This window comes from Sorex fumeus, unplaced genomic scaffold, assembly GCF_029834395.1.
Source record: "Sorex fumeus unplaced genomic scaffold, SorFum_2.1 ptg000072l, whole genome shotgun sequence".
In the NCBI taxonomy this organism is placed as follows: domain Eukaryota; kingdom Metazoa; phylum Chordata; class Mammalia; order Eulipotyphla; family Soricidae; genus Sorex; species Sorex fumeus.
In genome coordinates, this window is record NW_026606129.1 from 52,517,349 (window position 1) to 52,635,722 (window position 118,374).

At 51.6% G+C, this 118,374-nt stretch overlaps 4 protein-coding genes and 1 pseudogene across 6 annotated transcripts; 2 read left to right on the forward strand and 3 right to left on the reverse strand.

Annotated features, from left to right (window-relative positions):
• Nucleotides 1-6,454: 6,454 nt before the first annotated feature.
• LOC130037496 (twinfilin-2) lies at nt 6,455-23,110 on the reverse strand. Of its 2 annotated transcripts, none has more exons than XM_056129336.1 (9): nt 22,923-23,110; nt 19,556-19,633; nt 15,524-15,702; nt 15,136-15,231; nt 14,863-14,967; nt 14,636-14,761; nt 14,013-14,163; nt 13,802-13,923; nt 6,455-9,552 (listed from the first exon to the last, which is right to left on the reverse strand). In XM_056129336.1, the coding sequence occupies exons 1-9, from the start codon at nt 22,945-22,947 to the stop codon at nt 6,472-6,474; spliced, it is 3,963 nt and encodes a 1,320-aa protein (XP_055985311.1). In that variant the 5' UTR covers nt 22,948-23,110; the 3' UTR covers nt 6,455-6,471. The 2 variants fall into 2 exon arrangements, with proteins under 2 accessions (XP_055985311.1, XP_055985312.1); XM_056129337.1 differs by lacking the exon at nt 6,455-9,552 and adding an exon at nt 13,171-13,687 and having other exon boundaries at nt 22,923-23,099.
• Nucleotides 23,111-27,345: 4,235 nt separating this feature from the next.
• Nucleotides 27,346-32,022, forward strand: PPM1M (protein phosphatase, Mg2+/Mn2+ dependent 1M). Of its 2 annotated transcripts, none has more exons than XM_056129448.1 (10): nt 27,346-27,565; nt 28,282-28,405; nt 28,550-28,804; nt 29,352-29,464; nt 29,772-29,856; nt 29,952-30,070; nt 30,238-30,301; nt 30,521-30,628; nt 30,721-30,869; nt 31,192-32,022. In XM_056129448.1, exons 1-10 carry the CDS (start codon nt 27,363-27,365, stop codon nt 31,334-31,336), a joined length of 1,365 nt encoding a protein of 454 aa, XP_055985423.1. In that variant the 5' UTR covers nt 27,346-27,362; the 3' UTR covers nt 31,337-32,022. The 2 variants fall into 2 exon arrangements, with proteins under 2 accessions (XP_055985423.1, XP_055985424.1); XM_056129449.1 differs by having other exon boundaries at nt 27,547-27,565; nt 28,296-28,405.
• Nucleotides 32,023-35,404: 3,382 nt separating this feature from the next.
• Nucleotides 35,405-63,266, reverse strand: WDR82 (WD repeat domain 82). The gene is made up of 9 exons (XM_056129133.1): nt 62,841-63,266; nt 55,930-56,027; nt 51,588-51,654; nt 46,219-46,318; nt 45,623-45,739; nt 45,226-45,381; nt 43,384-43,453; nt 41,907-42,049; nt 35,405-38,837 (listed from the first exon to the last, which is right to left on the reverse strand). Exons 1-9 carry the CDS (start codon nt 62,999-63,001, stop codon nt 38,808-38,810), a joined length of 942 nt encoding a protein of 313 aa, XP_055985108.1. The 5' UTR covers nt 63,002-63,266; the 3' UTR covers nt 35,405-38,807.
• A 9,092-nt stretch (nt 63,267-72,358) lies between these two features.
• On the reverse strand, nt 72,359-73,229 carry LOC130037775 (60S ribosomal protein L9-like; annotated as a pseudogene).
• Nucleotides 73,230-88,557: 15,328 nt separating this feature from the next.
• Nucleotides 88,558-94,368, forward strand: GLYCTK (glycerate kinase). The gene is made up of 5 exons (XM_056129396.1): nt 88,558-88,671; nt 90,507-91,578; nt 91,782-91,933; nt 92,715-92,890; nt 93,198-94,368. The coding sequence occupies exons 2-5, from the start codon at nt 91,202-91,204 to the stop codon at nt 94,065-94,067; spliced, it is 1,575 nt and encodes a 524-aa protein (XP_055985371.1). The 5' UTR covers nt 88,558-88,671; nt 90,507-91,201; the 3' UTR covers nt 94,068-94,368.
• Nucleotides 94,369-118,374: the final 24,006 nt, after the last annotated feature.

Consider the following 118,374-nt stretch of genomic DNA (forward strand, 5'->3'; position numbering starts at 1 on the left):
GCTTTCACAAATAAGGCCCAGGTATGCAGGTTCAGGACTAAATCTCCAGGACGCATGGTGGCAGAAGACCCGGGCTGTCCCTCTCCGGGTCACCACCAGCCCTGGCCCAGAAACTCCCAATTGAATCCCAAAATGGATTAGTGCCATACAGAGATGTCTCTGGAACCCAACCATCTACAATCTAGAAATTTACATTTATAATCACAGCTGCGCAAGCTCTCATGATATTCGAAATGAGCTATGGAAAATATATTATCTAGCATCTGCCCCTGGCAGGTAGACTTGAATGGTGGTGGGAGAATTCGAGCAAAATTAATGCCCCAAATTAGAGAGAGAGTATTGGGGAAATTGTCTGCCACAGAGGCAGGGTGAGGACTGCGATGTGTATATATGTGAGTGGGGGTGATACTTGGGACATTGGTGGTGGAAAATGTGCACTGGTGGGAGGATGGGTGTTCCATCATTGTATGGCTGAATCTCAAACATGAAAGCTTCGTAACACTATCCCACGGTGATATAATAAAAAACTAATGTGGAGTTCATGCCCAATTCAATTAGCTAAATCAATGGTTGAAGAAATAGCAGTGCTCCTACATTATTTAAAAAAAAAAAAAAAGAAACACAGTAAGGGTGTTTTACTTAAACACCAGAGAATGGTGGCCATGATAACAGACTCAGTCTACTCAGGTGAGTGGAGAACAAGAAAGGACTTAATGGGACTGGGGGGTAGTGGCTAGTGGCAGAACTCTTGCATGTGTGAGACCCTAGGCTCCATCCCCAACATTGCATGGTCTCCTCAGCATTTCTGGAAGCAGCCCCCAAGGTCTAAACTGGGAGTTGCCTGCAGCACTTCTGGGTGTGGCAAAAAAAGTTAATAATTAAAGAGGTAGCTAGAGTTCCTGGTGGAGGCCTATCGGCACATTGGTGGGTGTGGGACAATGACATTGTCAGCCTAAAACATTAACAGTATTGTAAATCAGGGTGCCTAAGTAAGTGATAATGATATGGGGCTGGGAAGATGGTCATGTGGGAGCCCCAGGGTCAATCTCCCATGTCTTATAGCCCCCGAGTGACCCCAAATCATACTCCAGGAGTAGCCCCCAAGTGCCACTGAGTATGGCCCCCAAACAAAAATGGTACATCCAGAAAAACTATGCTTTATTGCTCTGAAACACTGGCCATCGCTGAGCCTTGAGTCCTAAGCCTGTGGTTGCACCTTCAGTCCGTAAAGGCAAAGTCTGGAAATGCAGCAGAGGCGCGGGTCAGGCGAGCACAGCCTGTCATCTCCGGGGCCCACCTCCAGGACTGTCAGCACCACCTGAGGGTTCTAACTCCTGCCTTTGGGGGAGTTCCAGCCCGTCCAGGAACCAAAGGAAGTACGCAAATCAGCTTGATGAGAAAGAATATACGTGAACTGAGGGGAAAGTAAGCGGCCAAGGCCTCGCTCCCCTCCTTGGAGAGAGAGAGAGAGAGAGAGAGAGAGAGAGAGAGAGGAGAGAGAGAGAGGAGAGAGAGAGAGAGGGGAGAGAGAGAGAGAGAGAGAGAGAGAGAGGAGAGAGAGAGGAGAGAGAGAGAGAGGAGAGAGAGGAGAGAGAGAGGAGAGAGAGAGAGAGGAGAGAGGAGAGAGAGAGAGGTGAGAGAGAGAAAGAGAGAGAGAGAGGAGAGAGAGAGAGAGAGAGAGAGAGAGAGCCCTCACATAACCCAGCAGCAGCCCCACGGGCCTGCATCCAGCCACGGGCCTGCCTCCTGTTCTGGGCACCATCTGAGCTGCAGACTCAGGACCCGGGATCCACCACCACGCTCTGCTCCCCCACATCCCCAGAGGCCTGGTCCTCTCTCGGTTCAGAGCCAGTCTGCTGCTCACTGCATTTTCTCCTCAAGGCCACAAAGTGGGTCAGAAGTCAGGGGACAGAGTGAAGTGCAGGAAGGTGAGGATTAATGAACAGCTTTAAAACAAATTAAAAAAAAATTGTGTAAGAATTTGTAAATGTTTAGGCTTCGTCAGTGAATTGCTCCTTTTCCTCTCCCCAGAGAAGATTGCAGTGGTCTTGCGAGCACGCCTAATTCCCCGGGTTTATCTTTAAGCTTTCCTTTGTGTTTTACCTCTCATTGTCACAATTCCTCAAGTCAGTCTTGGTTACTTAGAAACCAAAATTTCTGGTGATTCTGGACTTTGTTTCGAAAGTGATGCCTTGCTTTTCTATTTCCCCGATAGCCTTTTCATATTTTCTATAGAGCAATGTTGCTTCAACACAGGAAGTTCGTTAATGCTGTGCTCCTAATATTTGGGAGTTGATTGACTCTGAAGTACAAATCTACTCCAGGGTATATAATTACTTGATTCAGGATTCAGTTGCTGTAGTTTCTAATACCCCAAAAAGGGGCATCCCACCGTGCGCCTTGAACCCCCATGGAGAAGGACAAGCTGAACCCGCCTGAGGACCTAGTCTGGGATTTATAGGAGAAGTCCAGCAGCCTTGCACTTAGCGCTCAGAGCACTAAGTTTTGGAATATATTTGAAATCTATGTGTCTTACTATGTTTATCCAAATAAGTGAAAGTGTTAATAAGAAGTAAACTTAATTGTTTAATATGTACAACTTAAGGGAAAGAGAAAAGCAATAGAGATGTCCCTGGGAGACAGTGTCTCCTTGAGTTAATTCCCCCCAAGAGAACTGCCTCTGCCGAAATGCTTTCCCTCTGTAAATGATCAACCACATCTACATGCAGTCCTGTACCTCAACCCCCTTCAGATGTTTTATAAGTATGCTAGCAACTCACACGAAATGGGCCATTTTGACCACCAGTTGGTGGCTCCCCGTCTCTCTGTTCCTTTGCTGAGGAGGCCAGGGAGGCAGCTCTCGGCCACCAAACTCACGCATCACGCCATCACCCTTTGAACTCACTGTGAGCGTATTTGTCAGGCGCTTTACCGTGGCATCTGATAGGAGATGTGGCATGTGTGGAAGCTCCCTGAGATATTTCAAAACCTAGGGGAGCATGACAAGTGTCCTGGAGGGGACAGTGGACAATTTGAGCAGTGAGTCGCCTCACATTTAGGTCTTCCTGCCCTCAGCTTTTTTCTGCGCTGTTTGTCTCGTAAAACTCACTGGTTCCCCAAAGCAAGAGGAACAAGGAGTACCACAGGACTCTTGCTCCCCAATTCCTGTGCTTCTGATTTGACCACATCTACTTCGGAGCCTGGTTCTCTGTGACAGAGAGAACTATGGGCCCTCCCTTAGCAAGTGGCCCTCCTGAACAGTGATGGCCAGTGCCCAGTGTGTCGGCTCTTCACGCACGTCACCATGAAGCCTTGGAACAATCTGCAGAATGGCTCCAGCCACCTCATTACAGATGAGCAGACGGAGGCTCTGAAGGGGAGGACTCTGGCCCATATCCCAATGGCAGTGCTGGTGCCGACCCCAGGGGTGTGATCTGACTTCTGCCTCTTCCCCAGCTCACCTGAGCGCAATCTCTCTCTCTCTCTCTCTCTCTCTCTCTCTCTCTCTCTCTCTGAAATCCCAGGCAGTAGTCCAGGCTCTGTGCATACAGATCACTCCTGGCAGGCTCCGGAGGTGCTGGGGATCAAACCTGGGTCAGCTAGGTGCAAGGCAGGGTACTATCACCCTGGCCCAGGGGGTCAGCTCTTGTAGAACTCAGGGGACCCTATCTGGTGCCCACCACATGTCAGGGGGCACTTTAACCTCTGTACTCTCTCTCAGGCTGCCTAGGTACTATTTCTGACCCCATACAGCAGAAGCTGCCTCGTACCCACCTGCCCGGGGGCCCAGTTCCTGCCCCTCCCAGCAGGCCAGAGTCCCAGGGGAGCTCTGCTTTCCCCTCTCCTCTGCATCGCAGCCAAACATTAGACCTGGGCCCCAGATTCACCCAAGCAGAACCTTCCTCCCCGCGAACTCCCTGACAGGTTCTGAGCACTGTGGGTGACTTGGGCATGGCCCTAGAGCAGGTTCAACTGTTATGAGACAGAAAAACTTCTTCCCACATGCCAGACCAGACACCCAGATAGGGCCCCCGCTTCCTGTCTGGGTTCCTGCTGTGCCCGGACTAGCTCAGAGCTGCTCAGAGGGCACCTCCCTGAGTCTCCTGCCTGGGAAGAGCAGTTCTTGTTTTCTTCTTTGCCACTCACCAGTCGAGGAAGAAGCAGGGGCAGGTCCTACCTGCTCCCCCAGAAGGCAGCCAGGCCTCTCCCAGCAGTCCAGGGCATACATAACTCCCCGTGGGTGTTGGGAGGGAGCGGGTGTGTGGCGCAGGGATGCTCCTTCTAGCATTCTTTCAGGAAAAACAGCTTTTAGGAGCCAGGAGACGAGACCGCAGTAGGAGCCTCCGTGCCCATTTGAAAGAGGAAGGCGGCTGTGCCTCTCTCCAGCTGAGCCCTGGAAGGAGGGCCCAGGACTTCCAGCACTCAGGCTGCAAGATTAGCCAAATCTGTGGCCGTCCCAAGCTTCCTTGCAAAGGCCCGGAGCAGGTCTGGCTAGCCAGGCGATTCTGGATACCCCCACACACGTTCTCCCTCACCTGGGCCAGCCTTCTCGCGGGGCTCCAGGCATGGCCACCAGAGGGCGCAATTGGCTCTCGGGCGCAACACTGGATCAATTTGGCAGGAATATTCCCCGAGATTGCAGCTTCCCTGCTTCTGGGGCATTTTCAGTCCAGCATGTGAGGAAGACAGATCCTAAGGCCGAGAGAGGGACACTGAGCTAGCATGGATCCCCAGGGCAGAGCATGCTGGGAGGAGCTAAAGGCAGGAGAGAGCGACTGGAGAGTAGTACAATAGAGAGGGCTTGCGCCTTACACGCAGCCAAGCTGGGTTTAATCCACTCTTTGTGATTCCTCGAGCCCCACCAGGAGTGATCCCTGAGTCCAGAGCCAGGATTAAGCCCCGAACACGGCTGGGTGTGGCCCAAAAGCAAGCAAACAACAGGGGCTGGAGCGATAGCACAGCGGGTAGGGCGTTTCCTTGCACGCGGCCGACCTGGGTTCGATCCCTAGCATCCCATATGGTCCCCTGAGCACCGTCAGGAGTAATTCCTGAGTGCAGAGCTAGGGGTAACCCCTGTGCATCACCGGGTGTGACCCAAAAAGAAAAAAAAAGCAAACAACAAAGAAAATAAGGGCAGGAGACGCAGTCTGCTCTCGGCTCTCGGGGAAGAAGGACTAAGCCCTCATTTACCCCCCTCTCAGATGCCCTGGAGATTTCCATGAACACAACTGCCCTTAGTATTCCCTCCCCCCGCCCCCGCACACATGCACACACACACACACACACACACACACACGCACACACTCGCACAAGGCAGCTGTACCATCCTGTGGCTCTTGATTGGGCTCCCTGACAATTTCCTTCCAATCATCTTTTGTCCCTGTCACTTTAAGAGGGTCTGGAGGCATTGGCTCCTGTAGCACTGGCTTTAGAATCTGATCCTCCAGAACCAAATAAAAGTCAATCTAAGCCTAAATTAAGAGGAAGAGGCCTGGAGAGGGTAGGGTTGAAGCTAGTTCAAAGGGGTGGAAAGCAAGCACTAACACTTTTGGTCCCTGACGTGCACAGCCCCGAGCACCCGAGGGCCTCAGCACTGCTAGGCCTGAACTGCCAGATTGAGTATCACTGAGCGTGGCCTTTGTCCCCCTAAAACAGGCCTTTGTCCCCTTAAAAAATAAATAAAATGGTGATTTATAAGTAAATATATTTAAGTAAAAAGTAAAGTAAAAGTAAAGGCCCTCCCGTTGATCGTCGATTTGCTCGAGCGGGCCCAGTAACGTCTCCATTGGAGAACTTTGTTGTTACTGTGTCTGGCATATCGAATACTCTCGGTAGCTTGCCGGGCTCTCCGAGAGGGGCGGAGGAATCGAACTCGGGTCGGCCATGTTGGCCGCTTGTAAGGCGAACGTCCTACCCGCTGTGCTATCGCTCCAGCCCTATTTATTTAAGTATATTTTAAAAAAGTTTTTGGGTTACCCCCAGCTATGCCTGGGGCCTGCTCCTGGCTCAGTGCTCAGGGACCACTATTGCAAGGGCTTGGGGCACTAATCATATGTGGACCCGGCAGCTGAGCTAGGGTTATGGTGGTCATCACCACAGGGTAGGCAAACGCCTTAACCTCTGTACTAGGGCTCTGCCCCCAGTCCCTCCCCACCCCCTGCCCCCATTTCTATTTAAAAAAAAAAATTAAAAGACCAGAGATGTGGTAAGGTGTGTAGCTTGCACACATGGGAAGTGGTTTTACTCTGTCCAGATTGGGAAAAAAAAAAAAAGCCCGAGAATTCCCCCCTTCCCTTCTGTGCACTCTTCCATGGGGCTGTGGGTCTTTTGTGAGGCCCTCCCTCTGTGGCCTTTATTGGTCACATGCAGTAACTGCGGGATGGAGGGGGGAGGGGGGCAAGGGAGGGGGGAGGCAGGGTGAGGAACAGTGGGGGTGGAGGGGGAAGGGCTCGCCCGCCCCACCCTGGGATCTCAGGCTGTGGTGGGGCCCCTGCAGAAGTTCCGGTTGTAGAAGTGGCGGTTGTCCCTGGTCAGGGCCACAGCCAGCTGGGTCCAGAAGCTGACCTGGCCACTGGGCTGGTGGGGCCAGAGGAGGACGCTCTGGCGGCAGAGGCGCTGGCGCAGCCGCACGTAGCGGGAGCGGTAGCCGTCGGGGCTGAGGATCACCAGCACCACCACGTCCTTGCGGTCATCCAGCAGGCGCTGCTGGGCCAGCAGGAAGCTGGCGCGCACCAGGCCGCTGACCTGGTCGGTGTGTGCCAGCACGAACACCGTCTTGCGGCTCCTGTAGACCGAGTCCCACATGTTCTCAAAGAGGGTCTTGCCGGGGAGCCAGTCCCGCTCCTCCAGACACAGGCGCAGCGCCCGGCGGCCCCGGCGCTCCTCCAGCCGCACCCGCAGCTCGTTGTACACCCAGTCGGCCACGGCGGGCTGCGCTTTGTCAAAGACCACAAAGGCATCGTAGGGCAGGGCCCCGGCGCCGCACCGCCACCCCCGCCGGGGCAGCCAGGCCAGGCCCAGGTGGAAGCAGTACCAGAGGTCCCAGCCGCAGAGGTGGTGCAGCAGGGGCAAGGCCAGGCCCAGCAGCAGGGCCAGCAGCGAGAGGCCGAAGCAGTCCCAGGAGAGGGTCTCGTCCAGGCAGAGGCGCAGGTCCTGCGTGAAGATGCTGCGTCCCTGCAGCTGCCGGGGACTGCCACACCTGACCCGGCTGGGCAGGCCGGGCACGGCAGCCTGCACCTCCAGCAGGAAGTCCACGAAGGGCACACCGCAGGCGCAGTGCAGAGGGTTGGCGCTCACGTCCAAGCTTTCCAGGCCCACGGCCACGGTGCCGAACCACGAGGGCTCCACCGTCTTGAGGGCGTTGTCGCTGAGGTTGACCTCTCGCAGCCCCTTGGCCGGAGCGAAGAAGCCAGGCGTCACGAAGGTGATGCTGTTGCTGCTCAGGTCCAGTGCCTGCAGCCGGGTGCCGTTGGGCAGGCTGCCGTTGGCCAGGGCCTTCAGCTGGTTTCCCGCCAGGTCCAGCGCGACCAGCTCGGGGAGGAAGGCCAGGCTGCTCCAGTTAAAGAAGGCCAGGAAGTTGTCTCGGAGGCGCAGCACCTGCAGGCTCTTGGGAAGGTTTTCCAGGCTGCGAGGCAGAAGGGTGTGCAGGCGGTTCTGGGACAGGTCCAGCAGCTGCAGGACCGTCAGTTCCTGGAAGAACCGGAGATAGAGGTCTCCCTCGGCCCACATGCGGTTGAGGTCGTTCCCACTGAAGTCCAGGGCCACGAGCGAGTCGCTGCGGAGCTGCTGGGACACGCGACTGTCGATGTTGTTGTGCGCCAGGCTGAGGTGGCGCAGGGCCTTCAGCCGGGCCACGAAGCTGAGGTTGTGGCCGATGCCCTGCATGCTGAAGGGCTGGCTGTTGTAGCTGAGGTCGAGCGCCTCCAGCCGCGGCAGCTCCGTGAACGAGCGCCCGTGGTACAGGTCCAGCTTGTTGTGGGACAGGTCGAGCACCCGCAGGCTGCTCAGCGGGGTGAACTGCGAGCCATTGACGGCCTGCGCGATGCTGTTGCTGCTCAGGTGCAGACACTGCAGGCGCGAGAGCTGCGCGAACATCTCGGGCTGGATGCTCACCAGGTTGTTGCGGGACAGGTCCAGAGTGAAGTTCAAGCTTTGGCAGCTGGGCATGAACTGCTGCCCGGCGTGGAGCAGGGGCTGGCGGCCTGGCGCCGGAGCCCTGGGGGGCGGCCGAAGCAGCTCCCGGCCCCCTGAGTTGCCGGTGGGGACCGCCGCTCCGCTGATGCGGTTGTCGGAGAGGTCCACGAAGCGCAGACCCTGGAAGGTGCCGAAGATGGGGAGCTGGGCCCAATTGATGAAATTCATCTGCAGGCGCAGGCGCTGGAGCTGGGGCAGGCCCCTGAGCGGCCGCAGCGTCTCGCTGTTGAGCAGGCGGAAGAAGATGCCGTGCATGTCGAGCTCCCGCAGGGCCACCAGCTTCCCGAAGGACGGGGCCAGGTGCAGGCGGGCAAAGGACACCTTCTTGTGGTAGTTGAAGGACAGGTTGAGCTTGCGCAGCTGGCGCAGGCTCTCGAAGGCCGTGGTTTTGGTGATGCAGTCGTACAGGAAGTTCTCGCTCAGGTCTAGCACGGCCAGGTGGGGCAGGTTCCGGAACCAGCGCCCGTCCAGGCTAAAGAGAGAGCTGTCCTTCAGCACCAGCCCGCGGAGGTTGCGCAGGTGGACGAAAGCGTCGGGGTGCAGACGCGGGAAGCCCCTGGGGCACTCGGTGCAGGGGTTGCGGGCGTGGTCACAGCGCCGGCAGTTGCCCCCCATGTCCAGCACCTGCAGGGAGGTCAGGTTGGCCAGGTCCTCGGGCCCCAGGGCGACGATGTGGTTGTAGGACAGCAGCAGGGACTCCAGGCTGGGTGGCAGGTCGCGGGGCACCCTGGTGAGGTTGTTGTACTTGAGGGACAGGTAGGTGAGGTTGCCCAGGCCCAAGAGGGCACCCGGGGGCACCACCACTGCCTGCCGGCAGGGGTTCTTGTAGTAGCAGTTGCCGTCCATGTAGAGGGAGCGCAGGGCGGGCAGCCCCGTGAGGCTCGCGGGGTCGAGCACCAGGATGTTGGTGCGGCTCAGGGACAGGGTGACGAGCGAGCGGGGCAGAGCGGGCACGTGGGTGAGGCCGTTGTAGCTCAGGTTCAGCTCCTCCAGAGTGGGCACGCGCAGGAAGGTGTGGGGCTCGACGGTCATGCGGCAGGGGAAGTGCAGGGGGCTGAGGCCCACCGGCGGGCAGTTCCACTTGAGGTCCAGGCGCCGCAGGCTGGACAGGTGGGCGAAGTCGGCGTCATGGAGGTGGTGGATCCGGTTGGAACGCAGGGACAGGCTGGTGACGTTGGCCCGGACCGCCACTGAGAAGTGGGGCACGGATGTCAGGAAGAGCCAGTCACAGTTGACTCTGCCCGGGGCCTGCAGCTCGCAGGGCAAGAAGGCGGGCAGTGTACCCAGGGCCAGGGCCTCGGCCAGGGTGACGGCCTGCACCAGGAGAGAGAAGGGGAGCCGGGCGCTCCAGCGGGGACCCTGCAGGGGACAGGGGTGGAGAGTGAGTGTGGCCAGCCCACCTCACAGGGTCTCCCAAGACCCCCTGACCGAACCTGGACTGAGGTCTCAGAGCCAGCCCTCGCCCCAGAATGGGACTCAGCCCTGACCCTGAGAGCTGCAACCCAGACTCAGGATCTAGAACTTTCTCTCATAACCGAACCCCATTGGGGCAGGAGAGCCAGACAGGGGTCCACAGCACCCCCACCTGCGCCCAGCCGGCCCCGCCGCCATCCTGCCCTACTTCCCTCTTCTCCTCCTAGGGCGCCATTTCACTTTCCATTCCAGAAAGGCCGCACCCGGCCCCCCTTCCTGCAGCCACCTGCCCACTCGAGCCAAGACCCAGGCGGGAAGGAGGGTCTCCTGCGGGCAGCCAGGCTGGTCACCCCTCAGCCCAGACAGACCAGTGCGGGCTCCGCCACCTCAGCCCCACAAATGCATCTGCCTTGCTGAGGGGCTGGGAGTTGTGGGGGGGCAGCAGCTGGGGGGCAGCTGGGGCGCAGTGGGGGGACTCAAGTCGGGTACCCAGCCCGTACCCACCAACCCAACACACAGTGGTTGGTCTGGCTGCAGGCAGGACTGGTCACACCAGATAGGGCTGGTCTCTGCAGTCTGCAGGGGCCACCTTCCACTACTCTTGAGTCCCCCCCTCCACTCCCGCCACAACACAGGCTGTCCCATCCCAGCTCCTACCATGACAGCGAGTGGAGCTTCTCCAGAGGGTCCGGCTGCCCAGCTGGCAGCAGCCGCAGGAAAGATATCCCTAACCCGGGTCCCTTCCCTCTGCAGCTCTGAGAACAGAGGAAGTGAGAATTTCTCAGTGCTCCAGTAAGCCCACTCCCAACCCTCCTGGGCTGGGCTGCGGGGGGTGGGGGAGGGATGCAGTGATTCAGAAACTATTTACATAGCCAGATGGCAGACGTATACTCCTTCCTCTTTCCAGTGTCCTCCGCCAAGTCCCGCCATATCCCCCGCAGTCACACACCTGTCCTCCGGGATGTCCAGGGAGAAGCAGAGGCCCAGAGCCCAGTTAGGGCCGTGAGGGCTACACCAGGCGGGGCTGGGTCAGCCCTTCGGTCCTTCTGTGCTAGGAGGACCCCTTCACCCCACTCCTCACCGTGCACCACCTTCAGCCCAGCCCCTCCCAAACCCTGTGGTCTGTCCCCAGGGGGCACCTGCTTCCACTCCAGCCCTGCCGGGCCCCCTGCCGGGCCCCCTGCCGAGCCTGCCTTGCTGTCCCAACCCTGCCCTGTTCACTTCCAGGTGCTGGAGCTCAGGCCCAAAACTTCAGTGACCCAGGACCCTCAGCCAGTCCCATGGGTCCCCTCAGAATTCGCCCAGAACCAGTCCCTGTCCCACTGCCAGCCCACAGGACTCAGCCTGTGGGGTCTTCTGCTCTCACCCCGTCTCCCATCCCCTCAGCCCTTGCTTGCATGAGGGTCCCCCCTGCGCAGAGCTCCTTGGCCCCTGCCTGGTCTGAGCTGCTGCCGAGAACACATCCTTGGGCCCCCCTGACCACTTCCTGCCACCACTTGACTGCACACGCACCACCCACGGCTTCTAAGGGGACTGTCCCTTGGCCTAGCCGTGCCCTCCTCCATCCACACACATGCCCTCCCTGGGCCACTGAAGACCCTGCTCAGGACCCTTTCCTTGAGACCTGCCTGATCTTGTCTGCCTGCCACCCCGCCCAGCACTTAGCAGCCAGCCCTGCCAACACCCCCAAGCCCTGAGTTCTTGGGGTTCTTGAGAACACCTGGTCCCCTGCCTTGTCCCTGCTTGTCCCTTGTCCCCGAGCATCTGCTTTTTCATGTGGGAGGCCCAGGTTCAGCTCATGGTACTGCAAAGTCCCCTAACACTGGAAGCAATGAGCCTTGAGTAGCCAGGTGTGACCTCAGACCCCCCCCCCAATAGAAAATAAGATGTGCTCCCCAAAGCAAGGACGGTGGCCATGCAGCAGCTGAATCCCACAAACCTCCCCACTGACCCCAGCCCTGCACACTGCCCCTGCCCCGGCATGGGAGGGTCTTATCAACCCCAACCCCACAGCAGAGATGGAAGTTCTGGGCCTGCCAAGTCTTGGGTCCAAGGGAGGCATCTTAGTCTCCCCTAGTCCCTGCGACCAACGCCATGGGCACCCAAGCACTGATGAGCACCCAGGGACATTGCTATGTGCATGTCCCCAGGCTTGACCCAGTAGGCTAGGCTGTCCACAAACTCTGACTTCAGAAAGGCTGGGAAACCCAGTGAGCAGAGCTTAGCCAGCAGAAGGCTGGAGAACGCACCCAAGGAGGTCGATGTCCTACCCCTGAAGCTGGTGGCCAGATTCCCTTCCCATGAGAACATCTTTGTAGTGTGGTTAAGGAAAGCACACCGGGATTCCTGGAAGTAGGTCATCCTGTGTCCCTACCACACAGGGATGAAGGGGGATGGACTTCAGAGCAGAGGGCAGAGGCTGGCTACACCTCTGATAGGGAAGATGGGGATGGGGCTGCAAACCAAGGAGAGCAGGCAGCTTCTAGGAGCTGCAAATGGCAAGGAAGTGGGTTTTTCTAGATCTCCAGAAGGAATTGGCTTTCTCTGTGCCTTGATACTAGCCCTGTAAAACTGATCAAGATACCAAGAAGAAGCTTTTCTTTTGGGGGGTGGGGCGGGGGGAACTGCCTGTGCTCAGGGATCACTCTTGGGGAACCATGTGGGGTGCCGAGGATTGCACCCGGGTCACCTGTGTACAAGGCACGCGCCCTACCTGTGGTGCTATCTCTCCAGCCCAAGCATTTTATTCTTTTTTTTTTTTTTGCTTTTTGGGTCACACCCGGCGATGCACAGGGGTTACTCCTGGCTCTGCACTCAGGAATTATTCCTGGCGGTGCTCAGGGGACCATATGGGATGCTGGGAATCAAACCCAGGTCGTCCGCATGCTAGGCAAATGCCCTAACCGCTGTGCTATCACTCCAGCCCCCACCCAAGCATTTTATTCCTATATTTTATTTTTTTTAATGAACTTTTTTTTTTTTGCTTTTTGGGTCACACCTGGCAATGCACGGGGGTTCCTCCTGGCTCTGCACTCAGGAGTTACCCCTGGCGGTGCTCAGGGGACCATATGGGATGCCGGGAATCGAACCCAGGTCAGCCGTGTGCAAGGCAAACGCCCTACCTGCTGTGCTATCTCTTCAGCCCCTAACGAAGACTTTTTTTTAAATTAAGTTGTATTTTTTTTCTTTGGTTTTTGGCCAGTTGTCAGGTCTTATTCCTGGTTTTGTGCTCAGGATCACTCCTGGTGGTGCTTGGGGACCATATGGGATGCTGGGGATTAAACCCAGGTCAGCCCCGTGCAAGGCAAGTGCCTTATCTGCTGTACTATCTCTATGACCCCTTATTCTTATATTTTAACTGGTGCTGTCTTAGGGTCTCATGTTCGTGATGCTTTGTGTCAGTATCCACAGTGCTCCCAGACACCCCTCGGGGACTTGTGTGAGATGGTGCCCCCCCCACATCCACATGGGGTCCGAAAGCCCCTTCTGAGCTTTGAGGGGCCGATCCACGCACAGTTGTCCAAGTCGCAGACAGAGGTGGTCCCTCAAGGTCAAATTCAGGCGTTGATTTAAAAATATTTTATTCTTTAAAAAATACAGCATTCAATCATCTCATCCTGCAGTGACTCCCCTGCCCTGCCCAGTGGCCAAAGGCTTCTGTGTCCTGGGGGCCAGGCTCACCCTAGGCCCCCCCACCCAGCTCCCCTGAGCCTGCTGGGCAGGGCCCCCAGATGCCCCGGGCACAGAGAAGTGGGGAGGGGGCCGGGAGAGGTGACAGAGGTGGCCCAGGGGGCCTGGGAAGCTGCCCCCCCAAAAAAACAGCCCCACCCTGGGACAGGGCTGAGGAGAGAGGTGGGCTGAGGACCGGGGTAGCCCCCGGTCCTCCACTCGCCACATGGCTCAGTCCGGCCCCTTAGCTGTCGTCCCCGTTCTCCCCAGGGCCGCGAATGAGGCGCTTGTGGCCCCGCTTGCCCCCCGGGCCCTTGGGCTTGGCGAAGGCCTGCTTGAAGGCGTGCTGCTTGGGGTGCACCTCATCGTACAGGAAGTCGGCCGTCAGCTCCGCGCCATCATCGATCTCAATCTGCACAGGGACAGTACCCAGCACAGGATCACCCCCAGTCCCAGGACATCCCCGCCCTGGGCGGTCTTGGGCCTCCTGTGTCCCTGGGGGAGGAGGTGGGCACCTGACACCCACCTTCTTGGAGATCTCCAGCTGGAAGTCCTGCTCCACAGAGTCGAGGAGGCGGCTCTTACAGCTGGAGTAGAGCATGCGCTCCCGGATGCTGCACTTGTACCCGGGCATGGAGTAGATGAACACTGTGGGGGTGACGGTGTGAGCCCGGGCCGACCTGGGCACCCGCAGACCCACTCTGGCACAGTGGGGGCCCCGCGCTGTGGCCACTCACCCACAGACTCGAGGGAATCACCCTCGTGTGTGTGCTTGTAGAGGAAGAAGTGGTAGCGGGCAGCATCTCGGGGGATCCGCGAGGGCAGCTGGGCCACTTCTGTGGGCTCTGTGTGTACCAGCTCAATCGTCTCCCGCTCCAGGTCCAGTTTCTGCCGGAGGGCACGGGGTAGTGAGGGAAGCCCGGTGGCCACACAAGGCAGGAACCAGCAGCGGGCAGGGGCCAAGAATGAGCGTGCTTAGAAGTCCCCGTCCTGGACCATCTTCCAGCGCTTCTCAAAGAGAAGTCCACCCCTCGCCCAGTGGGAACTCTGTGCCCAGGAAACTCCGGCAGGAAGAATTCTCACGTCCAAGGCAGTGCCCACCCCCCACCCGCGACCTCAGAGAGATGTCCACTGGACTGACTCCTCTTCAGCAGGAGACCTCTGGCGAGGCGCCTTGGAGGGGGGCATCACTCTACTGCAGAGGGACCCTCCCGGAAGAAGTCCAGGACTTGGGGTGAGGGGTCAGAGTGAACCAGGGTGGCATGTGGACATGCAGTGTCGCGGGGGGTGGGGGGTGAGGTGGCGGCTGTACAGGTGCGCAGGGCTGGGCAAGGGCAGGGAAGAGCAGGCAGGGCCCCACCAGCTGGACGTAGTTGACGGCTCTCTGCTGCAGCTGCTGCAGGGCGCGCTGGGCCGCGGGCTGTAGAGGGAAGGCGAGGCCCTGCAGGGTCTGGTGTTTGCTCTCCACGCTGATCTCCGTGTTCACCTGGGGGCCGTGACAGTGAGCAAGACCCCTGGCCTGCCTCGCGGGGGTGGGGGGGGCGGAGGAAACCCACCGGGAAGCCCAGGCCTGCCCGCAGGGCCCACCTCGTTGATGCGAATCTGCTGCAGCTCTCGCTCGGCGGAGGTGAGCGGGGCGGGCGCCGCGCAGGACGACAGGTGTTTCTGGTAGCCCGCAAAGGAGAGGTCGTCCTGGCGGGCGGGCACACAGCTGTGAGTAGGCACGTCCGGCTCCAGGGCCCTGCGCTTCCTCCGGCCTTCCCTCTTCCCCCGAGCCGGGCACCCACTAGATCGAGGACCCTGCCTAAGACCGCACCCTCGGGTGGGAGGCCCAGCATCCCACCCTGGGCCAGGGGCTACCTTCACAGTCCCAAAGAGCTCATCCTTGATGTGGCCGCCCCCAAACTCCTTCTTCACCGTGGCCCGTGTGGCCGCGTACAGCATCTTCAGTCGCACCTGGAGGGCAGAGGCACTGTGGGACCCGGAGGTTGGGCTGCCCCTCCCGCAGCTTACAAAGCCTCCAGGTCTACAGAGCACTGTGTGGAGAGAGGCTGCAGTGTGGCGGTGCAGACAGCAAGGGGCGCCCTCCCACAGCCCAAAGCCCAGAGCCCCGGGCTGATGCAGCTGTGTGGGCTGGAGGCCCAGGGGCCTGGTTCCTCTCTGACACTGGGGCAGGCCTGTCATCCTGCTCAAAGCCTGCTTCCCCACTTCCTGTTCCTGGGGCTGGGTCTGGGTCCCCAAGACTCACAGGGGAGTTATCAGGCGACCAGGCGAGGAAGAGCCACTCGAAGCCCTGGGCATTCCTGGAGTCCAGGCGGAAGAGCAGATAGCAGGGCTGCTGGGGGTCCAGCAGCGGCAGCACAGCCCGGTCATAGTCTCTGTCCCAGCTGCCCACCGGCTCCCGCGAGGCCCCCAGCACAAGCTGCTCTGGGGACAGAGGCAGGGTGAGCCGAGGTGCAGCCACTTCCCAGGGCAGCCGGACTCCACAGTCGAGCCCAGTCTCAGCCACTGCCCGCCCCCGTCCATCCCAGGCTGAGGCACTATGAGCGAGCCACATGCGAGACAAAGCCGCCAGTCAGACAGCCCAGCCACGAGTGTGCACACATGCACGCACACCGTCACACACACACCCCATCACACACACATGCACACCCCACCATACACACACACGCCATCACACACATGCACACCATCATACGCATGCACGCCATCACAGACATGCACGCCATCGCAGATATGCATGCCATCACACACACACCCCATCACACACATGCATGCCACCACACATACGCACACTATCGCAGAAACACACACCATCACACACACACATGCTATCACACACATGCACGCCATCACACACATGCATGCCATCGCAGACAAACATGCCATCACACACACCCTATCACACACATGCACGCCATCACACACACGCACACCATTACACACATGCACACCATCACACGCACGCACGCCATCGCAGACACGTACACCTCACACACACGCATACCACTGCAGACACACATACCATCGCACACACGCATGCCATCACAGGCACACATACCATCACACACACACGCCATCACACACACACACCATCATATACACATGCATGCCATCACACACGTGCACCCATCACGCACACCCTATCCAACACATGCACACCATCGCAGACACACGCACACCATTATACACATCTATGCCATCACAAATATACACACCATCACACACAGACACCATCACACATGGACACCATCACACACATGCACACCATCACAAACACACACGCACACATGTATCACACACATACAGCTTCACAGAAATGTATGTCACTACACACATGCATGCCTCACAGACATGCATGCACACACTCCATCACACACACACACACACGATCGCAGACAAGCATACCCTCACAGACACGTATGACCTCACAGAAACACATGCCGTTACATACACATGCACATCATCAGACACACGTGCATACATGCATCACACACACATGTACAACTTCACAGAAACATACGCCATCACATACATGCATGCCCTCACAGACACGCATGCACACACAGCATCATATATACAGACACACCATTACAGACATGCACACCTTCACAGACATGTGTGCCCTCATAGACACACACACCATTACACACATGCACGCCATCGCACACACATCCCCCATCATACACATGCATGCCATCGCACACACACACCATCACACATGCACACCATCACAAACACACACACATGTATCACATACACATACAGCTTCACAGAAACATGTCATCACATACATACATTTCCTCACAGACACGCATGCACACACACCATCATATGTACACGCATACCATCGCAGACATGCACGCCCTCACAGACATGCATGGCCCCACAGACACACACACCATTACATACATGCATGCCATCACAGACACAGACGCCATCACAGACACGCACATCGTCATAGATTACACACATGCACATCCATGCACAGAAGGGGCTTTGAGAACGTCCACAAATGTCCAACATAGACAACTTGCACCCACAGCCACCACCACCATGTCCCTCTCAGGGACACCACACACCAGGGTGCTCACTTGGACCCCACCCCAGCCCAGGGCATGTCACCATGTCACTTCCTGCTCCAGAAGCAAAGCAGCAGGACAAGGAGACCGCCACCACCGGGCCCTGGAGAGGCCGGGGGTGCAGGCTGTCCTGCCCTCAACAGGAACAATCCAAAGCCCCCACACTGCCCCAAATAGGCTGCTTCCCTGGCTGTGCAGGGCTTGTGGCGTTCAGGCTGACAGGCAGCCCCCAGCCCTGGAGACTCAGCCTTGACCATGCACTACCCCCACCCTAAAGCAGAGGCCTCGGCCTGAGGAAGAACAGGAGGAAGGGAAGAGTCGCTGCCCGGCCAGGGCTCCTCACCCCGGACCACCAGGCCTTCTGGAGTGAACATGGGGTCCAGCTGTCTGAGGTCCCAGCAAGCCAAGCCCACCACCTCTCTGCAGGCTTCAGCCCCATCTACCTGCCCAGAACTGGGATGAGTTCGGGGCCCGTGGGCTCAGCAATCAGTCTGAGAAGACTCCAATGACTGGGAACCCTGTTTAATTCATTGCCAACATGTTCAAACTGTTTGGGTTTTGCAACAGAAGTGGAGTTCTGGGGCCAGAGAGCTCAAGGATCGAGCACGTGAGGAGCACACAGCACCGGGTGCGTGACAAGCACAAGACTGATCCCGACACACCGGGACACCTCCCCTCCAGCACCACCAGGTGGAGCCCCCCACGGCCAAGCAGGGCACTGCCAGGTCCAGGTACTGCCCTGGGCCCCCTAGCACCACTGGAGTGTGGGGGACACTTGGAAAAGGTAATTTCCAAGCCAGAGAAAGAGAGCGAGCTTGGTCCCTAGCAGCACATATGGTCCCGCGGACACCGCCAGGACTGATCTCTGCGCAAAGAGCCAAGAATAGCCCCTGAGCACCACTGGGTGTGACTCCAAAACCCAAAATAAATTAATGAATCAAAACAGACTTTAAAAAGTATAATTCAAGGAGGCGGAGATAGTACAGTGGGTAGGGTGTGTGCCTTCCACACAGCTGACCCAGGCTCAATTCTCATATGGTCCCCCCCAAGCCCCACTAGGAGCGATCCTTGAGAGCAGAAACAGGAGTTAACCCCTGAGCACCAGGGGTGTGCCTCCCCCATACCCCATACACACACACACACACACACACACACACACACACACACACACCAAGAAAGACCCAGTAAAATTCATGATTTCTGTAAGAAAAACCTGGAGCTCAAGCCACAGCCAGAAAGAGCGCAGGGACTGGCTGGGGGGTGGGGGAGGGGCTGGAACCTCTGGGTACTCCTGGGGCCCAAGGACCCTAATGCAGATGGAAAGCGAAGCCCATCCAAAGGGGCCTCCTGCTCTCTAAGGGGGGCAGGGGGGCCTGCTGTCCCAGGAAGCCTCATTCATCACCTCCCATGATGACCCTGACCCAACCTCTGAGAGCAGCTGAACTTGAGGACCCTGGACAAGCCTAGCACAGCTCTGGTCCTGAGACCTGGGGTAAACTCTACTCTGGGTACACCCTGCTTTGCGCCAATTCAACATGTGAAAGGTCGGCGGGGCACCAATTTGGTGGGGGGCCCCCAATGGACCCACCACTGCTTCACTACCAAGAGAAGCTAAAGACCTCCCAGGGGACCGATCCTATCCCCTCTTGCAGCTACCCTCATTTGCACAGTTCCTCTCTCCTACCCTGTCCCCCTAGCTTCTGTCTAATCCCCTCTGTCCTCAACCTGCCCCTGGCAGCTCACGTTCACCCAGTCCCCACGTCCTGTACCCTGGAACCACTCCCTGGGTTATTCCCTACCCTACAGGCCTCGATCAAGGCCCAGTCACACCAGTATCCTCCCAACCTGCCCTCAAACAAGCTGAACAGGAGCCCCTTCTTCCCATGGTGAGGGGAGCACCTCCCAAGGGCGTGACACCACTTTCTGAGGCTTCCTTTGGTCAGCAGTGAGGCCAGGAAGAGGCACCAGCTCCAGTGGGCAGTGTACTGCCCCCATCCCACCCCCGCTGTGCCCTTCTGACAGTTCACAGCCCGTGGGGGAGCCGGGTCAGATCCTGGGCAGGGCACCCACAGCACTCCCGTTCCCTGCTTTGTGTAACGGAGTAAAGACCATGCCCCCCCACCCCCACCCCGACGGCTTCCTGCTTCTGAGAGGGAGAATAAGCCCCAGCCTGAGCCCGCGCCTGACAGGGCACTCACCGTCCTCGATGACGACTTTGATGAGCCGGACGGAGCCAGCCCGGGCCTTGGCAAAGAATTCCTTCAGCTCCTCAGTGGCTACGAGAACAAGAAACATGGTGGGAGTGAGCACAGTGGGGACACACTTGGGCCGGTGGCGTCCTGCAGGGGCTGGGGGCCGCGCCGAGAGCCGAGTTAAATACGGTCCCCCCATGTGACCCGGAACCTGAGACGCCGATGAACACACGTCCCAAATTTAGTCAGCAGAGGTGCCAGGCGGGCAGGCGGCTGGCTGTGGAGGCTCTGGTGACAGACGGCCAGGGTTTAGGGAGACCCCCAAAGAGAAGGCGGGCTCTGGCCAAGCCAGCCAGTTGAAGTGAAGGCCCCGCTCTGCCACCACTGTCCCCGACCTACCCCCAGGACTGGGCTGGCCTGGGGTACTCCTAACATTGTGATACCCACAGATGCTGAGACACATGAACCAATGTTTCCCAAGTGCACTGCCCTTGCATACACACACACACACACACACACACACGCGCGCGCGCACACACACACACACGCACATGCCACATGGCAGATGGGCCAACAGGACCCAACCTAGTCTGGCATCTGTGTGGGACAGAGAAGGGAGACTATCAGAAGCCTGTGGACATGCTGTGGAGGCTGGGGTGCACTCTGCATGCTGGCACCCCTAGTCCAATCCTCAGTGCCTCATGGTCCCCTGAGGACTACCAGGAGTAGTCCCTGAGCATCGCTGGGTGTGTCTCCCAACCAAAACAAATACGTTCAAACACTGACACACAACTGGTCAGACATAAACGGACATACATGTTTAGGTATTATGCAGAGTCACACATACAGTCCCATGGTGCTAGCAAACACACAGGCAAATGCAGAGTTAGCCAAGAGGTGGCACAAAGTCTATGCTGGCACACCTGCATGCACACCTAGCCCCAGTCTACCAGACAAGAAGTGCCAGCCTGGAGGGCTTCCTGGAGGAGAAGTGGACTTCAGGAACTAACCCAAAACAGACCTGTCTGGGTCTCTGGGTCAAGGAGCTGGAAAGCAATGGCCAATGATCAAGGGGCCCAAATGCTGAAGGAAGGTTCATGGTAAAATCTGGGGAGCCACGGGACGCCAATGATCCCTGCGTTCAGGTGCAGAAACCAAGGCTGGGCCCTACTTGGGTCTCTGGGTGCTCCGAGGACCAGGCCAGCATGACCTTGTAGCGGTCCAGGGGTCAGGGGAATTCTGTGGGAACACAGCTGGAGGGCTGAGGTCAGAAACTAATTATAGGATTCAGACTGGGCATCTCGGGGGATGAGGGGGGGCTTTCGTCTAACCCACTGGGGTCATGTCCTCAGAGGCCCCTGGTGCTGAGTGACCCTGAGCTGGACCCCCTCACTCTGCCTGCCACCCTAAGGCATCTGGGTGGCCAGGTCCAGCTCAGCTAGCTGGACTGGAGCTCATAGCACCCAGGTGAAGACTGCCAGTGTGCAGACCCCTAGCTGGTGGTCCCCTCAGCCTGGGCTCTGGGGCTCCACCTTCTCCCACCGCACATGACCCCTGACCCCACTGCACTTGGAGCTCTTCCACAGGGTGGAGACAATGTGGGCAACAGTGCGGAGGGGCGAGAAAACGGGGGGAGCTGGGGAGGGTCTCCGCTTACTGCAACCTCGATTCTGTCCCTGTGCTGAGCTGCTCAGACCCTCAGGAGGGGAAGACCGAGATGCCAGTCCCAAGGGAGAGGCTATAATGCTCCCCTTCTAGGGTTACCAGGGCAAAGTGACACCTGGCAGGGGAGAGAGTTGCCCTCCTGGGCCCCCACACCCATGCCTCCTCGCCCCCATCAATAATCCAGAGCCCAGGCCTGGGACACCGGAGCCTTCAGCATCAAAAATTCATGCCCCCTCCCCCATGAGCTTCAGGTTACAGGGCCCTGTCTGCCCTGCTGGAGGTCAGCAGGCTCACACCTGCGGTCAGGGCAGGGTGGTACCTGGGCATCCAGGGAGCTCCCCTGCCACCTCCCTGGGCCAGAAATGGGAAGGAGTGGCTGCTCACAGGCAGGAGGGGTCCAGGAACTCTCTCTCTCTTCACGGGAAATGGGTGGTGGGGGGCGAGGTGTGCCCAGAGCAGGGGGGAAGCCGCACCTCTCTCAGGTCCCTGTCAGAAGCAGCCGCCCTGGCCGGACAAAGCGGAAGGAAGGGGCAGGAAGGGGCAGGTCAGGCTGCTCCCTCCTCGGGGGCTGAGTCAGGAAGTCGCCCCTCCAGCTCCTGCTGGGGCCCAGTGTGCCCAGACCCAGTCCAGCTAGTCCCAGGGCACCTACCAAGGCAGTCCAGCCACCCAGCCACAATGCCACAACCGCAAGCCGAGCTCCAGGCGGTCAGCAGGGTCGATGGAGGTGGCCCCGGGCGGGGATCCGGGTGTGGTGTGAGGAGTGGCGGAGGGCCAAACCGCCTCGCTTTCTGGGCACGTCGCCTGGCTTCCCCCCATAGGCCCGGCAGCCCTCGCAGGCCAGGTAAAACTAAGACACCCTGGATTCCTAGGCACTGGCTTCTCTCCCGGCCCAAGGGTGGAAAGCACATCTGGCGTGGAGGGTGGAACCCCCACCCCCAAGCCCTCTATGTGAATTCTCTTCTCGGCATCTCCTGGAGCTGGACTTTCAGGCCTGCATGGGGCTGACTCAGGAGATGAGGGTGGGGGTGGGGGAGGGAGACAAAGGAGACAGATGGGAGGTCAAGGTCAGATGGGCAACTCTTCACCCCACTTTGTAGACTGGGGGACTATGTGAGAGCTGGGAGGAGCTAAGGTCCCATCCTCACTCAGCCACAAACCCATATAAGTCGAACACAGGCACATCCGGTACATGCATCCATGGCAACAAATGCACACTGAGATGCGCCCTGAGTGCGCGCACACAGACACCCACAGACGTGTGTACACAGTCACGAAACACGGATCTCCAAAGATGGTTGCATGCGACGGGGCTCATCCCACTGGCCGTTAGAGCATATGCATGACTGACCCTGGGCACGCACAATCCAGATGTGTGCAGACTTCCCAGCTGTGCACATCCGGGTACACCCACCTCCAGCCCAGGGGCAAAAATATACAGATGGGCATGCACGGGAAGACCCGTGCCCAGATGGGTACGCAGATGCTTGCACTCCAGCAGGGTACGTACACATACACCCACTCCCGGCTATGCACACTTAAGTCTGCCCGCCCAGATGCGCCCACCACAGGCGAGCCGCGGCTGCAAGAGAGAACAGGAAGCTTCCCCGTTTGAGAGCCGGGAGGAAATAGGGGCCGAGAGCCGGGAAGGAGGAGGAGCAGCCGCCAGCGGAGACCCTCAGCCCCCTGCCCGCTCTGCATCCGCCCTCACCGTGGATGCCCGTCTGGTGCGCCATGGCTCCGTGCCCTGCTCCGCCCGCGCCCTCGGACCCTCGGCTCGGCCCTGCCCCAGCTCCGCTCGCTCGGACCCGGAGGAGGAGGATGTGGCGGCGGCCGGCAGCCTCGCGCTGCTTCCCGGGCGGTGCCGCAGGACCCGCCCCCAGCGCGCCCCGCCCCCGATGGGCGAGGCCGGGGAGGCGGGGCCTGGGCTGCGCGTGCGCGCAAGGGGCGCATCAGCCTCTGGATGGGGCTTCGGAGGGGGCCTCGTCCACGCGTCCCTGCGCCTGCGCCAGGCTTCGTGGCAAAGACCACGTGTGGCCGAGCGTGCGTAGGTGCACGCCCGTGTGTGCGCGCGCACTCTAATTCTGGAGGTCTGTGTGAAGCACATGCAACTTCATGCAGCCCAGAGCAGGTGGGTTTGCCAATTTACTGGGAAATTGACAGATTCTCCCTTCTATCCCCTTTGGGGAATGGGAAGAGGGGGAGTCTGCATCTGGGTAATGGCACGTCCAAGGCAACATTTCCTGGGCACCTCCAGTGCACTGGGCCTCTCAAGGCCGACGTAGCCCAAGAGTCTTACCTCCTGCTTGGGGCCCAGATTGACATACCAGAGAGCAAGCAAATGAGGCGAAATTTGAGTGGAAATCCGGCAAAGTAGAGGGGAAAACGATTTGCCAAAAGAGGGAGCTGCAAATGCCCCAGAATTGGAGAGCTAGAATTTAGTGAGTGGGGAACGTCCCAATTCCTAAAGAAGCCTTTGCCCCGCTACCAGCAGCCTTGCTTTCTCCTAGCCAATAAGCCTCATAGGACTTAATGGCCACTGTCATTGTGTGTGTGTGCAGTGGTGGGAGCAGAGGGGGTCAGGAAATATGACCCAAGTTTGTCCAGTCCAACCCAGTCTTGGGACGGGCGGGGCAGACTGGAAGGGAAGCTGCTGTACGGAGCTGGGGCTTCTGAGAGATAGTGATGGAATAAGAGGGCCTGCCCCAAATCTGGCACCAGTATATGCTCTCGGTTCACCATTCAACTACCTACCCTGACTGTGCAGCATAGGTGTGTCTCTATTGGCTGCAGAGCCTGAATTTCTCCTCTGCCAGGACACACACATTTGAAGGAGAACTAGGCACCTCAGCCACCAGCATCACCATGAAACACACCGCACGTGGTCCTGCAGGCTGGCTGGGAGGATCAGCTCATTAGAACACCTGCTGGAGCCTGACCCAGTCCTGCCATACTCCAAATGGGGCCAGCATCATAGAGGTTACCTCTGCTCTCAGACCTGACCACCTCCACGGGAAAACTGGACAGATCCATGAAATAAAAACCCCTCTAGCAGTTGAAATTAGGAACTAGACAGGAAAACAGATTAATGGTAAACAATGCTAAAGATACCCATCACTAGATAAAATCTTTTTTTTCTTTTTTTTTCTTTGTTTATGGGCCACATCTGGTGGTGCCCCAGGCTCTTTTCTCAGGGATTACTCCTGGTGGACTCGGGGGACCATATGGAGCTCAGGTCAGCTGTGTGCAAGGCAAGCACATTACCTGCTGTACTATTACTCTGGTCCTCATATACTTTCTTCACATTTATCACATGCCACGCATGTCTGTTGCATCCTCTACCATTTAGGTGTGCTTATTATTTCCAGATGCTGAAGTTCAGAGCTACAGAGTGATTTACCAAGGTCATATGGCATGAACGTACCCAAAAATCTCTGTTTACTTTGCTCAAGAGGTTCTAACAGGCACAGGATAAGAAGTTCTATTGGGCAATGGCTCTAGTGGTGCTTTTATCCGTATTTTACACCTCAGTGGTGAGGACATAACCAGAGAAGGGAACTTCCTGAGAGACCATTTGGAGCCTGATCCAGATCAACTTTAGATTCTGGGATGTGGGCAAGAAGCCCAAGGGCTAGTGAGCACCCAGACAGGCCCCTTCTCCTGCTGAGATCCAGTTTCAGGCAGAAAGACGAGAAAGCTGTGCAGAGCTCTGCAAATGAGTCCAGGGGAGTATCTGCTCCTTGTCTCTACAAGGACAACCACTGAAATGAAATATAAGTGGCAAATAACACTGTGTTCCCTCAAGGATACAACCTAAAGATGGGACAGATGAAAAAGCATGATACTGAGACAGTAGATCCCCCTCATAAACCTCGTATGTTGCAATCTTGTTTCGTGTTTCAGCAACTTTTCAATGTCCAGTCCAGTGCTGTGAAGGATCCATCCTTACTCTCCTGCACTTTACTTCCCCCGACTTCTTTATCATGAACCTGCAGATTTGTGGCTTTTGATCACCTCCATCCATTTTCTCCTACCTGCACCCTGTCCCCCTTCTCTGTATGAATTTAAGCTTTCTTTCTTTTAGATTTCACATATGAGGACATCTTAAATCTTCATCCTTCTGTCCCGGACTTATTTCAGTGTGATGCCTTTGAGGCCCAACCGTGTAGTCACAAATGGCATGGTTCTCCTTTTTTATGGTTGCATAATATTCACTTGTGTGTGTGTGTGTGTATCTATCATATTTGTCTATTGTAAATAATGCAGCAGTGAATATGGCATTGTGGTTACTTTTTCTAGGATAGTGATTTTCTTTTCCTTTTAGTGTGTGTGTGTGTGTGTGTGTGTGTGTGTGTGTGTGTGTACAGGGGGCATACCTTGCTATGTTGCTATGTTTGGGACTTTCTCCTGGCTCTGTGTTCAGAAATCACTCCTGGGGGCCGGGGCGATAGTACAGTGGGTAGGGCATTTGCCTTGTACTCGGTCGATCCGGGTTCAATCCCCGGCATCCCATATGGTCCCCCAAGCACTGCCAGGAGTAATTCCTGAGTGCAGAGCCAGCAGTAACCCCTAGGCATCGCTGGGTGTGATCCAAAAAGTGAAAAAAAGAAAGAAAGAAATAATCACTCCTGGTGGTGTTCAGGAGACCATGTGGGACGCTGGGAATTGAGTTTGGGTTGACCACATGCAAGGTAAGTACCTTTCTGGCTGTACTATCTCTCAAGAAAATAAGCAAAATAAATGTAGTTAAGAACAGTAATGAGGGCTGGAGCGATAGTACAGCAGGTAAGGCATTTGCCTTGCACGCGGCCGATCCGGGTTCGATCCCTGGCCTCCCATATTGTCCCCTGAGCACCACCAAGACTAACAATTCCTGAGTGGAAAGCCAGGAGTAAATCCTGAGCATCATCAGGTTTGACAAAAAAAAAGCCAAAAATCAATGAACCCAGCTCCATGCTGGGTCCTTGTGCCATTTCTGTCCCAGTGGTAAGTCACAGCTCAGATGCCCTCTGACCTCTGCCTGCCTTTCCTCCTGCTTGACCCTGCAGGTAACCTATCTCTCTGGGCACCTCCCCTGCCACCCACAGTGCTGCAGGAAACTGGCCCAGTGGCTGTGGAATGGATTCTCTGTGGGAGGGGATTAGGCTCAGCTCCCTGCCCTGAAACTTTCCTCTTAGAGGAGGGGGAGCCCCTCAGGGCAGGGCTGGTGCCCAGGAGGAAGCTTGGTGCCTGCCCTGTCCTTCCTGGGAGGGGGGCGAAAGGGGAAGAGAGAAACCCAGGCTGGGTTGTGGGTCTGAGTCAGCTGCACCCTCAGAATGGAACCAGCACATCCAGGCTTTAGGCGACTTCCCTTTTCTTCCGCTGAACCCGATGGGCTGCGCCATTGTGCTGTGGCCCCAATTAGTCTTTCACTTCCCTCAGTCCAGGTCTGACTTGGTGGAGCCCGCCCAGAGGGCAGAGCTACATATCTGGAGGAGGAAAACAAGACAGGGGACAAGGAGCCCCTTGGGGCGCTGAGCGAGGATGGGGCTGGCAGGCCCGGTGCTTACTATATGGCCCTTCCGAGGACACCTGCTTCCCATTTTCCCTTTTGTAATGTCCAGCCCCAGCCAGAGGCTGGAGGCCCGAGGGGGGAGGGGGCCTGGAACAGACATGCCTCTTTTGGGTGGGGAGAAGGCACAATTTCCCTGCCAAAGGCCGGGGTTGCACGGCAATGGGGACAAGTCTGCCTGGGTGACTCAGGCAAGCGACTTCATCACTTTAGGCCGCTATCTTCTTTCTTTTCTTTTTTATTTTGTGTTTCTTTCTTCTTTCTTTCTTTCTTTCTTTCTTTCTTTCTTTCTTTCTTTCTCTCTCTCCTTTTTCTTTCTTTCTCTCTTTTCTCTCTCTCTCTCTTCTCTCTCTGCCTCGGTCTCTCTCAAGCCTCTATGTTCTGACCTGCAAAGTGGGGATGGGGACAAGGTCTGCCCGTTGCTGAGTTTGCGAGGCGTTGCGCGCGGGCCACAATGAACTCGGGGGCGTGGTGGGGGTGGAGCTTGGGAGGCCCCGCCCCTCCCCGCGGCCCCGCCCGCCCCCGGCCCCTTCCTCGGGCCCGGACGGCCGCGCGGTGATGGTCCGGGCCGGCCTCGGCGGGCAGCCGCGCTACCGCGCCATGTCCGCCTGCTGGTTCCGGCGCCGCTTCCTGCCGGGGGGTCCGGTGCCCGCGCCGCGCCCGCCGAGGCCGCGCGCCAGCCCCGTGCCCTATCGGCGGCCCCGCTTCCTGCGCGGCGCGGACGCTGCCCTCGGCCCGGGCGCCCGGCCCGTGCACAGCCCTGCGCGGGGCCGCGCGCTGCCCTGGAACGCAGGCTACGCCGAGTGAGTGCCCACCCGGGGCGAGCCCCCCGCGACCCTCCGCACAGCCGGCCCCGGGGATTACCCGCCCCGGGGGCCCTGGGCCAGCCGGCCGTGCAGCTGCCGCCCCCGCCCTCAGCCGTGGACGCACCGCGTTTGCCCTCACTTCTTTACCCCTCCCGTTTCCCCTGTGCCTCTTCTTGGGGTCTCCAACAGCCTCCCTGAGGGCATGGGGTCGGGAAGCACGTACTCCCCCGTCGCCCGGGAGAGCAGGGACTGAGTCTGGGCAGAGCTCCGTGCCCTCACCATCCTATGCACCGGGCTGTTGGCCGCTGCTGTCGGGTCAGGAATTGTGATTGGGATGGGGTCGGGGGGCACTGGCAAGAGTTAGATCTCTCCAGCTTGCCTGCCCTTACCTTCCATTCCGGCAGGTAGCAGGGGCTGGGCAGAGTTTTGCTTGCGGGCAGAGTTTTGCTCAAGCAAAACTCTTTTTGTTTTAGGGCCTCAACTGGCCCTACCTGTTGAGGTAGCCTGGATCAGAGGTTACCTGGATCTGCACCCAGTCATTACTCCTGGCTCCTGCTTGGGGGACCATATGGGATGCCAGGGATTGAACCTGGGTTGGTTGTGTGCAAGGCAAATGTCCTTCCCATTGTACCATTGCTCTGCCCCTTATCAGGTCTTTATCCTGGTGTGGGTTAGGGATGATATGGGGAACCCAGCCCTGACTCTACCCTCAGGATCATCAATGCAGAGAAATCCGAGTTCAATGAAGACCAGGCTTCCTGTGGGAAGCTGTGCATACGAAGATGTGACTTTGGGACTGAAGAGGACCAGGAGTGGCTGAACTTGTGCCCAGAGGAGGTGAGCACAGCCAGGCCCAAGCCCTTGGAGCGAGTGAGGCTCTGTCCAGGGGCCAGGCTGAGGGTCTTGTCCTGCTGTCCCTGCTCTGTGCAGGGACAGTTGGGGAAGCCTGGAAGAGCCTGACACTCAGCCCTTCCCATCCAGTTCCTGAATGGCTACTACTGGGCCCTGTTTGATGGGCATGGTGGTCCGGCTGCAGCCATCCTGGCTGCCAACACCCTGCATTCCTGCCTGCGCCGGCAGCTGGAGGCCATAGTAGATGGTCTGGTGGCCACTCAACCTCCCATGCACCTCAGTGGCCACTGTGTCTGCCAGAGTGATCCCCAATTTGTGGAGGAAAAGGGCATTAGGGCAGAAGACTTGGTGATCGGGGCTCTGGAGAACGCCTTCCAGGAATGCGTGAGTGTGTGTGGTGGGGGGAGGGACCTTAGAGCTCTGGGTGGTGGGGTATCCTGCACACAGTGGAGATCACCTGGTCTTTAGACTGAGAGGACAAGATTGAGTCATTGTCCTAATCACACCTTCTCCATTTACCTAGCACGTACATTGTCCCGGAGTTGGGTTTCCCTTCCGCCACGTTTTGAGTAAAACTTCCCTCTTTGCAAGAAACACCTATGTCAGGGCTGGAGCGATAGCACAGCGGATAGGGCATTTGCCTTGCACACGGCCGACCCGGGTTCGATTCCCAGCATCCCATATGGTCCCCTGAGCACCGTCAGGAGTAATTCTGAGTGCAGAGCCAGGAGTAACCCCTGTGCATCGCCGGGTGTGACCCAAAAAGAAAAAAAGATAGAAACACCTATGTCAACTCCTGACCTTCTGGGGTCATGGCTAGATTTTGCTGGGACTGCCAGGTTTGCAGGTAGAAAGTGAACTGTAGGTGGGGATGGGGGACAGTGGTTGGTGGCAAGGAAGCATCAGCTAAAGCAGCTTCGGTTTGCCCCAGGATGAGGTGATCGGGCGGGAGCTGGAAGCATCAGGCCAGGTGGGCGGCTGCACAGCCCTGGTGGCTGTGTTCCTGCAGGGAAAGCTCTACGTGGCCAATGCCGGGGATAGCAGGTGAGTGAGCCCTGGCCGGAGGGGAGATGCGGGTGGCAACTGGGCAGTGCTGCCACTCAGGCCCCAGATGGGCCTGGAAAGGGAGGGATGGGAATGGGCAGGATTGACCAGCTGAGTCAGGGTTTTGAATCTAAGGGTGGACATCAGATGCCAGGACGGGCTGAGCCTGAAAGGCCCATGACTGCTGGCCCTGGACATGGGATTGGCTTGGGGAGAGTGTGTTCCTGATGGGTGGAGGGATTGGCAGGCTAGGGGCAAGGGTGGAGACTACGCCACAGGTCTCTCCCTCCTCCCCGACCCCATCCAGGGCCATCCTGGTGCGGAGAGAGGAGGTACGGCCTCTGAGCTCAGAGTTCACCCCTGAGATTGAGCGACAGCGTATCCAGCACCTGGTAGGCACCCTGGGCAGAGGGAAGGTGTGACCCCAATTCCTGGGTCTGAGGGCTACCAGAGGATGTCTGATCTGAGCACCATCTCCCCAAATCAGGCCTTTGTCTATCCCGAACTTTTGGCTGGTGAGTTCACTCGACTGGAGTTCCCTCGGAGGCTGAAGGCAGATGATTTGGGGCAGAAGGTTTTGTTCCGGGATTACCACATGAGTGGCTGGTGAGCATGGCGGGGGTGCATTGCCTGTTAACAGTGGGGAGGGAGAATGCAAGGGTCTAGCCCGTGGCCAAGGACAGTTCTCTCTGACCTGGGCAGGGTAGGTAATGTGTCAGGAGAGTTGAGGTGGGGGTTAGGGCCTGGGTTGATGTGAAGTTTGCCCCTGGTAGGAGCTACAAGTGTGTGGAGAAGTCGGATCTCAAGTACCCACTGATTCAAGGACAGGGGAGGCAGGTCAGTGAATGTCCCCCTCTAAGAGTTCCTCTCCAGTTACCCCTCCAAGAAGTGGGAATCCCTTTGTTCCTTATTGGGGGTCTGTGGCTGGGTTCTGGACTTCGCTCCAAGACCAAACGATGGTTTTTCCTTAACTCATGCCTCCCAAGCTGACCTATGTTCTTTGCTTATGCATTTGCTACACTGCTAACTGTCACCTCATACTCCCTTGTCCCCCAGTCTCGGTTACTGGGAACACTGGCAGTTTCCCGGGGCCTGGGAGACCATCAGCTCAGAGTCCTGGACACAAACATCCAGTTGAAGCCCTTCTTGCTGTCTGTCCCACAGGTAAAGGGGCAGTAGCCCACTCAGCTTCCATCTGCCCAGGTGGGCAAGTGAAGCTGGTGGGAGCACTGAGCATCCTCAGGCTTGACTTGTAGGTGACGGTGCTCGATGTGGACCAGCTGGAGCTGCAGGAGGACGACGTGGTCATCATGGCAACTGATGGGCTCTGGGATGTCCTGTCCAATGAGCAGGTGGCACAGCTGGTGCGGAACTTTCTCCCTGGCAACCAAGAGGACCCGCACAGGTACTTTGCTGCCGGGAACCGTCCTGGGCCTAGGCTGATGTTAGAAACACTAAGTAGTAGATTTGGAGTGAGTCTGGCTTGGAAGGTGGCCAGAATCTGGGTGGGCTCAGACTTCTTGGAGTGACTGTCAGTCCTAAAGTCTCTGGGTCTGGACCCCCGTGGTCCAGCATATGGTTCTTCGAGGCTTGTAGCTTGCCTGGCCCCTCAGATGGTATTGCTTATTCCCCTAAGTATCCAGCCCTGTGCCGTGAGTTCTCCCGAAGTAAGGGCTGGCCTTGCTTCTGCACTGCCCCAGGAGTGCATCTGAGGGATGTCTCAACAGGTTCTCAGAGATGGCCCAAATGCTGATACACAAGACCCAGGGGAAGGATGACGGTCTCACGGGGGAAGGCCAGGTGTCCTACGATGATGTCTCTGTGTTCGTGATTCCCTTGCACCACCAGGGCCATGGGAGCCTTGGCCACTGAAGATCCAGATAACGCTTCCCAGCAGCACTCCAGGGCCAGCTGCACGGTGGGCATCCCTGTACCCTGAACAGTAGAACCCCCCCCCCCCCCACACACACACACACTGACACATGAGCAGACCCTGATGGTCCTGCTCCCAGATAGCATAGGGCTCTCATGTTACTACCTCCATCCCCCCATTCCAAGAGAATTGATGAGCAGGAAATATGGAGAGACCAGCCCAACTCCCAGCTTGGACAGAAGAGAGTGACGTCCATCATAAAATCCATCTTGATTTTAAGGCCCTCAGAATCCTTAACAACTCACTCAAATAGGAACCCTCCCAGTCTAAGAATATTGACCAAGGAGGGGCAGAGGTGTTCGGAAGTCTCCAGGCAATGGGTTATCAGGGTTTTTCCTCCCTGGCCCTCAGAGCCAGGCAAGGTGCCTTTGGGAAGCTGTGGGAGCCTCCTTCATTAGACCAGGGCCACCTCATCTCCTGCTCTGCTCCCCTCTGCCTCCAGCACTGCACTGTGGGGCTCTGTGGGTCTCAAGCTGGGGGAAAACAGGAGGGGCAAGAGGAGGCGGCAGAATGGAGATTCCCTTATTTCTGCTTCCTGGTCCCTGCCCTGCTCTAGGGTGATATCCACACTGTGCCTTTGTTTTGCTTCCTCATTACCTCCCTATTATTAAATCTGTGTGCAGAAGAGCCCTTGTGAGTCCTTTGGTTTTGGTTTTGGGTCACACCCCGTGGTGCTCAGGGATCATGCCTGGCAGGCTCAGCAGATTATATGGGGACTGGGGATCAAACCTGTGTAGGCTACATGCAAGGCAGTGAGTTCCTGTACAGTTTACTGTTACACTAGTTTTGGGGTCCACACCCCGCAGTGCTCAGGGATTATTCCTGGCTTTGTACTCAGGAGCAACCCTGGTGGTGCTTGGGAGACCCTAAGGGATACCAGTGATTCAGCCGGGGTCTGGGAGGTGAGGCCTGTAGTGTCTGTCTAGTCTCTACTTTTTTCCCCTTTTGGTCTTTGGGCCACACCCAACGGTGCTCAGGGTTTACTCCTGGCTCTGCACTCAGGAATATACTCCTGGCAGTGCTCAGGGACCAGATGGGATTCCAGAGATTGTACCTAGGTTGGCTGTGTGCAAGGGAAGAGTTCTACCCCACTCCACTATTGCTCTGGCCCCATGATCCCTACAATTCTTTTTGCTCTTATCTTCCAAGATCAGTTGGCACCGCCTCAGCAGGTCTCGTATACACAGGACTACTTTCTCAGTGGTCTCCCTAAGTTCCTAGCATGGGATGAACTCCAGTGAGAACCTTTGTCCAGGGTACAGAGGTTTCTATCACATGAGCTCTAGAGTTAAGATACCAGGACTGGCTTAGTTTAGTGTTTTAGGGAATGGAGGGGTTCACAATGACAGTGATCTGGAGACAGTGTGGTGCCAAGGATCAAACCTGGGCCTCTCACATACACTAAAGTCTGAACTCCAGCCCTAGTTTCTTAATTAAATTTTGTCATTAAACTTAGCTGGGGGCTGGAGCGATAGCACAGCGGGTAGGGAGTTTGCCTTGCACGCGGCCGGCCCGGCTGACTGGCGTTCAATTCCTCCGCCCGTCTCGGAGAGCCCGGCAAGCTACCGAGAGTATCTCGCCCTCAAGGCAAAGCCTGGCAAGCCACCCGTGATGTATTCGATATGCCAAACACAGTAACAAGTGTCACAATGGAGACGTTACTGGGCCCACTTGAGCAAATCGATGAACAACGGGAGTGACAGTGACGGTGACAGACTTAGCTGGAAATAAATCAGTTGGGGCTTTGGCTTCACAATTTCATCTCTACAAAACTTTTATCATCTAGCACTTGTCAAGACTGCTTAGGAAGCTGTCTTGTTGAATTGCAGGGCACAGCCTCCCCGACTACTACTATAGTTTCAAAGTGAGATAGTTTTTTAATTTTTTTTTGGGGGGGGGTCAGGGGCTCACCTGGTGCTGCTCAGGGGACTATATGTGGTGTGGAGGATCAAACTGGGATCACCTACACGTAAGATGAGTGCTCAGCCCTTGTACTTTCTCTCTGGCCTGAGATGAACTAGGTCAACTCTTTTACGGCAGCTCAAAACCCAGTATTGCGTGCAGCCTGGAAGGAGAGGGCCAGTGGCTCAAGAAGTAGTGAAATCTGCGTATTTAACTCTTGGGTGAAGTTTAGAGACCCTCTTTCCTGTCCATTTTGATTTTGTGTTTTTTGCCACACATGGTTGTGCTCAGGGCTTATTCCTGGCTTTCCATCTAGGGATCACTCCTGGCAGATTTGAGGGACCTTATGTGGTGCCAGGAACCGAACCCGAGTTGGCCACATGCAAGGCAAACATCCTAACTGATGTACTATTGTTTCAGCCCTGCCCATTTAACTTTCATAGGGTCTACTGGTAATGCTCTGCCTGTAAGTGTGGTCTTATGGTTAATGAGTGGGCCTGATGGTGCTGGCTATCAGGCTGTATACCAGGGCTATCCCCACTGGAGGTTGGGGTTATAGGTCAGGGCTCACACATGTGAGGCATGTGCTGCGCTAAATTAAGCTTTATCCCTACCATCCAACCCACTTTATACTCTCATTTCCTATGTTTTCCAGGGAAGAAACGGGGGAAACCTGAAATTTCTGACTTTTAAGAGTCATAATCCAGTCCACCAATTCTGTGCCCCGTCAGATTCTGGCAAACTGTGGGTTGGTTCCAGGAGCCTGGGCAGCTTTTCCAGGTCTAGGTCTAGTTAGGCAGCTGGTAAAAGCCTACAGGGGCTTTACTTCCTCTTTTCTCAGCAGTGCCTCTTCTCCCCCACCCAGCCAAGTGTGGGCACATCCTGCGCGGCAGCATCCTATGTGTGCCTCTTCACACTCCCCCGTCAACTGCGGAAACAGCTTGCCTCCACAGCATACTTGCTTTGCTTCTGCCGCAGCTCAGTAACTACTTATTCCTCACAGACAGAAGCCTGGGAGTGGGCAGAGTGGGTCTGTTAGCAGTGAGCAAGCCGTAATAGGAGTTCAGCTGCACAGCAGGCATATGGACCCGTGTCTGCTGCAGCAGGCGCTCCTACCATGTGGTGAGTTGAAAGGGTTTCTCCTCCCCCAGCAGTCTTGTCATGAGTACCTATGATTAGCTTGCCACTCAAGAACTGGGTTTCCCCTCCACTGCTGTGCAGAGGGCAGAGAGCCCTGGGCAGACCTCCAAGAACTGGGGCAAAATGGCAGACCCATGGTTGTCTTCTCTGGTTCAGAAAGGACCCGGCAAGACTCACAGCTGGAGAGAGCTCAGTGTACCAGGCTTGATTCCCGTGTACTACAAGCAAGATGTGATTTTCTAAACTTACAGGCACAACCCAGGAACAGAAAGCAGACCCTGCAGCTCTAGTTAGCAATTCAACAGCCTAACAATGGGTTACCCAGCAATTGGTCAAGCTGCGTACCAGATCTGGTAGAGTCTCAAAAACAAGAGGCACCATTATCTTGCCTCCAGATAACCAGGGTTAAACAGAATAAGCCTTAATCCAGCTAGAGGCTATCAGTCTGACCAAAGATAAAAGGCAAGGAAACCTTGATAGGTAGCAGATGTAGTCTTTGAAGTCCACACACTCATTTCTTTTTTGGGGGAGTACACACCCAGCGATGCTCAGGGTTACTACCGGCTATGCACTCAGGAATTACCCCGATGGTGCTAAGGTGATCACATGGGATGCTGGGGATTCAATTTGGGTCAGACACATGCAAGGCAAGCACCCTACCTGCTAAACTTTAACTCTGGCTGGTCCTGTGAGTGCTTTATTGAAGCCAGGTGTTGAGTAGACTCGGGCTGCTGTATTCTGAGGGCTGGGTCTAGGGCTTCCTTCCACCAGCCCAGACCTTACTAGAAACAATCAGGCAGTCCCAGGGAACCCAACAATCCACCCCTACAGCATTACCAGTGTGAGCCAACAAGACTAGTAAGAGAAACCCCTATCCCTCCCTCCAACTCTATGAAAAAAAAGCCAACAAAAACTACAGAAACCCAACGGGAGAGGTTATAACCTAAAAACTGATTAAGAGTGGCAACATGGAAAAAATGTTTATATGTTAAGTACAAAAAGGACAAAATTGTATGTACAGAATAACAACTATGTAAACACAGCAAAAATCTATGCACAGAAATGTCTAGAACATTTAACACCAAAAGATTAACAGTGGTAGCATTTGGGTGGCAAACCAATTATTCTTAAAATTCCTAAATTCTTAATAGGCATTATGATTGCAACTGGTACTTTTTTTTTAAATACCCCACTGGCTGGTGGTTGAGTAGTACAGTGTCACATATGAATCAGTGGCTTAGACCCTGACTCTTAAGGTGAGTAGCCCATTCTCACTGAGGAAAGCGAGCATCTCTGGTTCCCGATGAGTCCCCTGCGGACTCTCTTCTCACTTGATTGTGTCCTATTTACACCACATTGTTTTTAGTACTTCCAATTGTAATTTTTTCCCTTTCATTCCCAACTCAGGTGTCAGCTCTGCACTCATAGGTACCACAAATAAAGGCCAGACAGTGCATATTTTTCATAGGGTCTGAGCATTGTACAAGAAAATTCAGATCTTTGTTGTTGTTAAGCAAGTCATGATTGGTGGCTGCTCTGGTTGCAGGTAAGTTACTAAGCATCCTTTTTTGTTAGCCCAGTTTCTAAGCACTCGCTCTGAACAGTTACTCCTACCAGAACTTTTATACTCTTTGGTTCCTTAAATTTTATCCTCACTTGAGAAAGCAAAGCCAGTCACATTGTGAATGGTATTGCAGAAGCAGCAGATTCTAGTCTGGGAAAGGTGTAAAGTTTGAAGTCAAAGGAATAGTCAAAAATCCAAAATGTGACAAAATGGCATTTACCCTGGAGACAGATCTTGAGGACAAAACTATTCTTGCCTCCTAGCAAAAATGTAGGTGTATCGGCTGTTGCTCTAAAGAAACCTAGCTCATTTTCCCCCGCTAACTGGAGGTAGCAGTTCTGTTGCTGTAAGCTTTCCATCTACCGGTGTTCCCGCAACAGGAACAGAGCAGGAAAACCCTTTGACCAATTTATCAAACAAGATAGAGGGATATGGGTTACCAAATGCTCAGGGGCAGCCTCGGCCCTGGACCCCAGCTGAACTCAAACATGAAATCAAACCTGGGCCACACATTAACAGCATTAAGGAGCATTAGTTACTGTGTATTATGATCAGCAACAAAATCCAATGCCTCAAGTTAGAAGATGTAACACACTATAGCTGCCAGCTCTAGACTCAGACACTGCTACTGACTTAAAAGCAGCAGTATCATGGTTGACTTCAAAGGGTCTTGACATTACAATACTTCAGGTGCTGCTAAATGCAGAGGTTCATGGGACTATTGGACTTACTGGAAAAGTCTTTCTAGCTCAAGTAAAAATTTCTTCCTACAAAGAGATGACACCCTATGTCACTATGTAGTCATTTTAACAATGCTTGTCAAGGGGAGTTTTCCTTCTGGGAGTGGCTTCAGAGATCAAGGTGTTTCTTGATGCAGAAAACTCAAGGAACACATGAGGATGCACTTTTCCCATACCTCAAGGCTCTCCTTTTACCTGGGCATGGAGACCTGACTCTTGTGCAATTTCCTAACCTTTGCAAGTTTCTACGAGTCACTTAGAAAAAAATTCAAAATGATACAAAAAAGGGAACTGCTAGCAATTCAGTCTATCCCTGTAACTGAACAGTGACAATAACAGTTTGCTTTCTCCAGAAGCTATGTACTCTTGGGAAAGTCCTAACCTTGTACAGCCTGTTTCTGAGATCTGCAGGAAATGTGTTAGCTGCTTAAATGTTTGGAACTTACTGAAGTAACAGGCCACCTGTCCTGCTCAAAAAAGCCATGAGCTAGCAGCAGACCAAATAAACCTTGATTAGGAATGTTCCCTCTCCCAAAAAGCAGCAAGGAAAAGAAGAAAGCAGGTGGACAGGAATGACCTATAATTGGCAAAGTGAAAATGCTTGGATCTAGCAGCTTGTCTCCAAATGCTGTGAGCCAGATACAAAAGGCATGCAAAAGTAACTCACGTATACAGGAGCAGATAGAGCATCACTGGGCAAAAGGGGAGGCTAATACTGCAGTGAGGACCCCAAAGTGCGGCTTGAGTACAAAGGAGTCATTCTTCAGACCCTCAAATAGCTGCCACGGGAACAGCAAACACTTGAAGCTTTGCTTCATCCAGTCTCCCAAAGGGAAGAAGGTAATAGGGAAGGCTAACACTGTGGCAAACACTATTAGCAAGGATGCAGTCTTTCTCCTGGGCTGTAGAACCCTATCATCTTCAGCTGAAGTCTGAGAACAAGTATTTTATATATATATATATAAATATACGTATGCATATGCACATATACATATGTATGTATGCACATACACTCATAAGATTTAAATGAAGGTCTACACACTAAATTACAAACAGAAATCCCAGGTCATATATAAAAGGCTAAATATAACATATAACACAGGCCTAGAGCCAGCTCTTAGTTGAGAGCTGGGGGAAAGATTGGCTATGTACACAATTTGTGGTGGGCATGGAAGGCATCAGTGTAAACAACTCAGACTTATTCCACAAAACTGGCCCACAAAAAAGTGTGATGTTTCTCATGTACAAAATAAGATTCCCACCTTGCCTTAGTACATGACCAAGCTCAGCAGGCACCCTGGAGGACAATGGGTTTGCTTTGATAACGGGGGACCATACCAAACTGCTGTTAACCTTCAATCTTTGGATCTTGTTCGCTCTCCCCATCCCCCTTAGGCTTGTGGGCCTTTTTCCACTCAACACCCAAAGCCCAAGGCATGCCCAGATCACCCACCCTTACGACTTATTTGAAAGGCTTTCTGCCAAGTAAGATCCATCTGTAGATTCTTTTACGATCCCAAGATACATGAAAACTTATTTTCTATAAATGTTTGGCACCTAAGTAACATGATGACTGTGGAATAATGCCACAATGACACAGGGAAACCCAGTAACAAGACATGCAGGGTGAGGGCAAGGGGCACTAAGCTGCCCTAGCATCTCAAAACCAGAACTGTGGCTTCCCATGCATTTATGAGGGTGGGGAAGGGATGTGCAGAATTAACCGGCTCCTCAGCAGCAAATACATTCAAAATTGAAGGCATCTTGAGGGCCCCACTATAGCCTAATAATGAATTTGGTCACTTCTCTGGAGAAACTTGGTGCAACAATAACTGGAAAATCTGTGTCCCGATCACATCTGCTGCACCAAGAGTCCTTCTGAAGTAGCTTGGCAAAGTGATTTTTTTCTTCTGAGCAGATGTACAGCATATCCATGGGAAGGCCACGTGGAAGGATGCTCTCCAGCCCAGGCAAACAATCCTGTCCCAATATTATCTCAGTCCCCTCTAAGTCTTTTCCAGCTGGCCACCCTCACTGCACAGAAACAGCTGGGCAGCATCAGGGTCAGTCATCGATGGTGGGCAACCAGAAGGCCTGGAAGGAGAACATAAATCAACTTTAAAAGGCTTGGTTTCTTTCCTCATTGCTAAGTCATATTTTTTACCCTTCTCTCCAGAGCATGAAGATTTCTAGCCCCAAATGTAGAGGAAGAATGATCACTCACTGGTGGCCCCCTTTCAAGGTCCAACCAATTGGCAATCTGTGAAGTAAACATGCCTATTCTTGAAAATGAACAATTTCCTCCACCACTATCTGCCTTCTACAGTGATCCAGTAAGGAAGGTATGCTCAATCTATTATCAGGGCAACATGATCTCACTGCTAATTCACTAGATGGCCTCACATGGGCTCCTTCATTCCTGAGTTATTAAAAATGAGTGACTGATTATTATTGGGGGGGGTGGGGGGGAGTAGGCACGGCAGCAGTACAAAAAACACCCAGCAGTGCTCAGAAGGCTCTGAGCACTTTTGGCTCTGTGCTCAGAATATGAGGTGGTACCAGGGATCAAACCCGGGTCTTCCACATGAAAAGTGTGTACACTAGCCATAGCTATCTCTCTGGCTCAGAATTAGATGTTTACTGAATTTTTTTGTTGACAAATTTCTTGTTTGTTTTCCTAAAAGAAAGTGGCACTGGAGACAATTCAACAGGATGAGTCGATCCCTTGCATGTGAAAAATCTGGTTCAATCCCTGGCACCACATGGTTCCCCAGTCAGCTGGTAGCAAATACCACAGACAGAGCTGGAGTATACCCTGAGCACCATCAGATATACTCCCGTTCAAATTAGAAGGGAGGGGGCAACATGACTGCACAAGTTGGTAGTAAAACACCTCATTCTGAATAGGTAAAAAGGTTTTTTTTTTTTTTTGCGCTTTTTGGGTCACACTCAGCGACACACAGGGGTTACTCCTGGCTCATGCACTCAGGAATTACTTCTGGCAGTGCTCAGGGGACCATATGAGATGCTGGGAATCAAACCCGGATCGGCCACATGCAAGGCAAACGCCCTACCTGCTGTGCTATCATTTCAGCCCCTGAATAGGTAGAAAGGTTTAAGAGAACAATAAAGAAACTGAAGAAATTCCCTGAAACTTTATTCTACTGTTTTCTATTAAGAGATAGGTGTCTGAAGGGGGGAAAAATGGTTTTGGACATGCTGGCTATGCTCAGGACTTACCCTGGATCTGCATTCAGGGATCACTTCTGGATAGGTTCGGGCACCATATGGGATACCAGATATTGAACCCAGGAGGGCCATATGCAAGGCAAGTGCCCTATCCACTGTATTATCTCTTCACCCCCAGCAAATCCTAGTGAGTTATGACCAACTATAAAATTTCCTGAGGAATCTGATGTCAAGAGAAAGAAATGAAAAACAGGAAAGTTGCAGCCTAAAAGGCTGCTTCATGGGCTGGAGTCATAGGATAGCAGATAGGGAATTTGCCTTGCACACAGCTGACGCAGGTTTGATCCCCTGCACCTCATATGTTCCCTTAGTGCAGCCCAGGAGTAAGCCCTGAGCACTGCAAGGTGTTGCCTCCAAATACAAATAAATAAAATTCCAAACACAGGGGACCAGAGAGATAGTACATCAGGTAAAGCACTTGCCTTGCATGCAGCTGACTTGGGTTCGATCTCCAGCATCCCACATAGTCCCCTGAGCACTGCTAGGAGTAATTACTCAGAGCAGAGACAGGAGTAACCCCTGGGCAACGATGGGTATGCCCCCTCAAAAAAAGGGGCTGGTTCTAAGTTTTAGGCTTGTTTTATTTTTTGGAGTCATATGTGGCACTGCTTAGGGCCTATTCTTGGCTTCATACTTCAGTGCTGATGTTGACCTACCTGGAGTTAGCCACATGCAAGCATCTTTTTTTTTTTTTTTTTTTTTTTTGAGTCACACACCTGGCGATGCACAGGAATTACTCCTGGCTCTGCAATCAGGAATCACTCCTGGCAGTGCTCAGGGGACCATATGGGATGCTGGGAACAGAACCTGGGTTGGCCGTGTGCAAGGCAAACGCCCTACCCGCTGTGCTATCACTCCAGACCCACATGCAAGCATCTTAACACCTATACTAATCTCTCCAGCCCTGGTTCAAAGTATTTTAAGGGGCAAAAAAAGTGCAGCTGGAGAGGTACCAGAGCATGTAGGGTAATGGGTCTAGCACGTGGCTCACCTTGGATCGATACCTGAGCACAGAGTCAGGAATAAGTCCTGAGCATCACCAGGTATGGTCCCTCCCCCTGCCCACTCATGCAAAAAGCAGTGAAGCATTGCCCCAGGTAATGTGGGCACAAAACTAGATGTCACCTAGCACTGAGCACTGCTCAGTATGGCCTACCTTTCCTAGCCCCCATACCATTAAAGCAAAACAAAATAAAAACCACCCACAAACTAGAAGACAGACAACAAAAAAATGGCGTGAGATTTCCCAGGGAGTTTAGAAGTTATCCCAAGTCATAGGAAGAACAGTAAAAATAAAAATAAAATAAAAATAAATGAGTGGGTGGATATAGGAGGGAGCCTGGGAACATTGATGGAGGGGAAGTTGACACAGGTGGTAGGATTGCAATATTGTATGCCTGAAACTCAACTATAATTAGCTTTGAAATCATAGTGCTTTATTTTTTTTTTTAAATGTGGAAAAAAAAAACAGATGACTAGCTCAATAAGAGATAATAAGAGATGAAAACAAGGAAGTCACCACCAGTTGAAGAACATGTATTTCAGAGCTTGTGATATACCTGGGCTGGAGCGATAGCACAGGGGTAGGGCGTTTGCCTTACAAGTGGCCAACATGGCCGACCCGAGTTCGATTCTTCCACCCCTCTCGGAGAGCCCGGCAAGCTACCGAGAGTATCTCGCCCGCACAACAGAGCCTGGCAAGCTACCCGTGATGTATTCGATATGCCAAACACAGTAACAACAAAGTCTCCAATGGAGACGTTACTGGGCCCACTTGAGCAAATCGATGAACAACGGGAGGACCGTGACCGTGATATACCTACTTAAAAACCAACTTGCTGTGCTTGTAGAAGCGCCCACCACCCCAAAACAAAAGGGTATCTATGTAGAGGACATTTGTCACTGTTCACATACCATGTTGGAACATGCGCTGGCAAAGGTCATGAACTTGGGGTTGAACTGCAAACAGGTAATGGGGCCTGTGTGTTTGCCATCTAACACAGCTACTTTTATACCGCTCTCCCCATTCCAAACATGGATCTTGCCATCCTCTGAACCTAAAGAAAACAGTCAAAGAAAATACAACTCAAGACACAATACAAAGACAAGTGGGAAGGACAAGGATTGACCACTGGGGAGAGACCAAACCAGGACACAGCCTTCAGAAGAAACAACAGTGAAAAAAAGATCACTCTGGGAATTGATTTCTTTGTTACTTCATAAATCAGCTTCCTCTTAGTCACTTAGTTTTGTCATTTAAAGAGGGATGGGGATCACTACAATTATTCTACCAACTGTTTGCCACTAAGAAAGACCAACTGAATGTACAATTATGTTAGTATTATTAATAAGACAGTAACTGTATAATTAAACTCTATTGCCGCCCTGGCTAAGGAAATCAATATTATTAAATTTTCCTAGTAAAGAACTGTAAAATTAAGATAGTACAAAAGGTAAGGGGTCTGAGTGATAGTACAGCAGGTAGGTGTTTGCCTTATAAATAACAGACACAGATCCCAGTACCGCATATGATCCCCCGAGCACTGCCAGGAGTGATCCTTGAGCACCGCTAGGTATTGTTCCAAGACAAAAAAAATACAGGAAAGTTCTTTTTATTTTTCCATTTTTTTTTGTGGTGCTGGAGATCAAAACCAGATTTGGCATAACATTCTCTAATAGAACACTAACACTGAGAACAACTACCAAAATAATATAGAGGACTCAGGGTTATGGCTCAGAATCAGAGTACCTGCTTTGTGGGTATGAGGCCTCAAGACTGATCCCTGGCATCCCAATGAACTGTATAACCTCCAGTGAGCATCACAACTAAGTGTGGGACACATACTAAAAAAGGAAGGGGAAAATTTTAAAGGAAAAATAAAGTTATGTAAATAGCAACTTTTTTTTTTTTTTACTTTTTGGGTCACACCTGGTGATGCACAGGGGTTACTCCGGGGACCATAAGAGATGCTGGGACTCGAACCCGGGTCGGCCGTGTGCAAGGCAAATGCCCTACCTGCTGTGCTATCTCTCCAGCCCCAATACCAACTTTTAAAAAATAGAATTAGTAAAAATAAAAACCTGAACAAATGTAATACAGAGTTGTATAAATAGCAACTTCTGAAAAATAAAAATAGTAAAAAAACCAAAACAAAACAAAACAAAAAAACCCATGTTATATATAAAGTATGTATATGTTTTTGGACCATACTCCTGGTTCTGTACTAAAGAATTACTCCTGGAGGTACTCGTGGAACCATGTGGTATGCCAGGGATCAAACCTGTGTCAGCCACATGCAAAGAAAGCAGCAAACTTTCTGTAGTGTTGCTACAGTCCCCCCAAAGTAATATAAATAAACAGACAGTGCCAATGATGATAAAGGAAGCTTACCAATCATAATAAACTGGGAGTCTGGAGTAAAAGAGGCTTCCAGGGTGACAGCTTTGCTGTTGGCATAACCCTAAAATAAGAAAAAAGTTATTTTGTTAAGAGTCATCGACAGAAAAATTTAGGTGCCCAGAAATATTGTCTCAGCATCTATAGCATCTTCCTTTTCATAAAAATTTCAACTCACAGTGCCACCATGGTTGCAAATTCAGTCACCGTCCTTCCAAAATTCATTCCCTGTTGCAGAGTCCACAGTCATGGTGATATGAAAATGCTTATGGTTAAGAGTTTCATATCTGGGACTGGAGGGATAGCACAGCAAGTAGGGTGTTTGCCTTGCATGCGGTCAACCTGGGTTTGAGTCCCAGCATCCCATATAGTCCCCTGAGCACTGCCAGGAGTAATTCCTGAGTGCATGAGCCAGGAATTTTTTTTTTTTAATTTTTATTAGTGAAACACCATGAGGTACAGTTGTAGACTTACAAATTTTTGTGCTTGGGTTTCGATTATACAATGATCAAATACCCATCCCTCCACCAGTGCCCATTTTCCATCACCATGGATCCCAGTACCCTTCCCACCCCCATCCCCCTCCATCCCACCCTGCCTCTGTGGCAGGGCATTCCCTTTTGTTCTCTCTCTCCTTTTGGGTGTTGTGGTCTGCAAAAGGGGCATTGAGTGGCAATCATGTTCGGTCTACAGTCAACTTTCAACATGCATCTTCCATCCTGGGAAGATCCTCCAAACACCCTTTATTTGGTGCTCCCTTCTCTATCTGTGCTGCCTTTCCCCCTAGCATGCCCAGCTGGCCTCTAAGCCATGGAGTAATCCTCCTGGTACTTATCTTGGCTATTCTTGGGTATTAATCTCCTATTTTGTTACTTTATGTCCCCCAGATGAATGCAATCTTTTTATATCTGTCCCTCTCCTTCTGACTCATTTCACTTAGCATAATACTTTCCATGTAGTACCACTTGTATGTAAATTTCATGACTTCATATTTTCTAACAGCTACATAGTACTCCATTGTGTAGATGTACCAACGTTTCTTTAACCAGTCATCTGTTCTTGGGCACTCAGGTTTTTTCCAGATTCTAAGCCAGGAATTATTAACCTGTATGCGTCGCTGGGTGTGACCGAAAAAGTAAAAAAAAAAAAAAAGTTTTATATCTAGGGGATAGAGAGATAGTATAGCAGGTAGGGCACTTGCCTGCACATGCCAACCAAGGTTCAATCCCTAGCATCCCATATGGTCTCCCTGAGCACCAGGAGTGATTACTGAGTGCACAATCAGGAGTAACCCACAAGCATCACCAGCTGTGGCCCCAAAATAAAAACAAAGCAAGCAAACAAAAATTTTATTATATCAAGGGCCTAAATAGCCGTGAATATAATCTCAGGGCTAGGATGAAAGAGACGTTACTGGGGCCTGCTCGAGGCAATCAACGAATAACAGGATGATGAAATGAAATGAAAAAAAAAGGGCCTGAGAGACAGTACAGATTTTAAGGTGCTTTGCTTTGCATGAAGCCGACCCCGATTTGATCCTAGACATTGCAATATGATCCTCGGAGCACTGCTAGAACTGACACTCAAGTAGAGCCAGTAGTAGCCCCTCAGCAATGTTAGATGTAGCTAAAAAAAAAAAAAACCTAAAAATAGACAATTCATTTTTTAAAAATCTAAACCCCAAATTCACAACACTGGATTTAAAAAAAAGAAAAAACACTTCAGCATTCAAGGATTACTGCTTTGGAAAAGTTTTTGTCTTAGATCTCTACCATTTAATTACAATACAATTCTCAGCCAAATGGAAACAGTGATACTCAAAAACTGTCAGCTCACCCCAAATGTGTGCATTACTACTCCCTTGAAAGCATCAATAAGCCGGATAAAGCTGCCATTGGTAGAAATGAGGATGAGTTTGCCGTCATTGCTGAACTTAAGTCCTGTCCACTCACAGGTCCGATCATACTGCATCTTAAAAGTTGCAAATGGCCCCTGCAAAAATATAAAAATAGCATTCCTAGTCCAAAGCAAAGAAATGTCATTTTACCAGAGCCAAGCCTTCTATCCCTTTACATTTCTTAGTTTTAACTTGAGGAACCAGAGGACAAATCACTGTTCTTATGCTTTCTAGTACGTACCACAGGCTTCTATCATAGACAATATTTTTAACCGTCCATCTCACCCTTCAAATCTTCCCAAATAAACAAGATAGCTCAAAGATTCAAAAATTTACCTTATCAAAAGAGCGAAGGTCATAAAGTTTGACCATTTCAGAATTGACACCTGCAGCAAAAATTAACCCTTCTGGATCAAAAGAGCAAACTGGTTTGCCCTGTAGATGCATGAGGCCCTATGAAGAATTAAGGAAAAAAAAAATCAATGAACAACTAAATAATTTACTTCTTCCAATGAAAGCTAAGGGGCACAAAATAATAACAATTATTTTTAAATAATTTATAATATTTTATAACAGAATTATCGACAATTGTAGATAATATACCTACAACAGAAAAAGCAAGCTTCAACAAAATGAGACTTTTAAAAAAAGAGATCATTGTAAAAAACTGGTAAGTAATTTTATAACCACTTAATTAAAGTTAAAATGCATGCTTTAAGGTAAAATGTTTTTAAAAACTAAACATAGCACAAGATGCAATATGCAATATGTTTGCTAAATTATCAGGTATCTACCAGGTAGAGTCCCCCTCCAAGTCTAAAAAGACTTCAGGATCCAGGATAGAACAACTGTTTTACCCTTCTTTAAGAAAGAGAGTGATGGCAGTGCTTCCTATAGAAAGTATCTGAAGTATAACTGTGAGGAATCATTACCTGGCAGTTAGGAGACCGGAGATCCCAAAGTCGAATGGTCTTATCAAGAGACCCAGAAATGAAAGTGTCATCCACAGGTGACATGGACAAGGCCACCACTCTGCAATGCATCAAGATAAATTAGTTGATTAAAATAGCACTGCACTGTAGCACTGTCTTCCCATTGTTCATCAATTTGCTCGATTGGACACCAGTAACGACTTTGTTGTTACTGTTTTTGGCATATCGAATATGTTATAGATAGCTTGCCAGGCTTTGCCGTGCGGGCGAGATACTTTCACCAGCTTGCCAGGCTCTCCCCAGAGGGGCGGGGGAAATTGAACCCGCATCAGCCATGTGCAAGGCAAATGACTTACCCAGCGTGCTATCGTTCCAGCCCAGCTGAATTAAAATATTTATAAAAATTAGAGATGAGCACTAAACCACTCCTCCCATCTATTATTCCAAATTTACTGTTTTAATAAATACACACAAGCAATCGGAAATAATCAAAGACAACAACTGTAAAGAAAAAGACAACTAAAAGCTACCAAATCAAAACATATGTCTCCAGGGCGAGAGAGCTAGCTCAACAGGCAGACATGCATGCAGAAGTCTGGGTTTAGTCCCCAGTACCACCTGGTCTCCTAAACACTGCCAGCAATGTCCCTAGCACTGAACCAGGAGCAGCACCTGGGCATAACCAAGTGAGACCTAAAAGGAAAAAAAAATTCCAGGGGCTAGAGAGAATGTACAGAGGACAGGGTGCTTGCCTTGCACATGACAACCTGGTTTCAATTCCTACCACCCCTTACGGTCCCCAGAGCCTGCCAGCAGTGATCCTTGCAAGAGCAAGCCCTGAGCAGAGAGAGGTATGGCCTAAAACAAACAAAAACCCTTCCCACAAAAAAATGTTTACCTTGGTGTCATGCAAAGGTTTATGAAAGCTTAGAGGTAGAGAGACTAGAAAGAGAAAACCAGTGTCAACTCTAAGGAAGCTTAACAGTTTAAAACTCTAATAAAGGGTCAGAGATAGTTGATATTTTTGATGGAAAATGCCTTTCTAGAAGGTGCCAGGTAGGAAAATATAAGGCCTGTGTTCAGCAAGTCCACAAATCACCTAAACTGGAGTGATGCCATTAGGAAATAGGTCATATCCACAGTTGAGTCTGAGTCCATGGAGAAAGATTAGGAATATGGAGAACTTTCTGAGGAAGGACTGAAGTGAGCAGAACTGTACTACAGGGTGCTAAATAAAGCTGGATGGTTAATTACATTTTGATAATAATTCATCTTAGAGCATTAGACAGAAGCAAAGGAGAATGAGTATGGAGGAAAGGGATACAAGTTATTCGACTCAGAATCACTAAGACATGGCAACTCATTGGATATGACAGTAAGGGAAAGACAGTTAACAGACAATAGAAACTTTGACTCTAAGGAATTGCCCAAAGATGAAGAAAGATGAGGCATATTGAGAGGAATCTGGCCCAAAGAACTGAATAATGGAGTGTTAGATCTATCAGGTGGCAGCACTGGAGCAACATCTTCACACATATTCATAAAACACGTGGGTGGAAGCTAAGTGAAAATGACAGACACAAGCTACAAATACTGATTCAGGGGCTGGAGCAATAGTACAGCTGGTAAGGCACTTGTCTTGAGTGCGGCTGATCCAGGTTCGATCCCCAGCATTCCATATAGTCCCCTGAAAAACGCCAGAGTGCACACTAATCTGAGTGCAGAGCCAGGAGTTATCCCAGAGCATCATTGGGTATGGTCCCCAAACCAAAATAAATAAAAATGCTGATTTAGGAAGCCCTTGAGGTGATGAAACAGAGACTGATGGAGACACTTGAGTAAAGACTAAGAGGGAGAAAAGCTAGAAGAGAACCTTGTTTTTTTTACTGTCAAAACGCCAAAGGCCAGAGAGATAGCTCAGCAAGCGGAAGCATATGCTTTGCATGTAGGAGACCTAGTACCACATGACCTGCCAAACACAGGACAGCCCAGCCAGGAGTGCTTGGAGAAGCACCAAGCTAGAAATAGCCTTTAAGCAACAGTAGATACGGCCTAAAAATAAAAGAAAAAAAAAGGAGAAATACCAATAGCAAAAAAGGAGAAAGACGATCAGCAAAAAGCTGCCAAGGGGGATAAATTTTTTACTGAGAGAATCAACACCCAAAAAATAGTATGAACTAAAGGCGATTAAGAAAGTAAAAATGGGGGGCTGGAGTGATAGCACAGCAGGCAGGGCTAGTTTGCCTTGCACGTGGCCGACCCAGGTTCAATCCCCAGCATCCCATATGGTCCCCTTAGCACCGCCAGGAGTGATTCCTGAGTGCAAAGCCAAGAGTAACCCTGAGCATCGCCAGGTGTGACCCAAAAAGAAAAAAAAAAAAAACCCATTCCAAAGAAAAAGGGAAATTAAGAAGTCATTTGGGATCTTGGGATTGGAGAGAGAGAATACAGTGGGCAAAGTGCTAGTGCTTGGCCTATCAAGAGACCAACTGGGGCTTCAATCCCTGAGATCCATAAGATTCCCCAGCCCCATTAAGAGTGATCCCTGGGGCTGGAGCGATAGCACAGTGGGTAGGGCATTTGCCTTGCACGCAGCCAACATGGCCGACACAGGTTCGATTCCCAGCATCCCATATGGTCCCCGAGCACCGCCAGGAGCAATTCCTGAGTGCATGAGCCAGGAGTAAACCCTGAGCATCGCCGGGTGGAACCCAAAAAAGCAAAAAAAAAAAAAGAGTGATCCCTAAGCACAGAGCCAAGTGTAAGCCCTGAGTACTGCATGTCATCCTCTGTCCCCCAAAAAATAAGAGTTCAATTTGGATTACACTGATATTCTCCAAATAAATAAAATAAAAAATGACAAGTCACTACTAATCAGGAGGTCAAGAGGTTGGATAATTCAAATACTGGAGAGAATTCTGAACTATAATAAATTCTGCATATTTATTGACAATAAATGTGCAAATTGCACAAATATTAATCCACAAATAGTAAAGAAATTTTTCATAAAGTTATGCTTTTTCTGGAACCATGAAGCTTTGCCTGAAGCTACATCAGCTGCCTTTTAAAATTTTTATTATTATTATTATTTTGCTTTTTGGGTCACACCTAGCTATGCACAGGGGTTACTCCTGGCTCTGCACTCAGGAATTATTCCTGACGGTGCTCAGGAGACCATATGGGATGCTGGGAATCAAACCTGGGGTTGGCCGTGTGCGAGGCAAACGTGTTACCCACTATGCTATCACTCCAGCCCCAGCTGCCTTTTTAAAAAAAAAAATTGGGGGGGGGGGGGGGCCTGAACGAGAATATAGCGGGTAGGGCATTTGCCTTGCATGCGGCTGACTCGGGTTTGATCCCTGGCATCCCATAGGATCCTCCGAGCACCGCCAGGAGTAATAACTGAGTACTGAGCCAGGAGTAACCCTTGAGCATCGCTGGGTGTGATCCAAAAAGCAAAAATAAATAAGTAACATAAAAAATAAATAAATTGGGGGACCATACCTGGTGGTGCTCAGAAATTACTCCTGGAATGCTCGGTGGACCATATGGGGTGCCAGGAATCAAACCTGGGTGTGCAAAGCAAACAAACACCCTACCCGCAGTACTATCTGTTCCACTCCTGGTTGCTACCTCTTGTCTTCAGCAACGTAAGCACTTCTTGCCCTGTGGCTAGATAGTACTTGCAATAATTGGAATATTGTGGCCAACCTACATTTGATACTGGAATCCCATTTGGTCCCTGGAGCACCGCCAGGTGTGATTCCTAACTCTAAAGCCAGGAGCTGGAGTAACCGCTAAGCATTCCCAGGAGTGACCAAAAACAAAACAAACAAACAAAAAAATCCTGCTCAATCAATAAGAACCTTCTCTTAGGGTTTTGTAACTACCAACCTTTTCTTAGGGTTTTGTAACTTTTCAAGGGGAATTTACATTTACAAATGAAAGTATATAACAAATGATTAAATTACTATCTATAGGGAAATGTACTTAATATACAGCCAAACTCAAAAAGTCGCAGAAAAAAATACAGGGGAGTTGAGGTAGAAGACAGATTACAAAGCAGAGTTAGAAAAGTTCAACTTTCAAAACAAAAAACTATTTTATTTCATTTTCTGTATTCTCATTAAGATCCTTATGTGGAACATGTTTATGTAGAGCAGAGACTACTGAAACAGGGGCCCACCTATACTAGAAGGTTTCATTCACAAGAATGACCCCCTTTCATGTATTTTTTTTTTTTGCTTGTTCTGTTTTTTGGTTTTGGGCCACACCCACTGACACTAAGGAATAACTTCCTGGCTCTCTACTCAGGCATTATTTCTGACAGTGCTCAGGGGACTTATATGGGATGCCAGAGACCAAACCTGTGTTGCCATGTGCAAGGCAAATACCGTATCCACTGTACTATGGCTCCAGCCCTTCAAAAATGACTCTTTTGGGGTCAGAGCTATAGTACAGTGGGTAGGGCGCTTACCTTACACGTGGCTGACCCAGGTACAATCCCTGCGCACCCCACATGTTTGTTTCCCCGAGCCATCCAGGAGTGATTCCTGAGCAAAAAAAAAAAACAACCAGGAATAAGCCCTGAACAACGCCAGCTATGGCTCAAAAAACCTGTGTGTGTGTGTGTGTGTGTATTTTTTTTTTTAAAAAAGAGCTTTTCTTCTTTTCCCCTTTTGGTTGGGCCACAAGTGTGTCAGTGTTCAAGGATCACTCCTGATAGACTCAAGGACCATATGGGGCACCGGGGATTGAACCAAGGCCAGTGCATGCAAGGCAAGATCAGGTTCTACTCTCACTGACCTTGACCAATTCATTAAGGTTCTGAATTTATTGTGGGGGAAGCAGAAATTGGGAAATAGTAGGGATAGGAAAAGAAACTCCCCAGCCAGCCAGGTAGGAACTTAGTACGAGACTAAGTCCAAGGATCTGAAATTTTGGGATCCTCAATGACAAGTGCAACTTTTACTACCTAGTTCTCACTCACTATACTTAATTTGTATTTCTTTTCCTAATTAGGTTTTAACTGGGATTTCATACCATCCATCCTAACAATGACTCTACAATCTCAATTAATCAAGAGCTGGCTGTTTAGGGAAGGTTAAAAGGAGTGTGAGGGATATGAATGGAAGTGGAGGAGCACAAGGTCCTAGATACAGTCCCCCCATAGCACACTGCATGGCTTCCCGATTACAGCTAGAGGGAGACCTCAACAACAACAAAAGTAAGCACAGAAGAAAATAAGAAGACTGCTAAATAACAAAACAGTGAGAAACTAGTATCAGTTCATTAATAAAATCTCTCCTTCTACAAATAACCTTGGATATTAACATACAAAAAAACTACTTCTGCACACTAAATCTTACCTTTTGCTATGTCCAGGAAAGTATCGAATGTATTTGTTGTCATGTAAGGACAAGTAGCGAATAGTATCTGCAAGAAGATAAGGTATGAAGATATCCTACCATTAAAAAGTGATTTTACTTTGCATTTTCATCTAGAAAACATCAAAGAATTCATTTTCCCTCATTACCCAAGCAAGTTGTGAATAAGCAGCAGTGGATACTCCTCTCCACAGCTGAAGAATGGGTACATACAGACTTCACAAAATACAAAAGTGGATTTCTTAAACTGACAGGCCACAGACTGTTTTAAAATATCATTATTGGGGCAAGAGAGAGAATATAGTGGGGAATGAGCTTGCCTTGCATGTGCCTGACTCGGGTTCAATCTCCAGCATCCCATATGGTTCCCCAAGGCCAATCAGGAGTAATTCCTGAGTGCAGAGCCAGAAGTAACCCCTGGACCAGGCGTAGCCCAAAATCTCAAACAAAAAACAAATAAAATTTCACTATTTTTCTACCAATCTGTAGATTCTGCAGAGTTACAATGTAACTTGTTCTGCAATATATCAAGGCCAAAACATATTCAGGCCAAAAACAAACCAACCATCCCCTACAATAGTTTCAGTGTTCAAAGAATGGAAAGAAAAATAGTTGGCTGCAGTAGAAACAAGTCCAAAGAAGATGTGATAAGCCAAGGATTAGGCTGGGCTCCGACATAAAATATTTGTCTGGCTATTTCAGTAGCATGGCAACCCAATCTTTAACTTCATATTATTAAATCAATCTCATATTATTAAATTATAGAAATTTCATATTATTGAATGTTAAAATGTTTTTTTAATCAAAAACTAAACAAATAAGCCAGAGTAATAGTACAGCAATAATACTTGCCTTGCATGAGGCAGACCTGGGTTTGATCTCCTGTACCCAGTCCCCCAACCCACCCCCCAAATTAAAGGGAAAAATAAAAAGGCAGCAAAATGAACCAAAGAGGGATTATGGTACTTGCTGGGAGTGTGGCTGACCCTGAAACCCCAGCACCATGTAGTCCTTTGTGTTTTTTGTTGTTATTTGGTTTGGGTCATACCTAGCAATGCTCAGGGGTTACTCTTGGCTTTGTACTCAGGAACTTTTCCTGGCAGTGCTCAGTGAACCATATGGGATACCAGGGATTGAAACCCAGGCCTGCTGTACAATTGCTCTGGCCCCCTTGTAGTCCTTTGAATGGTAGCAGGTGTGGTCCCCAGCATTGCAGCAGGATCCGAACAACCCCACATCATCAGCTTATTGGACTACCGTCACTGAGAAAGGCCTCCAGGCTGGGAGTCCTGGGAACATACCTGAAAGCACCTTCTACCCACCAAATTAAGATAAACAGACGAGAAAGAAAAGTAATCTACTACTACTTTTCTTCTTTATTTTTTTTGGTTTTGGGTCACACTGGCGATGCCATATGGGGTGCCAGAATCAAACCCAGGTCCACCATGTGCAAGACAAGCGCCTTACCTACAACACCATCATAGCTTCAGCCCCTACTACTACTTTTTAAATTAGCCACACTATTCACCAGAGCCATATGCATTAGAAGTGAGTTTAAAATGCTAAAATAAGCAAGAATTTTTCAGTTATAAAGCTCTTAAGACATTTAAAACTCAAACTATAACAAAACATAACTGTAAGATTTTGACAATTACCACAGAAAGGAACAATCTAGATCTGTGTTGGAAGAAATAAATACTAAAAAAAATTCTGGGCCAGGGGTTGGAGAGATAAAACAGCAGTTAGGAGTCCTTGCCCTGTTCCCAGCCAACCCGGGTTCAATCCCTAACATCCCATATGGTTCCTGGAGTGATTCCAGAGTACAGAGCCAAGAGTAACTCCTGAGTACCACCTGGTGTGGCCCAGAAACAAACATAGAAAAACAAAATAATTCTGGGCCAGAAAGAGTGCTCACAAACTGGAATACATGCTTTGCATGCAAGAAGGCCAGGTTCAATCCCCAGCATTACATGGTCCCCAGGTATGACCCCTGAGCACTGAGCTGAGAGAAGTCTTGCCTAAAATCAAAATAACCCACCCCCCAAAAAAGATGCATCTGAAAAGGTAAAGAAAAACAACAAAAATGATGGTGATGGTAAGGAAAGGAAATTAAGGAACAGAACTAGGGAACAATACAAAGTGCACCATTAACACCAGGGGGAACAATCCCTAAGCACTATGACAGAGTAGAGTAGCCCATGAGAACCAGGTATATTAAAAAAAAAAAAAAGAACTGCAAAGTAGTATGCCCCTAAAAATATAGCAATTACCGAGAAAGAGGCAACAGGAAATGCTGCCAAAATTCAGAAAGTATAGAAAAAAACATTTTTATAACAAAAAGAACACAGAAATAGAGATTAAATAGCAAGTTCTTGCCTTATACACAGCCGGGTTCACAGAGGCACCTTCTTAGGGTCTCTGGAGTTTGGGCCCACACCCGGCAGTGCTCAGGGGACCATACAAAGTGTCAGGGATTGAATCCAGATCAGCCACATGCAAGGTAAGTGCCCTACCTACTGGACTACCATTCCAACTCCCATAGAGGTAACTTTCTAATAGAAGGACATTTAAACAGAAAAGGGGGAAAAAGGCACTCTTTGTTGTGTTCCATATATCTATGAATTCTACATTGTTTTCCTTGAAAACACCTTCAAATTTCTCATATAACAAATACAATGTCTTCTTGGTTATTCCACTGCTAGGACTACTCACCTGCCCTAAGCAGGAAAGAATTCCTCACCATTACCTGGTTTCTCAGCGATGAGCAGAGAATCGCCATCCTCTCCACCCCACTTGGTAGCTGGCGCGCTGTTCCTGGCAAGGCAGTGGCCTGTACAGTTATCTCCTGTACCGGGTGGTATCATAGACCCTCAAACTGTACAAACTACTACCTCAGCCTGGAATCAGGCAAAAGGAAGCGGAGCGTTGGAGGAACTCTTCAGGATATACTTGAGACAGGAAAGGCAACATCCTCATAGTCGTGGCATGGCAGCAAAGCTGCAAATGCCACACATCTGCTCATCTTGCACTATATTTGGAGAATCCTCATTTAATCACCCCCCAAAAAAGCCCAACACAATATATCAATCATTCAGATGATCACATAGATGTGCTTCCTCAGAATTTCAGTATTCTATATTCTTGTATGAAAGCATTAACTGCACTATCACTTAGAAAACTACTTCTGAAATAGAGGTATGAAAAGTAGAACTGACACACTAAAATTTATGTACCAGCGGAAAAGGCTCATTCAAGAAGACTTTTGCTCATATGCTTTGACATACACATAACCGAAATAGTAGTCTAAGCACTTCTTGTTGAATGACATTAGGAAAATCTTGCTGCAAAAAAATGCGACCATCAATAAATCAGTGAGATAAGCATATAGAGTCCTAACATGAAAGGTCAATTACTTAGACCATCCATCAAATGAAAATGGATTCCCTCAGGGTAAATGCAGGTTAAAAACAAATCATTTATTAGAGAAAGAAATCCACAAATTTAATTTCTATAAACAACTATCTTTCAGAGATATTAATTTTTATTCAAAAGTAAAAAGGAATCAAATTTAGATTTTCTGGTTTCTGGGCCAAACCCAGCTGCACTCGGGGATCACTCCTGGTGAGGCTCAGAGAACCATATGGGGTGCCAGGATCAAACCGGAGATGGATACATATGCAAGGCAAGAGCCCTACCTGCTGCACTATCTCTCTGGCCCCAAAAATTCAGATAAAGTTTCTAGAGTCAATGATAAGGACAGTACACTGTCCCTTATAACACAGATCATAAAAAGTTCAGCATACACCAAAAGCTCTTCTCAGTTCCCCTGAATCATAATAGCCGATGTATTTATGAAAAATTCTCTCAAATCTATGTATTTTGAATAGGAAGTTTCCACTGTTTTATCATTTGTGTCAAGTTATTTTTTTCCTTTGATCTAAAAGTAGTCTTTAAGTTTCATGGTGACAAACCATAAGCATAACTTGTTGCTTCCTATTCTTAATCTCCACTCTAGAGATCTTTCACAGTCAGCTTCAAGACTTTCAAAAATACTGGTAGTTTGTGTTCAGCATTTCCAGTCATATGACATAACTAGCATTACCAACAACATAGGAAAATATTTAAAGTTACTATAATCAAAGCAGTACTCAAAAGATCCCATGAACTATGTAACAAAATAAAGCATGACCATAACACCTGAAGAAAGCAACTTGCTAAGGCCAGGCATGTGGCTCAGTGATAAAGTGCATGCCTTCCATGCAGGAGACATGGGCTTAATCCCCAACACCATTAAATACAGAAAAAGCTTAAAAGGCATGCTTACCATCTATTTTGTTAGAGCTGTAAACAACGGTATTTGCTGCATGAGTGTATCTGATGAGGTCCACACCGTATTTCTTACTGTACAGGGTTCTCTTTGGCCTGACAAGAAAATGGATTAAAAAAAAAAATAATAAACCACAGCACTCAAAAGGAGAGAGATAACAAAAGGGAATGCCCTGCCACAGAGGTAGGGTGGGATGGGAGGGAGAGGGGTGGGAGGGATACTGGGATCCGTGGTGGTGGAGAATGGGCACTGGTGGAGAGATGGGTATTCGATCATTGTATAACTGAAACCCAAGCACAAAATTTTGTAAGTCTACAACTGTACATCATGGTGTTTCACTAATAAAAATTTAAGAAAAAAAATTAAGATCATTCTCAAGACCAAAATCTGGAATTTTCATATAAAGAGAAGAACTTAAATGTGGCTAAGTGAGGATTATCTTTTTAAAAAAATTATAGTTTAGGTACTATGGTTACAATAGTGTTAAAAGTTTATGATATTGTGCAAAGCTACCGCACTCACCACCATCAAACTGCCCATGACAACTTAGAGACCTTCCTTCCCTTCCTTACATTCCCACCAGAGTAAAGATTCTTGGCAAGTTCTAACACTGGAAGAAAACAATTTCTTTCTAAAGTGAAGAAAACAAAACGAAATTATTCAAATACAACTAAGAAGCCTTTCACCTCTGAATACCAAATGCCAAACTTAGATAAATAAACCTTAGGGCTGAAACTACTTTATTCTTTTTTTTTTTTCCCCAATTGGTATTGGGCCACACCTGGCATTTCTCAGGAGTTACTCTTGGTTCTGCACTCAGGAATCATTCCTGGTGCTGCTTGGGGGATCCTATGGGACGCTGGCAATTGAATCTGGGTAGCCCATATACAAGGCAAGCACTTAACTCACCATACTATCTCTCTAGTCTCATATAGTACTTTATTCTACTACAATTTTTGAAAGCATGCTTCGAAAAAAAAGCACATCTGTTTCAGGGCCGGAGCAAAGGCCGAGCACTGGTAGAAATAATCCCAAAGCAACACCAGGCTGGTCTCCCCAAACAAACAAAAACAAAACAAAATTTCAAAAAAGTACAACTATTTGGGAAGAAGGCATGCAGAATAATATGAGTCATAATATAACAAACAAGGAAATATGAATATATCAAATATGAAATGAGGCAGAAATTAAGCCATTAACTTAGAAATGAACTTCAAAATAAACTTCAAGATTCCATGCCTCACAAATAAGCATTACTTTTACTTTTCTCCCTTCAAAAATCAATTTATCAAACTGAAACCAGTTATGAAACTGCCCATTTGCTGTAGAGGGCACACTTGGCTGTATTCAGGGATCACTCTTGGAGGAATTCAGGAGACCACATGGAGTGTGGGGGATCGAACCCAGGGTTGGCCATGTGCAAAGCAAATGTCCTACACATTATACTGTGACTCTAGCCCCCTTGCCTGACTTTTTAAAATGCTACTTATGCTTGAGTAAGAGTCCTCTAGCCTGCAAGTCCAAAACATGTGCTGAAAGGGGCATGAGCAATAATACAGTAGGTAGGGCATTTGCCTTGCACGTGGCTGACCCAGATTTGATACCCAACATCCCATATAGTCCCCCAAGCAACATCAGGAGTAAGTAACTCCTGAGTGCAAATCCCGGAGTAACCCCTGAGCATTGCTGACTGTGACCCAAAATGCAGAAAAAAAAAAACAACAAAACCCCCACATTTATCGAAAATGTTAGGAAACAAGTCTAAAAATGAGTCATTGCCTCTTTTCTCAACTTTCACATAAAAGCATTTATTTCCAAGCTAGTGGAGGACCCTACGCACTGCCAGGGTGGTCCAATAAGTCTCCATCTACAGGGAACCTGTACATCACCACATCCTCAGGCATTTTTATTGAACAACCAGAACAGTATAGGTCAGTTATCCACTGTGGAGCCCCAGGTCTCCTGAGCACAATCATAGTATCCCCAAGCAGGTTAATCATGGGCTGGAAAAAGAGCTTAACATGCTGAGCCCATGCTTTGCATGCATCAAACCTCAGTATCTCCAGGGGCAACCCCAAACACTGAGCTGGGGGAGAACTATCAGCACCACTGACTGTGGCCCCAAAACCAAAAAGGAAAAAAGAAAAAAAAAAGTCACTGATCTCCGATCTTTGACAATGTCAGGTAAAGAGCGTCCCTCCATCATAAAACCTATTTCCTATCAAGATTTTTAACTCCAAATGTTGTTAACTTTCCACACTACTGAAAGATTAGCTAAAATGGTTATTATAAAGACTATCCTGGGCAGGCTGGAGTGTCACTGCAGCAGGTAGAGAAACTTCCTTCCATGGAACCAACCTGGCCTCATCCCCAGAACCTCACATGGTCCCCAGAGCCCTACCAAGAACGATCCCTAAACAGAGAGCCAGGAGTAAGCCCTGCACCGTTGGGTGTGACCTGTTATCCTAGGTTTTGCCATAAGGCTATAGTGCTATGCAGAGGCTGAGGGAATGAGAGTGCAATGAATATATGTTTGCTTTCACTAGAACTGACTTATTTTTTTTTAAATCCATGAAAACCAGCCTTCTTGGAGTCTGGATAGACAGTACAGTGGCTCCGTCTCTTACTTTGTGAACGGCTGATCCAGGTTTAATTTTTGCACCAGCAGGAAAAATTCGAGGGCAGAACCAGGAGTAAGTCCTGGCACCACTGGGTGTGGCCCCAAAACAAAAAACAAAGCCTCCTGTTTTTTCCCCTAGGGGGACTGGTTTGGGCCACACCCATCCATGCTCAGGACTTTCTCCTGACTCAGTCTGTGCTCCGTGATCACTATTCAGAGTACTTAGCAGGCCTTGTACCGTGCTGGAGATGAACAAACCTGGTCAGTCACATATAAGTGCCCTACCTGTCTTTCTGGCCCCGGTATTTCAGTATTCTATAGTAGTGAAGACAGAGAGGCAGGAACGATAGTTGAGCAAGTAGAGCTCTTGCCTTCCTTGCTTGAAGACAAAGCAGGTTTGATTCCCAGCATCCCCTATGGTTCCCCAAGCCTGCCAGGAGTAAACCCTGAGTATCAATGGGTGCCTCCCTAAAATACTGAAAATAGAACCTGAAAAGTCCATATTTCAGGATGAAATATAATAAAAATTCAGTACTTATACACAACCTATTTATCTCAAAATTAGCAGTAACACTAACCTGAGATTTACTTCAAATATAGTCCCTTTGCCACACCAAGAGTGATCCTGAGCTTAGAGCCAGGAAATAAGCCCTGAGAACTGACTGCTGAGACCTCAAAACATACATATATTCAAGTTGGAAAATCATTAAATGAATTAACTCCATTGGGAAAAAAATAAAGAAACAATAAACTGAAAAAAAAAGTTTTTTAAAAAAAATCTTTTTTTAAGGGCTAAAAAGACAGTACAGGAATAATGTGCTTGCCATGCATAAAAATGACCACGGTTCAATCCTCAATTCCTGGCACCACATATGGTCCACCAAGCACCACCGTGATCCCTGAGCAGGAGGGTGTGGACCAAAACCAAATCTTTAGATATTTTTAATCCCCCTCCAATTCTAACAGAATATGCTAATAAAGATTCCATGCCTCACAAATAAGCATTACTTTTACTTTTCTCCCTATGTTCGTCTACAAAGGCAGCAAAATTTTTATGTTACAATTTCTAAATATGAGCCAGAATGATAGTACAGTGGGTGCTAGCCTTGCACACAGCCGACACAGGTTTGATCCCTGCCATCCAATGTGGTCTTCTGAGCACTGCCAGGAGTAACCCCTGAGCTCCCTCCCACCTCCAAAAAGTTTCTGATTCATGGATTACTAGGCTAATATCTAGAAGAGATTTAACCAAGTCACATTAACAGGTCACAATGCCAAACTAGAACCCAGGTCTCTACCAGGCTATTCTCCCGTAACAAATCAAAGTCAAAAAACTGAGGAAATTTAAAAGAACACGCCCTATAGTATTCTGTCAATATTATATTAATACATTCCCTAGGGCTGGAGCGATAGCACAGCGGTAGGGCGTTTGCCTTGCACGCAGCCAACATGGCCGACCCGAGTTCGATTCCTCCGCCCCTCTCGGAGAGCCCGGGAAGCTACCGAGAGTATTCGATATGCCAGACACAGTAACAACAAAGTCTCCAATGGAGACGTTACTGGGCCCGCTCGAGCAAATCGATGATCAATGGGAGGGCCTTTACTTTACATTCCCTAAAGTGGACCACTGTCCTCTAATCAAGAGAATATCCTTGAGGGTCAGAGAGTTAACACAGGGGTTTTAAAATATTTTGCCTTCCAGCAGCTGATCTCTCTGAATTTTCAACATATAGGTTCCAAGCATGGCCAGCGGTCACTCCTGAGCAAGAGAGTCAGAATAGTCACTAGGTATGACTGTCACAACAAACACAAAAAGCCTGCAGTGGCAGCTGACTAGGGTTTGTCCTGCATTTGGTTCCCAAAGTGACCTGAATTCAGAATCAGGAGTAGGGACTGAGCACCACAGGTGCACCCCCAAGGCTGTCCCCCCAAAATAGAATATCCTATGCTTAGGAAATCTACAATATGTATTTAGGAAAAAGGACTGGCAACTCCAACTTACAAACTTGAAACTAACACACACACATTCTGAAGGAAAAGCAAGCTAAGAAAAATGTAACCATGGGGCTGGAGTGATAGCACAGCTGCTAGGCCGTTTGACTCCCACGCGCCTCCCAGCATCCCATATGGTACCCCGAGCACTGCCAGGGGTAATTCCTGAGTGCAGAGCCAGGAGTAACCCCTGTGCATCACCGGGTGCGACCCAAAAAGCGGGGGGAAAAATAAAAAGAAAAATGTAACCATTTTTTGAATCCTTTGGGAGTTTTGGGAAAAAAAATTTTTTTTTAGGTTTATAATTCTGTAAAAAATAATACATAACATCTGGAGAAATAGCACAGCAGGTAGGGCACTTGCTTGCAAGCTGCCATACCCAGGTTGGGTCCCAATATCCATTAGGTCCTGAGCACCACAAGGAGTAAATCCTGAGTGCAGAGACAGAAGCAATCGAGTATTGCCATGTGTGGCCCTACCAACTACACCCCTCCTCCCCGCCCGAAAAAAAGGGCTAAGTGAATAAACTGCATTGTTATAAAGCTAGAACTTTGTTTTAAAATTGTCATCCATGCTCAAGGATGTGGCTTAATAAAAGAGCATGTGGCTTGCAGGGTGAAGTCCAATCCCTAGCATGCTGGGAGAGTAGAGGGAAGACATTGCCAGCTTTCTTTTCCAACAGTCAAAATCATGTCCCTCCTGATCACAGACTGTGAAGAAATACTATCACAACATTCATTTGCTTTGAATGGGTATTATTTACACATCTCCATTCTCAGGTTCCAGAGAGAAGTTTTAATCTGCGTACAAGTACTAAGTACTCAAGGACAGTTTGAAATTACTTTTCACTCTAGGACTGGGACCCCACAACCAAGGACCAACCAATCCCCCCTCCCACCAGAGCAGTTTCTTGTAATCTACTTCCTCAAGTTATTCAAATGGCCAGATCTGGTCTGAAATTTACTACATGAGTAAAGCTGACTTAGATGAACTCTGCATCATCCAGATACGAATGCGTCCCCCCCCACCCCCAACCCCCCACTATAGGCACTCTTTCATTTAACTGTGGGCGGCCTAGAGTCAGTTACATAACACTTTTTCATATCCCCATTGGAAAAAACTGGAGAGCACGTTAAAGCTCGGAACAAAAACTCCACCAGTTTAGGCAACCAAATAGCAAGACAACTTCCAAAATAAGATTACAGAAGACATCCGTTTTTGCAAAACGAACAGCTAAAAAGAACGGAGAACAGCTAAAAAAAAAAAGGAAAATTCTGAATACAGATAACAAACTACTGAATTCGTAATTCTGCTAAACACTGGCAAAGCCGGCTGGGAAAGGTGGCTGGAAAACCAAATTCTGCAGAAAGGGGTTTCTACTCTGACGAGGCCTGTGTCAGGGTCGGAGTGGGGGGTGAGGGGGGAAGATTAGGGGTGGGGGGAGTGGGGGGGGAGAACGCCAAAAAAAAAAAAAAAAGCAAGCTGGGTTTGTGAGATTTTCAGAAACTGGTGTGGCGGTCTCCCCAGGCCACTGGAGTAAACATAAAAATTTCAGAGTCGAAATTTTGATCACTCTAAAGTGGACCATAGAGTAACTTTGTCAACGTGTGAAGAGAACACATATGAAATTGTTCCACTGTGCTGTCTTTGTTCTACTGGGGGGGAACCGAGTTGGGGGGTGGGGTGGGGGGGTTTCACTGTAGGTTAGGTGGGGGCGGCCAAGTTCGTTTCGCCTGACGAAAAGGAAGTTTCGGTCGCTGTGAGAAAGTTGACTGTGAACGTGGGCATCGGGCCGGAGGGGGGGTGGGGGGGGGAGAAAGTAGGCTACGGGGCCGGCCCGGAAACGCCGAGGGCCGTGCCCCCCGGCCCACCCCGGCCGGCTCAGAGGGTGGCCCCGGGGGCCTTCCGCGGGCAGGGGCCAGGCGGGCTGCCAGGGCCGAATCGAGGTCACCGGGGAGCGGCGGGCGGCGCGCGGCCTCGGCTGGCGGGCGGGCGGGCGGGCGTGAGCGGGAGCCGGAGCCGGAGCCGCCCGCGACCAGCCCCCCGCCCCGCTGCACGCGGCGGGCGGGAGGGGGGGGCGTGGGGGGGGGCAAACCGGAGTGTCTAAAGGTCAAGGTCAAGGCGGGGCTTCCAGCGATGCCCAGGCGCTGGCCGGCCGCAGACACACGGGCCACGGCCTTAATTCGTCTCGGGCGTATCCGAGCGCCAGAAACGGGCGCCCGGCCGGCGCGGGCCGGAGGGCGGGCCCGGAGGGAGGGAGGGCCCGGGACGCGGGCCGGGCCGCCGCCGCACTCACTTGCCCTCCTGGCAGTCATAGAGCACGATGGAGTCGTCGTCGCTACTCGAGATGACTGTCTCCCCGTTGGGGCTAAAGTCGAAGCAGTTAATCTTGTCCGAGTTCTCGCGGAACACCTTGGCGACGCGAAAACTCCGCAGCACGCTGTCGGTCAGCTTCATGGCGGCGGCGGCGGCGGCGGCGCAAGGCCGGGGCGGGGCCCGGCGGGCGCGCAGGCGGCTGAGGGGCCGAGCCGGGCGGGGCGGGGGGCCGGCGAGCGAGCGGCCGACAGCCGGGCAGCCGCCTCCACGGCCTCCTCCGCCTCGCGCGACGCTCCTCCGACGGGGGCGGTCGGGCCCGGCGCTCGGCTCCTCCACACGGTCGCCTCACGACCAACCGGCGCGGCGGCGGCTCATTGTGTCCGCCATCTTGGGGCGACTGGCAGCAGCCGCGGGCGGCGGGCGGGGGAGGGGCTCTCGCGGCGCATGCCGGGAAGGAGGTGGGGCGCCAGAGGCGGCGGGAGGGCGGTGACGTCACCGCGCGGCCGCCCGCGGCGCGGCGGGGAAGCTGGCGGCGGCCGTTCCCCCCCAGCCCCGAGAAACGCCGGGCGGCCGCGATCGGCCTTCTGGGGGCTGAAAGGCCGAGGGCTTTTGCGACCCCGTGGGCCCCTGTGGGCACCAGCAACCCGCCCCCGACCCCCGCTCTCACCGCCCTCTGCAGGCACGCAGGTGTTGAGGTCCCCTGTGTCCCAGAGGGGTGAGACCAAGAATTGCTAACTGGCGGGCTCTCGGCTGCTTGTGCACCGCTCTGCAAAGAGATTCAGCCATGTGTCGGCTTGGTTTTACTTTCTCCTTTTTCCTGATCTGATCTACAAATCAAATCGTGAAATGACTACCACAATAGATTCACTGTTTAGATGAATCACGACCCTTGTTCTGTCCTGACTTGTTTGGATTGCAAGTTCATGTTCTGAAAGCTTGTTCTGAAAGACAGTTATTTTAAGTAACTTTTCTTAGGGGACCCGATGTGATAATAGAAGCCGGTAGGGTACTGGCCTTGCATGTGATTGACTGGAGTTCGATCCCTGGCACCCGAGATGGTCTCCTGAGCACTGCCAGGATTGATCCCTGAGCTCAGAGCCAGGAGTAAGCCCTGAGCATTGCTGGTGTGGTCCAAAATCAAAGAATGAATTGGGGCAGCAGAATTGGTTCAGCAGGGTAAGCCTCTTGCTTTGCATGTGGCTGATACAGGTTTGATCCCTGGCATCACGTGTGGTTCCCCAAGGCCCACTAGGAATGATTCCTGAGCACAGAGCACACAGCCATGTATGCTACCCTTAAAAAATGGTGTCTGGAACCACACCTGGTAGTGCTCAGGGGTTACTCCTGGCCCTGTACTCAGGAATCACCCCCAGCAGTTGGGGTTGGGGGGTGGGAGTAGGAAGGGGCTGTATAGATATGGAGGACCAGAACCCAGCCAGCCACATGCAAGGCAAATGGCCCACCCATTTTACTATGCTCCAGCCCTTCTTACTTTTTCTTTAAGGCACCCCCTGTTGTCCCTTGAGGACTGCTAGGAGAGATTCCTGAGCATAGGGCCAAGAGTAAGCTTTGAGCACTGCCAGATGTGCCCCCCACCCCCACCCCTGGAAAAAAAATGACTTATTTGGTGTTGGGGATCAAATCTAGTGCTTCAAACATGCAAGACAATCCTTCTGTGTTTGTTTCTTAATTTCTGCTAGTTGGGCCCCACACACAGTCTCAAAGACCCCTCTGTGCTTAGCAGTTCCTGGAGGTACTCAGGGGACCATTTTCATTACTGGGATTTGGAACCTCCTGCCAAGCAAAGCATGAACTCTGGGCCCAAAATACAGTTTTAAATTCATGCTGTGGGGCCAGAATGATAGTACAGTGAATAAGGCACTTGCCTTGCACAGGGCTAACCAGTCTCAGTCCATTGGCATCCCATATGATTCCCCAAGTCCCACCAGAAGTGATATCAGAGTGCAGGCCCTGGAATAACCCCTGAGCACCAGCAGGTATGGTCCTCCAAAAACAAAACAAAAAGCAAAACAAGAAAAGCTAGGATCCCTACTCAGAGAAGAACTGTCTGAGGCAAGAGAACTGCAGCCAGGCTAAAGCTTGGCTGTAGTTGCTTGTGACAAAAAGCAGAGCTTCTGGCTATAATTTTTTCTGGAGTCTGAAAAAAGGCTGAGTGTAGTCCAGATGGATGGCAACTTTCCAAACTGCAGAGCAGTGGAAGAAAAGCACCCCATGCCCCAGAGCACTCCCTCCCCCCCCCCCCCGCCCCCCCCTGCTATTCTTGCTTCAGGCTGGAAAGGCTAATGTAGATTCCTCTTTGAATGGTTAAATGGCTACAAGGACAATGCTGGGGCCACATCCTGAGTAGCTGGGAAGGGAATCTACCCAGGAAGACACCATTTTAGGGTGGACCAACCTGCAAAAACAACCACAGAGACACAGTAATTTTTAAATACTGTCAACCAGAAGAAATGTTTTGCAGAATAACTTTCAAGTTTCATATTTTCTCTACCTTTTCCAGATTTGCTTAATTTCCCGAATTATTTTTTGATCAGTAAGAATAATTTTTTCCCTATATTTTAAGAATGTCCATGGGGGTATGGTGCCACCATCAGGTCAACCTGTACCTGCGGGGCGGGTGCATCAACAGCCTGATGGTGCCTTCAGGCTTCCTGATATCCTAAAATTGCTGCTGTGCCTTTGGCCGGACCCCAACAACTTGGGGCCAAGTTTTATCAAGAAATTAAATGGCCAAAAGTTAGATATGTGGAATCCATGCCCACAAACCACCTCCATCTCTGCTATACAAGCTCAATTATTGGCCTTATTTCAGAGACCCTGAAAAGACCCTATAAAATCCAGCTCCCGGACTAGAACAGTGCAGTCTTCTGCCCCCGCGCCTGGCTGTTCCTCGCCGGGGCCCGTTGGAGGGGAGCGGGTTGAGCTTTCCTCCCCGCCCTGACCAGGGCTCCGGCAGCCGAAGACCTCCAGGACCAGCCACCACCATGCTGAGACCTCTCTCCGCACACATGAAGGTACTGGCAGAGGGACAAAGCCACGTGGGTTCCGGGGCCGAGATCTCCAAGCCTACTCGGATTGGAGTCGAGCATCCTCCACCCAGATCCTCCAAATTCCAGTAGGTGGGGGTCACACCCACCACCTGGCCCCCTGGCGCCATGAAATCCCATCAACGGCCAAGACTCAGAGACTATAAAATCCAGGTCCCGGAACCGCGCGGCCGCATTTGCCGCCGCTCGACCTCTTATCAGGACATCTTTTTATGACATCTTATTATCTCATTCCTACTTTGGACAAACTTGCAGGCTATCGAATGTAGCCTGCCCACAGGGCAGAGTCTGACAAACTCCCCATGGCGTACCAAATATGCCAAATACCAGTAACAATGATGGGTCTCGTTCTCCTAAAGAGCCTTGAATATAATCTCAGGGCTAGGATAAAAGAGACATTACTGGGGCCTGCTCGAGGCAATCGACGAATAACAGGATGATGGAATGATGAAATGAAATGAAATTTCAGAGACCCATCAATAAATCTCGAAAGGGATCAAAAGCCACAGTTAATTTCAGGCCCAAGCATGGCCAAACAGAGCTGTGTAAATCGCAGGGGGTGGGTTGGGGCGGGGGGCGCCTAAGCAGAACCTTTGGCAGCCGCTTGCTTCCACAATCCAAAAACGCCGCCATATCCCCAGCCTGACTGTACTGTCTCAGGATGGACCTCACCAGCATGTAATCTGCTGAAAATTCGGGTAGGAAATCTCCAGGCTTTCTTGGGCCGGGATGGGCTACCTACCCCACCCCCTGTACTTCTGGAAGCCTCGGCAGTCACACCCACACCCCACAATGGCCACCCCGTTGAAAAGCTACTCCGGCCTTACCATTCTAATAAAAATACGGAATGCCTTGAACAAACACCATGATTTATTTATTTATTTATTTATTTTGCTTTTTGGGTCACACCCAGCGATGCACAGAGGTTATTACTGACTCCGCACTCAGGAATCACCCCAGGCGGTGCTCAGGGGACCATGTGAGATGCTGGGAATTGAACCCGGGTTGGCCAAGTGTAAGGCAAATGCCCTACCCGCTGTGCTATTGCTCCAGCCCCCTTGCAATATTTTTAAAACATTCAAAAAATATTTTCAAGGTGGGGCCAAGAGATAGCACCGTGGCTACCTGACCCAGGCTGGTTCCCTGCACCACATGCTTCCCCACACATTTCTGGGTGCTGTTCTGGAGACCCCAGCACCCGTGGGGTGACTGGGATACCCTCAATACCACAGGCCCCGAGCAACATCACAGCCTTGTTACCATGCATCGAACACCATGTCCCAGCTGACCAAAAACTGCTGGTGGGAAGTGATTTTACTTTGAAATTAAACTCTCACTGCCATCATTTTCTGATCATACCATGCCCATCAAAAAATACTGCTTATTAACTAAGTCCTTTTGTGATTCTAAATGAAGATAATCCACCTGCCTATTTATTAATCTTTATGTTAACTGCAAATTAGTTTTCAAAAGTAAACTTTAAACCTAAAAGCACAGGGGGCAGAAGTTATAGTACAGTGGGAAGGGCGCTTGCCTTGCACGCAGCCAACCCAGTTTCAATCCCTGGCATCCCATATGGTCCCTGAACCTGCCAGGACTGATCCCTGAGCACAGAGCCAGGAGTAAGCGCTGAACAAAGCTGGAGTAAGCTCCGAACATAAATGGGTATAGCCCCAAAACCAAAAAATAAAATAAATATAAAAAAATAGCCACAGGACGGGAGTGATAGTTCAAAGCACTTCAGCAATCCACCTGTCCCGCTGGGAGAGAATTTCATGAACCCAGCCAGGAGGAACCCCAAAGCCCTGCCAAGTGTGGCATCAAAACAAAGCCCCCAAGAGTCACATTTCTTTTCTCTTTTTCCCTACCCACTGTACTATGGCTCCGACCTCTCTTTTTCCTTTCTTGAATGACTAGCAGAAAAAGTGAATGAAAACATAAAGCAGTTTGGGACGTGGGGACACCTGGCAATGCTCAGGGATTACTCCTGACTTTGCACTTACTTGCTGTACATAGGATTAAAGGACATGTTTTGCTTATAGGAGCCCGGGGTTCGATCCTCAGCACTCTTTGGTCTCCTGAACACCAAACAGGAGACAAAAAAACCTGCCCAAACACATAATCATTGCAGCATTGTTTGTAAGAGGAAAAACTTGAGCAATGTTTAATGTTATGATATTAATTATAGTTAATAAATAATTGGGCAGGAGCGATAGCATAGCGGGTAGGGTGTTTGCTTGTATGTGGCTCACCCAGGTTTGATTCCTCTGCCCTTCTCGGAGAGCCCGGCAAGCTACCGAGAGTATTCCACCCCCATGGCAAAGCCTGGCAAGCTACCCGTGACGTAATTGATATGCCAAAAACAGTAACAACAACAAGTCTCACAATGGAGACGTCACTGGTGCCCACTCAAGCAAATCAATGAACAATGGGAGAACAGTGGAGTTCATGCCCAATTCAATCAATATAATCAATGGCTAAATAATAGCAGTGTTCCTACATTTTTTTTTAAAAAAAAAGAACATCCTAAAGGAGTGCAGCCTATTTCACTTTTTCACTTTCACATTTCTTTTTTTTAAATTTTTTTTTATTGAATCACCATGAGATACAGTTACAGACTTACAAACTTTCATGATTACGTTTCAGTCATACGATGATAGCGCGCCCATCCCTCCACTAGGGCCCATCTCCACCTCCAATGTTCCCAGTATCCCTCCCGCCACTCCCACCCCTTCCCACCTCCTGCCTCCCTGCCTCTGTTGCAGGCACATTCCCTCTTACTCTATTTCTCCTTTTGGGTGTTACGGTTTGAAATACAGGTACTAAGAGACCATCATATTTGGTTCATAGTCTACTTTCAGCACATATCTCCCATCCCGAGCGATCCTACAATCATCATTTACTTAATGGTCCCTTTTCTACCCCAGCTGCCTTTTCCCCTAGCATGTGATGCCAGCTTCTAAGCCATGGTGCAATCCTCCTTGCCCTTATCTCTGCTGTCCTTAGGTGTCAGTCTCCTATTATGTTACTTCATAGTCCACAAATTAATGCAGTCATTCTATGTCTGGCTCTCTCTTTCTGACTGATTTTACTTAGCATGATACTCTCCATGCAAGGCAAACGCCCTACCGCTGTGCTATCGCTCCAGGGCTGGAGCGATAGCACAGCGGTAGGGCGTTTGCCTTGCACGCAGCCAACATGGCCGACCCGAGTTCGATTCCTCTGCCCCTCTCGGAGAGCCCGTCAAGCTACCGAGAGTATCTCGCCCGCATGGCAGAGCCTGGCAAGCTACCCGTGATGTATTCAATATGCCAAACACAGTAACAACAAAAATCTCCAATGGAGACATTACTGGGCCCGCTCTAGCAAATCGATGAACAATGGGAGGACAGTGACAGTGACATGATACTCTCCATGTCTATCCACTTATATGCAAATTTCATTATTTCATCTTTTCTAACAGCTGTATAGTATTCCATTGTGTAGCTGTACCAAAGTTTCTTTAACCAGTCGTCTGTTCTCAGACACTAGGGTTTTTTCCAGATTCTGGCTATTGTAAATAGTGCTGCAATAAACATACAAGTGCAGATGTCATTTCTGCTGTATTTTTTTTTTTTGCATCTCCAGGATATATTCCCAGAAGTGGTATTGCTGGATCATATGGGAGCTCAATTCACTTTCACATTTCTTTTTTTTTTTCTTTTTGGGTCACACCCGGAGATGCACAGGGGTTACTCCTGGCTCTGCACTCAGGAATTACTCCTGGCGGTGCTCAGGGGACCATATGGGATGCTGGGAATCAAACCCGGGTCAACCACATGCAAGGCAAATGCCCTACCCACTGTGCTGTTGCTCCAGTCCCCCCCCCCTTTTTTTTCTTCACTTTCACATTTCTAACCTGGCTCCTTGTCTTGTTAGAGTGGAACGCTCCTGGCTTCCAGTCCAACAGTGCCCAGAAAGAAGGCTACCGTGGGGAGTGGCATGGACAAATCAGAAAGCTGACATCAAAAATGAGTCAGTGGGGTCTAGAGAGATAGTACAACTGGTAAGGTGCTGAAGCCTGATAGTACAACTGGTAAGGTGCTGAAGTAGAGTGGGTGAGGAGCTTAATTTGCACACAGCGGACCCAGGTTCAATGCCTAGCACCCCGTATGGTTCTCCAAGCCCTCGCACAAGGAATGATCATTGAGCAGGTCTAAGTATAGCCTTCCCCCTCAAAAAAAGTATCATGGGTTCGGGTGGGAGGGGGGGAGTTTAGACCACACCTGGCAATGCTCAGAGGTTACTCTTGGCTCTGCACACAGTAATAACTCCTGGCAGTGCTCACCATATGAGACCATGTGAGAGGTTGAGGATCGAACCCAGTTTGGCAGCATGCAAAACAAGCACCTTACCTGCTGTACTATCTCTCCAGTTCCAATAAAATACCTTTTTTGGGGGGAGGGGGCCAAGGGGAGGCCACATCTGGTGGTGCTCAGGGTTTACTTCTGACTCTGTTCTCAGGAATCACTCCTGGGATGCTCAGGGGATATGGGATGCTGGGGATTCAATACAGGTCAGTGACATGCAAGGCAGCAAGTTACTTTTTCTAAAAAATGGCTCTTGCCTTCCATGAGACTGGGGTGCAATTCCTGGCACCCCTATAGTTACTCCCAGCAGGCCTGTTGGAAGTGATCCCTAAGCACAGAGCCAGGAGTAAGCCTTGAGCACCGCGAGGTGTGACTTAAAACCACTACCACACTAAATCAGGGGATCAGAGAGATAGTCCAGGGATAAAGAATTTGCCTTGAGTGTGATCAACACCTGGTTGATCGACAGCACCACATGTGGTTCCCTAAGCACCACCAGTAGTGATCCCTGTGTATACAGTCAGGAATATAGCCTACTGAATGTGGCCCAAAAACAACAGCACAAATTTTTTAAATAGTTTGCCTAAGGGATTGGAGTTATTGTATAGAAGGAAGGGTGCCTGTCCTTCATGTGGCTGGCATGGGTTCAATACTCTTGACATCGCATATGGTCCCCTAGCCCACTGAGAGTGGTTCCTGAGCATAGAGCCAGGGGTAAGCCCTAAGCACTGCAGAGTGTGGCCCAAACCCTGCCCCCCCCTCAAAAAAAGGGAAAAAATCAGTTTGCATTAAAGAGCACTCAATTGAATTGTTTTCTTTTAAATCATTATCCCTTTCATTTACTTCAATTTCACACAGGTAATTATTGCAAAGAAGCTAAAAAAATACAAATAAGTAATTTTGTGTTTTCACCCTCATCTGGATCAGGGGTACTGATGGCTAAGTGCTGGAAGCAAGGTCTCTCCCTGGAGCGCTTAGAGGGAGTGGGGAATGTGGTGTTAATGATTAAACCTGAGGTTCCTGAATGCAATGCATGTTTCAGTCCTTTGACTCATCTCCTTGGCTCCAAATGAGAAAAAATTTGTAATATACATATATATATGGCTGTGTATGTTCTAATCATATGTATATGTATATTTATATATGTATATATATATGATTGTAAGTATTGTTTTGTTTTGTTTTGGGACCACACCCAGTGATGCTTGGGACTACACAGTCCCCTGAGCACCATTGCAAGTGACAAAATCCTATTATTCAGCGTCATTACCCTCACCTAAAAACTCACTCAATTGCAGGAACCTGAGAGATAGTACATTGAGTAGGGTACTTACCTTGCATGCAGCCAACCCAGGTTTGATTTCTGGCATCCTATATGGTACCCTGGACACTGCTAGAAGTGATTCTTGAGTACAGAGCCAGGAGTAACCCCTGAGCATCGCTGAGTACGGCACCAAAACTAAACAAATAAGGCTGAAGCAATAGTACAGTGGGGAGGGTGTTTGCCTTGCATGGGACAAACCTAGGTTATATCATTGGCATCCCATATGGTCCCCCCAACACTGCAAGGAGTAATATTTCCTGAGTGCAGAGCCAGAAGTAACCCCTGAGTATTGCTGAGTGTGACCCCCGCCCCCCAAAACAAAACAAAACAAAAACAAAAACTCATTAAATTCCAATCCTCCCTTTGGAGAGAGAGTACAACTGTGAAGGTGCATGTCTTGCACTTGGACAATCCTGGTCCCAACCCCAGTACTACGTAGCTATTGGAGCTACCTGATCATTACATTGAATGCTCAGAACACTGCCAGAATGGCCCATATATCCCTGGCACCACAGAGCGAGCCTGAGCAGCAACACATTTTTAAGTCCTTGCATGGAACCATTTGCCTGTTAGGTCAAGAATTGCTAGGAGTAGACGCTGAGTCTCCTGAGGACCACATGGGAGGCACCCCAAAATACCTACATTCTTTTTTTTTTTAAAGAGAGTACTCATCTAGTTTTATTGCGTCTCATTATCACAATGAGGTGTGAAGAATCATCCTACATATCCTGCTTTCTGTAGCCAGAAAACTTGGCTCTTATTTATCAGCCTGCTGTACAATTCCTTTTTCGGAAACAGATACCATCCAAAAATTTTCGTATATCCTTGATTGTTGGGCTGGAGCGATAGCACAGCGGGTAGGGTGTTTACCTTGCACAAGGCTGACCTGGGTTCGATTCCTCTGTCCCTCTCAGAGAGCCCAGCAAGCTATTGAGAGTATCCTGCCTGCACGGCAGAGCCTGGCAAGCTCCCTGTGGTGTATCTGATATGCCAAAAACAGTAACAACAAGCCTCACAATGGAGACGTTACTGGTGCCCAATCGAGCAAATCGATGAACAATGGGAGGATGGTGCTACAGTGCAGTGCTATCCTTGATCGTTACTGTTGTGGCTTGCTGAAGCTGAATTTGATACAAGTTCAATGCCATTTCCTTCAAGAATTAACTCATCTTTTTGGGCCTGAGAAACCCAAAATAAGCAACACCTGACCTCATACGAGCCCTGCTGATATATTTTTCACCCAGTAAATTATGAATTTCAACATGTGACCCATTCTCCTGAATAAGCATGTTGATGGGGAAGTAGACATACACAGATCTCATCTTGTTTCGGAAGCCCAGTACAATCCCCTTGATCAAGTTCCGCGCATAACTGCGCATGGTGCGTACTGTAGCCAGTTCCTTTCTATTCCCCCCACTATTGGCCAACTGGAGCCTCCTCTTCTTGCCCAGGGGGATGCTGAGCTCCACATTGATGTGGTTGAAATCTCTCTGCAGGGTGCCTCAGGGGCCCTTCAAGATGACCGAGGAGCTATGGATTTGATCCCTAGCAGAATATGGTCTCTCAAACACTGCCAGGTGTGGCCCAAGATCTAAAAGTGAATAATTCAAATTGCAAATTCTCAACATTCCAGCCTAGGGATGCTGGTGTCCTCTAGGGCATGAATTTGCCCTTTGACTTTCCTCTCTCTCTTTTTTTTCTTTCGGCTTTTTGGGTCACACCCAGAGATGCTCAGGGGTTTCTTCTGGCTCTGCCCTCAGGAATTATTACTGGTGGTGCTCAGGGACCATATGGGGTGCTCAAGATGGAACCTGGGTGGGCTGCATGCAAGGCAAGTGCCCTTTCTGCTGTTATTATTGCTCTCACTCTGACTTTTCTCTCTGAATAAACCCCATACTCTCTTTAGAATTAGTGTTCCTATCCCCCCCCCCCAATAAAACTATTTTACTTTACTAAAAACTAAAAAGTTCTGAGGAGGCAGGGAATGTAGCTCAGTATACAATTTTGCAACTCTGTACCTTCCTCCAACAACAAAACACCTTCAAAGGATTTTCTGGAGTTAAGAAAGCAATACTGGCTCAGGCCTGTCCTTTGGAGGAAGTGACAAGCCCTGTCTGGGAGAAGCCACCTTGTTACATTCCTTTAGCTTTGAAGATAGAGTCTGATCATACCTGCGCACTGATAAGGATGCTGGTTCTGGCTGGACAGTTTTGGGTAGTGGAGATTGTATAGGGCTGCTGTCATCCTTAACCTCCAGGCACCTTTGTCCTTATTACCTTACTAAAATCCATAACATTTCTGTGCTATTTTCTCTACATGTGATGCGTGTCTCCTGTGTGTTCCTCAGCTGTGTGTGCCCACTTTCCCTCATAAATATGCATGAGGTTTTCTGGAAAATTACTAAATATATGCAGACTGTTACATCACCCTAACTCTGTCCATCTTAAAGCTGACTCCCATTCCTTCTCTTTGAAGCTTGCTTACAGCTTTGCTGGTTAGCCAGGCTTCCTAGTTAGCTGTGCTTCCTGGTTAGCCATGCTCTCCCTGGCTTAAGTTTTTTTCTTGGACCAGCTCAATGGCTAGAGCACATGTTTTGCATGTGGGAGGCCCAGCTTTGATCTCTCTCTCTCTCTCTCTCTCTCTCTCTCTCTCTCTCTCTCGGCTTTTTGGCTCATACCCAGGTTACTCCTGGCTCTGTACTCAGGAATTACTCCTGGCATTGCTTGGGGGACCACATGGGATGCCCAGGATCAAACCCGGGTCAGCCCATGGAAGGTAAATGTCCTGCCCATTGTACTATGGCTCCAGCCCCCTCAGTTTTTCATCTCTGGCCCCATGGTCCATGAGCATCACCAGGAGTGAGCCCACTGATGCAGGGATGCTGCAGGTGTATATATTTGTAGTGACCAAGTCAGGTTTTCCAAGTCACTGAAGAATGACCACTGGACCCAAAGTTTAGCAAGAAAAAAGGTTTATTAGAAGAAAGAAAATCTCCCAATGGCAGTGGCATTCAAAACCCAAATGAAGTTTCCGTTCTCTGAGTTTATAGGTAAAGAGGTCTGCTTCTGTTTACTGATTGGACCACTATGCTAAGACAAGTAGTTTTACCTGTTTCTAAATTTTTGAAAGTTTTTAAACTATTTTGTTTTAGTTTTGGGGCCACACCTGGTGATACTCAGGGCTTACTCCTGGCTCTACACTTAGGAATTAGTCCTGGAGATGCTCAGGGGACCATATGGGATGCCAGGGATCAAACCCGGGTCGTGTTCTGCTTTGAATTGGTATCTTACTTGTCTCTGTGTTTCTTTGTTAGGTAATTTCCACTCTGGAGAAGCTTGTGTTCTCTTTTGAACACATTATCCCTCTTTCTCCCCTCTCACATCTAAGTAAATTTCATTCAGTAAAAACCCCTTGGTTAACTATTTTGCCTCCTCCTGAAATTATTTTCTGTGAGAGAAAGGCCACAGATCCAGAACACCTGTGCCAAGGTTAGAGTAGATTATGCTAGTCCTGACCCACAGCAGACATTTCCCCAGCACTGAAGGCCAACAAGGGCTGAGCAAAGAGGAAGGAGCACTCTTTTCTGGAGTCTACCTCCCTCACTCCCCATGTTATAGAACCGCAGGCAACAGAAAGAAAAGTAGAACAGGTTGAAGTCCTCACTTCTCCTGGGAAAGATCCCTTTCTGTTGATCCCAAACAACAGAATAGTTTCCCATGTCCTTTGTTAAGTCTTACTGGAGGAGGAGGGGACCTAAATCCCCTATGACTGTCTGAGAAGAGAGAGAGACAAAAATGGCATCGCCTATTGAGTTTATTTATTTATTTGCTTTTTGGGTCACACCTAGCAATGCACACGGGTTTCTCCTGGCTCTGCACTCAGGAGTTACTCCTGGCGGTGCTCAGGGGACTATGGGATGCTGGGAATCGAACCCGGGTCGGCTGTGTGCAAGGCAAACACCCTACCCGCTATGCTATCTCTCCAGCCCTTCCTATTGACTTTAGAGGCAGCATGGCTCTGCACAAGCTTTTCTGGAGACGACTAGCCTCCACTCGATTACTTGATCACTTGACTTCCTGTTAATCATCGATTTGCTTGATCGGGCGCCATTAACGTTTCCATTTGTCCCTGTTGCGTGCTAGTGTAGCCCAATGGCGTCTGTTCATTCTAGGAACATGAAGAGCCTCAAACCGATTGTTTAGGGTCTTGACGAAGAAGTCTGACCATCTGGTAGGTGGGCGGCCACTTGGTCTTTTGACGTCCCGTGGAATCCAGTTGGTAACGGCTATAGTCCAGCAGTCATCTCCAAATCTCATTACGTGTCCAGCCCATCTGATTTTCGATGCCTTGGCAAACGAGACAGCGTCCCTGATTCTTGAGCTTTGACGGATGTCGGAACTCCGGATTCTTTCTCTCTCCTTTGAGTGAAATGTGATACTCCAAGCAAAGCTTTTTCTGATTCCTCTTTGGGAGACCTGAATAGTGTTCTCATTCTGTTGGGCCCAGTTTTCTGAGGCATATGTTAATGCAGGAAGAAGAGTGGAATCGAAGAGATGTGCCCGGAGCGGGAGGTTCTTCATCCTCTTAGCATTTTCTTCAATGCTCTTGAAGGCGTTCCAAGCCGCTCTCTTCCTCCTGTGTAACTCAGGTGCCAGGTCATTTGTCATGTTGACTTCTCGACCTACGTACACATAACTATTGCATTCAGAGATGTTTGTCCCGTTGAGAGTGAATGGAACATCAGGAAAGAGACCATTTCTCATAAACATTATCTTTGTGAGATTCAGCTGTAGTTCAACCTTTCCACACTCACGGTCAAAGATGGCCAGCATTTGTGCCGCTTGGCTAATATTTGGTGTTATTAAAACAATGTCATCAGCAAAGTGGAGATGGTGTAGTTGCCGATCATCTATCTTCACTCCCATTCGTTCCCATTCCAGTCATTGCATGACGTTCTTGAGGGTGGCATTGAAGAGTTTCGGTGAAATGGTATCACCCTGCCAAACCCCTCTCTTGACATGGATGATCACTTCTTTGTAGAATGGTGAGATCCTGGTAGTGAATCCGTAATACAGCTCACGGAGGATTCTGATGTATTGAGTTTAAATGCCCTCATTGGCTGGGGCTTCAATGACTGCTTCTGTCTCAATAGAATGAAAGGCCTTTTTTAAAATCAATGAACGTTAGACAGAGTGGCATCTTGAACTCCTGAGAAACCTCAATGAACTTGGTTATCTGTGAATATGGTCAATCGTGCTGAATTCTTTTCAAAAACTGGCTTGCTCGCATGGTCGTCCTTTATCTAGTGTTCTGCCAATCCTATTTAGGATGACTCGAGTGAACAACTTGTAGATGACAGACAATAGGCAGATCGGGCAATAGTTGCCAATGTCATGGATGTCTCCCTTCTTGTACAGTAGTACAGTCTTGCTGGTTTTCCATTGGGATGGATCCTTGCATTCAGACAGGTAGCATGTGAAGAGCTGAGCCAGAATATTGATGAGTACTGACGGCAGGTTCTTCAGGAGTTCAGGTCTGACCTTGTCTGGGCCAGGTGCTGTTCATTCCTCCATTACTTCCACTACCCAGCCGCCGCCATGCTCCAGCATGCTTTCTGGACGCTCGGATCAAGACTCAGGCATGACTGAGGCCCCACAGAACAAGATAAGCGGAACTCTGAGACCTTGGACTCCAGGCTTAACGAACCCGAGGACAGAGATCCTATGCTTGCTCCCACCAACCACAGATGACGAAGAGATTAAAACCAGGGGCCCCACCCTACCCTGCCCTTTCTGCTTCCACCAACTGCCGGAGACCCAGGGATTGGATTACGCACAGAAGACCCACCCTACCCCTACCGGTACCAGATAAATACCTCACCGCAGACCTTCACTACCTCCACTACCCAGCCGCCACCACGCTCCAGGATGCTTCCCGGACTGCAACACATTATAACACACTTAATACCCATCTTCCAGGATTGCCACACCATATTTGATTGGGTTCAAATATGGTTTGAACCATGGGAATACCTACAAGGGCGATTAGATGCCGCCCCAAAAGCCTCTATCCCTCTTGGAGAGTCTGGCAAGCTACCTAGAGTATTCCGCCCGCACAGCAGAGCCTGGCAAGTTATTTGTTGTGTATTTGATATGTCAAAACCAGTAATTACAATGGGTCTCATTCCCCTGACTCTGAAGGAGTCACCAATACAGCAGTGTTGAGGATGGGGAAGGAGAGGCTGATAAAATCTCAAGGCCGAACTAGGCTGCCAAAATGAAGAAAGACAAAAATGATTGTCTGTACTTTCAATGCACATACGCTGGCATCAGATGCATCCATCAAAGACCTGATGGTATAAGCGCAAAAGATCAAGTATGACATTATTGGCCTGACCGAGACAAGAAGGCATCAGTCACATCATGCTGTTTTTGACACTGGAGAAGAACTGTTCCTTGGAACATGTGATAAAAGTGGCGTCAGAGGTGTCAGTGTCCTTGTCAACATGAACTTGGCCATGAGCATTGATTCATTCGAATGCCTAACAACCCGAATCGTACGATTACACTTGAATAGATGTGGCTCACTGCCGGCAGTTTCTATCTTCGTTGTCTACGCACCAACATCCAATTATGATGAAGGAGAAATTGAGAAGTTCTACATGGAGCTGGAGAAGTTCTATAAAGAAGACCACACCTTCTACAAGATCATTGTTGGTGATTTTAATGCCAAGATAGGACTGAGAAGATCAGCCGAAGAATTCCACATTGGAACCCATGGCCTAGAATGGAAAGAACAGGGTGAGAGACTGTTTGAGTTCATCATGTCGACCAAGACCATCCATGGTAACTCACAGTTCCAGAAAGCCGAATCTAAATGTTGGGCATGGGAGTCTCCCGGTGGACAGTTCCACAATGAAATTGACCACATCATATTCAATCGACGGTTTTGCCTGACCCATGTCGCTGTTGTCCCAAAATTCCAAACGGGATCGGATCACCACCTCCTTTGTGCAAAATTCTACTTCACAGAGCGGGGAGAAAGGGCTGCAAAGTTTAAGAAGAGAACTCCCAGAACGACCACCAACTGGGAGCTCTTTGGCACTATTGCGGTAACATGGGAAGATGCTGTCATAGACAACATTAATGAGGAATACAGTCGACTGGTTCAGCACCTCCATGATTGTGCGAGGAATGCCAAGAGAGAGATAGCCACAAAAAAACACCTGTCTTAGAAAATTCTTGAGCTTATTCGTCAATGTGATTTGGCGCATGCTGCAGGCAACCACAAGTGAATCTCTGAGCTCGCAAAGCAGTGCAGAGATGCGATCAAGGAAGACCTCAAAGAGAGAATTCCACGCCGTCAACGGTGTCGCCCGCGTAGCAACGTGCTATGGTGACCTGGGCCTGGCCCCGCGGGAAAGGGAGGTTCGCGACCTTTGGGTCTATACCTCCGGCGCCCCCTTTTCTTATCCTGCCTTGTGTGCTCCCGCGGCACTTTGGTGTGTGGCTCTTCTGCATCCCGGATGGAGTTTACAATGGTTGCCTGCCGATTTTTACTTATAAGTATAGTTGTCCCTTCTATGCAGTAGGTATTTAGAATTAATAGGCAGAAGCTTTGTAGTTATAGTTTGCTTTTAATCATTATGAAAAGGTCAGGAGTCATAGTGAAACCAAACAATAACAGGAGCCAGAAAAACCGCCAAATATTGTGGGTGAAACAATTAGATTCTTAGCATATAGTACAGCCCTTAATTTCAAGCAAGGGCGCCTAACATAAAAGAAAACAATAAGTTAACGTATGAGAGAATGAGGGACATTGTGAAACCTTTACCCCCCCCCCATACAAAAACTGGTTTAAGCACATACATCCTGGAGTTTATTAACAGAAAAACAAAGTGTTGCAAACCAATATATGGGAAGGTCTGAGACCCTTCCTGGATTGTGATGTGTGGTTAAGACCCTGTCACAGAAGACAGATGGAAACAAAGGTTGCTGAAGAAAAACAATGATAGAGAACTCTGTATAAGGGGAACCATGGTTAGACATTAAGTCCTGTGTGTAATCACTATAAAGAATTCATAGGTAAATGTTTTGTCCCAACTTAAAGCAGGAAGTGTACTAAGGAAGTGTTTTTGTCCCTCGATATTCTTGGAATATGTCACCAATAAGTAACCACGATATGATGTAATGTCCGATTGTATTCTGGCCCTTTGTTCTATGATTTTGCCTTGACTGTATAAAAAAGGAACTCTGTGCTCAGTAAATTTGCAGCAGCACTCAGCCTCACTTGTGTTGGTGTCTGTCTGTCATCGCCGAATCTCCTGCTTTCCTGCAAACCTTCTCCCCGCGCTCCCTCAGCCTGGTGGTTCCCGACCGAGCCAGTCTGCGGCAAGAGAAGAGCAGAAGTGCTGGTAGATGTGGCAGAAGCCGGGAAAAGCATTTGTAATGCCCGCCTGTCCTTCGCCAACTACAAGACCAAGATGACTGCCCTCTGACGTCCTGATGAACCTATCACATCCTCCAGAAGGGCAATGGAGAAGATTATCCATGACTTCTACTCAGATCTCTTTGATAGCCTCGTCCACCTGCCCACATACCAAATCCCGCAGGATGGATATGTTGTTCCCAACATTCTCCCTTCCGAAATCTGACACACCATTTTGTCGGTAAAGAAATGAACAGCACCTGACGAGCTTCCAAAGCTGTGAAACAATGGTGTTCTACCTTTTGAAGCCACCCAACATATATGACTATTCTGGGAGTCTAGGAAAGGAATCTCCTACAGGATTCTTGTGGTGGAAACCAGCCAGTCCTACAGCTCTCTGAGTTTGAGATCACTTGTTGGTAAAATAATTTTCCTGATCATTTGCTTATTTCTAGGCTTTGGGGTCACGCCAAGTGGTGCTCAAGGCTTACTTCTGACTCTGTGCTCAGGGATCACTCCTGGCGAGCTTGGGGGACCACCATGGGGTGCCAGGGATTGAACTTGGGTCTGCAGGTGCAAGGCAAGCATCTTACCCACTGTATGATCACTCCAGCCCCATACTACATGTTAGGTAGTTTCAAATGGAATGTCCTAAGCAATATACGTTTTTTTTCAAAACTGAGAGAATCTTACTTGGGTCCAGATTTGTAGGGTCACATCTGAAAGTTGTTGGGGGCTACTTGGCAGTGTCCTAGAGACTGTGAGTGCTGGGATCAATCCTTGGGTTTCCACATGCAAAGCATGAACTGCAACCCTTTAAGCTACCTTTTTTGTCCTAGTTCCTTTCTTTTTTTGGAGAGGGTGTTTAGGCCACACCCAGAAGTACCTCCTGGTTCTATACTCAAGGATCACCCCTGCAGGCTCATGGGACCATATGGGGTGCAGGGGAATTGAACCTGGGTCAGCCATTACAAGGCAAACTCCCTACCCGCTGTACTATCACTCTGGCCCCTAGTTTCATTTTTTAACATTGATTGATTGGTTCGTTTGGGGGCCACACCTGGCAGTGCTTAGGGCTTACTTCTGGCTCAGCATTCAGGGAGCATTCCTGGTGATGCTCAGGGAACCATATGGGGCATTGGGGATCAAACCTGGGTCAGCCACGTGCAAGGCAAGAGCCCTACCCTCTGTACTATCTCTCCAACTTCCATTTAAAAATTGTCTGAGCTAGAGAAGCTAGTGAGCCTTCCCTTAAGTTTGATTAATTATACAAGACTTCACAGTAATCAAGTGACTCTTTTTTGGGGATTGCTCTGTGTGTGTATGTGTGCTCATGTGTGAATGAAATTCTCCAAGAGGTGAAGCAGGAATACAATTGCAGCCTGTGGTAACTTTATATAGCATGTTTCGCCTGTCAAACACAATTCACATTTAACTACTTCTTACCTGACATTGTTAAATGAATGCTTCATTCAATTTATCAAGAAGAAATAGATGTTCTAGGTGGATACCCTTTGTTGTTGTTGTTTTGTTTTGTTTTGGGGGCCATACCCAGTGGTGCTCCTAGCTCTTAACTCCTGGCTCTGCACTTAGCCATCACTCTTTGAAGTGCTGGTGGGAAACATATGTGGTGCCAGAGATCAAACCTGGGTCAGCTGTGTGCAAGGCAGGTGCTCTACCTGCTGTTAGCGAATTCTTGCTGTTGACAGAAAATTCTACTACTGAGCTGGGCTTTGAGAGTTGGTGTTTATTTCTCCAGTCAAGGGGATCCAAATGTACCAGGAGGGGAAAAAACCCAGACAGCCTGATCAGATGGTGAGACAGGTCCTCAAAATGCCATTTCTTTCCCTCTCCTCCCTTTCCCTTGGTCCTCTTACTCCCCTTCCCTCTTCTCTCCTTCCCTTCCCTCTCTTCTCCGCCTTTTGGACCACACTCAGAAGTTCTCAGGGGTCAGTTCTGGCAGTGCTCAGATATTAAACAAGGTGCTCAGATACTAAACATATGTGGTGCCAGATACTGAACAAGGGTTGTAGTCGTTGTAGTCAAAGTGCCACATGCAAGGCCAAATGCCTTACTTCCTGTACTATTTCCCCTCCCTCCCTCCCTCCCTCCCTCCCTCCTTCCCTCCCTCCCTCCCTCCCTCCCTCCCTCCTTCCCTCCCTTCTTTCAGTGTTCTGGGGATCATGCTGGGCCTCTTGCATGCGGAGCATATTTTCCGACCCTTTAAGTTATCTTTCCAGGCCCAGTAATTTTCTGCTGTGTATGAACCTGGGTCTCTTGCAAGTGAAACATGTGCTCAGCCCAGTGAGCTTTCCTTCTTGTCCTCAAAATAGTTGTTTCCACACTGGTTTCTATTACTTCCTGGCTTGGGGTGTGTCTAGGTGGTGACATTAGACCCAAAGTCTACTGCCTGGTCCCATTGGGTGAGTTGGGGAAGATGGCTAGAAGATGGCTAGAACGGTTAAGATTCAAGATTTCCTGATTTCCTGTTCAGTCCCCCATCCCCCCCCCCCCCACCCTCGTTCCCCTCATTCCACTTTGGGAAGGAGAATGAAGCAGAATTCAGAAAAGGATCTTGTTGTTGTTGTTGTTGTTGTGACTCAAGTAGTTCTGCATAGTGGGATGGTTAAATTGTCACTCCTTGATGAAGAGAGCTCTTGGCACTGACAAACAATAAAGACATTAAGAGTTACACTAATAGAATGGCTGTGAGCAGAGGTAACATTTTTCATCAAATGAAACTTACAAGCCTCCTTTGTGGTGCTAACCCCTGCAATGGCTCTATTCATAGAAACATTTTCCATTGGTTTTTTGATTTTTTTTTTGTACTCTGATGATCAAAGGAATAGGTGCTTAAAAGCATTATCTGGTTTTCTTCCTTTCTGTGAGGAACTTATGGCTGGCTTCATGTAATCATGTGATGTGTACCCTTTCCACCTTACATGCTGTGCTTAATTTCCCCAAGGAATCAATCTGTGGAGGACACAGAGTGGTCGTCAGCTAATGTGTGACCTGAGGGTTTCCAGATCTCTAGGGAGTACAGAATGCATGACCCAAAATATGCCACTCTGTTGTATGGATTATTTTGAGCTAAAAGCAATTAAGGGCCAGCACAGGAATAGTCCAGCCACAACTTTGAATCTTTCTATGTGCACTTATTAATCTTTTCAGAGCAAGAATGGAACCCAGGGCTTCATACATGCAAGACAAGTGCTCTAAACCACATTCCTGGCTGCTCTACACGCACTTTTTTTTTTTAAATAAACAGATTTTATTTGGAGGATTTTTTAAAAAAAATTTTTTTTTTGGAGGATTTTTAAGGTGTGGAGGGGGAGAGAGTGAGAGAAAGTAACATACTCAAGAGAGAACATGGGCTTCTCCAAGGGCGGAGAGAGCTCCACACACATACCAGCATTAGACATGAAAGTACACATCTCAAGAGGGGAGATGCAGGCGACACATGTGCTCAGCCATGGGGCCGCAAGCACACAGGGCAGCATAGGTGCCTCTACATCCACTTTTAAAAAATTATTTATTTTTGCTTTTTGGGTCACACCTGGCGATGCTCAGGGGTTACTCCTGGCTCTGCACTCAGGAATTACTCCTCGCGGGGCTCAGGGGACTATATGGGATGCTGGAATTCGAACCCCGGGTTGGCCGTATGCAAGGCAAACGCCCTACCCGCTGTGCTATCACTCCAGCCCCTCTACGTGCACTTTAAATTCATGCTCTCAACTCCATTTAGTTAGAGAAGACCATGGCTGTTCTGAGATCTTAAATCTTTTCCTAAAATCGCCCTGATCTAGTTTCCAGATTCAGACTCTGCTTCTGGACTCAAAAGCTCCAGTTCTATTTCCGGTGCAGAGGGCAGGTAATTATTTACACTTTACAAAGTTCATTGTCGATAAACAATGCCTTCTGGTTTGAGGACAAAGACAGTCTTTTCAGAGACACCTAGGCTTGAGTCAGGAAGAATTCGAGAGACACCCCCAACACGCATACTCCTTGACCCCAACCTGTATCTAAAACCACAGAGCTATTACAAAAGGTTCAAAACCCCTTTGATCATCCAACCTGCTCTGTTTGCAGACTCTTATCCTCCATTATTCACCAGTCAGAGTTGAGCTATTTCCTTTTGAGTTGTTTGTATTCTTTCCTAGCCCTTCTTCCAAGAAAAATAACAATGCAATGTTTGACATCCTGCCTTTAGACTGAAGAGATATAGTACAGCATATGCTTGCCTTGCACACAGCCAACCTGGGTTCAATCCCCAGCATCCCATTTGGCTTCCCAAGCACCACCAGGAATGATTCTTGAGTGTAGAGCCTGGAGTAACCCCTGAGCATCACTGACTGTGGTCTCCAAACAAAAAAACAAACAAACAAAAGACACTTCCGAACTAAGCAACCTCTAGCATGTCCTGATTCCCTCCCACCCAGCAACCCTTCAAAGCCGAAATAAACCCTGGGTACAGCCAGGTCTGACTCGAAACCAATAAAGAAAAAGCCCCATCTGAGTTTCCAGAACACCCAGCCTTGGGCCTGCCCTGGAGATGTGTCCCTAGTACTAAGTGTGAGGTTGGAGGAGGAAGAAGTATGAGAGGGACCTCCTGCAAGCTTGGTGCAAGCTGACGCAGGATCAGCTCATAGGAAAATCTTCCACATCTGGGTGCCTGGAAGCTCCGGGTAGCAGGTGTGGGACAAACTAGTGCAAATTCTCTGAGACATTAGGGGCAGGATGTGTGGAATCCAGGGCCTCTCATGTACAAGAGAGGCTAGAGCTTCTCTTGCTTCTCTTGGCTGGAGGTGGCTTCAGGCCATGTCCCGGGCTCTACTATTTTTCTTGAGCAGAAAGCAGAACTCTTCACAGGTTCTCAGTGGAGGCACTGCAACTCCCCAGAAGATCAGTGGTGAGGTAGCTAGAGACCCCATGACAAAGAGTTTAGGGAAGTAATAAAACTGAGATAAGATCAGGCACCAGCCCCCTATGAAATGACTCAGCAGGAATAAGGCCTGATAAAACTAAAGGACAACCAGGATTTCCAGCCCCAAATGGAGAAGGCAGGTTTCCCCTCACGAACAAATCACCTGAAAGAAGACATCCAGGAGGTCAAAGCCCTATCCCCCTTTTTTGGGGGCGGGGGGGGGAGCACATTTTTCAGCACTCACTCCTGGTGGGGCTGGGGGGACCATATGGGGTTCCAGGAATCAAACTGGGTTGGAAGACAAACACCCTACCTGCTATACTATCATTCTGCCCCACCCCCACTTCCCTGTGGACAACACCCTAGGGATAGCTCTTATCTACACAGAAAACTCCAGGCCTAGAGAACTCACATGAAAGGGATTTCTCCTCTCTGAAGATGCTCACATTCTTCTGGTATATCTTTCTTTTCTCCATCCCTTTTATTATTTTATTCTGACTTCTGGGCCACACTGGAGGTGCTCAGGGCTTACTCCTCTCTACATACAGGAATCACTTCTGATGGGGCTCATAAAGTGGACCATATCCTGTATCAGATAATGAACCAATTTGGTGCAATTTAAATGCCTTTATCCTGTAGTAGGATTTTTCTGACCGGCTTCTAAAACTTTTGTTTTTGGGTCACACCCAGCATTGCTTGGGAATTACTTCTGGCTCTGAGCTCAGGAATTACTCCTGGCAGTGCTCAGGAGACCATCTGGGATGCTGCAGGGGATCAAACCTGGGTCAGCTATGTGGATGGCAAAAACACCCACCTGCTGTACTCAGACCCTAGGTCCCCAGGCCCTCTTTTTTTCTTTTTCCTTTCTTTTGGGCCACACTCAGCAATGCTCAGGTCTTACTGCTGGCTCTGTACTCAGGAATCACTCCTGACAGTGCTTGGGGGACCCTATGGGATGCTTTGTCATGTGCATGGCAAGCACCCTACCCACTTGCCTCTCCAACCTCCCTCTCTGACCCTCTTCTTAACTTTTATTATTTCCTACAAGTACATTATCTGTGCTGCCCTAATGATTGACCTGCAATCCTTCCTTCCTTCCTTCCTTCCTTCCTTCCTTCCTTCCTTCCTTCCTTCCCTCTCCCTCCCCAAAAAAAAGATAGGGGAACCTGGTAACACTGCCTGTAATCTAAACCAGCCCCAAAACATTAATTTTACATGTTGCAAGAAAAATTTTGGGTGATATGTGCTAGCAGTCTTCTTTGTAGTGATGCAGGGATTGCTAATCAGGATTGCTGTCCTTAGCGATCTGGGTCTGGGTACTAGGTTTATCTGACCTGCAGAGGAAAAAATTAAAAAATGAGGTGCTGAAGACATAATACAGTAGGCATGCTATTGACCTGGGTTCAATCCCTGCATCCCACAGGGTCTGCTGAGTCCTACCAGAAGTGAGCCCTGACAGAGGGCCAGGAGTAAGCCCTGGCACTGCTGGGTGTGGCCCAAAAGAAAGCAAAACAAACAAGAACAACAAAAAGAATTCAAATATGAGTCAGAAATATAGAAAAGTGGGGCTGAAGCGACAGCACAGTGGGTAGGGCATTTGCCTTGCACGAGGCCAACCTGGGTTCAACCCCCAGCATCCCATATGATCCCCCAGCACTGCCAGGAGTAATTCCTGAGTGCTGAGCCAGGAATTGCCCGGTGTGACCCCAAAAAATAAAAACAAAAACAAACAAACAAAAAAGTGTACCAGGAGTCTTCTTGTTATTTGTTTTGGGGTCACACTCAATGGTGGTGCTTCAGGCTTACTCCTGGTTCTGTGCTCAGGGATCACCCTGATGGGGCTCATGGGACCATATAGGGTGCTGGCGATCAAACTAGGGTTGGCTGTGTGCAAGGCAAATGCCCTTTCTGCTGGACTATCACTCTGGCTCCTGTTTTCACCTCTTAAGGAGCTTACCATATTAACTCTTCTGAGAGCTAACACCAGGTGGACCATAAACAAAAGAGGTGCCATTTCAAAGAAGTGGTTATCTCTGCGTAAGAGATTATTCTTTTACGAGAAGTTGACTTTTGATATAAGTATTACTCAGATCATTTCTACATCACACTTGCACTGGTCATTGTCCTTGGTGTCTACTTTCCTTTCCAGAATGCCCTAACTAGTGTTTCTTAACTTTTCTTCAACCAGGGCCCCCTCTAACCTGTTTCCTTCATGTGCACCTCCAGCGCCCCCTTCCCATTAGTTGGCGCTCTAGGGACCATCTGACTCCTAGGTACTAAAAAACCTTTCTGGGATTGGTGTTTATTTTCATTAGTGTGATATGGCACTAATATGATATGCGGCTGGAGCGACAGCACAGCGGTAGAGTGTTTGCCTTGCACGCAGCCAACATGGCCACCCGAGTTTGATTCCTCCTCCCCTCTCGGAGAGCCCGGCAAGCTACCAAGAGTATCTCACCCACACGCAAAGCCTGGCAAGCTACCCGTGATGTATTCGATATGCCAAACACAGTAACAACAAGTCTCATGATGGAGACATTACTGGGCCCGCTCGAGCAAATTGATGAACAACGGGAGGATCGTGTGTGACCGACCGATTGTGATATGAAGGCAATATTTTTAAAAATTTTTTTTATTGAATCACCCTGAGATAGTTATTAAGCCTTCATGTTTGAGATTCATTCATACAATGATTGAACATCCATTCCTCCACCAGTGCATTTTCCAACCCTGTATCCGCCCCCTCCCACCGCCCCCCCCAGTCCTCACCCTGCCTTTATGGCAGACAATATGAAGGCAAAGACAATATTAAATCAGGAATTCAAATACTAATATCCATTGCGGGGGGTGAGGGAGGAAGGCCCAGGCAGTAGGAGGCCTGGGCCCATACATCTTTACGTGGAATTTGTGGATATAGATATATAGATCATAAAACATAGATCATGAAAAAGAACAAAGTCTTGTTCTTATTCAAGAACAGTCTTGCTGAGCCAATCATGGTCTCTGGTGACCCCATGTGGAGGAGTACACACCAACTCCGGGACTACAGGAGCATTGAGGGCCAAGGACACAATCTGCAGCTAGAAGAGGTCGACTGTGAGGCACTAAGGACTCCGCATTGCTCAAGTCTGGGGCTTAGAGGATAGCAGAGGGGACAGATTCTACTAACCCAAGGCTTGTTATTATTATTATCATTAGGTTTTGGACCACATCCGGCGGTGCTCAGCCGTTACTCCAGGCTCTGTATTCAGGAATTACTCTTGGCTATGCTTGGGGGAACCATAAGGATGCGGACATCAAACCTGGGGTGGCCGCGTGCAGGGTAAGCCCCTCACCCTCTGCACTGCCGCTCCGGCCCCGGAGGAGGGTGACTAATAAGTTCACCGTGGAGATGCAGAAACCGGGACCAGAAGGCGCCGCACGCAGGCTCCCGGGCGCACGATTCCGCTCTCGCCCCTCCCACCGCAGCTCGCCCCGCCCCCGCACTTCCGCATTCCGCCCCGCCCCGCCGCAGGCACTTCCGGTCTCTAGCGCAGGAAGCCGGGCTGGGGTCAGCGCTGCGGGGGCGCACGGAAGCCGTCTTTGAGCCGAGGGACCGTGGGGCCCGGGCTGCCGCAGGCCTTAATGCCTTGCTTCACCACCTGATATCGCGGGGAGCCGTTTCCCTTGTGAAGGTTGACGGTCCGAGCCAAGGAGACGTCACTTCCGGGGCATATGAGGTCAGGTGAAGGCCGGAAGTAGCTTCAGCCCTACTTGGTGGCTGGGAGAGTCTCGGGCTGCCTTGAGGGCAAGATTTATTTATTTTTATTTATTTATTTTAAAATTTTTATTAGTGAGACACCATGAGGTACAGTTGTAGACTTACAAATTTTGTGCTTGGGTTTCAATTATACAATGATCAAATGAGATTTATTTTTTAATTTATCATTATTTATGTTTTTTGAGTCACACCCAGAGATACTCAGGGGTTACTCCTGGCTCTGCACCCAGAAATTACTTCTGCCTGTGGGAGTACGTGGGATGCCAGGGATCGAACCCAAGTGGGCTGCTTGCAAGGCAAACGCCCTACCCGCTGTACTATAGCTCCAGCCCCGAGAGTGGGATTTAGCGAGTGGAAATAGGATAGTTAAATTTGCATATAAGATAAACGAAGATTTTTCTTTTTTCCTAGAGGTATGCCTTATACACTAGAATATTCTCTCCAGTTTTTTTTTAAATCTGGAAATTGGTACTTACATAAAAATTAAGATATTTATCAGCATTCTGATTTTACAGAAAGCTCTGCCCTATATCTTACTTGGCAGCTTTAACATTGAGCAGCCTTGACCCTGGACTTTGGTTTCCAGGAGCAAGTCTTGGGCATCTCTAGGGTTTTATCCTCCTGGGAGATAAATACAAATAAAGTTCGCCCAGCCTGTGAAAATCGGCTATTGCTAGATGCCAAGAGACTTTAGAGCAGTCCCAGGACCCCTGTGGCAAAAGCAAGGCCATTTTCAAAGACCTGAGGGCATTCGCCCTTTCACAAGCAGTATGGAGCAGGGTTGGTGTCTTAGGGCAAAACATGGAGGTTAGCTGACTGACGCTGGAAACTGCCAAGTTCTTGAGTGTCAGGTGAACAATGTCCTTGGGATTCATATTTTCTGTGGTGACTGTGGAGCTCCAGGAGCTCCAGGGAAGAGCATCAGGCAGTCTCCTCCACCTCTGGTTTGCACACGAGACCAGGGGAGATAGCTGATTTTTTTTTCTTTTTGGGTCACACCTGGCGATGCACAGGGGTTACTCCTGGCTCTGCACTCAGGAATTAACCCCGGTGGTGCTCAGGGGACCATATGAGATGCTGGGAATCGAACCCGAATTGGCCACATGCAAGGCAAACGCCCTACCCGCTGTGATATTGCTACAGCCCCAAGATAGCTGGTTTTGACAGCCTGTTCTGTTCTTCCTTGCTAATGTAACCAGCTGGCAGCAGGCAGGTGGGCATCTATTAAGATAGCTTTTAAGAGCTTTTGAGAGAAGAGCTCTTTCCCTTGTCCCTAACCTCTTCCACAGCCTTCTGACCTTTGCCCTAAGAGTTCTTTTAGCGTTTCCCCTGCCCAGTGGGTGAAATGATTATTTGGGCTCAACCGTGAGAACGTGGCTTTTCCTGTACCAGTCACATGGCTGTCCCAGAGGTAATGGTATGACCCAAGATGTAAGTTTGATCCAGAAGTCATGTTCTTGGCGGGGCTGAGCCTCTTGCTGGACTGGCCCTGCATGCTAATGGGTGATAGAGGGAAGGGGAAGGAAAAGAGGAAAAACGAATTGCCCGGGGAAAAACAGTATGTGCAGACAAATCCCTTTAAACATCCTGCTCTTCCCCCACCCCTTTGTTTTTCCTTTGCCTTTCTGAAACCTAATGCAAAGTACTCATCCATCCCTCTAATTAAGAAGATACCAAAGGAGGTTTTTCACTTTTCCTGGGCATACTGCTTCAGGAAACCCCATGCTCTGGCTTTTCTGCCCTTCCCATTACTTTCTACTGAATCTGCCATCTCTTCTTATCCTCTGCTTTTAGTCTTGACTGCCTGAGGACATGAACCCGTGCAGGCCTGAAGCTCTGAGACTCTTCAAGCTGTGTGTGCTGAGGATGTGCTCTTGCCCAGTGTGCCCAGCGGAGCCTCCAGCTTTCCCACAGACACCTCGCCCTCCCCTGACTCTCTAGCCCAGAGCCAGGAACTAATGTCATTAAGCAGACTGGAAGGCAGCAGGCTCAGGGGTCAGCTGCTGGGACTGCCTGCAGCCTCCTGCCAAGAAAGGCCAGGCAGGCGTGCCAGAAAGGCGTGTTACTCCTGGGTGAGGGCTCAGAAGTCCAGGGTGTAAGGGGGCAGGCAGGAGGCCTCTGATAGGAATTGTTCCCTCTGTGAATGATTAGCTTTCAGCCAGAGAGAGTGACCAAGAGGAGGGCCAGCTAATAGGACCTTTGGACTTGGAGCCGAGTGTCCAGCAGCCTGTGCATAGTCTGCCGAGGAGGAGGACATGGAGAGGGAGCAAGACACGGCTCCAAGGACTGAAGCCACATCTGGCAGCTGTGGGCCTCAGGAAATCTGTAGGGACCAGCAGATGGCCTGTCCTTGCAGCAGCAGCTGTGGGATCCCCCAGTCCTGAGCACTTGAGGTTTGGCTCTGTGGCGGGCTCCTGTCTGTGGCCTGGCTGCAGCCTTTTTCCCCTTGGGCAGCCATGGGTGCCGAGAGGTGCTGAGTGCAGTGGGGCATGGCTGCAGCCTTGCAGGTCCTGCCCTGCTTGGCTCGAATCCCTTTACGCTGGCAGTTCTGGGGGACCCCAGCGGTCCGATTAGCCAGCAGCATGGCTCTGGCGGACCAGGCACAACTGCTGTTTGCAAGCTCTGTGAGTGCCGTGCTGCCAGGCCCCATGCTGCACCGGGCACTGTCCTTCGACCCTGCTGGTGGGCAGCTGAAGGTGCGGGACCGGAGCTTTCAGCTGCAGCGAAACCTCTACCTGGTGGGCTTCGGCAAGGCGGTGCTAGGCATGGCGGCTGCAGCCGAGGAACTGCTGGGCCAGCATCTCGTGCAGGGTGTGATCAGCGTGCCCAAGGGGATCCGCGCTGCCCTGGAGAACGCTGGCAAACAGTAAGGAGCCATTGGGGGGCCACTCACTCTCCGGAGGTCGGTATGGAGGGGAAGCTGCTGGATTGGGGCCTGCCTCCCTCACTGGCTTCCTTTTTCTTCTGGGCTTGCTGTTAGTGCCCTCTCACCTGCATAGGGGGATTTATTTATTTATTTTGCAGGGCGGGGGGGCATCCCACCTCTTGCTTTTTTGTCCTCTTCCTCAGGGAGATGCTGCTGAAGCCGAACAGCCGTATCCAGGTATTTGAAGGTGCAGAGGACAACCTGCCCGACCGTGATGCTCTCCGGGCCGCACTGGCCATCCGGCAACTTGCTGAAGGCCTCACAGCTGATGACCTGCTCCTTGTGCTTATCTCAGGTGTGGCTGCCAGGTGTTGGGGGGCAGATCCCAAATCTCAGGTCTTCCAGAGGCCACTGAGTCAGCCCCCAGGATCACAGAGCAAGGGAGCCAGTGAGGAGTCTCAGCACTGACTCTTAGATGGCCCCTGGCTGTCCCCTGGCCTCCCTGAACTGTGGGGTCCTCTCCCCAACTGACAGCATTGGGGTGACCATTGTTGGACACTTAGGGGATGTTGAACTCGGGACCTCACGAGGCAAATGACATCATTGTTGCTACTGTCCATACCAGTGTCGGAGGTGACCTCTCACCAGAGTCGTCACAGATCTTGTACCAAGGTATTTGGGGTCCAGGGAAGGTTTAGGTTAACACCTGGAAGTGCTCAGGGGTCATTCCTGGCAGTGTTCCACAGACTCTATGCGATTGAGTTGGGGTCCGTCACAAGCAAGGCAAGTGCCTTAACCTCTGTGCTCTCTCTGGCCCACCATTTTTTTTTTTTTTTGCAGAAAAGTAGGGAGTGACCATTATGTGGAGCTTTGTTTAAAAACTGGGTATGAAGATTATGCAGACAATGATTATATTGAGCCCTCTTCTTCCACCTTGGCCTCCCCCTTTTTCCCAAACTCCTTAGGAGTAATTCTGCTGGGATCTGGATGACCCCAGGGCTGGCCACAATCTCAGTATCTGCTGTCTGCAGGTAGTCACTATATGTCCACACGGGGGCACCCCAACCCCATCTTTCCAGTCGGGACTTCTCTAAGTGGGGAAGTCTCTTTGCCTCATTTCTTCACTGTCTTTGCAGGCGGGGGCTCAGCTCTTTTGCCCGCACCCATCCCACCCATCACCCTGGAGGAGAAGCAGACACTCACCAAGCTGCTGGCAGCCCGCGGAGCCACCATCCAGGAGCTGAACACCATTCGGAAGGCCCTGTCCCAGCTCAAGGGCGGGGGACTGGCACAGGCCGCCTACCCTGCCCAGGTATTCGGGTGCTTCTGAGCTGGTGGAGCCAGGCCCCTGGGAGGCAGGAGCTGTGGACCTAGCATAGTCTTCAGCTTGGCAGGGCCTGGGAGAGAAGTCCCCAGGGCAGGCCGGAGGGGCCTCAGGGTGAGAACAGCACACCTGGGACTGCTCTATGAATGCCCTCGAGAGGCCTTAGAAAGAGGTGGTTGGAGGGCATGTGGCTGTTTTTTTTTTTTGGGGGGGGGGGGGAACGACAATTTATCCTCAGGGGCTCTCTGGTCAGGGCCAGGAGGAACTGAGCCAGGCCTCTGTGACCCCTCTCCAGGTGGTGAGCCTGATTCTGTCCGATGTGGTAGGGGACCCTTTGGAAGTGATCGCCAGTGGCCCCACCGTGGCCAGCGCCCACAATGTGCAGGATTGTCTGCACATCCTCAACCGCTACGGGCTACGTGCTTCCCTACCACGCTCAGTGAAGACGGTGCTGGCTCAGGCTGACTCCGACCCCCGGGGCCCGCACTCCTGTGGCCATGTCCTCAACGTGATCATTGGTTCCAACTCGCTGGCTCTGGCTGAGACCCAGCAGCAGGCCGAGGCCCTGGGGTACCGGGCAGTGGTGCTGACCACAGCCATGCAGGGTGATGTGAAGTGTGTGGCCCGGTTCTACAGGCTGCTGGCCTGCGTGGCTGGAGCCCGTCTCTCCACAGAGGCTGGGGCTGAAGCCTCCATGGAGGAGGAAGCAGAGCTCCGTGAGCTGGGGGCTGAGCTCCAGCTGCCAGACCTGCAGCTGAAGGACGCCCTGGAGGCCGTGGCTGAGGCTCGGGGGCCCATCTGCCTACTGGCTGGCGGCGAGCCCACGGTCCAGTTGCAGGGCTCAGGCAAGGGTGGCCGGAACCAGGAACTGGCCCTGCGGGTGGGAGCAGAGCTGGGGGGACGACCCCTGGGGCCTGTCGATGTGCTATTTCTGAGTGGGGGCACCGACGGGCGGGATGGCCCCACAGAGGCTGCTGGTGCTTGGGCTACACCGGAGCTGGCCAGCCAGGCTGCTGCAGAGGGCCTAGACGTGACCTCCTTCCTGGCTCACAATGACTCTTACACCTTCTTCTGCCGCTTCCAGGGCGGCACACACCTGCTGTGCACAGGGATGACCGGCACCAATGTCATGGACACCCACATCCTACTCCTGCGGCCACGGTGAAGCCTTAGGGGTTTCTTTCTTTGGGAGTCCAGAGGTTCAGGTCCTGGGGCAGCCAAGGGCATCAGCCGCCTTAGAGTCCCTCCTCCACTTAGCCCTTCCACATCCCACCCAGGGCCGCTGCTCCGTATTCACCACTTCAGGCCGACTAGCAGGCTCAGCTCTTCCTGTCCTGCTCTCCTGGCAGGGGTGCCTCTGAGGACCTTTGCTCTTGACCGTGTTCTCCCCTGGGCAGTTGTGCTACTGAGCTTGTTTTTCCTGCAGGGTAAGACAAGGACTGAAAATAAAAAGGGCCATGTGCTTTTCTAGGTTCTTGGTGCATCATTCCTTGGAGCAAAGACTGTGTGTGTGTGTGTGTGTTTGTGTGTGACAGTGTCTGTGTGTGACTGTGTGTGTGTGTGACTCTGTGTGTGTGTGTGATTGTGTCTGTGTGTGTGTGTTTGTGTACATGCGCACAAGTGCAGTGTTTGGACTGGATCCTGGGTGCCAGACCTGGAAGGGGCCCACCCCTCTGAGGGGCCCACTCTTTCCTTGTGTCATGTAATCAGGACTGGGGAGGGTTGAGCCTGGCTCCCAGGCAGGGGTGGGAGGACGCCTCTGGAAGTCAGGGTATGCAGCTCTGACACCCTTCAAACCCAAAAGTTGTTGACTAAGAGGGCAGCAAACCAGGTCGAAGGGCCAGAATGGCTGGTAGAAGCCCACTGGCAAAGGAGTGCCCAGTATCATCTCCTATGATACCCCTATCGTAGGAGAATGTGTCTCCACCCAGGGTTCCTCCAGGATGTCGTCCCTGTTGTGGGACGGCCCTTAGCCACAGAATGCACCTGCCGTGGCTGAGCTGCCATCTGCTTTTCTGGGGCTTCCCCCTGCTCACTGCTCAGGACATGGACCCTTTCCGCCTGCCAACCCCCCTTTCCCAGTCCTGGCAGCCCCATTCAGCCCTGCCTGTTCAGTGCCAGCAGATGCACTCTCCTTCATGCTGAGATGGTGGGCCAGAGCTGGGGGACCCCAACACCCTCTCCCCTACCCCCCATGCAGCTGGCCAGGGAGAGGATAATAGAGGAGAGCCAAGGAGGAGTGGCCTCCTTGACCAGGCTTCTAGTCTGCCTGCAGGGGGCCAGCCTCGTGCTTCTGTCCTCGGCCCCCCACGCTCAGTGTCCGAGCCCGCCGCTGGCCGCCCCCACCGTGCGCCACGGCTCCAATCCCTATATGAGTGAGCAGTAGAATCACATAGGAATAAAAAGCCATAGAGAACAGCGAGGCCTGGGGCTGCTCCTGCTGGCCCCCTGCGTCCCCAGCCGTCCCCTCCTCTCCGAGGACGCTGAGGGACTCTGGGCCAGGGCTGGCTTACCCGTCCCTCCTGCTTGGACTCTGGACAGCTCTGCTCGCAGTGGCCAGTAGGTGTGCTCACGCTGGCTGTCTGGAAACTGGAAGCGAAGCAAGCAAGCAAGCTAGACTCTCAGGCCCGGGAATGTGTGTGTGTGTGTGTGGGGGGAGTTGCACCCCTCAGGGCCCTAACGCCAGGGAAGAGTGCCCCTGCATGGCCATGTCTGTGTCATGGTTCGGCCTCCTCTGCCATCCTTTGGCTCCGTACTACCCCTGCCTCAGTCTTGCCCCTGAGAGCATGAGTGTCAGCCCCAGGGGTCAAGTTCAAGGCATGAGCAGGATTAGAGGGTTGGAAAAGGCTGCAGGATGGGGGACCATGCGTGTGCAGGGAGGGTGAGCATAATAAACACCACGGGGTCAGCACCCAGAGGGACAGCTCACACACCCAGGGTGGGCTGGGGCTTGGGAGTGACACGGGTCTGGTGGGAGGCTCCCTGTGCCTGCCACCTTGGCCCGGCCCAGTGCCTAAGTGTGTGTGGGAGACCAGGGGCCAGATCGGATCTGACTCTGACGTGGTCCTTCGGTTCCGGAGAGGGAGATGGGACGGGCTGGCTGTGATGTGTGTTTAATGTGGTCCGTATTTGTTTGCTCTCTTTGTGTTGCGCGTGGCCCGTGACGGGTATTCAGTCACGAACAGGGCTTGGCTCCTGTTGCTCCTGCCTCAGGTTCCCGTGGTCCTGTGCTCACATCTAATTTGCCCCCTGGGCTTTCTTCTGGTCCCGCTGGAGGCTCCCACTCCAGGGGGTCCCTGGCCTCCAGGCTGCTTTTCTGTTCTCACAGGTTCCTCCATTCTCTGCGCTTGGCACGAGAGCAGCTGGGCAGTGAGCCTGGACAGCCCCCAGGGGTCAGCAGATCCCTCTGACTCCAGGCTGGAGGGAGAGGACAGGGGGCTTCTCAGTCTGCATTGCAGGTTGGGCCTGCGATCAGGGTGCCCACCTGCTAGGGACCCCTGGGGCCCTCTGATTGCACCCTGGAGCCTGGTAAGCCCTGGCCCACAGAGGACTCAGCCAGAGCTGGGGAAGCCGCTCTAGCTTTTCTGCTGCCCGTTTCAAGGGCCTGGGGATCAGATACAGCACACACGTCTTTTCTAGGAGGCTGTAATGCAGGGTGCCAGCCCTCAGGGCTCTTTGTGTGTAAGAAGCTGTGAGCAGTTTCATGGTGGGCATGTGTATACCCGCTCATCCTACTCCCCGTCTCTGAGTGAGCCTCCATGAGGGTGCTGCTCCAGCCCAGGGCTGGCACACACGGCGGGATACACTCAGAGTGTTGGAGAGGGCTGGAGAGACAGTGGGAAAGGTTCTTGCCTTGCACACAGCCTACAGATTTTGATCCCCAGCACCATATATGGTTACCTGAACCCCTCTCAAGAGGAAGCCCTGAGCAGAGCTGGTTGTGGCCATGAAACAAAACAAACCCAAAAGTTGTTGACTAAGAGGGCAGCAAACCAGCTCGAAGAGCCAGAATGACTGGTAGAAGCCCACTGGCAAAGGGGTGCCCAGCAGTAGGGGCACACTTCCCTTTGCTCAGTGGCAAGCCTCGTAGGATTTGGGCTAGGAGCGTGAGCAGGAAGCTCTTTGGGGACTTCCTTAGAGCAGGGGTGTGGGGTGGAGGCATGCGAGGAGGAAAAGAGTGTTGTGTTGGGATAGAAGGGTGTCACTAGGCTTAAACCCTCCTCCCCTCCCCTCTGCAGCCCCCTCTCCACAGCCTTGGCCAACTCTCCACATCCACAGTGGAACAGGGCTGGGAACTCAGCTGCCCCACTCCTGGGGACGTGTTCCCGGCAGGGACACTGGGCTGCGGGGTCACCTCTGATGAGTACAGAGTGCCCTGTGGGTTCTCACCAGGGTGGCCAGTAGGGCGCCTCCCTGGAGCCTGTGGTGTCCTGGGTCCTTCTCTAGCCTCGCCCCCTCCCTTTTCCAGGTCCCTGCTATCTACAGAGGACTGGGCCTGGCTCCTCTCTCCAGGGAGGTGCCCAGCAGTTGCATGGGGGCCAGTGTGAGAAATGAGGGGGAGGCCCAGGGAAGGAGGGAAAGGGGAGGGACAGTGGCCTCTTCAAGGGAAAGTCCAGGAAGCTCTTGGCTCAGGAAGCTCTCCCAGGCAGGGCCGGGCTGGAGCCAGTGTGGCCTTGGTGCTGATCGAGGCGAGGAGGGAGCTCTGCCCTCTGGAACTGTTGACCCTGGCAGTGGCCTCTGAGCCTTTGAGGGGCTGGCAGTGCCCGAAGGTCATAGCCTTGGGGTCTGCTGGAGCTGGAGCCACCAGCCCCACGAGGAAGAGAGTTTCCTTCTCTAGCAGAAAAATGCCCACAGTCTGATGCCCTCCGGATCTGGGTCCTGTGGGAGGGATTGGGGGAGAACCACGGTACCCAGCCTGGCACCTCTAGGGGGTGACAGGACTCTGGGCATGCTGGGGGTTGGGGCTTGTCTAGGGCTGGGGGATGTGTCGCCACTTGAAGGGATGGGAAACTAGGACTTGGGCAGCTGCCCCCTGAGAAATAGTGCCGTGGAGGGCATGGACCGTGTTCTTAGGTGGGTGGTGGCCTCACCGGAAGGGGAATCTCAGGTCCCCCCTTTCTGGGGAGCCCTCATGATCCCACCCGCCCATACCCCGCCCCCAGCACAGGCTGCTTCTGACCCTGTAGAGGATAACTGGGCTGGGCTAGGCTGGGAGGGGCTGGGGGGACCACCTTGGTCTCACCACTCACTGCTCTGCTTCTGCTCCACTGCTGCCTCTACCCAAGCTGCTCCTTCGGAGAAGGCTGATGCCCAGATCCGAGGGGATGGCTCGGCCAGAGAAGCGGGGAGACAGGAGAGCTGGCCCCAAACAGGGGCCCTGCTAGCCCAGTCCTGGCGAGAGAGAGGGGACACCTGCTGGCCCCAAGGCAGCTTGAGGGAGCTGAAAACCCTGGTCCCAGCGGGCTCAGGTTGTCAGGAGCTGACCAGCCTGCCCAGGTGTCCCACTGGCAAAGTCCCCCCACTCTCTGCCGCCCCATTCTCCAGGCCTTCAGTAGAGCCACAATTCTGCCACACATGCCCTCCAGCTGAGAAGGGGAGGGGCTGCCCTGGTCCGCCCACTTCCACTCCTACTCAGCTACCCAGTTTAGGGGCCGCTCCCCTCCCTGCCCCACAGACACACTTGTGGCCCCTGATCTGTCTCTCCCTGCATTTATCCCAAGCAGCTCAGGTTACCCAGAAAGCAGATCGCAGGAAGCCCTCTGCCCTGCCCTGAATCTTTTTGGTAACTCGGGGAACCCGTTTCCTGGGGACCGTCTGGGGACCACTGGTCAGGGACTCCTACAGGAGGAAGTGCCCCTCCCCCCCACGTGGCTCTGGGATCTGGGGGTCAGTTGCTGAGGTGAAACGGGCCAGCCTCTCCCATGACCACACCCCCTCACCTCCGTGGCGGGAGTCTCTTCAGCTGCCCCCTGGCCAGTCACCAAGCCTCCCCCCAGGAACAGGCACTTGTAGGGTCACATCCTCGGGGGACAGCCCACCTCCCAGCCCCAGCCCAGTTAGAGGCCGGTTCCCGTGCAGCACTGGACCCCAGGCTTGGCCGGCACTCAGGGGCAGTGCGCCCCAGCAGTGTACCCCCCCTCCCGCGCCCTATGCAGCTGGTCCTCTGAGGGTCTCCAGGGGAAGCTTGGCATCGGGGCAGGGTCAGAGCTGGCCAGCCCGCCCCCCTCCAGCTGTGCCCCCACAGCCTGCGTGGGATCCCTGCTCCATGAGGGCATCTGAGCTGGTCCCTGACCGCGGTGCCCCATGCCCCGGCCAGAGCACTGGCTGCTTCCATCTGCACCCCCCTCCCCCAGCTGCCCCCCAGCTCCGCTGCCGCGCCTGGCGGTCCCCGATCCCGGTCCCCGCTGCTCACCTCCTCGGCGCTGTCTCCTCAGCAGAGGCTCTGCAGTGTGGGAACTGTCCCGAGGAGCCCGTTCTCCGCTGAAACAAAGAGGTGGGGGAGAGAGAGGGGGGCAGCGGGAGAGGGAGAGGGTGAGTGAGCAGCGAAGGAGTGGAGGGGGAAGAGAGAAGGGAGAGGATGAGAGAGAAGAGGGGCGGCGGGAGGAGGAGACAGCTCGCCAGAGAGAAAGCCTGACACCCCAGCAGCAGGGCCACGGGGAGAGGGGAGAGGAAATGGGGAGGGGGCGGAGGTGAGGGGCCGGCGAGAGTGGGACTGATGGAGGGGCACACAGCGGAGGTGGGGGAAAGAGGCAAGAGCTAGAGGCACTGGGGGGGGGGGCAGGGGCCAGCAGAGGCCCCCTGTCCCATGCCAGGCTCTTCTCAGGGGCAGCCCCAGACTTGGGTGGCACAGCCCCGCCAGGCGGTGGGGAGGGGCAACGGCGGGACAAAGGCAGAGAGGAACAAAGGTGTAAGGACAGAGTGCTGGACTCTGAGTGCCCACCCTGGCTGGGCAGAGACTCCCGGAGGGAGGGCAGGGGCAGGGCCTCCCAGAGCAAGGAGGCAGCGGGGAGGGTGGAAGAGGGGAGTCTGGGAGTCTGCAGACAGAAGCTCTCTGGGGGGGGGGGGGACAAGGTGGTTTGGGGTCTGAATACTGGACTGGGACTGGGGTGGGGGAGGGGGCAGGGAGCAGGGAGGAGGGCCCTAGGGGAGGCAGGTAAGAGGCTGGGAGGAGGGGGAGGCTACAGGGGACCCAGAGCTGGGGACCCTAATAGGCATCTTGGTTTCCCTCCTCCCATCCCTACTGCCCCAGGGTTGGGCTGCCCAGTGCAGACCTGGTAAGGGGGAGGGGGGCATGACCTACTTCTCTCCTGGACCTCTGCTGCCCTGTGAGGACTGAACCCCTCACCAGAGCCTGCCCATCCCTCTTGTCCTGGGCACCCTGCCTAGGCTGGGCTAGTCTCCCATGATCAGAGGCCTGGGAGTCCCAGGTGCCCTCTTAAACACCATCCCCTTCACCACTCCCCCCCCCCCAAATAAAAAGACAAACCCAAAAATCCTTGAAACACTGAGAGCAAGGGAAGTTTCCTCTCTGTCCCTCACAGATATTCTCTGGAGAACAGGAGAGTATGACAAGAGGAAAGGGCAAGAGTTAACTTCAGTCCCACACCACAGGAGGAGTCGGACGCTAGGTCAGCTCCCTGACACCTCTGGGTAGGGGGATGCCCTCCTGCACCCTCTGGACATGGCCACACAGCCCAGCTGCCCCATCCCGCCCTCCTCTAGTGACTGAGCCAGGAGCGAGGGAAGTGCCTGCCTCCCTCCTTCCCTCTCTCCCTCTCTCCCTTCCTTTCCTCCTCACTTCCTTTTTCCACAATTTTTTTTAGAAATAATTCCAAACTTTGAAAAATTATCAGTAAAGTTATCAGAATAAGAATAGTGTTAAGGGCTGAGAGAACGAAACAGATTTTTTTGTTTGTTTGTTTTGGGGCCAGACCTGGAGATGCTCAGGACTTACTTCTGGCTCTGCACTCAGGAATCACTCCTGGTGATGCTCAGGGGACCATATGGGATGCTGAGGACAGAACCTGGGTTGGCTGTGTACAAGGCAAGTGACTTACCCACTGTACTATTGCTCTAGCCCAAGAGAGACAATGCAGAGGTTAAAGCATTTACCTCATACTGCGAATCCCAGCATTGCGTTAGGTTCCCTGACCACTGCCACAAGTGACCCCTGAGCAAGGGGTAGGCCCCAGCCCCCCAAAAAAACACATATAACAAAAATAGTATTAAGACACTGGCATATTCTTTGACCATATTCAGCTACCGTTAATATTTTGCCCATTTGCTGCTTGTGTGTGGAGTTACACATCATTTTTTTTTGGAGCCGTTCCATTGTGAGTCGCAGATATCAGAGCTGAAAGAAAGGATTTTTCCGGTTTTGTCTCCTGCAACCCAGGGGAACCAGGCCGTGATGGGGAATGAATGAAGGCCCAAGACAGGCCATGAGCGAGTGGGTGCTCCATACGTGGGGCCTGAGGCCTGGGGAGGTTGGCCCAGGCTGTTGGTTGGGCCCGCGTGGCTCTCTCTCCTCCAGCCTGGGAGGCGGGGATTGCCCACCCAAACGAGCAGGTGGTGTTTGGCGGGCGCGGAGTGGCAGCATATGTCTGTGGCTGCTGGCAGCAGGCGGGGAGCTGGCAGAGCCGGGATACCCATGCCACAGCACCTGGGCACACGCGCGGGGCCCAGCCACTCCCCTCCAATGGACATGAGAAGACTCACATCATGGAAGCCCCAGCCCCAGGCTGAGGTCTTGAACTCTTGCCTCCAGGCACCCCCCTGAGGCTGCTTGACACACGGCCAACCCCACCAAGCCGCTTGGAGCAGGGAAGCGGGGTCCCCAGTGCGGCACATCTGTGCCGTTGCGGGCGTTTCTCCCACGTCCCAGCACACCCAGCCTGAAGATGGCCTCCAGCTGCCTCCACTCACCCTCCCGGCCCAGAGCCAGCCCGAGGGCCTGCTGATAAGTCTGACATTTGAAAATCACACCTTAGGGGCTGGGGAGTTGCTCAAAGGGCTGAGCACATGCTTTGCATGTGGGCCTAATCAAACCACTTGGGCCCCCTGAGCATGGAGAGGGGAGTAACTCCTTGAGCACTGCACCAGAAAGAGCACCCAGCAGCACCCTGGTGTGGCCTGGAAAGTTAAAAAGAGCCATCCAGAGCCGTGGGACAGCGGAGAAGATGCTTGCTTTGCACAGGGCTGACCTGGGTGCAATTCCCAGGTCCTGCCAGGATGGATCCTTGAGCGCAGAGCAGGAGAAAGCCCTGAGCATCACCGGGGGGTTCCCCCACCCTGATAAAGGATCTGAGCACTGAAGCCTTGATTCCCCGCCCCCCCCCCCATTCTCCCCGTGAGCATCCCACTTCACGAGCTCTGGGGGACACCCATCCTGTCGGTTCCTTTGCTGGTTCACACTGACACTGACCTCAGGGCCCGAGGCTTGGCTCCATAGTCAGCCTGTCTCTCTCCTGCTGCCTCTGGCTGGCCATGTGACTGGAACCTTATTGCCGGGTGCCAGTGGGTCTGGTTGGTCCGAGACTGAGTGCATCTTGTAGCTCTTGTGCCTGTGTATCTGAGAGCCCTGGGCTGGCTGAGGGGGGTGGGGGATGGGCCGCTAGAGAGAGGAAGCAGGTTTTTTTAAAGCCTCACCCTGCCAACATAGAAGTGGGTCTGCATGGTGGTCGCTGACCCAGTGAGCACTTCCTGTTTTCTGTGCACAACCCTCTCCAGGCCCAGGACCTCTGCAAACCTCATGTGGGTAAGCAGAACCCAGTGAAGGGTGGAGGGGGTGAGAAACGCCTCCCCCACCCTATTGGAGTGAGAGCCAGGACAAGGGCTCTTCTCCCCCTGCCCATCTCCTGAAGAGATTTCAGCCAATTAGCACATACAGTATTTACTTAATTAGGGTAATGACATAATTAGCGTAACTTGGGCTCCATCACATGGCTGCAACATGCAATTAGGAGTCGGCAGCGGGAGGCGACATTGTGGAAATGCTCATTCAATTCTGCTTCCAGCCTGGAGGCCAGAGCAGCTGCCTCTGCTTGGAGGAGGCTGGGGGTGTGCAGGAGGAGGCAGTGGAGGGCGGTGGGGGAGGGGATGGTGCCGCACAGTGCAGGACAGGAGGGTCTGTGGGGACAGAAGGGCAGGTCCCAGGGCTGGTGAGGACCCTGACCAAGTCTTTTCTCCTCTGTGCCCCTACCTCGCCCCCACTGCACTGGGCAGGCGGGGCCCATGCTCAAATGATACTGGAGCCTGAGCACTCTGGGTTCCTCTGCACACATCCCTCCTCCCCCCAGGTCTCTGAAGTGCCCCCCAGCCTTTGGGTTCTCTCTCTGCAGGACTTTGCTGCTCACGGCAGCCATGTGGCCCGCCCAGGAGTCTGTTGCCCCTTCACAGCAACTTTGGGAAGCCCCAGATTGGACAATGACTAGATTTTGGCAGGGTGGGAGATGTTTCCAGGTCATACCCAGCAATGCTTAGCAGCTTACTCCCAATTCTGTGTCCAGAGGTCACGGGTCCACGCAGTGCCAGGTATGGAAATGGTCTCAGTCGCACACAAGGCAAGTGCTTTTTCCCCTGTGCTATCTCTCTGGCCCTGGGTGACTATTTTCCTCACTGTGCCAGTGGGAAAGCTGAGGCTCAGGGCAGGAAGTGGGTAGGACCCACGTGGTAGGGTGACCCTAAGAGGCAGCTCAAGGTGACAGGATACTCCTCGGGCCCAGGCCAGCAGCTACCAGGAGGTTTGGGGCTCTTCTCTGGGGACAGCTCAGGGCTGCCTTTGTGACTACTCAAAGGGGGGATTGTCCCCAGACTCCTGCCCCTCAGACCTGTCCAGTCTCTCTCCTGTGCCCGGTTCCACCATCCATCCACAAACTTCTCCTCAGAACCTTCTATGGTCTCACTCAGCAACCTTCCCACTCTCAGGGTCAGGGGAGGGGGGGGGGGTGCGGCTGCCATTGCAGACACAGAAACTGGGACCTTTAGCACCTCCCAACAGGGGCAGTGAGGACAGAAATGAGGTTCCAGCCTGGGGGTCCCGTCTCCCTCAAACTTGAGAACCTGACATCTGTCCCCACTCCCTGGAAGTGAGGCATGGTGCCCCTCCAGCTGTAGGGCCAAGTGTTTCTAGTATGTGAATCACTGGAGACCTCCATGGGGCCGAGGCAGGGGCCAAGTGAGCCCACCATGCCCCAGGTTTAGAGAAGTTGATGAAACAATGTTGGCTTTTTTGTTTTTGTTTCCGTGTCACACTCAGTAGTGCTCAGGGCTTACTCCTGGCTCTGCACTCGGATCGCTACCGGCAGTGCTTGGGGGACCATATAGGGTGCTGGGAAGGAAACCTGGATTGGCCGCTTGCAAGGTCCAACCTTACCTGTTGGACTATCTCTTCAGCCCCTCAGTGTTGGCTTTTGGAGCCAAGCTCCACCTGAGGGTGGAAAGTACTGCCCAGGCTACTTGGAGGCCAGTGTTCAGGTGATCCCTTGCCCACCGAAGCCCAGCTTACATGGGAGGAGCTTGCTCCACCTGATAGGACCCCACCTGGCTTAACTGCCTCCCTTAGAGGGTCTGGGGGCGACCTTTCCTGACCCCTATGAATTAGTGAGCTGTGTGACCTCCATCATGCCCCGCACCTCTCTGGACCTGGGGCTCCCTCAGGAGCAGCAGGAGGACTAACAGCCTCTGTGGTCTGTGACTGCTACAGGCTAGAGTCAGGTTCAGCCTGCCCGGGGCTGCTCCCCGCCACGCCTGGCAGACAGGCATCACTCATTGCTGGGAGTCCCCTCTGCAGGGAGAGGCGGTGACTGCCACCCTCACCGGGGCCCTCTCCTGGGTCTCACTTGCTTTCCTCTGAGCAGATTAGGGTAATTAAGGGAAACGGGCCTCCCAACCATGGAGCTCATTACGGCCTAATTGAGTTAATTAGTTCCAGGTGTGGAGGGGGTGCTCCGAGGCGGAGGCTGCTGCTGGTGCAACAGCAGCAGGTTTGCAGTGGAGGGGATGGTTAGGTGAGGGTGGCGGGAGGCGGTGGTAGAGGTCTGGGAGCCTGCCAGGAGCTGGAAAGGTAGCCACTAAATGCAGAGGGGAATGGCCAGCCAGGTTAGCCCCGAGATCGCACACGGAGAAGCTGGAGCTGCATTTGCAAGGGCTCCCAGTTCCACCTTCTTTCTGCACCCGCACCTGCAAATGTGCTGCTCTCACACAGGGAGGGTGTGCGTGCAAGGCAACAGAGGCACCAGCAGGTGGGTGAGCTGTGGGTGGTCCTCCAGGTCCCCTCATACAATCCAGAGGTCCCCAGGAAAGCTGTCGTATGATTTCATTGGGAGGAAATGCAGATGCTGGAGAGGCTACAAGTATTAAGGGCTTGCGTGCAGCTGACTATGGTCTGAATCCTTGGCATTACGTCTGACCATGCATGACCAGGAGTGATCGCTGCCAAGGGAATGTGTCTAAGAAGCAGTGGGAGACCACTAGAAGTTTCCATGTACCCTCTCCAAGGGACATGACCCTTAGATCTCGCCCCTTCCTGGCAGGGGTTGGGTTCCTGTTTGCAGATGCAGGGCAGGGGTGAGGTCACACTTGTCTATTAGTCCTGGCCCCAACATCTCCCTAAACCTTTCTTTCTTTCTTTTTTTTTTTAGTTTGTTGTTTTTGAGCCACACCTAAGGAGTGCTCAGAGGTGAGCAAGGAGGACTGTGGAAGAATTTCTGGGAGGCTGCTGGGAGAAAGGACTGGAAGACGCTCCTGGCTTTGTACTCAGGAATCACCCCTGGTGGTGCTCAGGGGTTACTCCTGGCTCTGTACTCAGGAATCACTCCTGTTGATGCTTGGGGGACCATGAGGAATGCTGGGGATCGAACCTGGGTAGGCCACAGGCACAGCAAGCTCCTTACCTGCTTTCTATCATTCTGGCCCCTCCCTAACCTTCTTTCCACTGAGCTTCTCTGCCAGCTGCCTGTGGACACAGCCCTCCCAGCCTTCGCTATGCTCCCATCCTGCCTCAGTCACTGCCACTGAGCGTCTCCTTATGCCATGCGGGAAGGTTGGGGACATAGGCTGGGGCAGGTCCACTTTGGGGTCTCTCCAAGGAGAGAGAGGCATAGATGGCCTTGGCCACATGGCTCTGTCATATAAGCTCACAGGGGCCTCCCCCAAACCTGAAATGCATTGATGGTGCTGCAGCGAGGAGGGCACCTCTGGGTGCCAGGAGCCAAAGGACTCCACAGGGTTGCACAGCCTGGGAACAGTGGTAGGTGAACATGCCCGAGAGGAGCAAGGGGGGCTGTGGAGGGGCCTCTGGGGCTGCTGGGAGAAAGAGCTGGGGGCTGCTCAGTGGTGGAGCACACATCTACAAGTGTGAGGCGCTGGACTCATCCCCAGCCCCAGCACTGTGGCAGGTTGGAACTAGAGGCGGTGAGGGGCAGAACTGAGGGCCTTGGAGCACTGGAGCGGGGAGAGCAGCTGCAACCCTTCGGGATGGGTCCTGGAGTGGGCTCAGGCTCCCAGACATCCCCACAGGGCTGGGGATAAATTGAGATAGTGAAATGCATATGTGGGGGTACACACCATCAGCCTACACCCTGTTCTTGCCCTAAAACAGATGCATCTCAGAGCATGTCGGCTACCCAGAGGAAAGTGGGCAGGGGAGAGTTCTGGGCAGGGGTTTTCCCCACTCTGCATCAGTAGCGCCCAGAGCATACTGTCTTCTCTGAACCCGCCAGGGGTGAGGAGGAGCTGGGGTTGATCCTGAGCCTCTCACAAGCTCTGGATGGATCCTGAACATCCGTTCCCATGCCTGGATGAAGGCATCCCACCTGGTTTCTCCTTCTTGCTGTGATGGGTCCTCCCCGCCCCGGAGTAGCCCAGGCCCTTGGCTGGGTCTTCATAAAGAGTGTTTGCCAGAAGCACCACACTGCCTTGCACTCTCCTCACTTCACAGAGTTTGCAGTTCTGCCCCCTGCCCCACCCTCACGTGAGCATGCTCATCCCCTACCCAGGACATTCCTTTAAAAGTTTTGCTTGTTTTGTGGCCACACCTAGCAGTGCTTAGGGTTTACTCCTGGAGGGACTTGGGGACCATATGTGGTGTTGGAGATCAAACCCAGATCTGCTGCATGCAAGGCAAATGCCTTACGCACTGTCCTATCTCTCTAGCCCTTTAACATACCCTTTATTTTTTTGCTTTTTGGGTCATACCCAGCAATGATCAGGGGTTACTCCTGGCTCTGCACTCAGGAATTACTCCTGGCGGTGTTTGGGGGACCATATGGGATGCTGGGGATCGAACCCAGGTCGGCCGCGGGCAAGGCAGACGCCCTACCCGCTGTGCTATCGCTCCAGCCCCATTCCCTTTTTTTCAAAAATTAAATCATTTATCGCTTTTGTTATTATTTAATCCCCCCTTCCCTTCTGTGCTCTAGTTGATGCATTTTGTTGTTGCTGCTGTTTTTGGTTTTTCGACCATCCCTGGTTGTGCCCGGGGCTTATTCCTGCCTCTGAGTTCAGGGTTCACTCCTCGTGGGGCTCAGGGAACTATAGGGGGTGCCAGGTTTCAAACCCAAGTTGACCATGTGCAAGGCAGGTGCCTTTCCCTGCTGTATGTCGTTGATGTTTTGCTGTGGGCAGGGTGGCACACGCACCTGCTGTGGTGCTGGCAGGGCTTGTGCATCGGGTGGCGGCATTCACACGCTTGGCTCTGGCGCTGGGGACATTCGCATTGGTCTGCACGCTCACTGCGGTGCCCACTGAATCTCATTGAGGCACACGAGCTGTGATGGTGGCACTCCCTGGGATCACTGTAGCACTAACACGTGTGCTTTTCAAGGCCTCACTTCATGGCCCTGGTACTCAGACATTTAAAGAAAACTGGAGGTCCTAACTACCTACATTTTAGGGTGGAGAAGGGACCACTATGACGATGATAGTTGGAAATCACTCTGGATAGGAATCAAATGCTGAAAGTAGGTAAAGGGATATACATGATAAGCTTTCAGTACCTGTACTGCAAACCATACTGCCCAAAGGAAAGAGAGCGAGAGAGAGAGAGAGAGAGAGAGAGAGAGAGAGAGAGAGAGAGAGAGAGGAAAAGTGCCTGCCGTAGGGGCAGACTGTTGGGTGAGGGGTGCAAGGAGGGATGGGAGACACTGGTGGTGGGAAACGTACAGTGGTGCAGGGATGGGTGTTAGAACGTTGTATGATTGAAACCCAATCATGAGCAACCTTGTAACTGTGTATCTCACAGTCATTTAATTAAAGAAAAAAAACACCTAAAATTAAAAATAATTAAATGTTAAAAAAAATCGAGGCAACCTGGTTTTTACAAGTTTGAATCTTTGCACTCCAGATAATCTTCGTGCTCCAGTCTTTGTGTTATAGCTCACGTCATCACCTAAGGTGTATGTCTTTCCATTGGTGCTGCTGGTGGTGTCACCCCTTTGCTAGGACACACATTTGGCTGTGGGGAGATGGGGAATCCTAGTGACACGGAGATCACGGACAACATAGCTGCCAGGATGTTGCTTGGTGTATGTGTGACACTCATGTCCATGTACCAGCAAGGCAGGTAGCTCGAAGCCCCCGAGCTAGTCCCATAAGACATTCCTTCCCCTCACTGCACTTAGCATCCTCACCTGTCACCGGGGAACAACTAGAGCCTCTGTCTCCTGGAGCTGGCCTGAGGACTGAATGACAGGAAGTGCATAAAACCCAGCCCGCCTGCAGATTCCTCCATAACCCACAGCAGTGGGGCTCAATTTCCTGTTCGGTTTGGGGGCCTGAGGCCTTGAGGTTCCTGCGTCCTCGTAGGCCTGGCTCTGCCTCTTGCTCACTTTGACGTGCCCCAGGCCAGGCCCGGCGTGTCTCTGTGCCTCAGCTTTCCCAGACACATCAGCAGTTAATAAATTCCGGTTCCGCTCATGCTCCTTTGCCTGCTTCAGCCAGGAAAAAGGGGGTGTTTGCGCTCTGCTCATGGGGTGGTGAATGAGAGGCAGGGAGGGTGTGGGAGGGTCGCAGCTGCTCGAACATCACTTCCTGCATTCCCAGCATTTCCAGCACCCCTAACCTGGCCCACAGCCTCAGCACAGCAGAGTGTGTCCCGAGGCAAGGCCCCTTCTTCCCACCCCTCAATTATGGCTGGTCACAAAAGCTGGACCATAACCAGACAAAGGGACAAGGATGAAAGTGCTGGTTGTCATGGCAACCTGGCGGGTTGCTGGGACCCAGGGGAGGGACTTGGCTGTGTGCCTGCGCCCTGGCATCCGGATGACCTCTGGGCAGGAGCCAGGGTGGCCCAGAAGCTCATAGTCACCTCCTCCTGCTCAGGGCCCACCAGAGTTGGGCACAATGACAGCCTCACCCCTCCTCACAGCACCTGCTCCCTGGGCCTCCCTGGGTGGCCCCATTATCCCGCACCTGCTGCCACCCACCTGCTCGCCAATCCAAGATCCCTCCACCCTCACCAGGGCATTTCCTGCCCATCTCTATACTCAGCTGCCTGGTCTCGGGGCCAGCCAGAAGGGCCAAGAAGCCAGGAGGGAGCAGAGAGGTCTTGAGCCAGGGTCCAGCTGCTGAGCTGGCTCTCCCTGACCCGGCAAGGCTTCACTTCAGGACCTTGGTCTTCTCACCTGTAGAATGGGGGCAGCCTCTCCTGCCTGCGGGGCCTCCAGGAACAAGTCTCCTTCTGCTCTGGAGGAAAGTAGAGGCTAGACTGTTACCAGAGCTGCGTTGAGGCAGGCAGCAGGTTGGGAGGGGATGCGGGAAGGGAATGTCTGAGGTCCCACCCCCAGGACCACCTCCCTTAGACCTCTACACTGAGGAGCCCGGCTGGGGAGAAAGTGACATCCCAGAGGCCTTTCTAGGGTCCCTGGAGCCGGGTGGTGACCATCAGCACTAGGTTCTTTGGGTCTGACTAGAGTATCGGGGAAGGCAAGGCCCCTTCACAGGGGGAGTATTGGGTTGGTGGTGCCAGGCATGGAGCCCAGGGCTCTCCATATGTGAATGAAGCATGCAGGCACTCTCTAGGACTGAACACATCTTGGCTGCCACTGAGCCACTAATGGATGTGTGTTTGTGTGTGGGCGGGTGGTGGGGGCAGGTGGTCATGGCCCAGAAGGAGCAGTGGGGGGAGACAAGTGCCCCCTCCAGAAAGGGAAGAGCATTCCCATGGCTGTGGTCTGTTTGTGGCTGCAAATGGCAGTGGATGCTCTGCGGGTGAGCCCCTTTCTCCTCGCTGCCTCAGCTTATTCATCTGGGGTGTGGGGACACATCACCCAGCCCTCCCTACAGGGTGTCCTGCTCTGACAGGCCAGACTGCCCTCTGGCAGGGGCTTTACTTCCACTGAGGATAGAGGCTTAGGGGCAGTAAAGTCCTGGTATTCCACTCCACTTGGCATGGGTGTCCTCAGAAATTTCTAGACGAGGTTTGTGGTCCCCAATGTGCTGAGGCAGGGAGGAGGCCTGTCCAGAGCCCAGGGTTCACAGACCTTTCCAGGAGGGACCAAAGGTCACAGGGCAACCTGGTCCCATTCAGTTACCCCTGAAGGGGTGGATGGGACACAGGATAGGGGTGGGATGTGTCTCAAGATGAACTCACCCACTCACTCGCTCAGTTTGCTCAGCTGCTGCTCCCAGACCACCTTGGGGCCCAAAGGGCCATGGAAGGCAGCGGGGAGTACAGTGTCTGCAGCTAAGGGGGCGGGTGTCCTGTCACCGGGAGCTCCTGTACCCCTGCTTCTGATGCTGGCTGCCCATCAGGGTCAGGTTGGCTGGGGAAGAGGCTGCTGTGTTCGGGGGGTGGGGACCCAGATGGTGCTCCCTCCAGGTCTTGTCTGTCATGCAGTCTGGCCGTGATACCCTGAGGGCCCAAGGAAGCCATGGGGGGAGGTGGCCAGAGTGGGCTTTCTGACACCGGAGGAAAGCAACTGAGGCCAGAGCTGCCAGCTTGGAAGCACCAGGAGTGCAGGAGGGAGTGGGCTCAGCCTATGTGAGGGCCTTGGCCCGCCAGAAGCCCTGAAACTCCCACCCATCCTCCCCTGGGTGCTCAGAGTCTCGTGTGTGCAGCTGACACAGGGGTCAAAGGAAAATGAAGTTTAGAGAAAATGCTGACAGGGACACAGAGATAATACAGTGGGAGAGGCGCTTGTCTTGCACATGGCAGACTCTTGGCATCCTATACGACCTCCTGCCATGGTTAGGACTGATCCCAGAGCACAGAGCCAGGAGTCAGTTCTGAGCACTGCCAGGGATGGTTCCCAAACCCAGATGAACAAAAATAACAAAGAAAACACTGAGAATGATGTCAATATTATTGTAAATTATGATACCTCAGTTAAAAAGGAAAAAAAAAGAGAGGGGCTGAGGAGACAGGGGCTGAGGAGCAGGGCGTTTGCCCTGCACATGACCAACCCTGGCTCAATCCCTGTCATCCCATATGCTCCCCTGAGCACTGCCAGGAGTAATTCTTGAGTGCAGAGCCAGGAGTAATCCCTGGGTGTGGCCCAAAAACTAAATAAAAGAAAATGAGGCTAGCTGGTCAGTGGCAGAGAAAGGAAGCTCAGGTCCTGCCTAGACCTCTCGGACAACTCCCACTCCCCCTAGCCTGCCACTCACACTCAGAGCCCCAGCCTGGGAAAGCAGAGCAAGACCCTAGGGGCTCAGGAGGCTGACTTGGCCGGGTGGGAGTGGGGAGCTCTAGACACTCCATCTGGATGCCTGTGGCTCCTCATTCCAGATGGGCAGTCAGTGAAGGCCTGGTCACATAGGCTTTCATTTCTGCAGTCAGTGAAGCCTTGCTCTGGGCCTCAGCGCTGACGATTGGAGGCAGGAGCCGGGGAGGAGGGCAGCCTACTGGGCGGGAGACCCCTTGTCTGCAGAGCCCCAAGCAGCATGTTTGTCCAGGCCCCACGCTTCCAGGTCATTGAGATGCTCATGGATTGCCCTCAAACCCTGCGAGGAACCTCACAGTCTTTCCTGTCTCAAACACGAGTGAGCCTGGCCTCCCTTTCAGTCTCGACAGCAGCGATTTCCCCGCATTCCCAGAATATCCTAAGGGGGCCACAGGTGAAAATAGTGATAATGGTTACAGCAGAAGTGGGGGAACAGAAAGGAAGCAAGACTGGGAAAAGGGGTGAGCAGCTCAGCTCCCCCTGGCTATATGCTGGATCTCTCTCAGGAGCAGGTAGTCCAGCGGCCTCCGGGTAAAGCAGGGGGACCCAAACTTAAAGCTGTGTCCTGGCCTCCAGCTTCTGGGGATGTTGGGGGGATGAGCACCCGAGACCCAGGAGTACAGGCACTGACCCACAGCCCCAGCCGGGGAGAGCGAGAGCAGCCCATAGCTGTTCACTGCATGGAGGCACGGAGAGCTGGCAGAGCAGCCGGCAGAAACCCCCTGACCCAGCTAAGGCGCACAGCTATGAGCAGGAGTGGTGGAGAGAGGCTGTGTGGACTGGGACTCCTGCAAGCGGACAGGCCAGCCACCAGCCCCCGTGATGTCCCCCCACCATGGTGTTGCCTGGCAACCTTCCAGGATGAGCGCACTACCCCTCTCCTTCCCGACGCCCCACCATGGGCTGATGTTGCCCTGGCAACTGGGATAGGGACAGCAGCTTTTTGGACAGCTGTACCCAGTGTGGGAAGTGCCAAGCAAAAGTGGGAAGCAGGTGTTTCTTCAAAGGCCAAGTAGGGTACACAGCCTATCCTGGAGCCCTCAGAGGGGGAAGGCTGCCCTGCATGGGCTTTGGGGGTCTCTTTTTCCCTTACGAAGCTGGGGCCAGCCTTGCCTCTGTTCTGCCTTCTGTGTGATCATTGCAAGCCGCTGTGTGATGCCCAGGGTGGGAGTGGAAATACTTCCATGCCATCAGTCCTTGAAGGAAGAATAGCAGTTGCCAGAAATAGGAGTTGGTGGACAGAAATGATCAGGACAGAGGAAGCCTACACCTGGGCAAAGGCCGAATCAGGTCTCAGCACACAACCCACCCCCGGGAACCTGATAGTCTGGCCTTGCTGACTTTCCTTCTTTACATTTTACAACAGGGACGTAGTCTAGCTCAAATCTGGCTGCTAAGTGCCTGGTGCATGCCTGGCATCAAGCTGGCATTACTCAGATGCCAAGTGAACTCGGGTATCTGTGTAATGAGCATCCGGTACTGCTACCATCCCCCCCGCACTGACTTGTCTTCCCAAGCCAAGTTTTCCTTCCTAATAATAAATGGAGCCAGTTACGGAAAGCGGCCCAGACAGGGATTCTCAGTTGGAGGTGGGGGGGGCGGGATTTTAACTTTTGTTCTGTTTGTAACCCAGCTCTTTCCCCTACAAACACCCTCAGATTCCAGGCTGGAGATAAAGCTCAAAGGGCTGAATGCATGCTTGCAGGCAACAGGTCCACATTCGATCCCTGGCACCACGAAGTCCATGCAGTGGGGAGAAGCCTCTGAGAACTACTGGGAACCTTTGCCCCTCCAAACAAGAGAATAAAAAAATCCCTCCAGATTTCACACCCCGTTTTTGGGGGGTGAGAGGGAGGGATACAGAGGCCCAGGGCCTCAGATTCAAGGCATGTAAGGTACCACTGAGCCACGTCCCCGCCTCTTGGCTCTCCCCTGCTTTGCTCCTCTTGATACTTCTCTCACACATTTTGTGGAATCACTCCAGAGGAAATCACAGAGCAGTCACACAATCTGAAATTGCTCCTGCAATCCCTGGGCCACATTGGCGGGGTTGGGAGGGGGGGGCGTAGAGGTCCTAGGACAGATCCTTTTCACTGTTATCACATCAAGAAAAGAATGACCCCGGCTTGCTCTTCCAGCCCGTATTCTCCCTTGAACATGCATCTCGCTTGCTTGGCTCGAGGTTTCCCTTGCTTGCCTATGCCCACTCTAGAGATGCCTGTGTTCTCTGTCGAACTTGTACTCCTCCTCTCTCCCCTCACAGCATTCTGAGTTTCAATAAAATCTTGCTTTACAAAATAAAAGAATGACCCCTGTCCAGGACTGCAGGGAAAAGCCAAGCTGAACGCAGGCTGGAGCCTGGAGCAGGCAGCACTGGGAGGCAGGAGGGCAAGAGGCCAGTGTGGGGCTGGCAGCTGGCAGCAGTGAGGGGTTTGGCTGTGGAAGTACTAGAACTGATCCTTCCTGCTGTGACCATGCCACCTCTTGCAGCTGATTGCCCCAATGATGCCCCATGCTCTTTTTTTCTGGCCCACACCGGCAATGTTTGGGGTTACTCCTGGCTCTGCACTCAGAAATCACTCCTGGCAGTGCTCTGGGGACCATATGGGGTGCCGGGGATCAAACCCAGGTCCACTGAGTGCAAGGCAAGTACTCTACCCGCTGTACTATATAGCTCCCACCCAACCCTCATGTTCTTGTTTTGGGGGGCCGGGGGGGCTGGGCGTTCGCTCTGCTATGCTCAGTGATTACTCCTGGCTCTGTACTCAGAGATCACTGTTGGCTGGAGCCCATGAGGGATGCTGGGGATACATTCACTCAATCCAAGTTCTCTTTGCATTTGGCTCTTCCATCCCTTGCTCTGGAAGACGTGGGGGGTGGGGGTGGGGAGTTGGTGCCAGAAGCACCCAGGGCCAGGGACCCGCATGGTGAAGAGTGTGTGTGTGTGTGTGTGTGTGTGTGTGTGTGTGTTGGGGGGCGGGGGCTGGAATGCTGTTGGAGCATGTGCGTGTGTGTTGGGGGGACGGCGTGCAGAGGAGCAGGAGGAATGAGTGTGTCTTTGTGTGTGTGTGTTTGTGTGTTGTTGTATGTGCGTGTGCGCACGTGTGCATGTGTGTGCGCGTGTGCATGTGTGTATTGGGGGTGGGGGCCGGCGTGCTGTTGGAGTGTGTGCGTGTGTGTAAGTGTGTTTTGTGTGTGTGTGTGTGTGCGCGTGTGTGTGTGTGTATTAGGGCGGGGCCGGCGGGGTGACCCAGGAGGGGCGCGGGAGGAAGCTGCCGGCCCTCAGGCGGAAAGTCCCGCCCCTTAGCAACGAGCCCCGCGTCGCTGCTTAGAGACGCCGCCTGACCCCACACCACTCCCCGGAGCCCGGTAGGTAGGTCGTTGGGACAGAGGACGATGGGGCAAGGACAGTTAGGGTCCCTCGATGACACTGAGAGAGCAGGTGGACAGGAAAGAGGACTGTCTCAAGTCCAGGCTCCGTATTCCTGCTTCCAGAGGAGTCTGGAGCCCCAGCTCCAGACAGTGGACACACGCTGGCGATCAGTGCCTGACCCTACTTACCAGATGGACTTGGGACGACCTCCGTGCTTGCGCTGAGATTGTAGCTCCTCCTCCCCTCGTGGGGGTCCCTGCGTCCACCCCTGCCAGCTGCGTCTTAGGGAAGGAGCTTAGATTCTGCCTCTCACTGGACACAGTCATCAGGGTCCCTCTGTTCTCTGGCCTGGGGTTGTCACCGAGATGAATGCCTTTACTTACCTCAGCATCCGCACTATCCGAGCATCAGCTATCTGCTAAGCCAGGGCCAGTTCCATACTAAGTGCTGGTGTTCCAGAGATCAGTGTTTCTGGAAATTTCCAGTCTTTACAGCCCTCGTGCCCAGTTGGCAAAGGTGACCAGTTGCACATAAAGCTAGATATTCACTGAAGGGAGGAACCTCAGATAGATACGGGAACATGGTGTGTGTGTGTGTGTGTGTGTGTGTGTGTGTGTGTGTGTGTGTGTGTGTCTGTGTGTGTGTGTGTGTTCAGGGGCACTCAAATGGTTGGAGAACTGTGGAGTGTGGGGGGAGGAGTTACTGCCCGCTCACAGTACAGTTTTCCAGTTAGACTACAAAAGCAGAGACTTCCCTAGTCCCTAAGCCATAGATCCATCTGTCAAAAGAGATCTCACACAGAATCCTGCTGGATCAGGGGGAGTGGCTTAGAATTCTCCTGCTTAGTACCTCTTCCCCCCACCAGTGCTCACTTGGCAGAATCTCGGGGCACAGCCTGAGGACCCATGATAATAGACTAGGGACAACGAATTTTTGGGTCATCCAGCAGTAAAGACCTCTGTTTCTATTATGATCCTGCTAATGCGTGGCTGTGTATCTTGTACAAGACCCTTGACTTCTTTGGACTTTAATTTTCTTGTTTATGGGCTGGTGATAATAGTATCTGTTATCAGGATCAAACACCTTTCTTCATCGGTGTTAATGTGAAATTTCCTCTAGCTTAAGTTAATAGGAATCCGAGGTGATCTGACAGGGCAGAAAGAGTAATTAGCGTCCAAATTCCTTGCTGGCTGTGTGACCTTGTGCAAGTCACTTAACCTCTCCGAGCCCCATTTTCCTGACCTTTGAGAAATGAGGATAGGCTCAGTTCCCATCTCAAAGGTTTTACTGTGGGCCAGAGCAATAGTACAGGGTGTACGGTCTTTGCTTTTCATGTGGCCAACCTGGGTTCGATCCCTGGTATTTCATATAGTCTCCCAAGCACTGCCAGGAATAATTCCTGAGTGCAGAGCCAGGAATAAACCCTGAGCATCATCAAGTGGGGCCCGAAAGCAAAAACAAGAAGCAGTTTTACTGCTATGATGCCTGGACTTCAGTTCCTAGTAACACTCACCATTTCCCACTCTGTGCTTGCTAGGGTGTTTTGTCATCCTGTTGTCTGATACAAATCCCACCCCTGAGTCCCACATTAATGAGGGGGAGTGACCAGAGTGACTGGCAGAAATTTTATTGGAAACATTGTCCCTCTAGTCAACCAAACTCATTCCGATATAGACTTCACCATCATCCAGGGGCTTGGACAGAAGACAGATGCTTCTCTCGGCCACAGGGCCAAACCCTGCCTCACCCACCCCGTGCCCACCTCTCGCATGCTCCAGGAGTCAGAGAACCAAATATACTGAAACCTCCCTTTTGCCACAGATCCCACCTCCAGCTACAGAATGATATTCTCTGCTCGATTCTTGGGGTTAGTCCAGGACATGAGATATGCACGAACCCTCCTGACCCGGAAGGAAACAGCAGCTGTGTCTGTGGGCAATGTGCACACTGCCCACCTCTCTGAGGACAAGAGTGTGTGCAAAGCAAGTGCTCTGTCCGCTGTATTATGGCTCCAGCCCCATTTGCAGAGGTTTTTTTTTTTTTTTTTTTTTTTTGTGGATGAGCAAGCCCTGTCCAAGCCACTGTGGCTTTTGAGGACCTCAAAATGTATCACCAGGGAAATCTTGGGTCAGGGAAGCATGACAAGGAACTGACCAATGTTCTGGGGAAGAAGAGCTTTTTGTGGAAATCTGGTGCCAATAAAGGTGGGGGGGAGGGGCAAAAACTAACACTGGAAATTTCAGCTGGAAAGGGGGTGTCTTAACAAAAGGAAATCAGGGCTGGACTGAGCAGTACCGCCTCGCCGTCCCTCCCAGGACCATGGAGCCAGGCGCTTGCAGCACGGTGTGCTTGTCACCATTGCCATCCCTGTGGAACTGCTGGAGAGGGGCCCTCTGGGCATCTTGCTGTACTGGCCGGAAGAGAGGAGTGGGGGCAGGGATGCCTAGAGCTGAGTTCCCCAGTGATGCTGCAGTAGCCTACGGCTGCTGAGCCCATTTCTGAAAAAGGGGAGACCAGTGACTAGATTGCTTGAAGGACCACAAAGGGCAGATGGGGTTCTGGCAAGAAGCCCCCGGCCCAGCCCAAAGGCCAGCCAGCTTCCACCAGCTTGATTCCTTCTAACCCAAAACTCTGCACCCCCATGCACCCTCTGTGGCTGGCTGCCTCCAAGAACCTGTGCTGAAAAGTGTATTCTGACCTGTCCCCAGGGCTTCCCAGAGTTCCCTCCAGGGCCCCAGAACTACTGGGCCTCAGCTCATTGTGGCTGCAAACCCACAGGCTTCTGCTATGTCTGTGAACACTGTGAACAAAATCACAGACACAGAATCACACAAGGAGACCCAGTCCCAGCTCCAAGGGGACACCCCAGCTTCCTTCCAGTCTGCAGCCCTTACATGGTCTAGGATACGCTTGGCCGCCTCACCAGCGAGAGCAGCTGTGGGTTGCCTAGGAGAGCTACTGTGGTTCGGGCAAACGGTGTCTGCATGGGGCAGACTTGCTGCCTTTGGAGCCATTTCCTTCTGAGTGGGCTGGGAGAGGGGTGTGTCCCAGCAGAGCCCACAAAAGAAGGCATGGGGCAGCGGGCACCCAGAGGTCCCTCTCAGGTCTCAGCAAAGACTCGCACCCCAGGCTGGCAGAGGCCAGGCTGAGCTCAGGGTTCCCCAGCTGCCTCTGGCTAAAAGTAACTGGGGGAGGGGGGGACAACCATACAGGTCCCTTCTCCTCTCTCCTTGTGAGAAACCTAGTTCTCTCTCTCTCTCTCTCTCTCTCTCTCTCTCTCTCTCTCTCTCTCTGGGAAGTGGAGGCATAGTAAGTACTGAAGTTGCTGGGGGCATCTGTGGAACCATGCACTCTCCCCTCTCAGTCCTGACTCTGGGGCTCATCTTTAATATGCAGCATCCAAGAAACACCAAATGTCTGCTGGGGGGAACCTCCTG

Excerpts from the sequence above, each read along its gene's own strand:
- WDR82 (XM_056129133.1), bottom strand. The coding sequence starts at position 63,001 with ATGAAGCTGACCGACAGCGTGCTGCGGAGTTTTCGCGTCGCCAAGGTG. Across the intron at positions 56,028-62,840 it reads TATGACTGCCAGGAGGGCAA|GCCAAAGAGAACCCTGTACA; the intron begins GTGAGTGCGGCG and ends TTTTCTTGTCAG. Across the intron at positions 45,382-45,622 it reads ACCTTCGCTCTTTTGATAAG|GGGCCATTTGCAACTTTTAA; the intron begins GTAAATTTTTGA and ends ATATTTTTGCAG.
- LOC130037496 (XM_056129336.1), bottom strand. The coding sequence starts at position 22,947 with ATGGCGCACCAGACGGGCATCCACG. Across the intron at positions 14,164-14,635 it reads CCGTCAACTACGTCCAGCTG|AAACTGGACCTGGAGCGGGA; the intron begins GTGGGGCCCTGC and ends GCCCTCCGGCAG. Across the intron at positions 9,553-13,801 it reads AGCTGGAGATCTCCAAGAAG|GGTCCCCGCTGGAGCGCCCG; the intron begins GTGGGTGTCAGG and ends TGTCCCCTGCAG.
- PPM1M (XM_056129448.1), top strand. The coding sequence starts at position 27,363 with ATGTCCGCCTGCTGGTTCCGGCGCCGCTTCCTGCCGGGGGGTCCGGTG. Across the intron at positions 28,406-28,549 it reads TGAACTTGTGCCCAGAGGAG|TTCCTGAATGGCTACTACTG; the intron begins GTGAGCACAGCC and ends CTTCCCATCCAG. Across the intron at positions 30,870-31,191 it reads AACCAAGAGGACCCGCACAG|GTTCTCAGAGATGGCCCAAA; the intron begins GTACTTTGCTGC and ends ATGTCTCAACAG.
- GLYCTK (XM_056129396.1), top strand. The coding sequence starts at position 91,202 with ATGGCTGCAGCCTTGCAGGTCCTGCCCTGCTTGGCTCGAATCCCTTTA. Across the intron at positions 91,579-91,781 it reads CTGGAGAACGCTGGCAAACA|GGAGATGCTGCTGAAGCCGA; the intron begins GTAAGGAGCCAT and ends CCTCTTCCTCAG. Across the intron at positions 92,891-93,197 it reads AGGCCGCCTACCCTGCCCAG|GTGGTGAGCCTGATTCTGTC; the intron begins GTATTCGGGTGC and ends ACCCCTCTCCAG.